Source organism: Chroicocephalus ridibundus, chromosome 8, assembly GCF_963924245.1.
Source record: "Chroicocephalus ridibundus chromosome 8, bChrRid1.1, whole genome shotgun sequence".
In the NCBI taxonomy this organism is placed as follows: Eukaryota; Metazoa; Chordata; class Aves; order Charadriiformes; family Laridae; genus Chroicocephalus; species Chroicocephalus ridibundus.
This window is the reverse complement of record NC_086291.1, coordinates 22,158,773-22,302,951: the sequence shown is the minus strand read 5'-3', so window position 1 is coordinate 22,302,951 and position 144,179 is coordinate 22,158,773. Positions and strand designations below refer to the sequence as shown.

At 37.6% G+C, this 144,179-nt stretch overlaps 1 protein-coding gene across 5 annotated transcripts; it reads left to right on the top strand.

Moving 5' to 3' along the window:
• The first annotated feature begins 33,388 nt into the window (after positions 1–33,388).
• Positions 33,389–96,770, top strand: OLFM3 (olfactomedin 3). Of its 5 annotated transcripts, none has more exons than XM_063344632.1 (6): positions 33,389–33,775; positions 80,932–81,078; positions 83,673–83,828; positions 87,475–87,697; positions 93,617–93,723; positions 95,418–96,770. In XM_063344632.1, the coding sequence occupies exons 1-6, from the start codon at positions 33,707–33,709 to the stop codon at positions 96,093–96,095; spliced, it is 1,380 nt and encodes a 459-aa protein (XP_063200702.1). In that variant the 5' UTR covers positions 33,389–33,706; the 3' UTR covers positions 96,096–96,770. The 5 variants fall into 5 exon arrangements, with proteins under 5 accessions (XP_063200702.1, XP_063200703.1, XP_063200700.1 ...); XM_063344630.1 differs by lacking the exon at positions 33,389–33,775 and adding an exon at positions 76,027–76,185; XM_063344631.1 differs by lacking the exon at positions 33,389–33,775 and adding an exon at positions 76,028–76,185 and having other exon boundaries at positions 87,478–87,697.
• The last annotated feature ends 47,409 nt before the right edge of the window (positions 96,771–144,179 follow it).

The window sequence follows — 144,179 nt, the reverse complement described above, 5'->3', positions numbered from 1 at the left end:
TCAGTAGTGTAAGGCACTAAGTAGTACAAGCCCATAGAAAGTAAAAATGAAACACTTTGTACTTCAATGAGACCATGAATGGTATGAAATATGCAGGAAGAGAAGAAAAAACAGCCATTCTCCTCTTGTGACCTAACGAACAGGAAGGTCCAGGATTCAAACTACAATGGGAAGTTAGCAGCACCCAGTGAGTCTCAAGGCCTGAGTTTTCTCTTTTGCCTTCTCCAGTCAGCTCACCTGAACAGCCTCTATTTAACAGGAGGTAGAAAGGAAGGAAAACGTTTTTTTTTTCCTTCAGGAGTGAAGCTCTTTCTGCTTGAACCCCGGGAATCAATGTACGCCTCCCATGAGATGTCCCCCTAACTATTACAGAGAATCCTTTGGCAATCTCTGCTCTTCCCAGACACTGACATGAACTGCATATGTGCCATTTTTTAATTTTTTTTTTAAGTTTTTCTATGTAAAAGAAATTTTATCTATAAACTTTTTCTATGTTTTAATTTTTATAATGTAAAATTTAGAAGTTCACATTAGAAAAGCTTAGATTGTGGGAAAATAAAAATTTTCTCATGGACTACATTTGCTACCTATGAAAATAAATGAAGAAAAAGACACTACAATGCTGTAGCAAGAGCAGAAGCCTGTTGCACCCATAAAGTACAAATATATTAAGCAAGATACAATTAATATTTGCTTTTCTTGAATTCAGGCACAGGTGTTCTAAATTAACATAAACATACACTGTCATCATGTATAAGAATTTTGTAACACAGCTAAGTGTAATACATAACAACAAAAGGGGCAAGGAATATAGAAACACTAACTGTGTGAAAGGAAAAATAGGGAAGAATGGCTTTACCCACATTGGTCCCATCTTGCCTCGGTGAAGAGCTCTATGGCCTGATCACCTCAACCTCAGTGTGCCAGACCAAGGACCATATCCGTCAGCACTAACTACACGGCTCTGTGTAACCATGTGGCTATTAATTATTATAAACTTTGTATAAATAATTCCATTAGACATAAACCATTGCCAAGTCTGAGACTGATTTGACCTAGCCACACCTAAGCTCCATCAGGAGCTTAGAAAGCAAAGAGGTCCACTCTGAACCTCATGACTGAATGGGAGGGTCTTCCTTACCCTTTTGCATCTCCAGTCTCTGTATGAATCAAACTCAATTCTAACTCAACTTTCCTTTGTATGTTTCTTCCATGCAGTAATTAACAAGGTGAACCTTGCCATCAAACTCATTGAACCTTGGTAAACCACTGTTAAACTTTTTCAAATTTCATATAATTTATTGAACTCTATCAAATTATATTTACCTCAATAAAACATATTGCTGCTTCTCTCTTTTGAGTGAGGTGCATTCCACTCTTTCGTGACAACATCCCACTAGGGTCTGTGCCCAGAAGGGCTTTGCTGGAAAGCACACCCCTTTCCCATCAAATATCCTTATCTCCTTCGTCAGGCATTTTTCTATCACACTCCAGGGCACCTCTATCTCCCTTCACACCTCCCCCCAAAACACAGAATCTAAAGCACTGGATTCACAATATCCAAGCATCTGTGCTGTTATTTCCCACAGGTATTGCCTTATGGCTTGGCATAAAGTGCAAATTTTACATAATAGTCCACCTTGTTTCGGGAAAGTATGAGTAACATTGTGGGAAGAGATTTTTTTTACCAGGCAGGTCCATGGAATTTAAAAAGAGGAAAAACATTATTACTAATGTAAGTGTGCTAATTTAATCTCTAAAGGTCAGATTCTATCTCTGCAGGATATAGAAGGATATCTGCTGTCCTGCATCAGCTTACTTTGCTGCTTAACTTCTAACAGAGCATTTACCATGAGGGAAAAGGAGAATGTATGTGCAACTCTGGCAACATAGAGGAGTTTCCTTGGAGAATTAAGTTAGGCCCCAGACTTGTTCTGTGCTACACCACCAGTACACACTTGCTGTAAAACTCTGGAAATAATTAGCAAGTATTGCCCCTTCCCACTGTGACCTTCATCTCTCCATTTCACCAGCATATTCATTCAACGTACAGCAGCCATAATCCTTTCTACTGCAATCACTAAATTTGCTACAGTGGTAACAAAAAAGAGAAAGGATAGCTGACTTACTACTCCTGTCCCTGTCTACGTGGTATGGCTGTTTGTGGCTCAGACATAGCGTTCTGACAAGCGTGGCCTCTGGATACCTGCAGTATAGTGAAGGAAAAACATACGAAGTAGTAAAGAGTTCAAGGACACACAGCTTTAAGAAGTTTGTACTATTGCTTATGCTATTTCCTGTGCAGCCTGTATTTGATCATGATACTGTTTACCCTTCTGTGCAAATGATATTTTAATGAGGATGTTATGAATAGTAAGAGTCATTAGAAGCAGAGAGAATAAATGAATAAAATAAATGAATGAAAAAGCAAAGGCAAGAGAGAATTCCAGTGGAGAAAAAGCAGAGCTTTGCATATGGATGCTTTTCTCCTCTAGATGCAGAGATGGCCCCCAAAACACTGAAGGAAAAAATGCAGAGAAGCTTTATACTGGAAGCGTTGTGGACCAGCTGAACAGATGATATGTATTTCTTGCACCTGCTCTTCTCTAAAATGTCTCTTGAATGCAATATACCCAATCAATGCTTTTTACAGAATGCCATTGTTTTATTTTTGATAAATCTGCAAAGAAATTCTGTTTAATCCTAATGCCGATATGGAGTTCAGCAGTTTCTGCATTTCATATTCCTTTAGAATTACATTTCCTGTGTGAAGCAGAGGAAAAAGCTATTAAAGGGAATGAATGCATGTTTCCTGCTTTTAGAGGTAGTTCTCCCCATGCAAGGCAGCAGCAATGAAACAACAAAATCCAAACTCAAACAGGCATAAGGAACTGCAGTTCCAATTACAATCATAACAGAGTGGCATTGAGACTCAGTGAGATAGCACTGAGAGCCCAAGGATATAGGAGGTCAGCTTATACATAATTAATTTGTTAATCTTCCATGGCATTTCATTGAAATGTGTTGTTTTCTCAAATACATCCAGAAGGATGACAAGTTGTCTTTTCAAGTGGTTTTATGTGCATGTGCTCTGCATTCCATATTTCAATAATAAATACAACAAGATGATGACGTTTTAACCACTTTTTAACATCTCTCCTAGCATTCTGGGATTTGCTTACTTTGCCACATGCTATTTAGTGGCACATTTATGATCAATCAGAATGTTCAATCACAAGAATCTAAAAATACCAAATGGCATTTTTTTTCTTCACAAATAAATCACAGGAAACTGACTCTTCAGAACTAATTCAGTGTGATCCTTTATGTTTGATGGTACAGATATTTTCAGTGTTTGAGGTTTAATTCAAAGTTCAGGGGTAAAAATGCAAGGCTTTCGATTCATTTACCAGATCTGCATTTTTTGTTTTACTAATTATAAACTAAAATCTGTTCAAGGTGTGCTTTACAATGTAGAATTTGACAATTCCTTAGTATAATGTAGTGTTAAAACTATTTTTTGTATTGAATACCATAAGGGAATCATCACTTACAGTGAGACAGATTTTATGACGAACACTTCAATAAATGCATGCACTCCTGGACTGCGGTGTTATATTTTGTGTGACACTTCACCTTCTATTTCCCAAACACTCTCTGAGAAAATAATAATTATAAAGATGCTTTTTAAAACAAAAATCTCTGAGGAGAAGCTATATTATAAAGTGGTTTTTTATTGAGGTTGCAAATGGAAAACACGTATTTAACTGAAATGATACTCCAGCTCAGAAGGTTCTTGGTCTGCATGTGGTATCAAAAGAAAAATCTCGCTACAAATACAAGGAGCCAAGCCAGTGCCTCACTGAATGCTGTGAACAATATTAATAGGAAGAACTTGATGCTGACCTTGAACATATAAAAATTTCCAGTGCTGTATGTCAGTGCTGACTAGTGAGATGATGTTGACCTACATTAACATTTGATTACCTTTTGGCACTGTTTTTAAGCTGAGCCAAGGTAACATTCAGTCACTACTGATTTTTTTACTGGGCCTGTTTAAAATAGAGCCATCCAGGTGAAAATCAGACAAAGGAAGAAGAAATTAAACAAACAGCAAAATATACTTAAATTTAGATTGAAGAGATATCTTTAAATATTCACCATGGAGCATTTATTTATGATAATAGCACATTTTTCTATTCTCAGATGCTGTGATCTTTTGTTATGCAAAATGTGAAGTTACTTAAGGTTTTTATTAAAATTCACACCAAGTAGCTATTTTCAATACTCCCTATAGCTAATACTAGAAGGCAGAGGTAATATAAATTATTTCAAATATATAGAGAGATCCACGTATATAGTTTCAGGATTGCTTAGCAAATTACCTCACAGAATCACAGAACGGTAGGGGTTGGAAGGGACCTCTGGAGATCATCTAGTCCAACCCCCTGCCAGAGCAGGGTCACCCAGAGCAGGTTGCACAGGAACGCGTCCAGACAGGTTTTGAATATCTCCAGAGACGGAGACTCCACCACCTCTCTGGGGAGCCTATTCCGGTGCTCTGCCACCCTCAAGGTAAAGAAGTTCCTCCTCATGTTGAGATGGAACTTCCTGTGTTCAAGTTTGTGCCTGTTACCTCTTGCCTCCTTCTAAGGCATAACGTTTTGGATTCTGAAGCATCTTTACCTGCTTTAGTGAATTACCAAATGACTTCATACTTAGCATGACAAGTGCATTACTGCCAAACTGTCAAGAAAGTGAAGGTCTTCAGGAAACCAGAAGCCAGTGTCCTCAGAAGAATACAGGCATTTAAGCCAAAGGGGGATTCTAGTGGGCATAATCTGGCCATTGTCATACTGTGAGTCTTATGGTTTCCTCTGCCTTCGCTCCTTCACTCCAAAGTCAACAGCAGAAAACTCTGGTGTGGAGATTTTTGTCCTTCATCACTAAGCTTGCCATCAAATACTCATATCGTTCTAGTCTCAGAAAACAAGAGAGGAGACTCAAGCAGCAAACTGAATAGTGACTGCAGAAAGTATACACATCAGACATAGAATCCTAACCTAAAATCACAAAATTCTCAACACTCGGCTTCAACAGTCAATTATCAACTCCCCTATTCTTTCAATATAGCTTTAGCCCCTTCAGTGTTGAAATCATTTTTGTCCACCTACGTTTAGGCCTGCTTATTTAGGAGATACATTAGTTCCAATGCAAGAGATTGAACTTCATCTAGAAATGATACTTTATAAGCTTTTTAAAGCCTGTGTACAGAAGAAAAAGAAACAAATGTTTACAGTGAGAAACTATGTTCTGCAAATGGAAGGGTCAGTTTGAAATTAACATTATTACATCCATAAATACACAAGGAATTTACAGTGCTAAAGCTTTATATAGCTTCTGTGATTGATGAAGAAAACCGCTACTACACTACTATGCGTAGGGAATTTGTCTCTTATTTCTTTTTTTATCTAAAATTAATTTCTTAAGCAAATGGAATATATTTAGAATGGAAATAGAGGAAATGTAAACCACCTTTGAGCACCAAAGATTTTCGGTCTTTGTTAATGAAAGAGGAAAGAAGTCAGGAGACAAGAAAAAGAGACGGGGAGAGAAGAAAAGAATGGTTTTATGTTATAAAAAATAAACTTTTAGAGCCAATAATTTAAGTTGATAGTTGTTGAAGTTAAATACAAGCAGACACATTGCTTGGAGCCCTGTGATCGGCTTCCAAATGATATGGCAGAACGCTAGGGTGAAATAGATACCAAAAACAATGCTCCAATAGAGAAAAATCAATTCCCTAAAAGGACAGACTTATTACTTAGAAAATTTTCTTTAAAAGCCCCAGAAAGAATAAAACAATAGTTCTTAAATGACTGGATAATAAAAATCAACATTTCAGAACACAGAATACAGCACTTTACAAAATGTAAATATCTCGAAGCTCAGTATTTGATTTAGTCTAGTCTTGAAATTTGTAACCAAGCCGTTCCTCTTCTCTTTTCATGGCTACAAAAATACTTAATTTGTGAACGATAGTTTATGTTATTGTAAGGGTGCTAAAAAGCTTTTTCAGTTGGCCTTTGCTACTGATGATATCACATGAAAAGTAAATTTCAACAGTCCCCTAATTAGACTTGAACTAGGTTGTGGAAGATTAAACTCTAATAAAGCAGTCGTACCTCTTATCAGACTGAAGACTCTTTCTTCCAAATAGATTATAGAGAAAATGACCTTGTCTTTGACAGGTATCCCCTTCTCTCAAATTTACCACAGCTGCTGTGCTTGTTCAGCAATGTCAGCAGAACTGAACCAGAGATAAAAATGGTAGGTAATGGAAAGGGAAGAAGATTGACTATGCTAGATAGCTCTCAACTGCTCACACAACTACAGGACATAAGTTGTAAGAGACTTTTCTATGAACAATGAGAAGTCTCTAACATAAATGAAACGTCTCTGATTCTTTTTGAGTATTCCAACTGATAACCATTCAAAGACTAGTAGTCTAGACTTCTAGAAATAATTTCTTTGGAACCATATGAGAAAGTAAGAGTGGCTAAATGTATCTATTTTAGCAAAACTTTAAATGCTGTACTATTCATCCCAAGTTCATTCAACTCCTTCATTCCTCAACAAAGTTAAAGGATAAGAGTGGAAGAAAGTATGTTTTTAAAATACCATGGTTTTCAAATACTGAGTGGTTAAAATTACATCCATATGACAAAGGCTAGGAAGCAGTAGCAATATAGAACTTCCAAATCTGGGCAAAAGCTGTCAGGAAACCACAGTCAGAGCTGTGAAAATGAAGGGATGTGCCAAGTATGTGCTTACCCTGGGTCTGAACTGGCATATTGTGCCTTATTTGGAGCAGTACACTTTAAGATATGTATCTTGGATCCAAAATAAAATGCAAAAATCATCACTGGGAAAGTTGGATAATGACACAATCATTAGGAAAACTGTAAATAGCAAAGACACAAGTTAATCAATATGAACTCATCTATATCACAAACAAAAGGTCCTACATCTAGAAATCACAGAATAAACGCCAGGTGATGAGAGGAACTACTTATTCTGGAAAGCAGTGATTTTGAAAAGAATTTGGGGTTCATAATGAATAATCAGCTCTATAAACCATCATGCCCTGTGCCAAATGGACTAACACAGTTCTAGTATCTGCAAAAAAGAGACTCTCATGTACACCTAGGCAAGTCTTATCCCTCTACTACAAGCAACAGGAGCACATATGTACATCAAGAGAAGTGCATGTGAGAGAAAAGAGGTGTGGAGACGAGAATTTATCGCACGGCTTCTGTCTCTAAAAAGGGCCAGTCCAAAAGTGCACTTTCCCATAATCTAATTTTCTTTTATTTTATAGATGGTAACAGCAGAGTATGTAAAAATATCTGTATTCAGAGTTGGTTCTCATCCAACAATATTAACAATAAATTGATATTGTAAAGCAAAGTATAGTCTCACTGTATGTAAAACCCTGTTGTATGTTCTTCAAAAAGGCACACAAGGGAAAGAATAAAATTGCTTCATCAAGCAGAAAGATTCAAAAGCTTAACAACTAGCTAATGGCAATCACTCCTGGATTTTCAAATACAAGGTCAAATCCAAATTTAGCCTTTCATCTTCTTCCCAAACTCTACTTTCTATGAATTCCAACCCTCCATTAGTAAAACACAAAACTTGAAAGCTCTGGATTAATGTCAGTACCACGACACTCCAATTTGCTAGAAAAGCAGAAATTTATAAATGGTAAGAAAGGTCCACAGAACATTGGCACTAGTTCTCTAGGGAGGTAAAACTAGTTCTTCTAGGGAGGCAAAACAGAGTGCCCTGTTCCTGCTTTCATTAAGATCCTTCAGGAGCCCCATTAACATGCTACTTGCCAACTTCAGAGTCAGAGTCATCTGGGTTTCCTCTCCACATCAGATTAGCAATTTTTCCTCATCATCCTACACACAGTGAAGCATGAGTACATCTAGCAGCTTTTTAATTAATTTACTGCATTTTGAGATACCCACAAGGCTTGTTTAGTATCCACATTCTCTTCCTGTAGCACACTACAGTTACAATCTTTGATCTTTATTACACTGTTGGAGTTGTTCCAGGGAGTTGGTTCAGAGCATGCAGTGTAAGTATCCTTCAAGTCTTTCTAAACTGGTCCTCAAACCGTGCCTATGTCTACAATTTTGAGCACTGGAATCAACGCTTCCTTTAAACGTGCTCACTTCTAGTCCTGTGTTCCTATCAAGTACAAAGAAATGACTGAATACAATAAAAATAGTGAAGTATGATTTTATCCCATCCATCTTCTGTTGTTTTATCCATGTTACATCTATGATTTTATTTCTTCCTTTCAAAGTTTGAAAGTTATTTTAATAAGTGTAAATTATGATGGGAGAAAAGTTGGAATGTGAAACAATTTGCACCCCAGAAAGTTTTCCCAGTTGAGATGAGGAGTAGTCAATATTTAAATTATAGAAGAGATGTATTGCATATTCAAACGGTCAACACAGAATTATGTTCACAATGAAATCACAGGAAACATAGAATTAGAAAATCAAAACAAGAGGAACATAACATTCTTAGTAGTTATCCAATGTTATCAAGCTCAGAGACGGCTGTTGTGCCATGTATATTGTGGTTCAGAAGTCTGGTATATCAGAGGCCAAGTGAGAAAGAAGACACTAAAGCATGGACATCACAGTCAGCTGCCATGACTGGAAACTGCCAGAGACAGAAACTTGGGAATACTTGGACAAAGCAGACGAGGCAGGGAGATAGAGAAGGGGCATGGACTGAGAAACGCAGGGATGACTGACAGATTTTACACACTACAGTACAGACAGGAATTGCCTAGGGTGACCTCAGGGATTCCTGAACCCCATAGCATTGTTCCTACAGGCAAATAAGCTGCACGGTGCTTTCATCTTGTGGAGGTCACTGTAAACCATATAGTGCCCCAGTCTTGCATAAACTGGGAATGGACCTTTTCCCTAACAATTGAGTCACTCGAGAGCTAGTACAGACAATGCTCCTCAAACAACCAGCCCTGAGCTCAGGCCTGGCTTTGTATCTATACAACCTGCCAGTGCAAATGACGCAAGAAGGATCCAGGGAGATGGTGGGATGGGAAACCAGAGCACATAGGGAACCTGGAGCTGAAGGAAAACTAGAATTCAGGCACTAGCAAGCAGAAGAAATGCGGTTAACCAAGACAACTGAGCCCAGGAATGGACACAACTTAGGCAGCACTCAAGGAAGGAGAATAAATCTAGGGGATGACTGTAATTCTGGAACAATGGATTACACCTGTGGATAGAGCTCATATGTGAGAATGTGCAAGTCACTTAAAACAGACTGTCACATGACTAATAATTGCATACTTTGTATATTCTGGGTGTCTAACTGCCCTGTCTTGAGATCTGCAGAAGTACCGAATTCCCATTGCTGCAACTGAAATTAATGGGAGTTAAGCTTTAAGCGTATTAAGCGATCATAGAATAAGTTGTCTGAAAAAAAATAACCGCTAGGCATTCCAATTAGGCACTTACAGTGAGCATAGCTTTTTTACTTTCAAATTTCTATATTCTCTCTTTGTATTTCTACAAAAATGAGGTTAACAGTGCTACCCCAACTCTACAAGCACATTGTGGAAATGTATGTCTTTTTTAAAGCACTCATATTTTAGTTATGAATATAATTTAGAATTTCATAAATAAATTACTAATAAAAAAATGCCATGTTTAAGTAGTGTGCATGTATGTGTTTGGGGAAAAATAGATGCCAGAAATATTAGAGAAAACTATTACATAGACGCTCAGTGAGTACTGTCCATCTTACGCCTTGAACAAGGAATGTGCTCTGCAGGTGGGTAAAGGATCATAATGGGCCAGTGTATCATACATTCATACAGTTCAGGTTATGCCACTTTGGCAAGGTTAAGTTGATCAGGTAGCGATACTGACCTTTTCCAAATTCTGAATACTAAATAATTGCAGTCTTAGTCTTCTTTTAATGTAGTTTCTGGGGTGTATCTGCACAAAACATTCATCTTACACAGTGCTTCTTCCTCATGATAAACACTACCAGTCACTCCAAGAAAAGATCTCTTCACATCTCTCTCTGATACACAGAGATATACCTCTCAAAAGCACTTCTAACCTCAATCACTTCCCATGATACATTACAATTTTAAAAAATAATGTATTCAAGGAGACACTGCCAACAGAAATGATGATTCAGAACACTGAATAACAAGAAACACAAAACTTTCCCGGAAGGGAAAATCGGGCACAGTACTATGCATGATGCCATACTTCTGGAGGGACCGCGAATCTTTTTTTAATCTATTAAACTGTAGGAATAAAAATCTAATGAATTATGCATTTCTGAATGGGTCATAACAGGCAATGAATCAAATGCCTTGTTGCTTTTTATGCTTTTAATTGTTACGAATTAGTGGCGTTAGATATCCAGTTAGAAAGACAGAACCTGTTTTGCATCAATGAACTATCTGCAGAGAAAAAAATATATGAAGGACTATGTATTTCATTTTACAAGCCACCCTAAACAAAACAAACTGAAAATACCAACCCACCACACATGTTTATCATATAAAGATATTAAGGCAATTTCCCAAAGGAGAAATCTTCCACCACCATCTACCCCTATGCACAACACTATGCAAACATCCCTTATGAAGAAAGCGGTATAAGTCTGCACAAAAGCAAAATCAAGAAGCAAAAAAATGCACAACAGACATATATATATATCAATATGGCATTGTTTTTTCCACATAAGACCGAATTAGCACATTTTAAAGCAGTCTTAAAGACTCTACCACACAGTGCATCAGAAATGCCAAAGAACACCGATGACAAAGAACACCGAAGTAAGCAGAAGCAGGGTAGTTTCTGTCAGCAGGCACAACTTTAGAAATGACTGCGTGATCAGTAGTCAGTATCAGGAGTAACAGTATATAGTAGTATTAGTCGCAGCACTAGTATCAGTAGCACAGTATTAGTACATAGTAGCAGACAATCTGTCAGATCACTAGTATTGTCATCATGGGTGGATTTCAATCTGAACTACCACATGGCAACCAAGCTAAAGAACTGTACTGCACTCAGAGTCTGCAACATAGTATTTGTGGATTAAATGGTTTTCAGCGCTTACTTACATTTACTTAAATCAATGTGCAGGCTGCTGTTTGCTTCTTGGCACCCTTCAGTTGACCTCTTAGGTATAATTGTGATCACTCTAATCAACAAACATAAAAAGCACTTTCAATACCTTAATATGCACTTGTGGACATTAGGCAGAGAGCTTAGCTAACAAGCACACAGTATGGTCCTTTCGGAACAAAGCCTTAATGTTGAAACACATAAATGATCAATCAGTTTTAAAGTTAAAAAATGAATACTAAATGATAAAATAACTACCAGAAATAACACAGCCGGCACAGACTGTTATTCCTTAGGCTGGTTTCCGCAAGTTTGCCTTTAATAGAGGCCCGCTTCTGATTACCCACTGTAGAGGCTCTGTATCATCCATGCAGATATCTGGATTCCCTAAAGTGATGTTACGCCATATTGTTCTCTAAAGTCCTGTGCAGGTTACTCTTTCCATCAGTAATCTTTCTTCTGATCTATCAGCTGCTGTATAGCTGGTCTCCTTGAAGTCTGACTAGAAACTGACATTGCCTTCACTGCCTTGAGCATGGTTCACGAACAAAAAGCAGAAAACAGTAGTATGAAGTCTACTATTTGAGCTACTGTTAGGTAGAAAATTAACAGAATTTATAATGACTGGCCATCAGGGGCACATATAGCTAAAAATCAACTATAGTGGTAGCTTGGGTATCTTTTATAGCTAGACTGTTTAATGTGCTGCAAGACACTGATGTCTAAGGGAACATGCTTTGAATATGTATGTCGGGTGATGGGAATACCTTTTTCTCACTCTTGGCAAAAAAAAGAACATTCTTATTGTGGGAGGATTCTTACAAAGGCTCATAAAATATAAAGTTTCCATTAGAGAGGGCTTTCAAAGATTTCTTCTCTGTGGTTTCCTTCTGTCTGTCATGAATGTCAAGCATTTCAGAGTCATTATAAGAACCAACAATATCCTGTAGAAAAGGCCGTTAGTGTTGTTAATCACACCACCTCCCTCACTCAGTGCCTCTTGATCCTTTCAGAGATACCATTCAATTACTTTTTTCTTCCTTTTTTTTTATTATTTTTCACGAGAGGCATTGTTGTGACTGTTGCTGGAATAATTAAGTGTTGACAGAAGAGCACCTGAACTCAAAAGCCATTCTTTCACTTGAAAAGGAGGCAGCCGGTACACGGTAACTAGGTAACTCAGTATGCATGAAGGTTAATTTCAATGATTCCATAATTTTGGGTAACATAAAACATACTGCTTTAAAGCAAACTGTCACTGTAATCTCTTCCTTATTTCAACCTAAAAATGTTACTACCTGAATCACTTCTGTTTAGTCATTATTTTTACATTCTCATTGTACGTGTGCTTATCATATGCTTCAGATACAACATTTCCTTGCAGACAAACAGAACAACTGTGTCATTTTTTTCATTAAAGTATAATGAAATCACTTTTAAGCTTCCCAAAAATCTATCTTAGAGCTGTCTTATATCTGGACCTATGATTAAAATTGGTCTTGTACTTTGAGGAATAATTTTAATGATGATAAGCTTCTTTAATTTTTCCAGTATGTTCCTTCTTTGCTTGGGAACTTTATTTTTTCTGCACAAGAAGAGAGATGGGGATGAAGGGACCAACATGATTATATTTAAATTATTTTTTGTATAAAATACCGTTAATGTTTATGGAAGTGTGACAAAGGGGATTTTCTGAATAATGAAGTTACTCAATTAAAAATAAGTCAATGTGCTGGATTAGCAGCGTGTTGGGAAAAGACTGAAACAGTTACCTGGCAATTGATCAAGGAGCCTTGTCTTATAGAACAATACTAGCATAAAAATAGCTCATAAATCTGAAAGGCTGATTACTAAAACTGTTGTGGGAGCTTTATTTTTTAGAATAATATTGAATTAATGAGAAACAATACAAAGGGGGAGTTTAATTATTATGAATAGAATAATTTTCTACCCTAGCCTCTCAGGATGGGTGTGATTGTGTAGGTCACATATCTCAAATGACTTTTATGCATATTTCATTAAAAGCCACATCTTTTCATGAAGGATAGTAAGCAATAAGCCCTCTTCAGATAGTACTCTCTCTATAGTGCCTTAAATGAAAGCTATTTCCTTTGTGGTTATGGAGCTGTTAAGATGAGCAGTCAATAAATACAAAACCAAGCGTATCTTATTTTTAGGTTATTGTTTTCACGTAATTATAAGGAAGTTGTTTTCTTTCTCACTCTCTCCGAACCCCCACCATCATTTTGAATGTATACCAACTAGACATTGGTCAGGATTCCTAGTCTGCTTGTGCTTCTGCAGGCTTACTATCAAACTGATGAGAATACTAGACAAGCATTTTCATGTTCATCCAAACAATGAGATTTTGATTCTGACTTGATTTGTAAGACTTTCAATGAAATTTTACAACTGTGAATGTCTTATTAAGGCTCCAGGTCCTTTCTGACCAAATTATGTCAGCCATCTGTTACCCGATGAACTGTGGCATTATGAACTATCTGCTCACCAGAAAACATAGTGCTTTGGTTGGTGTGAAGTTGACAACCTGTGCTAAACTAGACATGAGGGGAAAAGCTTCCCATTCCCCAGAGAGGCTAACACACTTGCAGCTGACAAAAAAAAAAACCAGACGCATACTAAATCAAAAGGAAGAAAGGTGGAAGCGTGGGAAAGATCTTAAGCTAGAGTGCATACAGGTTTTGTACACACCACGTCTTGTGTACAGAGACTTACAGCCTCTATCATCAATGTTATTCTGCTTCCCCACACTACCAAATCCTGCTAACTCACTGAAAAAAGACAGAGAAAATGTTCCTTAACTACCCCTTACATCAATGACCTTTATATTCTCTTTCCTACAGGTGCATGCTAAAACGTTCATATGTCTGAAAGCGTAAGAGCCCCTGGGACTGGTTCCCAAGCAGGAGGTGAAATCTTCCAAAGGACCCTGGCATCCTTGCACAAGAATACACAGGGCAAGAATAGGCAGGGTCTACAACTGGGTCTAATACAAACAAGTGACACTGGATTCACCACATGTCCTGACTCATTTTTTCCCATAGGAATTCATATTACCTAGCAGACCCCATACTAGCATAGCCCTTTAGTGATTCATATACAATACAGTTGGAACAGGTAAGAAATATGAACTGCTTCAGAGTTGCAAATGATTCATGAGCTAAAGCTTGGCTCCCCTAGGGCCATTAAACATTTACAAAGGAGTGAAAAATTCTATGGATTTTCACACATCTGCTAACACAGAGACCCTAATGCTATATGCTTGCGCTTATGGATACCTTTCGTGTTTAACTTTGCATTTTGCTTGTAATGCTTCTTTTTGCTTAGCTTTCATATGCTGTCTGTATTTAGGATATTTAATCTGGCACAGAAATTACTCCTAGTCTGCGCAAGACCATATGCCACACTTAGAGAGCAGAGCAAATACAAATAAGGAGCTTTCATTTAATCTCTTTTTTAATTTGCAATGATCTAGACCACTGTGATCTGAAGGAGTACCGTACCAACACCAACGTATAAAATCAGGAAAACAGTGCAGAGAGCACACCTGCTACATCAACTAGATTGTGCCTGACCTCACCCACATATAAACTGTGACTGGACACAATTAGGCAGCTTATCACAGGGCTCACAGGAAATTAACATTTTTCCAGCAATTACTCCTCTGAAATGAACAGAAGAAAAAAAAATGATACCCAGGATCTGTGCACCCCACTGTTTTTAACTGGCAACAACTATGCCCAAGTTCTTATTAAGTTAGACTCAGTCTCAATCTTCCCAAAATACTTGCTTGAGAGCTGTTAGTCTGAGCCTAGGAGAGAAGCCAGAAGACAAAACTGCACTAGCTCTTGAATACACAACTAAGAATAGAGAGGTAAAATCATCAGCTTGACACCACAGGTAAAAATTAAGAATTGAGTACATTGCCCAAGCAGACACGGGTAAATTCCAGTCAGTTATTCTTTGCTACACCTAACTGAGGTTCCATCCAGTTTAGCTCATACATATTTTCTGATGTTACTTTATGATAGCAATACAGCAAGTGTGCTTTCATGCAGAGCAACTGCTTCTTCCAGACATCTTCTCAAGCAGCATTTGTACTCTAAGAGATAGTCTTCATTCAATTCTGACTATGACTCAGATGCTGAGACACAACAGGGACAACAAAAACATCAACACTGGAATATTTTCCACTATAAGGGATCCTAAATCATCATCTGAGCAATTAAACTAAATTTTAAGATCACTGTAGATTATGCAAGGGAAAAAAAACAAAACCAAAACCACCTACTAAGGGGTTGTTTTCTTCTGCCTGAAAGTTAAGTGACATGAAACATTTCTAAGGCTCTGTGTTATTTACACAACAGATAGAGCTCCCTCAGCCATATATGCATGCTATATATGTACACAGAATGTAAGTGACTTAAATATCAGCAATAGGTGTACGCATACAAGCAAACCAAGATTCCTGGGAACGGCATACTACAAATTAACCACGGGTAACTATCAAAAGGTTCCTATATCTCAGGTCAGCTTGCCATCTGTAATTATTAAATGCCTTTTCTTGAAAAAAGAACTACGTCTATGCAACAAGGTTATACCATAATACAGCAAGTCTTTACTGATTAAGAGTTGATTAGAAATATTATAAATACAATGCTGTGGGAGTATTTTTGCATTTTCAGTTTTAGTTAGTTGAAACTCAAAATGTATAACATAATTCAAAATAACACAAATTTAGCCAAGCATGCGTTTTTAGGATGTGCTTAAGGCTGGGGCTTTTTAGCCTAAGCAGGTAATGAGAAGAAAAATTATTATGGATTTGTTTGTTTTGTCACTCAACATTTTTGGTTTAGTCACTTTCCCTCTTTTTATACCTCCATTCACAGTCCCTCCCCTTATCTTACCTCCATTCCCCTTCCACTGCTATGTGTAAAATTAATAAATGTCTGCAGTGTAAACACTTTCTAACTTCTACCCCTCCAAACTTTTAAAAAAAAATCCATAACTGCCCAGGTCAGAAAATATCAGGACCAATAGGAAAGATTTCCTTCTAAGTAATGTTCTCTTGATTACCAAACAAACACCATTTTTTCTCAAAGAGACTGAAAACTGTTTACCAAAACAATGAAAACTGTCACATTTAGTCTTCTCTGTGTGTACGTAAGTTCTATACATACAAAAATAAATTAATATAAACAGTTTCATATGCACCTTTTCAACCAACCTAACTGTGTATTATTCTGAAGAATACAGTTTGAAGCTCTGAAACACAAATAGCAAAATTTTACATAAGCACTCCTAATATCTTCCATTACTAGCCTGGATAGCTGTGCCATCTTTACAAATCTTTGTTGTCTTATGCAAAGCTTCTTGAGAAAGCACCTACTGCTTATATCTGTTTTTTGTCTTATACGAGTGCCTTTGATCCCGCTTTGATCTTCTTGTTTCAGTCAGTCTCGCAGAATGAGACTCAAGTCACATTAAAATCCTTACCATGTTTTTAAAAGCTATCATTTAATACTTTGGGAAAAGCGAGACTGTTAAAAAACTTTTAGCAAGATTTCTGTAGAGCTTTGATTGAAAGAGGTAGTTTTTAATTTTGAGAGTAATGTTTCAAAGAATTATTTCAAAGCATTATTTCAAATAATTAATTTTCTAAATCTATTTGGGCAAAACATTTTCTCAGTTTAGAAGGCTGAATAATAAAATCAAGAGCTTCTAGTACAGTGTTTTCAAATTAGCAAAATATGCAGAATGTCTATTAATTTCACTACAACAAGACAAGACAATTCATTGTGAATTTACATTTTGAACACAGCTAACTACATTCCTATAGAATCTAACAGACTAAGGGAACAATGCCCATATGCTAGCCCAGTCAAACTGCTGTTTCAAAGGTAGTGTTACTCTTCTACCTGAGACACAACTCAAAAGTGTTTGAACACAAATGATAGCTACAGGTCTATAAGGTAATACAATTTAGTACTATATTCTAAAATACTTTGTCTTAGACCTAGGTAGTATACATACAGGCATCTATCCATTTGAAAACTGATAAACTCCAGATACTCTTTTTCTATGCATTCATACATAGAAACTGTATTATTTAAGCAGCAACCACCAAACTGATGTCATCAACACCAGCCGAAAATTCTCCTATCTGGAGATTGCATAATAAAAGATTAAGAAACCTTCTCTTTCAAAGTATGCTCACCTTGTCCAAGGACTTCTCAGGTGTGTAAGACATTCCTTTGGCCCATGGCTGGTTCAGAAGCAAATATATGCTGATCACCTACCTAGCAAGTCCAACAGAACAGTAAAATATAAGACCTTTTCTCTGAGGGCACTGCTAATGTAAGTCTGTCCTCTGTACCACCAGTAATACTTTTTTCCCCAAAGCAAGTATGAAATTAATTTCTTTGACACCTCTATCCCTCTCAAATTTGGATTAAATTAGCCAACATCTAGTTTCAAAAAAATAATGGGAAGATAAGGAGGGAGCAAAGAAACAATGTGACTGGTCTTTTTCCCTTGTAGGAAACAGGATCAAAACAAACAAGCCAGTCAACCCAAAAACTTTTCAACATAGTTCATCTCTTGTCAGTCTGTTACTGTTGAAGCAGTTCTCCAAAAAGCATCACTTTTTCGTTTGTATTTCTGGACAATTATTTTCAAGTATTTAACATTTTGTTGAACTTAAGCCTCATACCTTTGCAACACAAGCCCTATACGTGTTCCTTGGCAGATGGAAACAGCATCTTCTCAACTAATGATTCAGGGTTTTATATTAACCCCTGGCAGAAGCTTGTTTGGAACCACTGTATGCCTTCTCTGTGATTTCTAGCATCCAGTTATTAAATTAAGCCAATAGATGCCCACAGCAAATATTTCATTAACACAGTAAGGACTTCAATAACTTTCCAAATAACTAATTCACATACAGAATTTGTAAGCCATTATAGATTTATAAGCTTCTATCATTCTCTTCCTGGTTAACCTCATAGTTCTGCACAATCCGAAGTTTTCCTTCTTTTTCATACTATGCCTAACTGCATTAAAGTATGAAATGTCTATGCAAAAAACCTGACTATAATAATTTGGACAGTTTTGACCATTTTTATAAGGTAAACAGAATTTTCACTGCAATGGATTTATATGCAAAATATTCAGTACTATGGCCCTAAAAAGTGCCATTAACTTATAATTTGATTGTAAGCATCTCAGCACAGCTGAGTGACAGTAATAATAGAATCAAATTTAAAGCTCACAGTGGTCCAAACTGTTGGTTTTCTTGTCTGAATGAACTGGACAAAACCAATGCTTAAAGTCTGCCTGTGAAAAGACTTTAAGACTTCCTAGTCTACAGGTAATTGTTTTTCTTTCTTCAAATTATTCTTCTGTTACATTAATATTCTAAGCTGTGGGTTTACATTGGCATTTATTTTGTAACAAACTCAAACACGAGAAAGCAAATGTTTGACTTTAAACACAAATGAAAGAAAAATAGAAGTTATTATGTGAATAAAGCTTTCCTTTCCCTCCAGTCTTCTTTAATCAGTTAAGAAACTAATACACTTGTAGAAAGCCAGGAACACTGATTTGTGCGTTGTATTACCTAAATCCTTGACTTTCACAGAAGATTCACCTGAACTCACACTCCATATTAATTGCAGAAATCAATTAGTTGGGAAAAGAAACCTTACATCCCATATTACAGGAGTTAAGTTCTCAAAGGACAGGTGTAGATGGGAAGCCTCCACAGTATGAAACACAGTGTGATTCCTTTATGACTGTGCTGGTTTTACTGGAGGATGTCAAGGGAGTAGAGGCCCTATTGTAAGAGTCTGGCAGTAACATCAGGCTCTCCTTGGATTCAGGCTGAAGACTTTAATTATAACTAGCACACCCAGCAAGATATTAAAAAAGAGGATGCCAGAAGCCTTGCCACTGAGCTTTTGAATGGGTCTATCACCTAGGCTTAAAAGGTGAATTGTAGAATGCTCCCAATTCTTGATGTGTGGTTCATCAAATGTGGGTTGGCTTGTTTCTTTTCTCCTCTTGGGACTAACAGATTTGAAATTCTGTATTTCTGTTTCCGTATCATTTAAGAAACAATTAGCAATGCCTCCTTAACAGTGTGGGGAATACGAAGTCATCAGAAATTACATTCTTGGGCTGCAAAACAAAGTAACACCAGAAGCAGAGTTAGACCTTGTAAAATTTTTGCACTAGCCTAAGCGTTCATTTATTACCCCATTCTATCTGACCTACTTAGCGGCTGTGACTTACAGTACTCTTTCTGCTGTGAGAAACGCTTTCCACTTCTACATGCACCTTCCTCGTCATTTGTCTGGAATGTTTCAAATATCCATTTAAGTCAGATCAAAGATCTGCTTCACAGATCAGCTACGAAGCTCTTATGAAGCTACCTTTATCAATCCTCCAGCTAGTTTCAGGATGGAGCTTAATTGTCTTGCAAAAAGGTCACATGTAATACTAGGGCCAGGATTCAATGACCTCTCCACTCCCACATTCCTCTTGTAAACAAGTATGTCACTGAAAATTTGTCATTATCTATGTCATTAATTATTGATCTTTAAATACTCACTTTGAAAATTTTTGATTAGACTCCAGCTGTTTAACATAACTTCAGGAACACCATACACTGTGTCTTGGGTGTCTTCTCCAGGAAATTAGAATATAAGTAATTTCCAACAGGTTTGGAGCTGAACAAAGGATCACACTAAAAGCACTAGCCAAAAGCAATATCTAATTCTAGGCTTAGCTCTAAATATCAACCAGTAAAAGGTAGTCTTTAATGCATGTATATTCAATGTGTGCACAGATTCCCAGTTCTTTACAACACCGTAAGAGCCTTAACTGTAATAAGATACACTCACAAGGAATGATTACTGATTTCAAAACCTCACTGAAGGTTATACACATCCCTTTGAGAAGGTCTGGCCTTTTCTCCAATACAAAAGCGTAAGGTGTAAAACAGTCCCATGTTATATTATACTGCCTTTATCAAACTGGAAAATATTTTAATAAGACAACAAAAAAGCTCCAGAATAAAAAATAATAATAACAAAACAAAACCTCACAACATTTATATTGGTTGATAGCAGTGTTCACAAAAATATGGCTGAAGAAATTCTGCAGTTTATTTAAATGGCCTGTACATCTGCTAGAGACAAGCTAAGCATTAGATTGTCTGCTAGAAAAGGAGAGGTGTGAATCAATGAGCAAATTACATGAGCCACTGCACCGCCAAATTGGAACTAAGAGTGACCAAGTGGGAAAGTACATTATAGTTGCAAATATCTTCTGCATCCATACTTAACATAAAGAATCTGCAAGATGCAGGTGACTGCCAATACAAAGACGCAGGCAGTTCATGATGAAAACGGTTGTCTGTCAAACAAAACAAAAAAAAACCCAAATCCTATTTCTTTTTTGTAATACTGAGAGGAAATTCCAAAAAAACCCAATATAGATCATGCCATGGTTCTAGGTAGCATAAGGTACTACAGTGTTTTCCCACTGAATTGGTGAACTCCAAACTCAGTGTGTTTATCTTTTAGAGTTGGTTGAAATATAGGGAAAAATCAAATGCATCTTAAAATGCATATTCAAATGAATTATTTATCTTTTTTCTTTTTCTTTTCCTTTTTTTTTTTACAGTAATAATTTCCATTTTATAATCACGGTTTACTCAGAGTTTGGAGGGTACTTTTTGATTTTGTTTTGTTAGGGTTAAAAACATCACTTAACAAAACTTTTAAATAAAATTTTTAAAATATGTTACAACTTGATTGAAATGAACAATCAAAATTATCAATACAAGAATCAAAATGTGGCACAATCTAGCAACCCAGATTAACAACATAAAAGTTTAAAAATATTCTGCTGACACACAAAGTAATTAATCCACTGAAAACTTGCATTAAAATCTTTTAAGATGGAAAATATTAATTCACTACTTTTTTAAAAATAATACTAACTGAAGAAAAGGAGTGATTTTGACAAATTTCAATCAATAGTAGTTGTTTGTCTCAAGTTTAACAAATATTTCTCAAAATGTTTATAAATAATTTTAAAATACAGTGTACATTGTTACTTGTACTCACACTATCAAATTAGCCTCAATTTTTTTTTAATATAATATTCCTTCAAAGGTCAGTATTTAAAAGCACAGCACGATATAATAGCTGCTTTTTAAATCACTACAGAGAAGAAACATTTCAGCTATTCGTCAATTCTTCACATCAAACTTTATCTGAGAAACATTATTAAAATGATAAACTTCACTGGAAAATTAAGGCATTAAAAGGATATCCTTAATAATACAAATTCCATGAAAGCTATGCATTAAGCACCTTCAAAAATTCTCAGAAATATCAATAATAGTATAAAATTGTACCCGTTTGCTGAAACATCGTTTTAAATTAAATGTTTGGGAAAATTTTGACCAATTCAGAATGAAACAAATGTCAAAAATATCAGTTCTCCATGAAACAGAAATTCCAAAAGTTTCCATTTGTTCTCACGTAAATGTCAATATCTATCACATAGTGATAGCAGCAATGCAGTAACACGCAGTAACACACATTTTCATAGTGCTCTCAACTGCCTTTTCTTCACTACGATGTCACTAGCAGATCAAAAATTCACAGATTACAAAATTGTCATTATGGCTCCCATTTTAGAGTTGCATTTTCAGTACCAGTTGCAAATGCTGAAGTAGGATACAGTGTGATTTACAGAAAGGATATTAAAGTTATACACACATACACAACCACAAACTTACAAAATCGGTTTATATCCTTTTTATCAGGACTTCACCATCATTGTCCACACACTTCTTCATGAATATTGCAAGAAGCAACCACGCCTCAAAACAAGAATAAGAGAGTCATTTTGGGGTCACATTTTCTCCTGCAACATCAATCTTCGATTTCCATACTACAGAAAAAAAGTTTAGAGATGAAGAGCAAGCGAACACCCAGTGGGAGTGAAATTCAAAATGTAAGTAAAATGAAGCTCTTCAGTAAATCATTCACCTGCCACCGTTTTTGTCTAACGTGTTAAATTGGATTTAAGGCTCATGTTACTCTTTACAGATACTTAAGTTTTGAATGGGGAGCTTATAGTCTATTATCTTACATGGTTCCTCCTACATTTTGAGAGACCCTTACAGTAGTAGGCTTGTATTTATCATCAAGCTCCGTAATCTTCTGGAGAAAGCCAGTTGTCAATATAAAGACAAAGCAAGCTAAACATAAGCAGGAACTTAGCATGAGCCAGGCATGACTTTATGGAAGTGTAGACGAGTCTAGGACTAGATGTAAACAAATACTTTTTTGTTCAGACCAGAAAATTATTGGGGGGTGGAGGGGGGGGAGACAATAATTGAAACTTGCTTTTATGTTTAAAGAAAAGATAGTATAGTGAAATTGAAGTTTATGTGGACTATTTTTGGTAAGGTTCCACAAGCAACATACAGCTAAGTGTGTCCAAGAGTTGGGAAAAAAAGAAAAAAAAAAAACAAAAAAAAAAACAAAAAAAAAAAAAAAAAAACCCCAAATTAAATGCAAATCCTATTTTTCCAAAGATCTACAAACACATTTCATTTGATACACAATAAATGCCACTACTTTGCACTGATGGAAATACAGACAGACAACAGTCCTACCAAATTAAATGGATTTTATCCATTGAATGTTTATAACTGCGCATATAAATCTCTCCAGGATCAGCAACTTAGGCTGCTCCAGAAAATGCTTAAATTGCAATGAAAAATTTTATCAGCAAATTACTAAGCAAAATTAGCATTTTCCTATATTGCCAATTATCTGTAACTAGATAGTAAGATCTACTCATTGGGAAATTATCATGCAGTTTTTTGAACATTTCTTGTGAGGTATGCAGTACTTCGTACTACTTAGTAATATACACTAATACATTAATAGTAGCCTGGGTGACTGGTTTTTTAGATCACATCATAATGATCTTTTCTTGGTAGATGATGCCATATTTCATTAATCTTTCCTAAATAAACGTAAGATAGTAAGATATCAATTTATCTTCATATTCACATGAATATCATCAATAGGCCTTATTCAGTTTCTACAAACTCACACAAATAGAAGAAATGCTGCTTGAATAGTTAGAAAGGTATAAAAAGAAACACAGATAAGATAAAATTGAACATAGAAAATAATGGCAAATTCCATTCTTACAATACGTTCAGCTCTAGATAAAGTGCAAATTTCCAATATTCAGCAACAATCAAAAGTCTATCACATTTTTCACCTGTGTTCACCTTAAGAGCCCTGGCATAGCTGAAAAATTCAGATAGCATTCTAGATTTTGTCTTCAGTACCCCATTATTCCTGCATCTGCAAGTCTGATAAGAACACTACGATGGAAAACACCATCCTTGCAATCTCCTGCGTAGATCGGAAAATCAAGGTTTTTTTCTACCTGACATGGCAATTTGTCTTACACAGTTATCATATGCCTTCATTGCTCATATTCAGGGGTTTGATAATATGGCATCCTACACCACACTTGACCTGATATTATACAAAAAACTGGCAGGATTCAAAGGACATGAGTATTGCTATTAAGAAGTCACACATAGACATTTGCTTGGTCATGGCACTTTGTTTTTACTTTTTTTTTTTTTTTTTTGCATGACCTAATCCCCAGACCCTGATCCTGGTACCACTCAGATATGCCTGTGTGGAAACGTTAAATCTGCACTTTAAAACACCAGGGTCCTTAACTGCACTCTGATGGTTTTATGTTTTTCTTCTTCCAACGCAGTTGTATTCTAGGAAGAAAGCAATTTAATTCCACAATTAATTCCTACCTGCTGTGACAGTGCCCCCTCAGGGTAAAGATGATTTTTTACATTAACACACTGAAAGCTTCCACTGTGATTGACCTTAAAGACACTGACAAATTAATTACTTTGTACTCAATATGGCATGGCAGCTCAAAGATTTGAGCAGATACCCAGCCAGTTAACATGCATGCTGCCATCTGCTGAATATGACAGCAAGGGATTTGTACTACTCTCTGAAAGAAAAGCTGCGTAGAGCCTTCCAAGAATATGTTACCAAACCCCTCATTCATAGCTTATTTCACAAGTCAAATAAGGACTGTTCAGGTTCTGTAAGAGAACTGGTAGTATCTTATGTTTCTCTGGCCCACAGGTTCAAAATGAAAAAGAAGAATATCTCAGAGAATTCATTAAAGCTTTGGTTTTGAGCCTGCTGCTTAACAGCTGGAGCTAGGGTATATTCAAAAAGATCATGAGATTTCTGTGAACACTCATGCAGTGCAGATGTGAGCAAGCGAGTTCATAGTTTATGTATCTCACTGTCAAGAGTCAGTGTTACCCTGATTTAAAGAGCTTTCCTCTGGCTTGAGATAAAAAAGTGGCAATAATATATATGCTGAAGTTCCTATAAAACAATGGTTGGGGGCCGGCACAGAGTACCGACCTTTTTTAAAAATTTAATTATGAGAAAGCTTGATACCATTCTTACAAAGACTACAGCTACCTTCTGGGGAAAGAAAAAAAAAAAGCAGAGGCATACCAAAACTCCATACATTTTTTTTTACTTTTGATTTTCAATAAAACCACATCAAATTAGAAAAATGAGTAATTTGTACACTACTGTTCCTGTAAATAAAAATATACATCAAAGTGGTCTAAAACTATATATAAATAAACCCATATGTGTTTATATAAACATAAGACTATATAATATATGTCATATTGGTCCAAAAACGTATACTGATGGGAAATACAGCGCCTATTTTTTCCCAGATAAGTTGAGGACTAAGCTAGGCGACTCCAAGTCCCGCACACAGCAGAAGAGACAAACCAATTGTGCAGATCACCACTGTTCACACTGATACAGAATCATAGGATAATCCAGTCCACGCTGCTGCTCAAAGCAGAGTCAGCTGTGAAGTCAGTGTTGGCTACTCAAGAGTTTTATTCAATCTGGTCTAGAAAACCTTCAAGGATACAGACTGTACTACCTTGCTGGGCAACCTGTTCCACTGCTTGACTGTCCTAATGGTGAAAAAGGGTTTCCTTATGTCTTGAAACATGTGGTATTAGTAGCTTTTATGCTTCCTGAATATCAGATATTGTAGGTATAATCCCCTTTTCAGATATGCTAGTAGGAAATAAGGGATAGCAGTCCAAAAGACCAACCAAATTACTGGAACGTTAACCACAGTATGAGGGAAAACAAGACCTTTTGCTTCAAATCATAGTTTTACTACAGTTATTTATTATGGATTATTTAATCCAGTTATTCCCTCTGGAGTTTACAAAAGGGCTGATATCCTACAGAAAATTGAAGAAAATCTTCATAAATTTTCTTCTCTAAAGAAGAGATACCGTGTTCCAAAGAGATACTTTGACCAAATATCATAGTCAAAGCTATGAATTAGAGGAATTGGAATGAATGGAATCATCTCATCTGTCCCTCTGTTGCCGCTATGCAACAGGATAGGAGTAAAATCAAAACAAAACTAGAGACAAGTCTCAAGCATTTGGGGTAACACCAGGCAAATGGAATGTGACAAAAAAGGGATAATGTCCCGCATGCAAGTTATAGTTTCCTAAATTCCATATTAGTATGAGAAAACAGCAAACAAATGACACTGTACATTGTGGAATGCAGAATTTGCTAAACTGTTAACCCAATGCAACTCTTAGTGAGCACACCTGTACTGCTTTGAGATGGAGCACCTATACTGTTTGGATGGAGCTAGTTTGGAGGTCTCTTCACTCATGACAATTAGCGTACAACCCAGATATTCTCCTCACAGATTAAGATGAGCAGATACCATGTGATAATTGCCAAGAGACACAGCAACTTACTTTTTAGAAAGACTGAACTTTAGAACCTAACAAATGTTGTATGAAGTAAACCAAAATACCTTTTTTTAAATATTTATCTTCCTAACATTTGTCTTTTAAAAAAGCTGTCTCACTACTTAAACTGATCTCAGAGAGAATACTGACACATACTGTTCACAGCCATGATCCTATATCAGTATTCAAAATCTAATCCTACAGAAGCATCACGGGAATGCCAGTAAGCATGAGCTTAGACAATTACTTTTTTCAGATTAGTTATATTCTAGCATCCAGCTGGAATTAAAATATCAAATATGTGTCAACTAACAAAAATTATCGTAACAGTGCCTGAGTTTACATCATCAGCTATAACAAGCATCCTTCTTGGCTATATGTGACAGAACCATGAATATTGCAAGAGTACCACAAATAGTACCATACTACAAGGTTCTTTTAAAAATTGAAACTGATTAAAAATCAAAGTAATGAACCACTGTATTACGAAAAACACCCACCTCTTTTTGTCTTTGTGGCAAATTCGTATGCAAACTTCTCTTTCTGCATTCAGCACTCATGCATTCTGCATTCAGGAGAAATTTCTGCACAGAAGACAGACGTGAGATCCTAGATACACTGATTCTCCATTTGGCAAAAAACATCAAATGTGAAGGTAACATTCACAACCTTAAAACAGAACAGAACATAAAATCCATCAGAATGTTTGCACCATAATTTATAATCATGACCTAATCGTTCTTCTAAGTACTTGTGCCCTTAAGTGATTATGACAAAGACTGGTACTGCAATTGAACTTTTAGTGGTGATTCCTTGTTAATTGTTTTTATTATTTTGAGAGCCAGACCTGTGGGTGCTGAGCCCCAGGAACTCCCCAATGATCAACAGTTGAGGATATTTGGGTCCTTTCAATTCCCCCAAACACCATGTTGTTACACAGGGATATTGCAATCGGCCTCTTTACTATGACACTCTGGTCAATAAATGTCCGTATATAAGCTATGAGACACAAACTAGTTTTGCTTGCATATAAACATTTAGAGCATTAAAATTACTACAAAATAAATTCATAAATGTGTCTCATACAGTATACTGCTCTGTCTGTTACTTTTGCAGGATGTATTTGCAAAGTAATTATGTTCTAAATTAGAAATAATATTTAATATTAAAACATTCTACAGATACAGATAACCAATTTTCAATTATGCCAACTGAATATTTTACTGTTTAAAAATTATATTATTCCTATTCATATTGAGTAATTGTACCTTCTTTATTTTCAAAATCTGTCAGCTAAACCAAATTTCTATTAAACTGACTAGATTTTACTATCTGCACTAGAATTCTGAAATAAAACATATTTTCAAACTTAGTTCTCCAAGTTTCACGTATTCAATGTGATTGTGCAATTTTAAGAACATCAGACAGTTCATCAAGAATACATTTACTGTCCTTATGATATTTTAAAAGAGAATCTTAATCCTTAAGTTTCATGATATTTAAAATTACAAAAGTCACACATAACCAATATTACGCTTAAAGGCCACCGATGGGATATGTTGTATTGTACTTGTCCGTCTTGGAAAGGGGAAAATATCAGAAAGCTTGTGAGCAGAGTTCCATAATCTTCTAGGAAAAGCATTTTTGGTAGATAAGCGTACTTCATATATGCTGTCACTTTCATGAAGAATGCCATTCCTACATTTCAAACTGATAAAATCTTTAATTACATGTTTTAATTTCTATTTATACAGTAATTTATATTTAAATATAACTGATTTGTAAATCTGAAAAGACTATAGACATATGGTGCTCTAAAGTAAAGATGATGTTAACTCCTAAAAGGCCAGAAAGAGCATTTATTTTACTGATTTGTTTTTGATGCATGAAGTCCTGAATAAAAATAAAAAGCATAAATTATATCTGAAAGAAAAACAAAGCAAACTGAATCACTTTATAGAAATATTTACAAATATTGATATTCATATTAGCTTTAAAACAACTTATATTTCCACAATAAGTCTTTGTTGTATTTCATATGAATTCTAAACACCTGGGGCAGTTCCTTCACCAATTAAAATTAAGGTTGAACTTAAACTTCGACAAAAGTAAATTCTACATACGGATAGTTTAAGAGAAAGAGATGAAGACCTGAAGGAGGTGCTTAACTCACTGGCTCTCTATTAAACCTGTCCACTTCACCCAGTACTTAAATATTTCTGTACATCAGTCATGTGCAACTTCATCGAAGCCGGTAACAATTATGCTGATTCTCAGCTACTTACATCTACAGTACACTTCAGACTGGCATTGACAGCAGCCTCACTGGGAAATAACATTAGTATCATCGGTTTTCAGAAACTTGAATTTTAACTATTTTCAGTGCACTGTTATAGAGATATTTACAAAGGAAGGTAATTTTCCTTTGTAAGTTCCTAAAAAGTTCCTAAAAAAACTCTGAGTAACAAAAATTCCTTTAAAAGATTCACTTTAAGAGAGCAGGGAGTAGGAAAAATATCAACTGCTAGATTTATTTTCAATAATTATTTATTCGCCTTCCTATTTTGATAATGTACACAAAAAAAAAAAACAAAATACATTTTTCAGGTATTAGTAGGATTTCAAAAAATACTCAGTGTTGACCTAATTACACAATTCTCTTCAGTAAAGTAATCATCACTAGGACAGTTACACTGATAAAACATGCTTCAAAAACCTCATTTCAGTATTGTAACTAACTAATGTAGCAATGCAGATTAGGAAGTGAGGTTGCAGTATTGACACATTCCAAAAAAGATGACTCTCCTTACGTGACTGATAACTATAATGTCTATTTCAATTGGATGGCAAAATCTATCCAAATAAAAGCAAATTTAATAATTTACAGCAGTCCTGAATTTTGTCCCATATCTGCAATATCTCTGTATTTTATTTAACATCTACACACTCTTCCCTAGCTAAATTAGACAAATTAATATTTTACTGATTTTTCTATTCACTTGATTTAACAACACTTCAAGCAATCTGTTCCTCTCACGTTCCTTACAAATGTAATCAAATACAAAATCTATCATAAAAGTTTAGCTTCTCTATCATTGATAGCTTAATTTTGTTTTTATCTTTTTCTCTCTTTAGTCTCATTGAAATATCAAAATCTCTTCTGCAATGAAAGACACATTTATGGTCTCCAAGGACATTTCAGGTCCATTAAAGTCAACAGGGGTCAGTATTCAACCCCTCTTCCCAATTCCGTAAACTTTTCATTCTTTTAATAAATATAGAGAATGCCTAAAATTCCAAATCTGGACTGCGTTACTAACTTGGTGGAAAATTCAAGACCCATGAAATATTCAGTCTAAAATTGATTTAATGAAAAGTCTTCTTGTCTAGAAAAAATATTTGATAGCACTGCAATTAAAAATACAGTTTTTAGATGTGACCTTCTATAGATAATTGAGTGTCTTTCTACAGATGCATACGTATGTTGTCTTTTATCAAAACTCCTGACAGTACTTTTGAGCTGTCAAACTCAGATTGCAGAACGTGGAACTTATTTATATATAATTCAGTACCTACATCAAATTTATCAACTTCAGTTTCCAGCGTACCCAAGTGAACAAGTATCTGTCTTATTCCAACTGCTAGCAATCCGTCTTGCAATACGGTGTGAAAAGGAAGTTGTTATAACTTTAGCCACACACTGAGAATATGCTTCACTACCTAGACAAGCTGTAGTCAGCGTGCCTCCATTTTGCTAATAATTGATGCCTACAGGAAAGCTTTTGATAGCCCTTTTCTAAAATACTCACAACTGAGTATTTTACCCTGACTGCTGCCGTCTCCACACAAAGAATTCAAGAAGAAATGTAATTCATGTAAAATTTCACAGGTTTTAGGGATGATTAAAAGCTTTGTTAGAGAGAGATCTTCAGAATCAGGTATTCCCCTGCCACTTTGGAACTTAACAGCAGAAGTAAAAACTTCTCATACAGACTTGAATTTTGTTTCATCTTTCAGATACGTTTTAACAAACCCAATTATTTCAGATACTAATTGTTAGTTATTGTCACCACTCTTCAGACAGTTTTTTTCTGACAAAAAAATGACTTGTCAGGTCGCTAGAGGTAGAGGAGTAAGTCTAGTACGTATTTTCTTTTTCTTCTTAATGGATTGTTGAAAACAAGTGGAATAGAACTGGGTCACTTTATACCATCCTTTTGAAATACGTTTTAGAATCTTGTCATCTATGAAACAAATTATTCGTTTGTAACACATAAAAGTATCTGAGGAATTCAGGCGATCTGAAGTCTCACTTTTTTCAGGTGCCTGGGGAGCCATTTGTTTTATTTTTATCTTGTCCTCTTCAATATTTACTGATTTCAGACAGATGTTCCAAGAAGCATCAGGAACAGGACAAACGCATCACATCACTGAAGCTCTTCATAAAGTTTGCATTCTATGATTAATTTAATGGTTCATACATTTTGCCAATTTTATCTATGATAGACTGAAAAAAAGGAAGGGGAGGAAAGTGTAGGAAAAATAAAGGTAGGTAAAAATAAGAGAATTAGTCACCAAGGTACTCTAGAAAAGATCTAACTCCCTTCGTACCTGCCTTTGTGACTTTAGAATCTACGTTCTTTCTTAATAATAAATTGTTTCTTTTGAAAACACCGTTCACTCTTTCCTTTGGAGAACCTCCGATTTTCAGTGATTTGGTACCATTACTTTACTTATTATTGAATCCATATTAATACACGCAGCTGCCCCTTTTTTGTATTTTTTTATCGCTATTTCATAGAAAATAGATGTTTTGCCTCTTTTCTACAGAAAAAAAAAATTAACTAAATTAGTCTCCTTTCTGTATCTTTTTATATTTTCTTTGTAGAAGGAAATTCAACAGAGTCTATACCAGAGAGGACGCTCTTTCCATTGCAGACCCTGGAATGTCAATGGAAACTCATTCATAAATTCTATAATTTTCTTTTCTTGTCATAGGGAACTACACTTTGTAGGTCTACCTTTCACAGAAATCAAAGACTGTATCTTTGTAAAAGATACTGCTGACTGAAAGGGGGCTTCTCTAAGTTATCTTACCACTTTGATTTACTCACAAAAGAAAATCTGGTTATTTTAACCCTAGAAGAAATTCAGAGAACTCAAAAATACAATAAATCACTGTAGGAAAAATTGGCATATTTGATCTGGGAACATTATACCAGGGATATGCAATCTTTTCAGCTAGAATGTGGGCAGAACAATTTCTGCTGCATTTGGCTTTCAGCAGCAGTCTCTGAAGACAAAAGGCACCAATCCTGTAGACTAGGAGAGAGTAAGTTAGAAAACCATGCCCTGTCCATACTCATCGTCGTGGTTCGGGCTGGGCTGGCCACTAAAATGAATGACAGATCCTCTCTTTTACTCCTCTTCCTTTCAGAGAAGGGAGAGCATTTCCCTTCAGGGACAGGATGAGAGAGACTTGTTAGTTTAAAACAAAACTACTTTAATGAAATATTAATAACAAAATGGAAAGATAATAATTTTTTTTTAAAAAAAATATATATAGTATATATAAAACCAGTATCAAGCTCCCAGGATGATGATCATGTCACTGGAAGGCACTGGGGAAGTCCCAGACCGGACTCGGTGATGGACAGGAGCTGAATTCAGGAATGCACAGATTGGGATCAAAGGCAGACGAACAGAGAGAGTCCTACTTGGATGCCAGCCATTAAAGAAAGAGCTTTTTCCTCAGCATGATGCAGATGGGATGGAATACCTGTTGGGTCAGTTTTGAGTCACCTGTTCTGTCCCCTCCTCCCTGCAGGTGCGACCCCTCTACGCTCTTCCACTTCCAACCCTCCAATGGAACAAATTAATGAAATCAGCTGACCTTGGTTGTCATAGCGATAAGTATAAGCAAGAGCATCTCTGCCTACCATTCCTTGGTATGAATTATAAACATCAGGTCTTATCAATCTGGAAGTGGACTACTACCTAAAAAAATACATCGTTATTTTCAGAGAGTTCAGTTGGTTAGAAGAGACTTAACTGAAAAGTAAAATTACTGAACAGAAAATTGGTTCTGTTTTACCTCAAACCAGGACACTCACCCTAATAGACACTCAACCAAAACACCCTCCCAAGCTTGGATTTGTGTGTGTGTGTGTTTTTTTTTTTTATACTGAAGTTTTGCTTCTGTCAGGATATTTTTGTCTATTTTTCTGTTTGTTGAGATTACATAGCACCTAAAAATCTGCAACGGTTTTGGCTTTTCTGTGCTAGCTACTGAAAAAGTACATGATGTAGACCCCAGAGAATCTAATCAAGACCAAAAAATTCCAACTGTAAAGCTAATACATTTTTACCATGTAAAGCTGAAAAAATCATTTATAATAATCTAAGTTATAATCTTATAACTAAGGTTATCCTGACCGTAGATCACGAGCTCGAGTCTTGCAAGGTAAAACAATCGAAACTTTAGCATCCTTTGCCCACACTAACAGGATGGGGCTGTTCTAAGTGTGATTTACATCTGGGCCACATTCAGCTGTGCTGAAGGTGCAACCCTGCAGCAGCCAAATCACACCCCGGCCTGCACGTCCACATCTGTAGGCATGCAAGAGTGACCATGAGCTGCTGCACAGGTAGACAGGAGCCCACCCAGAGCCCTGGCTGGCAACACAATGCTGCCTGACTGCAGATACGCTGGTTGAAATAAAGGGAACTCCTGGCTGCATGCTACGACGTGTCCTTGGGAGGGACCCCCAAAGGACTCCTGAACCAGAGACCTCCACCAACCTTCACATATACAGGCCTTCCTACCACAGCTCACTGGCTAAAGCAAGGAGACATGATAGTGTCTTGCTGGCCCATGGTCCAGCTGGAAAGCAGACCCGTAGCCTTCCCCTCTTCGGGGCCTAGACAAGCCCTGACTTATCCTTCCAGGTGAGGGAGTGAAAGGGTGGGATCCCCCAGACGAAACCCCTCTCCCCCTGCGGCTCTCCACAACAGCCTGCCCTCGCCCCCTTCCCAGGGCCAGGGTGCCCCTTTCGGGAGCGCCGCACCTACACGGAGAAAGGAGCCTCCGCCAGCCGCCGCCGGGCGCGAAGTTCGGGTGATGGGGACCAAGAGCCGCCCCGTGAGAGGGGACACCGCGCCCTCCGCCCGCCGGGTCGCGCCCCTCAGCTCATCCCGCCCGTCCTCCGCGAGCGGTGCGCGGCTCCCGCACAGCGGCGGTGATGTCACATCCGCCGCCCCGCTCCACACGCCCCTCCAGCCGCGCTCGCCGCCGTCTCCCAGCCCCAAACTTTTGGGGTGGGCCGGCCGGGGGCGGAGGGGAGGGGCGGGGGTGGGACGGGGCAGCCGAGCCGCTCCGGCAGCACGGGCAGCGCCGTCCTCGCCCGCCCGCCCTCCCCGCGCCGAGGCTGCCCGCGGAATGAGCGTCCCCCGGGCGGCTGCCGCTGCCGCCTCCACTCGGGCTCCGGCGGGCGGGCGGAAAGCGCGGCTGCTGCAGCGGGAGCGGAGTGAATGACCGAGGGGAGCGGCGCGGAGAGGCAGCCCCGGCGTCAGGATGCGGGCGCCCGCCAACATCCTCAACCTCCTGCTGCTGTCCTTGCTGGCCGGCCTCGACCCCTCCAAGGTAGGAGCCGGCCGGGCGAGCCCCGCCGACGGCAAGTTCGCCCCGGCGGCGGAGCAAGGCGAGGCGGTGCCGGCCCGCACGAGGCGGGCGATGCGGCGCTGCCGGGCGGCCGGATGGCTGCGGGGAGATGCGGGTGCGCGTCCTTGGCTGTCCGATAGGCCAGGCCGGGAGAGTTCGTGGCGGAAGCGGCTGTCCCCGCTCCCGGGGATTAGCGGCTTCGCGGTGCGAGGCGGGGGAGCGGGGAGGCAAGCGGTCGGGGCGGAGGGGGGGGCGGTTATGGGCGCGGGCAGGCTGCAGCGGGGCCACGGCACCGGCACCCAGAGCCCGCACATCTCCCGCAGTCTCCTCCCGGCACCACCCCAGCACAAGTTGTACCGGCGGCACAGGGAAGGGGCGGCCGCCGGGGCTCGTCCGCGGCTGCCGGCCGGTAGTCGTCCGGCTGGCCCAACGGCGATGGGTCCCATTCCGGGCAAAGAGGGATTCATAGCGCTCGGTGACTGCACCAGTGCCGGGGAAGCAGCTGGGCACGGCTGGGAGCAGGCACCGACCGACAGCCTGCCGCTGGAAATACACTTGTTTGGAGCGGAACCGGAGGCTCTGTCACGTGAAGACACTGATTTTAGGACTAACAGCCACGCGCTGGGCTGCGGCGGAGTTCCCATATTTTCAAACGTGTGCGGGTTGCCAAAAGATCGCATCTGATATTGAAGTAATGATAAAAGTAAACAACATGTTTTAGCCATGCAGCCATGCCTGTGAAGGTGATTTTAGATTAAATCATCAAAAAAATCAGAATTGCACTGTACCACTTAAGAGCAATAATGACTGACCCCCTCCCAGGCCTGCAGATGTCTGTAGTGCTGCATCTTACAGATGTAGAACTTGTCCCATTTGTCTTTTTGTGACATGCAATCTTGTAACTGTGAGCATCATAGAAAAGTAACAGGAGAGAAAGCATTCTTAGAGCATTGCAGTCCATTACCAGCAGTAGTCTGTACCGTCTTGCCACAATTTACATTGTATGGTGGTGAATGTCATTTTAACGATACCGTTTACGTACCAGACAGCCGTATGAGGCAATGTTCAGCTCTTCTGGCAGGTTTTCTTTTTCCTTTAAAAAAAGGCATTAATCACATAACTTAATCATACGCAAATATGTACTGAATTTCTAACAATATGGAAGCTATTTTCCTCTTTAAAAATATGAAGGTAGAACTTAAAAAGCAATTCATTGGAAATGTGATTTACAGCTGCAGTATTCTGACTGCTTTTTAATCAGTAAGATACAGTGACAACGTAAAAAAGCAGGAGGTGATATAGGATTAATAACATTAGCTAAATAATTAATTATATCAGGATTATTAAATAGGAGCTATTTGAAAGTATCAGGTATTGCTATGTCTGTAAAGAGACTCATCAGGCAATGCACGGAAGTTCCACATCTGTGTGAATAGCAGCACATGGTCACGTTATAATTATAATCCCACACACTCATTTTTCTTTATTTTTCTATCTTCTGTTACACTTACTGAGATCTATTAAAGTTGAGAGACTTAAAGAACCTGCATGAAAGCAGGAAAAGCAAAATTCATATCACTGTCTATCCACAGAAGAGTAAAACCACTAACGAAGCAAATGAGCTTCAGCTGGCAGAATTATTCTTTTAGTTCAGGTGTTGGAGATATGCCCCAAAATAACAGTGGGAAGAAAAGCTCCATCTCATGTGTCTATCACCATCCAGCACGAAAAAGCAGGATGAGCCACTGGAATGAAATGGCATAAATTAACTTTTGAAACTTTGCTTCTAGCCCTTTTTACTGTGGCATACTGTGCAGAGGGCATAAAAATGGCCTTTTATTCATCACTCTCTGTGACATTTTCAGGGATATTAAAACGTTCATTGCAGGCTCTTTTAACTTTGTGAAGGGGTCATGAGCCAGAACGCTCAAAAGTCCTTAAGATTATGTAAAAATAAGAGCCCTTAATCAAAGTCTGGTACTTATCAGAGCTAAATTGGGTTTTCAGAAATAAAAACATGAAATCAAATGGTTACTCAGATCCTTGGTTAAGATGCTACACCACATTAAGCTTAAAAAAGATGCCACACAGCAGATAATCATTTAGTTTTGTTGACTATGAACAACAGTTTTCATATTTCTGTGAAAAATGATACATGTAAAAATGCTTACAGTGTTTTTTTTAGCAAATAAGTACAAGTTGTGACTGAAATCTCACTTTAGAAGTGGAAGTAGTGCTCAGCTATTTATCTTGCTTTATGCTAAATTGAAATGGAATAGTAATTTTCTGCCCTGCAGGTTGGGAAGCAAATATATGAAATTACTTGTAGGAAACAAGGGGGTGATAGATTCTTTCTTTTACAAAAAAAATTGTGCAACATTATCATGACTAGTAAGACAACTTTTTACATGCCCTTGACACTCACAAACTGTTCAGTTTATGAAAATAAATCACATCAGATATGTCAAAGTATACACAATTCGTTCCTATTCATGTCCTACATAATTAATATTCAAGTAATAACTTATTTTACTGATAAACGACTTTAAAATAATGCCTGAGAAAAAAAAGCTTTGATTTAGTACCAGGCCATCAATGACTCAAGACTGCTGTCCACAGGCACTCTTATTATGACAGGGCTTTTATGCTAAACTTACTAGGTTATTTACTGATTGTAAAGTGTTTAAGTATCGCCCTCTTATGGTAAAATATGTAACAAAATAGATATATAGTTTATTTCTAAATCTCTGGTACATTAAGATTTTATTTCAACCATAGTAATTTACTGCCCATCCTTTTTTATTTCATTTTTTTATGCTAAACACAATATAGAATATTGACCAGCTCTAGAAATTCTTCTTTAACAAATGGAAGACAGCTCACTATTGATTAATTTTAAACGCTCTCACTGCTAATTACAGAATAACAATTTTGTTACTTAAATGTTATATCTGTTAATTTGATTCTAATTTTTCCTCTGTATTTATATAGAAAATACAAGAAATGATAATATATTTCAGTAAAGCCTTATTTCCAGCAGGGTGGGTAGATATTCAGCAGGAAGCCAGCCATAGGGAAAGGGCTTGGAATATCAAATCTTTCCTTTCTCCTACGCTTAAGTTCAGTATCTTGAAAGAAGGAACTATTAAATATTAGGAAATTTCTAAGAGTTACTGCTAGGTGGCATCTCTGTGCTGTTTTCCTGTAAGCCTGGAGATTTCTGTAATGACCTTCATAGTATGTAAAGTAGATTTATTTTATAAGAGTTGCTTTTGCTGGACATCATTTGATAATCACACTAGTATAATGAAGTAAGCATTTTATAGTGATGTAATGCTGCGCCACATAGAAATCAAGTTCATCAGGTTTCAAAGTCTAGATGGCATTTTTAAAGTTTAATTTTGAAAATTTAAATAAACCTGGAAAATATGTTCATTTTTCAATGCAGTTAATGAACTTTATGCCTTTAAAGTTTTATAATGGCTGTATATCCTACATCTGTTGGGCTTCAGTTATTTGAATTTCACAAAAAAATGTTTCAGAAGAAGACTGCCAAGTACAATCCCAAACAGAAGCTAAGTAAGGGCAGTTACAGAAAGCAACTGCTATCTGTATTCATTGCTTAGAATGATAGGATGTTTGGGAATAATAACATTAAAAAATAAAAGCAAATTTAAAACCAGTCATCTATTTTTGAATGCTTAATTACACTTTGCATTTTGGTCTTTGGAATGGTTGTTTTTCTAGATATTAAAAATGTGCAATTTTCACACATAATCAGACTACAAAACTAGCCACTAAAATCTTTCTTTTCCCCAGATTTCAAGAACTTGTCAGTAGGAAGAGTGCACTGCTTTCATGCTGCTTTGCAATATAAATTAATTCATCCTATTATGAGATTTTATAACAAGAATACTATGGACAAACAAGGATTACCATAATACACTATTTTTGTTGGAATTATGACTCATAGTACTACAATGCACTGCAAAATTAAATGGAAAACTCATTAGCTACTTGGAAATTAATTTACCCTGTTTCCTAAAGTATCAGTAGTTAGTCAATACGAAAATCATATATGGTTATTTAGCCTGCATGATTTAAGAATGCTCTAAATCATTAACTGCTGCACATGGTCAACTCTCGCTTGGTGTCTGCTCTCCCATTTCTGAGCACCATGATTCAATAGCCATTGAAGAACATCCTATTGCTATCCATATATCCTGGGTCTTCTCCCAGGTGTCACTCCAGTTATGTTACTCTCACGCTAATAATTCAGTCAATGGGTAAAGACCAAAGATTGTTGTTAACACTACTGTTTTTTTCCTGTAATGGTCAATACAATGCCTTCTCACCTTTCAGTCCTGGAAAAAAAGATACTTCATATATTTCCTATTCATCCACGCTCAAAGATACACATCTGCCATATGGCATATAAAATCACAGAAAGATATTCACTACATCATTTTTAGCAACATATATGAAGATATTAGAAGAGACTATGCAAAAAGCATGCATGTGAGTGAGATCTGCGTGACTGCTAACTCTTCTGGTGCTATCAGACATCACATGGTCTTTAAGAGCTTTTTAAAACTGTTGATGCTATGTGAAGACAACTTTTTTTCCTGTAGCTAAAAACAAATTCCCCTGTTGTTCACTACTATTATCACTGCTACTTCTTTGAATGTGCTCATACACTGATTGTATACATTATATAGAATCTCAAAAATAATTATTTCTGTATATATAAACACAAACGTGTATACATATACTAAGTAATTGTTTTCTCATAGGAAACAATTATTTTCCCATTAGATGCGTATTGCCTTCAGGTAACTGGGCTTCCACCTTTCTTCTATATTTGGTCAAGTCATAAGCCAATAAAGGAGGAACAATTCACAAAATAGGCAAAGAAGAAAAAGCTGAAGCAGAGAAGGTGACTGTCAGGAACAGGAAATGCAGTGTAACAGCTGTTAAAACAACATCCAGCTATAGCTCTAAAAATTGTGTTTCTAGTTGGCTACAGATTTAAGACAGAAATTTCAAGTTCAAATCCATGAAGTTCAAAAGGGGCCTATTAAGAAATGAACAGGGAGTCCTCAGAGAAGGTCCAGTCTATCTGGGGCACTGAAATCCCCTTTTTCAATCCCGTAGTATGACAACAGGCATTCTTACTGGATCTTCACTGATAGCCGGGTAAGATTCAAAAGCCTTGTGTAAATCTTTGCAGCAGTAGTCTGGGAGGAGTCCTCTCAGAGACCATCTTCCACAAGAACTGCAATTTATCCTACTGCTTCGCTCCACAAGGCAGTGGATTTCTTGTCTAAGATGAAACCTAGAGAAAGTGAGGACTTCCTGTGCCTGGGTTTGAATACAGAATTCTTGTCATGAGGGAGCATTCAGGAACAAGTGGAAAACTGCTCTTATTTATAGAAACGAACTGAAAATTTCAGCAATTCTTTCATTTAAGCCTAAGTATGATAAAAAGAGAAAGAAATAACATACCTCAGAATTCCAGACCAGATCTGTTATTCACATATTTTTAAACCTAGTTGTGTGGCACAAGAACCGTGTTTCTATACATGTTAATCATTCTACCTAAGAAACTAGCCATCAGAAATCTCAGTCCTCCAAGCCAGTAAAACACAGACATACGTTAACAGTACATGTTACTCTTAGAAATACTTTGAATGGTCTCCAGAAAAACATTCAGGAGTTAAACACTCATGTATTTCAAGAATTCTGAAAGAAGATCAAAGAGCTTAAATCGTACTCATTTAATAGAAAGATACAGTGTGCACTGCTTCCCACATGGTCAGCTAATAAGCATGCACTTGGTGCACCTGCAGAACAAAACAATTTACTGTTCACCTGATCTGACCTCATTTTTCAAAAAGGAGTTCTTTCACAAAAAAAAAGAAAGAAAGAAAAAACAGCTCCACAGGTGTCCCCCTTCAGTACTTTTACTCACTTTTTTTTTCCTAAAACAAAATGATCTTAATGCATTCACAGGGAGATCTCTTAAGAACTCTCAAAGTACACAGCATCAATCTTCATGTACGTCGTACTGGCATTAATGATGTTTTTGTTGAGCTTGCTAAAAAGAAAAAACAGCTGATAAATATCTTAACGATGCCTTTATTCAGTCAGCTGGGACATTTTTCTAACACTAGAAAGAAATTCATTTTCTAGAGGACGCAGTTCCTCTTACTTCAGTACTAAGTTATCTTTACCACCAATTCAAAAACTTTATTCTTTTGATTGTTATATTTTTACTGGAACACATTGAATATTAACCAGAAAAGACAGTGCATGTCATCCAAGAAGTAAGAATATAAGTTAAACGGAAGTGCAAAGGTGACTGTTTTGTAGTGAAAGCTGCATGGAACTCTAATTTCAAAATGGACAAAAAGTTGGAACTTTAACAATTCTGATTATGACACATTATTATCTCGCTATCTGAAGGACACCCATCCACCACTGATGGACACTTGATACCTTTCACTGTCTGCCCCCTGTATGGATTTTCTCATCCCCATTTGTAAGACCATCTCATTGGGAATAGTACTAAAAGATTTTGTAATAAATAGGGAAATAACCTATGTATCAGACAAAGAAAAATTAGTAACATTTGTCTAGATAGCTCTGTGTTGACTAAAACTAAATGATCTCTAGTCTTCATCTTTACTGGCCAGCTTCTAGAAATAGTTTCCTAATAACTACCTTTTCTGTCAATATGACTGGTCCATATTAATGAACTAAATACACCACAAAACGTGCATGCTTAGGGAAGGAAACAGCACAAAAAGGTGACACAGGCAGTTAACACTGAGGAGGTAACTGTATTAACGGATACAGGAGTATACACAATAATTTCTTATTTAAAGTTTCATGGTGGTATCACACATAGCGTATACTTTTTTTCATACTGTCCTATTGCCCTCTTCAACTTCATGACTGAGGTTTACTTATCAGAAAATCAAAAGAAACAACTAGGCATATTTTTCATAAGTCAGTAAATAATCATAAATCGGAACGTGAGTTAGAGCCAAAAGTAGCTTGGCCTATGGGTATGGAATTTTATAAACTCTTACCCAGCTGCTTCTGTATTTATGTCTTTTCACAAGAAAGTAAGTCATATTATGTAATTATTCACAAAATACGCACTCTTATTTACTTAAAACTTTTTTCCTCAGGAGAAATTAAAGTAGTTTTAATATTCTGGCCCCTTCTGAGCCTTTCTCAAGCTTTTAAATCACTTAAATAACTAACCTAAAGCAGCCCAAATTAACACGAATGTAATTTTTTCATCCTGCATTCCCCTGAAAAACAGTCATCTGTCTGCTGTGCTGCCTTCTAACCAAACAAATCCTTGTAACTGTGAATGCAGATTGAATATTTCTATTTACTTTCTTCACTGAAACGCAGGTATCAATCAGCATAACAGCAGTTTAAGCAAATTCTGAAAGCAAGTACCCCTTTTCACTCCTATGTTTTTAGGAAACAGTGTTTACATCCTCCTGAAGCTGTAAAGTAACCCATAAGGGGGGAGCCAGAACAACTGGAAAAGACTCACTCAGTTCAGAGGACTGCAGCTTCATGAACTCTCTTATTAAGTGCCAATCACAGCACCGTGAATAATATTATTCTTAAATTATTGGTGCATGTTATTAAAAAACACAGTTTTATATTTTCATGGACCTCCTTTTTTAGAACCACTCCTTTCAGAAAACACTTTGTGTTTCAGTGTATCCCTTTCAGCAAGATAACTAAGCACTTAAATAGTTTTCCAGATATGAAATTGCAGGTCTTACTTGAGTTTGGACTTCAGTTTTAAAATTGGATTTACAGAAATAGGAACTTCAGTACATTTAGAATACATTAACACCTGTGGTGACAGCAAATATTATTGATCTGAGATTATAAACACAAACCTGTCACACACTTGCTTAGTCATATTAAATGGGGTTGTTCGGTCTCAGCCTTCCTACTGCAATTATTTTTTTCATTTTGTAAAACCTCTTACATATTATTCTAAGAAACCTACCTTCTTATAATAAGATTCTGTGCATTTTTAATATGAGGTATTGAGACCTTTCCAAGAAAATACATAGAAAACAGTGTAGTTGTAACACTGAGCTACTATACCAAGTAATAAACAGGACATAGAATAGATGACGGTAAGACAAATTTAGATACAGCTGTAGACATATGCACTCTCAGTTCTCAAAGCAAGTGTGTGACAGGTTTGAATTTACAATGAGATCTCAGATCAATATTATTTGCTGTCATCACAGGTGTTTCTGGGCACTTGCATAAAGAATAGAGAGGTGCATGTCAGGCAGAGTAGCAAACGAGAATGTACAACAAATAACGCTTTTTCTGAAGCATAAAGTAGGGAACTTTGAATATTTAGTAACTAAACCGTATTTGCAGAAATCAACTACTAAGTATGTCCAGTGTTTTGTTACAAAAAAAGCCAGATAAGCTCAGACATCACAAAAGTTCACAACTGTATTAAATAAGAAAAACATAGATATTAAGTAATATTCAAATTATTCCATCAAAATAAACTCATTGTAGAAATGAACAATAAAATACTGGTTAACAAAATCAGAATTGCTAAGTTCTTAAGTTTTCTTGGAGAACTGTGACCTCCTAAATTATTTATAATATGCCCTGCCCATGACAATGAATTGAAAGCTTTTTGGGAATACCTTATTCAGAGAAAAGGTTTCTGAAAAGCAAATTTAAGCTTGACAGTTACTTCTGTCACCTCAACTTAGCCACAGAATTATTTTAAAATATATGCTTCAAAGAATGTTCAAAATTGTGGTTGTTTGCTTCAAGGTAAAATTCCATTTCCTATGGGATCAGCATCATTCAACAGATCATTTTCTTTTGAATTAGCCTTTCTAATACACTCAGTGATTTACTTTTCAAATCAGAGGCTATTTCTCAGATACACAAAAAGCCTTGTTCAAGGTGTCAGTTACAACTTTATATTCACTTTATTCAGCATGGACGTAATTTCTATTCTGATAACTGATTTATCTTGAACAGGAGTTACTGAACATACTTTCAGGAATGAATCTGCTAAGAGGAGTAAAGGGCTGGGCAGACTTTCCCCGCTATCAGTCTCAGTGCATTCCCAGGATCTGTTCTATGGCCCTGGCTCCCCAGTCAGGATGTCGTCATGACAACAGTACAGTAAAATCTGCCAAAATCGCAACCTTGGATTACTCTTTTGGAGTTTACCCCTCCTGGTAATTATTTCAAGACATGCACATATAGAAATTAAATGAAAAAAAAATTAAGTGCATCTCAAAAAAAAAAAAAATCGTAATGAAATGTAGTGTAATAAAACTTGTTTTCCTGAGGACAAACACAGGGCATGATATTAACCTTTCAGTTAATCAATACCAAATTAAAATAATACTTGGTTATTCGTGGCAAATGCATCCTTAAATACATGCCAAAAACGTTTTCATGAGCTCCTTAATAGTCTGAAGCTGTTTTATACAAAATAGGTGATGAAACTTTCTCATCAGTGCAAGCAGAGACCTTTGGAGGTCTTCCAGCCCATACCTCCAGCATTTCAGAGCCCCTCTGAACAGCAGCTCTGACCTTCCACTATTTCCACTAATTTGGGGTCATTCTGCTTCATCATCCTGAAGATGTTAAACAGTATCAACCCCTCAGCAGTGCCTCTCACTACCAGCTGCAAGCTAGACTTCAAACCACTACCTCCTTACTAGTCCAATCATTTTTCTACCTGCTGTGTAATCCACCCATCCAACTCATAACTTCCCAGTTTGACTACAAGAATGCTGTAGGATACCATGTCAAAAGGCTCAGTATGTGACATCCTCTGCTTATGTCTCGGGTAATCTGAGATATCTAGTGGTTTCTTTGTTTCTGATCCTGTTTTTCAGTCAGGCTCTGTTGGGTATGGTATTTTTCCTGGAGGAAAAATAGCTTTATCCAATGTACACAAACAGTAATTGTGAGCTCGTACAATTTTGTTTTGGCATTTGCTTTCATCAGGTCCTAAAAAAATTTCAGTAAATACTGAACTTTATAAAACTCTATGGCAAAAAGAAACACTGGTATTTTTACAAAATGATGATTTATGTCTAAGGCATTTTCTATATATCTTCCCGGTGCAGTGTTATCATAAATAATAGCCAGTAAGACTGAATTTATATTTCTCAAATTCTTCAGCAGCAAACTACAGGCCACAAGGATAGACCTTGGTGAAGTTCTTTGATTGATCAATTCAGAATGATTGGAAAATTTAATTATTTTGTTAGTGAGATACTGAGGTATTTCCTGGGCATTATTTTTGTCCTATAGGAGATGTAGAAAAGTTGTACAATATACTGTGATCCACCTTCTTTACCACTTTGTCCACAACAACTCTTAGGTAACTGACAGCCATGACTCTTAGTTAAACTGACTTCTACTTAATGACACTGGGTTTGTATTATTTTTTATATTTGAGAAATAATTATCTATTGGTATAAATCTCTCCTTTTTTAGACAAAGGATATAATATCCTTGCCCACTTGCACTGAAGTAAATTCAGTAGAATAAACAAATTTAGTTTCTGTAAATAGTTTATTATTCTTACACTTCTTAGTCTGTCCCCTTTCTAAATAAATTTATTCTAGTACTACTACTCTCCCAATGATTTAATATGTTTTTCAGCAACTCTTTAGTCCCCACTGCTTATACTCCTTTTGAGGTATTCTGAAAGATTTTTTGAGATACACGTTGCATCACATATGCAGAATGAGTCATATCTTTGTCCTATGTGTATTCCTGGTCCACATGGAGGACATCCGCTTCATGGATAGGCTTGTTCTCGGACTTGCAACAATAGCCAGTCCTGTTTGAATGTATCCTAAAAACAGCTCAAGACACAAAGACTGCCACTGACCTGTTTTCCATCCTGTCTCTGAATACACACACAACTATCAGAACATAAAAAACAATGTGTTAACCATCTCCCATGAAGATCAGCTTTAGCCACAAGCAAAGACTACGGTATCCTGCATTTTTGTTTTTTCAAAGCCTCAAGTTCCCCTCTGACTCTTTAACCTAAAGGCTAATCCTACTTCCCCCTCTGCCTGCCACCTAACAGGCAGGAATTTACTGACTCCCAGACACCTCCTTGATCCCCAACACGAATTTTGCAAGTGCTCTTGCTTTTATTTCTCTTTATGATTAATATGTGAAAATGATACAGACATTATTGTTTAACCAGCTCAAGATAACGTGTGTTAGTAACACGTGCAATGAAACTAGATATGCAAAAATGCAGCTGAAAGGTACATGAGTAAACTGCAAGCTATATTCCATGCTTGTCACACAAAATTTACAGTTTCCAGACCTACAGAAGTCCCTCCTGGCCCAGAAAAATATACTGAAACCAGAAGCAAATGATAAGAGATGTTCCTCTAAGGTAGGAAAGTGTATAAATAGTGAGATTGGCTGTATCTTTACTTCTCTACTGAATTTGCACATAAAAATTCTGGAGTTACATATGCATCATATTTCTACATTCTGTGATATTACAGGTTAACTTATGACATCAAAAAATCTGTCAGTTGTGGCCATCACAAGGTGAGATAGCTGATTTGCATTCTAATCCTTTCTAATAAGTTTAGAAAAATAATTTTTAATTACCTTCTGCTACACTAGTCCTGCGGAGACTGCTAAAACAAATACTTCCATATTAGCAGACGGTATAGAAATACAAGTCTACCTTCTTTCCCTTACATACTTCTTGCTGTGATCAGCAATCTATGCAGCACAATTCAAGGAGTTCAAATTTCTGTGCTGTAGTCGTAGTCTTTTGCTGATCTTTCTTTGCCCTCTGGACTTGCTTTCTCATAACCATATACGTATTATGTTAAAGTTCAAGTCAGCAAATGTAAGTATCTTCACTGCAGTGACAGAGTAAAATTAGTGTATCCAAAGTTCCAATTACTGGCCTTACATTTACATATGGTACCCTAGTGGCTTTAAATAATTGCTCTTGTCCTTATCTAGAGTGAATGTTGCTATTGCAATTTTCTGAGATCTTTAGAGTTTCTTTCAATTTAAACAGCTTTTAAATTTCTCAGCACCACATCTGGAACACTCATTCAAGTCTCTCTTACAAAATAATATTGTATGTAAGTTAGTGCTTGTCCAATGCATTTGAATCAGGAGAAGTACTAGAAATTACAAAATACTAAGACCCCTACTACATCATTCTCATCATAAGCTCTTCAAAGTTTCAGGAAATTACAGTTCTAAACACTTACTGTCTCATGTCATCGTTAGTTTCCCAAATATTTGCAATTTTTAAGAAAGCAAACTAGTAAATGTACTTTCTTCTCTAATATTTTTGCTTCCTCTGCAGAAAATATGCTATGATTAGCTAATTTCATACCAAAGTCCTTAGCTTCTCCTTTCTTCTCCCTCCAAAATGCTAATTGTTATTCTGTACCCTCACACTCCTTGTTTGCAATCTTGGAATCTTTACAATCTTTCTGACCAGCCATGTTCCTTATAGATCCCCTTAACTGCTAGACAATTGCTTTTGCCGTATTCAGTTGTCTTTAGAGGATGGCTTCTTTTTCCAGGAATTGTTTTGATATTTTTCAGTTTTGAGAGATTCTCAAGAGTTTTGCTAAGTTTTGACAGATTCCTCCAGTCCCCTCCATATCACTTCATATGCTGATTTTTATTATTTCTATTATTATTTTTAATAATAATTGAAACCAAATCCTCTGAGCTACAAATAAATGCATTTCAAGCCAAATGCACTGTTAACCTAAGGAAAACATCCCGAGATGACAAGAATTCGCATGATTATGGTTCACGCACCATATATGTTTACTTAAAAGTTCACAGCAGACAGCTCTAGTAAGTTCATTGGACTGGAAAGACTTCCAGCTATCCTTCCAAGGGCATATATCCCAATTCTGGAACAGTTACTCCAATTAGGATCAGTTTAACTAAAATGCTTCATGACAGGCATTGGGGGAGGGGGAGGGGGGGAAACCACAAAAAAACCCACAGCCTAAAGGTACCCTTTTTTTAGATATTAGTTGTTTTGGGGAGGCCATTTTTTAACACGAGTCTGCTCAAACAAAGCATTGACTGTAGCAGGAGGAACTAATGATCAGCATACCTATCACCATTTAAACACAAGCTTAAGAAATAGCTTAAATAATCTACTTGGTAATTTAAAATTTAAAAAAAAAAAGATATCCAGTCAGATAATTCACATTCGGATATCAGGCCTATTACTTCAGAGTTTCTGCTTTTTCTGCGGAACTCTGAATTCAGAGCATTTTAAAATCGGCAACATCCTATTAGAGATATCTTTACGCTAAACAGGGCACATCCTCCCCATTTCCAGTCAATAAGGCTTTGCACTTCTGTTTTCATTAGGACCAGTGTGCTCAGACCTACACTCATTGATGCTGGGGGAATTCTTGCCTGACAAAATGACAAGGCTGATTCCACAGTATAAGTGAGTGCCATGCTGTCTATTCATTACAAGACTCTACTTGAAGATTAACTTCCTTGAAGAGTAACTGGCTGAAAGAACAAAGATAACACTGGAAGTAATGGGAACTTCGGAATAAACCCTTAAATGCCTAACTGTGGATACAGGCTATGCCACTGCTGACTTTTAAAACTGACATCTAAATCCAATTCAGAGCTACATTCTAGACGCCCTGCACTGTTTGCCATGAGGCATGCCAGAGGAAAACCTTTCCAGCAAACCACTGTACAGTCATGTACCCAGTTGCAGTATGGACATTGCCATAGCCAGGCAGCTTAGGTGTAGCACAGAGGGATCCATACAAGCTTAAGAACAACTGCATATATACACGTATTGCTGACTTGTACTCTTGTTTTGTTGAGGGGCAAGAACATCATCATTTTCACTGGGCCTTTCTTCTCAATTTTTTGCACCACTGATTCTGAAGCAAGAACCAGCATGATAGGTATAGTTTCTGGTACATTCCTTTACAAAATCTGTTTTCTACAAGTGAACGTCTCTTGGGGATGAAGACTGACTCCAGACCGAGCAGTAGATACATGCTAGGGTACATCTGGAGGCTTGACTTGTTCAGTGTCCAGTCAAGGTCAGTGGGCACTGGAACTTCTTTGCAGCTTTTCTTCTTGGGTTTGTGTCCCACCAAAGCCAAGGGGAACCCGGTTAGATGCCTTTAACTAGCCTTACATGGGCTTATAGCCAAAGCCTGTACACAGAACTAATGGCTCAAGAGCCCAGACTTAGAAAATGAGAACTGAGCAGATAAGTGCATCCAGATACTTCTTTTGCAACTTCAGTTGTCACATGGCACAAAAAATTGTTTCTTCTGAATTGTGTTGTTTGGAACAATGCCTATATTATAAACACTGAATGCATGAGAGAGCATCCTTATAGGATAAAATACAAAATCAATCTGAAATGAGCCAACTTGATACTCTGGTAGCTTGCGATGGGAAGAAGGATGGCAGTAATAAGGACTTAGCAGACTGTGCTAAATAGTGGGCACATTGTGAAAAATCTACAAGGTACTCTGAAAAGTGGAAGGAATAGGCTTAGGAAGGGAAGGTAACAGGAAACCCAAATGATATGATGTGAGATTAAAATAAATAATTCTACTGGGAACACTCTGGAAACACTGAAAAATGAAATATCTGAAAAAACATGACAATATCTTGAGGACTGTTTTGTCTTTCATAAAGGTACTGACCTATTAATAAAAGAGCATATTAAAAGTAAGACTAACAGTACCAAAGCAGATTGTGACCGGGATATATGTCATTAAAAAATACACTGCTGTTTGCCTAAAGAAAGCCCTACGGCTATACCTCCCGCTGCCTCCCACCAAGGACAAAACTAAGAGATCTCCAAAGAAAGTGATGGCCACAGCAGGAAAGCAAGGTTCATTTCTCACTTGCAACATCAATCAGTTGTGAGTTAGAATGTTACCGCACCTGTGACCAGGTCAGTAGGCCTATGCCCACCAAAGATTATCTCCTTGATGGACAAGCACAGCAGTGCAAGATGCTCCTCTCCCAAGGATGAAAAAGATTAAATGAGTCAGTATTTTTCTTTCCTAATGCACTGTCCTCGGTAGATAGGAAGGAAAACAGAAAGAAAACCTTTCACAAATAGTCATTCGAATTTTTAAACAAATGTAGGTTAAAAATTATTTGTACTCCTTTTCTAGCAGCAAAGTAGGGGACAGAGGAGAATGTTGCGTGACTATTGTAATATATTTTTGAACATGAGTTTATAATTTGTACTTGCATTTGTACAGGATAACAAATTTCATCTACTCATTTAAGAAATACCAATATATTTTGTGGCTTATCAATCCAAAGTAGCTCAAATTTCAGCATTCAGTTTTGTGAATTATTCATAAAATAGCTACACACCAGAAAATATTTATAGAAATGTTGCTGAAAATAGTACTCTGTCTGTAGACTGATTCTAGTAAAGAGGAAGCTAATTTTGTTAAATTGTTTAGATCAAATTATCTGCTTAGCTTTAGTATTAAGTATACAGCGCAGTCTATTTTTAACTATGCGATGGGGCGCTCAGCACTTCCCAGAAGAGTATGACAGCCTAGCACACTCCACTGCTGCCATTTTTTTTCCCCAGTTCTTCATACTCAGACTCAGTCCCTACTGTTGTTCAAGACAAAACCAAACAGAGTTAAGTAATGCTTACAAAGCAGTATCTGTTTCCCTGATTAGTAGGGAGGAGAAATATATGCTCCTGTTGTACTTTTTAGAAAGTAATGCCAAAAAAATATGAAAAATTAGAGAAAATAGGCAAGGGATCTCTGACTCATTGTATACACTCAAGGATAAAAAGAGAAAGAAAGGGATCAGTCACTGAAGCCTTACAGAAGAATATTAAGTACTATTCAATGGCAGGGAAGAGTAAAAGACTAAGAGAAGATTGATTTTCCTTCAACATATGTCTGAGCAATGTGTCAGAAAGCAAACAAAGCAAGGAATAAGCTAGTATATATTTGAAACAGACTCCTACACGATGTGATTTACAGCTGTTCCGAGGTTTTAACACTCTTTAGCTAGCCATTAGTCTCAAGTAGCTTGCAACAAAGAAAAAAGCTCTTTCCTACTAGTTTTATAGTTTCTTGCAACATCATTTGCTAGATTTTGAAGTCATTTATTCATATCTTTAAATAATGAGCACAATGACATAAATGCATTTTAAAGGATAAGGGGGAAAATGACATGCTTGGATTTTAAAATAATTTTTCAGTTTTATTTGCTTATTTTTCCTACTATAACATATAGATCTTTGCAAGATGGGTCCAGATAGATAGACAGACGCATGTGTATGAATAGAAGCCGTTGTATTAGTTGTCATCATAAATGAAAATATCAATACTATTCTAAGGTGAGATTGCATTTCCTATGTTGCTACCAAAACAGGAAATAGCATTTCTAACTCTTAGTATTCTCTCACATTGTATGAAGACTTAAGCAAATACTATCAGGATATTTCACTAAGATTTAAAAAAAAAACAAAAACCAAACCAAAAAAGCTAGTATCATCCATACTTATACTTTCACTTTGTTCATTTTCAAGACCATTTTTGGTATTAGATTTTCAACAGCATAGATATACCTACAATTCTAAAGTTGCAAACTTAATTATTTGCAGAAATTCATGTTCTTAAATTAGACAAGTATTTACACTAGAAATACTTATCCTGTCAGGATTCAAAAAACAAGCACATATGACTAATCTGACCAGTCAAAATTAACCATATAAACTGGAATGTTGGATGCTTTCAGAGACAGATTTGTAACAAATCTTCAAGGAAAGGTTTCAGGTGGGTCAATACTTCAGCTTTTGCCAAAGACACTTGAGGACACCAGTTTGATATCAGTTACTTTGTGGTTAGAACAAGACCACATGATATTTTCTGCAGACAGTCTGCCCAGCTCCAACAGTTGTCTTTCTGACAGGTAACAGATGGAGTATACAATGAGTCCAGAAGGTGCTTTCCAGAACTTCACGAGACCTAATAGCCTTTCAGTAATATAAAAAATGTTACTAAAACTTCTCAAGGTAATGCCCACGTTTTCTTGTCTAACTGGGAAACAAATATTGTGCTGTAGGCCTACTATGAATATATAATTATGAATGGATCCAGAGTATGGATTTGCTTTGAACTCTGCTATTGAGGAGTAACTCTTTCATTGTGTACCTGGGAACTGCTAAGCCATCCTCTTCTGGTTCTGTTTAGATTTTTTCTTTTGAGGAAATCATACAGTAGCCAGAAGAAACAACAGATAACTTCCAGATGAGAAAGATTAAACAGGGTAAACAAGATGACTGTTATCATGGGGTTCACAAGGGATTTGTGTATCACAATCTCAAGGCAATAAATTTCCTTATTCTCTAACTAGAAAAGGAACATGTTGGAGTTAAGTTAGTCTGAGGTACAATTAAAAAGCTTTAGGACACCTCGGCCAATGTTTCTGTTCAAGGATCAATGTAGTTGCAAACAATACCTGCACTGCAGCAGGTAAAGAGAGGCAAGGACTAAGGATTGACTTATGACCAAAGAACATCAGAGAGGTATCTGATCCTAAAAGTTCTGTCTTACAGAACTGGTTTACAGGGGTTTTTTTTATTCATGCTGCAGAGTTATAAAATCCATTTTATCAGAAAAATACAATCACACTGCACTCCAAGTCCTTGGGGAAAGAATGATTTTATTTTCCTATTTCAGTACTCTCTTTCTTTTACTGCCTGAAAAAACTAAAACCCCTTTTGAAAGTTTTCCCAAGTTTGGATTTCTTAGATATTTTTGCTCTGCTGTTTCCAAAGATTCATGAAAGGGAAAAAGAAACTTCTGAAGCTGAGAACTGTAAAAGCCAATATATGAGCTGCAGGAAAGCGAGAATGGGAATTAATTTCTTCATTAATACCAGACAAAGTGATTGTACTTTAAGGGAAGGAGCCATCCACAGCAGATCAATGCAGGCAGCATATTGCTTGAATGATTCTGTGGACTGCAGATATTTTGAAAGAACAAAACAGAATTATATTGAGGATGCTTGTAACCCTTCTGATAAGCTGTTTTGCTTTGGCCGTTCAGGTTGTATATCGTGCACGAGGATAGCATAAAATTACCTTAACTCAGGTCTCTACTTCTAACTGAGAGATGCTGCAGCCCCTGAGCACCATCAGACATGCAGAATTATACCAGTTGACGATCTGACTCTAACTAAATTCTTTGTCATAATTTTGTGGTGTTACTGAGTCCTAGAGTGATCCTGCTGTCCCCAAGCCAGTACTTCCTGGCTATGCCTGGGCCTGACACCCACACAGCACTAAAAAGCTAGGGAGATGAGACAGGATCTGGCCACCATTATCTAACATCCTTGCCCCCATTTTCTCCTTCCCTCCTCCTCACTAAAGGAATCCTAAGCTGAAATAACATGACATTTTTTTAGGGTCATTTCTGTCACCACAGGTTCTCAGAGAAGTCAAGCTGGGTCAGGAGCTGGACCCGTTCTAGTCCTAGTGCAGTGGAATCCTCAATTGCCTTTTCTCCTCTCCTTGAAAGATTTTTAACAAAGAAAGTCATGCTGCTATTTACTCCCTGTTCATCGTTAGCTATCTAAAACTGTTGCATAAATATTTTATTCTGATAAGACCTTACCAGTCAAATAAATCAGCATACTCCAACAAACACCTCCATTATTACAAGTTCCTCTGAGTTCATCAGGCAGCTATTAAGATTTTTCCCCCCAGACAATAAACAGAATTATTATGCTTTGGAAAGGATAGATCACCCTGAGTGTTTTCATTCTATTTATCTGGTGAACCAATGAGCAAAAGCAATGCCCAGAGAACAAACTTCTGACATCCCTTAAACTGGTGTAAACAAGGTGCTATTTTGAAGATGGTCACTCCAGGTTTACTCCTAGATATCAAAAGACACAATGGGGCTCAATACTTTTTGAGAAGACAGCTAAATTTGCATAATACACTGACATTTAGTAGTCAGCATCACCATTAACAACCACCTTAAGATAAGCTCAGAGTTGTGTTTCATACACAGAAAGGCCTATGGAGCTAAGCATCATTTATACTTGCTAAGGATTTTGCTAATCATTTTTCTATTAGTTATCGTGCAGACACTGTTTCATTATTTGCTAACACCACGACTGGAAATCTACAAAACACAGATATAGCAGTTTTGAATTCATGTCTTTTTTTTTCAGCTCAATTTGCAGAGACTATTTTGAGAACAGTGCAATAGCAGAGTGTGAAAAAGAGAATGATACCTTTTGTTTCTGTACACAGTGACAGACAACACAATTTCTTTTACCATGCACACTTGCAACCAAGTAATTATGTTTGGTGAACAGACAATATGGAGCAAAATCCTTAATCCTTAGCCTGTCTAACTGAATAAGAATTTAGGGATTTAAGCTCTACATAACAACTGCTTCACAATAACATACGATTTACCACGTTTAATGGTGAGATAATATGTTGTCACCTAGTGTTAAGCATTTATTGTACATAATCTAGAAACAAAGTGCATTTATGTGATGTTGTCTCATACATGCACACATATTCTCCATACATTGTGACGTAGCATATAGACATGCTACTGAGAGTTATACAAAAGATATATTTATATCATATATAGGATATCCTTTTTATACCAGACCTACAGCTTAGGGGCTTAGGTTTCATCACAAGAGTATTCAACTACAATCAACAGATGTTACATTCAGTTCTATCTGTATTGCAGTCACTCCAGGGTTTTAGGAATTTAACTGTAGTTTCATATCCATGACAAGAACACAGAATGTTCATACCATATGGGAGGTAACAGGATTTTCGAGCTCCTCCTTTTTGCTGGGCTGGACTGACCATGTTAAAATACTGTGACACCCTTAGATTAAAGTCTCTGTCTAAATTAAAATCATTATTATCACCGAAGAGAAATTAAGGAGCAATTTGAAAGACAGTGAAATGGAAAAGAGTTCACTCGGACTTGTTCTGGTCTTAAATACTTAATATCTTTTGGTGAATTAAAATTTGGTTGAATAAAGAACTTGAGGTTGGATAACCTACAATTAACCCACATTAAGTAGTTTTGTGGAGTCCTGAGGAGCTCCTATGGCACTTGGGAGTTGGCTGATTAACTATGCTGCTGGGAGAGCTTCCATCTCCATGGAGTTTCCACAGCATGCCTGTCAGGAAACCCTCACTGTAAAATTAATTTACTCTTTACTGACTGAACCTTAAAAGATGAAAGTGCAGTAGAATTATTTGCCAAGTGACACAAATTGATCCCTTGTCCTTAATGAAAACTGTGTTCCAAACCCTTCAAGCCTTTCTAGTGTGTAAAGTACAACTCACTTCCAGATGATCTAAGACCACTTCCTCTCTTTATAAGATTAAGACTTTGGAAACTATATAGGTCGTCTACCTCCAGATTATGCCCTGGGGATACAATTCTTAATGAGTATTAGATTGTTTTACTATTACATGAACAGCACAAAGAATTGTTTCCCCCTTTCCTCCTGAAGATGTTAATTATTGCTATTAATATAATAAAGTATTTACTGTTCTTGTCACACTGGTTCATTTGCAGTGGCAGATATCTTGGGAAGAGGCGAGGCGAGCCTGTATCCATTTTTGTATTCCTCCCTGCCTTGAAATGCTGCATAGCTCTCTGTGGGAAGAACAAAAGCACAGGACTCATTCTTCCTTAGTTTCCTCAGCAGTCACACAGCTATTTCACAATATAATGCCGAGTTCATGGACTGACCATGTTCCAGTGTTTACCAAAATAAGGGAGAGAATGCTGTTTGTGTGTTTGATTTCAAATTATGAAACATTTCCGAAATGTATACTCCTGTATCAACTGGAGGAAGGTGTGGTCCAGACCTGTTTGGTTTTTAATGTTTCTGGCTCTTCCCATTCTTATTCCATCCCTGTTTACTAAAGGAATAACGTTGAAAAAATATTTGTAAAGTGACACAGGAGGGGCCCTTCCTTTGTTCACTCTGACACTTTCTTGGCATTTATTTTATTTCAGCTTGGCAAAATTATATTGCAGCTGTCTGGAAGCGTCATTTAGTCTGTTATGAACTCTGCAGGAAGTATTTTTAGATTTGATTTGGTTGAGCCTCCTCTGTTTTAGTAAGTTATTTCTAATTCATGAGAGTCACATGAACCTGAGAGCACGATTAACCTTCATTATGCCATCTCTGCAGTTCGTAGTCTGAGCTCACATACAAACACAAAGAAAAGATATACATGAACCAGTTTCTTAAAAAAGATTAAAAATATATCAAATGAACTACTGATTTAAGGAGAAGTTAAAAGGCAGAGCGAGCTTATTTATACTAAGATAGCAGTTGTTCTGACTGTTTTTAGTAGACCAGAGCCTAGTCTATAGTTTCTGACTTCTGTGATTTGGTTTCTTGTCAGCTGTATCAGAAGGGCTTGCTTTCTGTCACTCTGCTGCCCTCTAAGAACATAGCTCATTTTAATGGTATTTGGGGGGCTTTTTCCTCCCTTTAATCTCACATGAAGAGAGGAGAAGTCTTTTTGGTACTTTAGAAACTCCTCTCCTTCCCAGTTCACTCCCTCCTCCCAGAAACAAATCTTGTGCTCCCTACTTTCATCAGAACTATCACAGAAAATAAACTATAGACAGAAGCTCAAAAAGACAGTTAATCTATTCCTCCAAAACTGAACAATTTAACATACCTGCATCATAAACTCTCAGCCCTGCATCATCCTAGAAATACAGTTGAAATTCATTACCTTTGAGTGCTTTATTCTGACAGAGGATGTCATAAGGGCATTTTCTTACATGGGAAATAAACAAATTTGTCTCAAACTAATAAGTCTTCGGGCCATGCAGCTCTTCCCTTTTGCTCTAAAGTCTTCAAAATCACTTACTGAATTTATCATCTAAACATTACAGAGTTCTCACTCATAACTTGTAACTACACATTGGGCGATCTGATGGAATGTGCAGTTGGGATTGAGCAGATCTAAAATACTGTGCTATGGAAAAGAAAGGAAAAAAGTGATCAAGTCAGTGCTATGAAAAGTATCACAAATTATGTGTGGCCTCAAGTTCAAGAATGTTATTCTGAACATAATTGTCATGCCTTACATTCCCTCTAGGCTTTAAGTCACTTGCAATTCATTAATTTCTTTGTTAGTATTGCCTCAATTACAAAAGAAGATAGCTTATACAGTATTTTTTAAAAAACACCGTACAAAGCGGTGACTTTCCCTCTGTTTCCCAGAAAAGTTTCTTAGAGTACTTACATTTCAACTGATAGGATGTTACTTGTATTAAGACAACCTCAGCCATTCTCACTGATTCATCCTCCCTCCTACAGCACTGTGCGAGCTCTTGGTCAGAAAGCGCGTGTGTTGCTGCCCTCTGGGAGTGCTCTTCTCTTTTGCGCAGGACAGGACACATTTGCCTGGAAAGGTTTACCTCAGTGCTCCTATTTCAGAAAACCACCAAAACACAATTAAATATCTTTAAAGTCAATGGTATTTGACCATGTAACGTTGCAAGTACCAACATACTAATTGATGGAAATGATTCCACATTTTCAGAAATTCTTATTAAATTTTACAAAACTCATTAAAAAGTTGCAGTACAGTTTCCTCAATTCTAAGTGTTCTTTTCAATTCCTGTGAGTAGCTAATAATTTATATATTACTTCAAGAGCAGAGACTGAACCTATATTTGCATTCTTGTGCATATTCCTTTAATTACAGGATACACATCAATCTGTATCACGAGCAGGAAAAAAAGAAGTGCTGAAATAACAATCAGTGGTTCCATAAGGTGAAATAAGAGATTTTCTTTCATAATTTCATGGACTAAATAGTCAGTTTGTAGCAGGAAATTCTCTACAGTTGTTGATTGAAAAGACATTTCACAGGGTAGTAGTAATAGGAATTTTTATTCGTAAGTACATTCCCTTGTGTTTCAGTAAAACTAAATCAGACTCGGTATGTGTGATTAATTCATGCATGGAATAAAAACCACCAAAAAGCATCACTGTATACAAAATTTTTAGTGATATGTGCACACTCCTTTACTATTGATAAGGAACTCAGAAGAAATCAGTGCTAGAGCCTGGCATTTCTGCTGCAATTTCCTAAAGATTACAGGTTCGCTTTTCAAGAACTGCTGATGTGTATTCAATAAAAGACAAGAGGAGAAGGGCTAACACGGTCATAAATCACTTGCAGTACTGCAGTCTTGGTGTTGCCAGGAGAACCTGCTTATCATAATGTAAATCAGAGCTGACTGAAGCCTATGATACCAACAAGTGTCTCAGAGGTCCAGGAAGACAGCGAGCAAGAGAGTCATGTAACCCAGAGATCTCTTCATGCTGAGACATCCTTTCTCAGCCAGCGCAGGACAGCTAGGGAGTCCCAAAGCATCCTAACAGAAATGAGAAAGCATCTGTTTCTGGAATTATGTCAGCTTTAGTTCTTACTCTCTCGTTTCATTCTCCCTGTGAAAGAGCTCAATTTTCGGCTACAGTAGTTTTCTTCCAGTAGATTGTCAGCATATTACCTAGTAGGAACACCATACTAGACTGAGGAAAAATCTTATTAAAAAGGGTCACTATAGAATAAGGAATAAAGAACATTACCTCATTCAGACTGACTGTTGTAAACCCAAATACCCACTGCCTCTCTTGTTTCTTTACTTTGACTGTCCCTAAGCTGAGAGAGACAGAATTATCCTTTAAATTTCAGGTTTTTCTGTTACTGCATACATTTTCTTCTGCTTTAATCTGTTATTTTTATTTGTATAATTCTACTTGCGTTCTTCTTCCCTACTTTCTTATTTAATCTGCTAAGTATTAGCCTATGTAGTATTTTTGCTTTTTTCCTCTTTTACAATAGATGGCAGACAACTGTTTCCCAACCCAGAAGGCTTAAATTACAGTATGAATATAGACTGTGAATTGCCTCAGATTCTTCATAATTACTAAAGACTGACTTTGTGTAGGAACATAGCTGTCTGTATAGAATGCTGGAAGGCTTTTATCCTAATGGTTGCATTCATAATGCATAAAACAGTATACTATGTTATAGCTACATTGCAGTTCATGTGCCTTTGGCGTAAGTAACAGCTTTAAGTAATATGAAATTTATCATCTGTCCTTCAACATCTGATAAACCACATTCTCCTTCAGGGGTGCTTTTCCTTTCCAAGATACTGGTATTCCCAACTGTCAGCCCTTTCAGTTTCTATTTCATTTTTAAAGGGTCTGTATGGTCATCTCAGCCACACTATTTTCTCCAGACTGTCTCACTGACAAGTATCTAATATTTAAATTTTTTTTTTTTTTCACATATAGGCTGTAGGTTTCTCTCTTCTTCTATTTGGTAAGCTCCTGGAGAATTGTTTTATCTAATGGAGCAGTACTTGCATTTTGTGCTCTGAAACAATGTTCTTTCCAACTCATTACGTAAGGAGAAATGAGGCATCTTGTGAACTAAGTATTAGAATGTGAAGTCAGAAAGTCTGCATTGCTAAGCCAGATTGGTCTTTGGGGAAATTGGATATTTCCACCCCACTAAAAAGCTGTTATAACCACATTTGTTTGACTGCCAAGAAAGCTGCACAAGAGACTCCATTTGCTCCCTCCTTAATGCATCTGACTTCTAATACCTCACTTTTCAGTCAAAGCAAGAGATTTTACCATTCTTGCCATGAATCTCTTGCACTTCCTGATTCCCAGCCTTCATTCCCATTCTGGTTTCACTAGATTCTAGCACCCTTGCCAAGTCCAGGATAATGCAAACTTGCAGCAACACAGGAACAAGATCGTCTGAATTAAAACATTAATTCTTCCAAAGCCCAAAGTGCAAAGAGGAAGAGTAAAAAAATTAAATGTTTATATCTAGATAGCATTTGTAACCTTTATACACTCAACCTTAGCTTTCCAGCTGTATCTCTAGAGCACGATGCAACTGAGGTAAAAGCTGAAGTTTCTCATCGTCTCCGTAAACCAGTCTTTTCCTGTCTCCTTCCCTCTGCCTCCTTGCTCTGAGGTATTTGGGATAGAACTGTCTACAATCCCACATTTCAGGCTTGAGAGAAGTACTCCATCAAGGCTGCAGGAGTCAGACATACTTTCTTCTGTACTCATGATCAAGACATTGTTATCTTAAACCCCTCGAAGCAGTTTGCCTGGGCTTTACCTTTACCTCCATTTAATTTCCTGTATGTCTCAAGTTAACAATATGCACCCAGAATGAATAGCATCACACAAATGATCTAATTTATATATATGGTATATTGTTATATTTTGAAAGAAATATTTACAAGACCAATATATTCTGTTTTTCTCTGGCTCTGCTGATCAGCTCAAGGAATTTATAGCTATGACATTTCCCATACATCTGGGAATTCATAGCAGGAATGAAAGCCATAAGGAACACTGCTTAGGATACTGCTTTGTGGTTTGCTATCTGTTCTAAAAATACTGCACAGTCCAAAATTTATTTATAGGCAATTAATCATACTCTCAAGGAACTACTAGAAAAGCCCATGCTAGGAAGGCTGGGACTGTAGCAAATCTAAGTTTAGAGTTTGATACCTCAATTTCTTAATACAGGTATGCTCAGGCTACAACTCCTAGGAAAGTATTTGATCACACAAGGAAAGATGGAAAATCTGGAGCCAGATTAGAGAGTTCTGAAAACAGATCCAGATCTGGGATCTCACTCTGAAATCAATTGTTCTAAACCCAGAAAGCAAAATGTAGCACAGAAAACTAATATGTATTAAGAATAATGTTCTACATTCATATATGTACATAAGCCACGTAAAATTTTTAGGAAGAGGTCATATTATTTATTAAACCAATGGATAGAGTTAAAGAAAACGGTTTTCTAAGGGAAAAATTTGGCAACATATCACACTTAAAAAAAGCATAACCATGAGTTCTGAAGATTCAAAAACACACAAGAACCACAAACAGCTTCTTCTGTACTGCTCAGACATGTATCTTACCAATAAATAAACAAGAAAGACTGTCAGCAGCAAAACATTCAGTTAGATTTCAGGATAAAACAAGATTGCTTGAATGTCCCCACTTAAGTGTTTTTGTAGTCTGCCTTCCCAGGCTCTAGATCATTCCCACGGGCTGTTTTGCTTTTAGAGTACGACTATATCTAGTACCCTGTTAAACAACAAAGTAAGTATTTTTCAAGTCCCTATCAATTTTTCAAAAGAATTGAAGTGTCTAAGCTAGTACTTATTCTAAACCCTTTGAAATGAGAATTTGGTGTTCAGCCCAAAATATCCATACATGTTACTAATAAACCATTTAATTTATGTAAAGTGACTTGATTGACAAGCTTTCTGTGGATCAAAAAGTCATTTGCAACGTAGGGACTTGTCTCTAACATATTAACAACTAATTAAAAGGAAGCATTCCAAAATGTTTCTTTTTGTATCAAAGTCATTTAACAAAATCTCCAGTGATAAGTTTAATATTTTAAATTCATCAAAATATTTTTAATTCTTCATACTACAGATGAAAAAAATGTGCGTGTCTCTATCTCCAGAGTTTCCTTTTAATTCATGAAATAACTCATCCGCATCCTCAGTCCACTGAACAGTGAATAAAAATCTCACAGTCCAGAGCAGAGCTTAACATGAGCAAAAGTAATCTATCCAACCAAAAGAATTGTGATGTATCTCTTGTGCAAGTCATGCAAGTCACGCTTTGCTTTTAAACCGATTTTGATTATTTGACTATAATGAGCAAAAACCATTTGCAAAGTGAGTGTCATTTAATTAAGTTACTCCAGAGCTAAAGTTTAGCACTTCATTTTAAAACTTCACTTAAATTCTTCTAAGAAAATGTGGTATAAATTCAAGCTGGGTTTTGTTGAAGTGAGTTGTATTATCTGTAAAATGTGTATGTCGTAGTGAAAGAAAAAGAACTCCCAATGGAGATAATTTAGAAAAGTATTATTAACAGTCTTCAGCCTCAAGTGGTCATCCCTTGCATCCCATTTAAAATCTGCACAAGTCTGTTTTCTAAACAGTCTAAAATAGGGGAGAAGCTGCAACAAGCTAATTATTGGTTTATTTGGTTTTGTTTCTATTGACAAAGCCAACGTCTTTAAAATTATGTGTCACTGTCTATCCATTAGGCAAGTTTTCTTGTTATTATTGACCGTGCGCTGCTCAAGTCATGCATTCGTATTTCTGCTTTCCTTGCTCCTTTGACCCTTTCCTTCCCCTTTGACTGCAAGAAGGCTTATGAGAAATAAGAACACAGGCAGCAGGCGTTTCCCTACAGCAGCCATATTTGCAAACTAGAGAATGTATTTTCACCCTTTTTTTTCCACATTATATTTTACATTAAAGAAAAACACTACCTAATTCTTGCAAATAGCCCTGTGGCATCCCATCTGGCCCAAAAAAAGACAAATATTTTCCCTAACCACTGATTGAGGTGGGTTTCATCTGGAATCACTTTTCTCCTTATTTGTGACAGATTGACTGTGTGTTATATTCATAAGAAAACAAATAAACAATAATTTGCTAGTCCATCAAAAGCAAAAAGTCAATAAAAATGTAGTGTATGTGAAATGCAGTTTCTTCAGCTTCTCACTTTTGAGCTCTGTGATACTCTCTTTGGCATCTTCCTATTTCTGCAAAACCATCTCATTTTATATAGATTTTAAATCATTTTATTCTAGTTATAAATTTAAAACTGATTTCCAAAGCTAACAATTATGGTCTTCAGTGCTTTCTTATTGCTACTTAATTGCCTTAACACCACCAGCACTTTGACAAATTGACTAAGACGTATCCATTTTTGTCCAGTTTCATGTTAATAGTTTTTACTTTTATGGTTTAACCTCTTGGTGCTTATAAAAAGTCAATGTGTAGTTGGTAATATGTTCAACACCAGGAGATCTGAACCTTGGCTAGGAACACACTGATGCCAGACAAAAACTCAGAGCAGAATTTTTGCTTGGTTGGGACAAACAGCTGCAAAATATGGTAAAGAATTGCATAGTCGTAATTATTTCTGCATTACACTGCTTAAGCAGCAGAATGGCAAGTTATACCCCTTAACAGGAAGAGCACCTTGCCTGCAACTTGCGGGTAATTTTTATTAAGCTTCAAATAATCAAAGGAAAGCTATGATAATTTTATCACATTTGGAGTTCCCTCAGCCACTCCTCATAAGACTTCTCTAGACCCCTCAACCAGCTTTGTTGCCCTTCTCTGGACACGCTCCAGCACCTCAATGTCCTTCTTGTAGCAAGGGGCACAAAACCGAACGCAGTATTTGAGGTGCGGCCTCACCATTGCTGAGTACAGCGGGACATTCACTTCCCTAGTCCTGTTAGCCACACTATTCCTGGTACAAGCCAGAATGCTGTTGGCCTTCTTGGCCACCTGGGCACACTGCTGGCTCATATTCAGCCAGCTGTCTACCAATACCCTCATGTCCTTTTCTGCCGGGCAGCTCCCCAGCCACTCTTCCCCAGGCCTGTAGCGCTGCATGGGGTTGTTGTGACCCAAGTGCAGGACCCGGCACTTGGCCTTGTTGAATCTCATACCATTGGCCCATCAATCCAGCCTGCCCAAATCCCTCTGTAGAGCCTTCCTACCCTCAAGCAGATCAATACTCCCGCCCAGCTTGGTGTCATCTGCAAACTTACAGAGGATGCACACAATCCCCTCATCCAGATCATTGATAAAGATACTAAAGAGAACTGTCCCCAGTACTCAGCCCTTGGGAACACCACTTGTGATCGGCCACCAACTGGATTTAACTCCATTCACCACTGGCCATCTAGCCAGTTTTTAACCCAGGGAAGCATACGCCCACCCAAGCCATGAGCTTGGATGCTGTGGGAGAGGAGAATGCTGTGGGAAATGGTGTCAAAAGCTTTACTACAGTCTAGGTAGACAACACCCACAGCCTCTCCTCATCCACTAAGTGGGTCACCTTGTCATACAAGGAGATCAGGCCAGTCAAGCAGGGCCTGCCTTTCATAAACCCGTGCTGGCTGGGTCTGATCACCTGGTTGTCCTGTATGCGCTGCATGATGGCACTCAAGATGATCTGCTCCATAACCTTCTCTGGCGTCGAGGTCAGACTGACAGGCCTGTAATTTCCTGGATCCTCCTTGCAGCCCTTATTGTAGGTGGGCATCACATTTGCTAGCATCCTGTCAACTGGGACCTCCCTGGTTAGCCAGGAGTGCTGATAAATGATCGATATGTATTTCATTGTGTGCTTTAATCATTTTTCTATGGGACATTTTAGAAGTACTGAGTGATTCGAATACAATTCAAAAAATATAACCCTAACATGCTTTACTCAGCTCAGGATAAAAGGTAGGATATAAAATTCCAGATACGATATAGGTCAGATTTTAGAAAAAGATAGTTCACTTCTGAGGCACCATCTCCAATGTTCTCAAGCAGGATTAAAATTTTGAGAGGAGAGAAAAGCAGACAGATTTTTTTCACATGGATTTTGTTGGAAATACTAAATACTTCATAATTTTCTCCTCCCAAGCTACATTTGAAAATGTGAGCTCTATTTATTTAAAGCTTTTCCTACCTCTCTCTCGCTATCGACATGCTGAAAAAGACAGTTTCATCCCTTTAAGCAATATGTCACATAGAGCACGCATTGCGTCTCTGATGTTTTTATTAACAACGGCATACTGGGTTTCCAGGTGAAAATTAAAGTGTTTCTGCTCACTATGAAGACCAAAATTATGATGCTTTGTTTGTTTATGAAAGACATTATTATGACTCATGATACTAAATGATGGTTCACAGAAATCATACAGCAAAATACTTTCCCATGATTAAAGAAGTTCACCTTTAGCTCCAGCAATAATGACAACACAATTTCAACAGTTTTTCTCTGTTGACAACCAAAGTATCAATATTCTCAGTTACTTGCAGTCTATGAAGGATTGATATATTAATGGTTTGGTTGCAAGAGGACTATATTTACATACCTGGATCTTGAATACTAGATTCTATACTATGTTATATGACGGATTTTTTTATTATTATTATTTTTCCTTTTAAATTACAGAAAAGGGCTAACCAGATAATCCAGAACTTAAGCTATCATGAAATCCAACTAAGTATGCGGTGAACTGTGTAACTGGCTGTAATTTAGTCATCTCCATTTTAAGATCATAAGATCATAGAATCATAGAATATCTCAGGTTGGAAGGTACCCATAAGAATCAGCTAGTCCAACTCCCTACTCCTCTCAGGACTTCCTAAAACTAAACCATATGACAAGAGCGTCATATCCAGACACTCCTTGAATTCTGACAGGCTTGGTGCCATGACGACTTCCCTGGGCAGCCTGTTCCACTGACCGACTGTCTTCAGTGAAGAACCTTTTCCTAATATCCAATCTGAACTTCCCCTGCCACAGCTTCATTCCATTTCCTTGTGTCCTATCGCTGGTCACCAGAGAGAGGAGATCAGCATCTCCCCCTCCGCTGCCCGCCTTGAGAAAGTTGTAGTCTGCGATGAGGGCACCCCTCAAACTTCTGTTCTCCAAGCTGAACAAAGCAAGTGAGCTCAGCCGCTCCTCATAAGTCTTACCCTCAAGGCCTTTCACCATCTTGGTCACCCTCCTCTGGACACACTCTAATATTTTGATGTCCTTCTTATATTGAGGCGCCCAAAACCGCAGACAGTGCTCTAGGTGGGGCTGCATCAGTGCAGTGTAGAGTGGGACAATCGCCTCCCTCGACCTTGGCTAGCTGTGCTGTGCTTGATGCACCCCAGGACACCATTGGCCCTTTTGGCTGCCAGCTACGGTATATCACAGAAATGAATTAAAATATTTCCTCTGCAAATGTTCAGGTTTCGACAGACCTGAAGAATATAGTGATTTTGCCTTCAAAATGCTGTGTATCGTTTGATATTAGGGGGTCTTACCCTCATGATCTTTACAGTAGTTTGGATTGAAATTTCCGTTTCTTGTTTTGTGATCCTTGAGATGAGCTTGTGCATGTTTTTTAAATGATCTTTTGGGATTTAAAACACCTTTCAGGAGCTCCAGCACAAGTAGTGTGTCCAAAGCAATTTTTTGCCCTTGTGCAAATAGTTCCTTCACTTTCTGCATCGCTGTTAACTAAGCTGCAGAAAGGAATTACGAGATTCAGTAGAAATCTTTTATTAAATTTTGCTGTCGTTTGCTAATGAGTTAGTTAAATCTCCCTGTAAAATTAATACCAAATCTCGAATGTTATGTAAATGCCTTCATTAACCAAAATCTTGGCCCTTTTTTACTAATTAGGTCTAAAAGCTTATGTGAAACTTTACCAGCTTTGCCTGTGAATTCTGTTCTTCACAATCACATTGCTAAGCAGTCCTTTAAAGACTCACTGACTTTGTGATTCTTAATTGGTGAATTCCCCCAGATTCAAGCTAGAAAGAAAAATAGCTGCATTGAACTTCTTGTGGAGAGAAATCTTTTTCTCTGGAAATGAAATCTTTGCTTCTAAGCTATTCATCGATGCCCACTCCTCACACATTTCATATTTTTCCCCAGCGAGATAATAGCCCTCTCTACAGTTTTTAATTTTGATATTGTAAACAGAGGATTATGATGCACATAAGGATTAAGTGCTGGAGATGATAAAAAATAGCCTTAAACTGCTGAAAAAAACATTTTAAAAGTATAGGTTACAGGCCATACAGAGTGTGTCAGTAAACAGCAGGCTTCAGATGTGGCATCACCTGAGTCTTTATCATTTATAGTCCTCAGTTGTCAGCTCACTGAACCGTGCAAAACTGCAAAATTCCAGTCATCTAAGTCAGGAAGGACCTTGTTTCCTGTGGTCATAAAACGTGACTATGAAAGAATGAGCATAATGTATCGTGATGTGTACCCAGTGGTTTGGTGGTTTGGGTTTTTTTTTAATACTTTGCATTTGGAAGCTCAAATATGAGCCTGTTGTGTGGGATAAGTCATTGATCAGTTCGATGTCAGAACTGCTTACTGTGCTCTAAAAGCTTTGCTCTCTCTCACTGCCATGGCCTGGCGTATCAGACATTCCACTGCAGGACTGCAGAGCAACACAAAGCCCAGCCATCTTCCACCGTCTCCTCAACTGCTGCAATCATTTTCTGTAGTAACTGAAAAATCACTCATTATAAGTCCAAGACCACAGCTTTCTAACTCAGAGAATAAGGTTTAATGCGTGTTTTAGAGACACATGAAAAGGGGGAAGGAGGGGCGGGGGAAGGAAGAATAACACATTACAGGGTGAAAAATCACAAGCATTGAAATTATTAACCTGTAAGTACCACCATACAAGCCACAGTTATGTGATGAACACAGTTATTTGAACTATCCAGTTTTCATTTTCCACAAGTTTGAAGAAATATCCTACATTTATCTCAGCGTTTACATTGGCTCACGATTTTCTATGCCTAATTTTACGAGAACTTCCAATGTATATCACTCTCTTCTAATCAAAAGACCATGGCCTCTCCTGAGTTGCTAACTCTTGCCTACATGGATTTTTGTGAGCATTACGGTAATGTTGAGAATACTGACAGTCTGGGAAGTGGTACGTCAATCACACCTAAAGCAAATTGCTGGTAGAAATGGAGGAAGGAAAGCCGGAATAAAAATTACTTCTTTCAAAACAATGTGGATTATCTGTGGTCGTCCAACACTCGTGCTGAGTCTGGGATCCTGGAAAATCATAAGGTGTACGAACTACAGTAGCCTTTTTGTCCCAAAAAAAGAGGCAACCTCCAATACTAAGAAAATTAAGCAGCTCAGGATTTTGTTAATTCTCAAGGAAGGATATCAGCCCTCCCACAGCAAGAAGGTGACAGAACGACCATGCTGAGGATGGGCACAGTCGCATGACTGCCACTGTCCCATGCGTAAACGCTAGATTTAAAGAAAGGTGTTTTGGCTTGTCTGTCCTCTAGGTGTCTGTCTTTTGTTCTATTCCAGTGACAATTTAGGACCAAAGAGACAGCAATCCCTAATACCTCACGACTAAGTATGTCACTCTCATTAGAGCTCCATTTTCCTCCCTCTGTCTTCTTCCCTGAAGTTTTCTTTTCCCTTCTCCTATTACTTTTACAAAGTTTCTTCAAACTCATCATGTTCAAACTAGCTTTTACAATCTTGCTTCTCACCGTATGCAGAAATCTCAATCATCCATATCAAAACCTACAAAATTCACACTTTGTCATTTCAGGAAAATGGTAGCCAAGACTAAACCACGTTTAATTAGTGGTTTATTTATTTGTACAAGCCAATGTTACCACACAAAAGGTAAGAGCACTGATCTTCACAACATCTGGGACACATCTGTGTTTTTTTCATGTATACATTTGGTTTTGTTTGCTGCTGTGCATTACACAAGTGCATTTCTCACAGGCACATCTTCAGACAGCGCCAATTTAATAAATTTCTCTTTTCACTCACTAGAGGCCAGGAACAGAACCTTGGACCTTCAAATGTGGCAGACAAATTCCCTATCCATAAAAAGCTTCGTCTCCTATTAGCATGCCAGCCCTTAGCACCCTGCAGAGGGCAGCACCCATCCCTCATGAGGATGGACCTAACCACCCTGTTTTGATAATCTCGGCAAGAAAGAAAAAACAACAAAAAAACCAAACCCCGAACAACAGAGTAAAGGGCAAACTTCGTAAAAATGAGCAACTGAATCCTTTAAAGTGAAATATGTTTTAAAACTTTCATTTCTGTCCTGTAATATATAAATAGAAAATAAAAAAGGCAGCTAGAAAAATAATATGTCATAATTTCAGAGCTCTATGAGATACCCAGTATTATTTTACTTCAAGTAATAAAATTTTGATACATTTCCAAATAAATACCTTTAGTTCTTCTCAGCATTATTCAAATCAGAAACTTTTAGGATTGTTACAGCCTTACAAAATAACACGTGTTTGCTTTCTATAACCTTATTTAAACATAAAATTATGTTACAGCACCTTTGATCTCAGATCATGCTTTGTGGCATATACATGGACTATTTTACCCACTACTGAAATGCAGCCATCTCTGAAGTGAAAGACAGCACCTGTTTAGTTGTATTCAAAGCACTGTACAGCATTTAGAACAGATTACAGTATCCAACTGAAACTGCAGGAAGCATTTTGCTAGAGAGAACTCTACTGGCATTCTGTCTTGCAGGAAAGATCACCTGTGGAATTTTCTCAATATTCACTCACACTCCTTGTACGCTTTCATTCCTGTTTAAAAGTAAACTAGTCCTTCCAGAATGGCACTGAGAAACGGTATACATTAAAAATGGATTCACTTGCAATGAGACACGTTCACAAAATCTTCTTTTTTTGAGGATTTTGCAGGAAACGCATGTAGTGCTTTCTGAACAGCCACATAATTTTCTTTCTCGGGCTTTCTGCCTAATGAAGGAGAGCTTGATATCTCAGAAGGGAAACGTTAACGCCACTGTGCTTAGAAAATCCTAATGGGAAGATGCTACAGCCTTCAAATGCCGTTATCAGTGCCATACTGGTTAAACCTACAATTTTTTTGGCTAGTATCTAAATTTTCTGCAGCCTTCGGGGTGTCAGACTACTGGAAGTAAGCAGTAGTTTAGACTTCTGAGGAATTTTCCCTATTTCATCCTTATAGGTGATATGACAGGTATATGTTAGGAGAGGGAATCACTATGACATGACAGTTGAAGAGACTTGCCAAAAGAATGTATGACACTTGGTGGAATGAAGGGCAAGTCAACAGGATAACCCTCCCCATTTCAATTTTTCATTAGTCAGTTTATAGTCTTGACAACTGTCTGCATGAGGACATAAAAAGGAGGATAAAGCCAAGTGTTTCTGTAATGCAAAGCTGTTCATTTACGAAGAACATACAAAGACCTGTTTGTCAGAATACAGCAGGGATCAAACAACAGTAGATGGTTCCAAAGACAGCACTTAGCCAAATGTGAATACAACCATGCTACCAAATAAAAATGAGATGAGCCGTTCTCTGGACCCTGAGGCACAGCACCTTTCCACACACCAAAACTACTCTCTTTCCCTCCTGAAATGCTGCATCCATGTCCAAGCCACCTAACTCTGAATCATGCCCAGGCATAAAAGGAAAAGGTAATCAGGGAGTGTGTTAATAACAAGGAGCATTGTTTGCTATGGGCCAGTGTCCAACCCCATGCCCCAGCCCTGTTGTATTTATAAGTACAGACATAGCCTATTAGTCTCTTCCCAAAGCCAAAATTCCCCTTTTACAGGGAATTTTATTTTAAAAACCTTTTCTACTATCTTCATTTCTGTCTTTTTCTCACTCACAGAGATTCAAGGAGATTTTAAAAAGAGCCTGAAAAAATTTACCTGTGGTTATTAAACGTGACAGACCCCCGACAATCTCCAGTTTAGGAGTCTGAAACCACTGACTGCCAAAAGCTGTAAGCATACTTTAACCATAAAGAGGAAGGTTTAATTATACTGGCCATTTTCACAGAGTCTAAATGGACTTCTGTTCTAAGATTCTTATGTCTCTGTTTTCTGACATTTAGTTGCAGTCAGAGCCAGCTGAAACCACTTCTTTTATTAAATTACAACAGAATTCACTGATTTTCATGGCTCAAGCTCTACTCCAGTACTATGTATAATCTAAATTCATGGGAAATTTCAGCTTCTAGACATCTTTGAAGAACCAAGTTTCTTTTTAAATTTATCCTCAATGAAAGCCAACTCACCTGCCTCACCCACCCGCAACAGAATAATAGGTATTCTGAGGATGGAAAAAAGACAAAATTACACATGGTTCAAAACCTTAAGCATGAGGATTACTCCAGGAGGAATTATGCATAAATCCTTATATCCAATCCCTACGGTTTTCAAAAGAACGTGGAAACTGCAGTACTCTGTGATGCCCAAGCAATCCCAGACCCAGGACGATCCAACATTGCACCCTGCCATTCTGGGGATGTTCATAAGCGACAGGAAAGATCCCAGGATCATCCAAAAGCATGCAGATTCCCAGCCTCTGCTGAACCAAAAAAGTGTCTCTGCACAATCTTTAGTCATTCTCTACTAAATAGATATCTCTTTATATTTCAGAAAAGAAGCTTTTTGAGTAACCATGAATAACCTTGATCACCCAGGACAGAACAGAAAAGGGTGATTTTCATAAAGGCTTTTTCTTTCATTAGATCCATCATCATAACACACATTTAAGGGAAAAGCTTATGAGGTTTTACTGAGTATCCAATATAAATGTTACTGAAAATTCAAATGGGAGGAAATCAACTGCAGGAGTTTTTGTTTTCATTTCAGTTAGTCCTTCCTTGCCCATTTTCTTTTTGCCCAGCTATTTCAATTAACTGCAAACTTTCCTAAAGCACACCACCCAGCCTGCTTCTGGTTTCAGGCAATACTCATCTTGAAATATGCCCACTGTAGACACACTGTTTTGTTACTCTGTGCACTTTACACCTGGGAACTGCTAACAGCAGAACACAAGAGAATAGGTGGGAAAAAAACATGAAAATGTTCTCGAAGAGCAATGTTTTCCCTCATTCAAAGGAAGCTCCCTAAAGCCTGAAAAATCAACAAGCAGATAGCTAAAACCACTTCAGAAAGAATGTCACCTCAACAGCATTGGTATAGAAGCATGTAATGGACAACAGACTTTAAAAAATCCCCTTGCTCAATCCTTTTACTATCAGTGGAGATGCCTGACTGAAGAATGTCCCTGTGTGTGCCCAGATGAGCTGGGGACAGGATATTCTCTAAAAAGGGTACATACCTCAGTCTGCTCTGACAAAGAACCTGGATATTACTACTCACAAGTAACACTGCAAAGCCGGAGGGATTTGCTGAACAAAAACATAGAGGTAGATGGAAAAACTAATGTTTTCTCAGTGCTTCTAAATTCAGAGAATTGGAATTGAACTGAAAGGGCAAAGTTGTACTTGCTCAGTCCACCTGAGCTCTATGAATTCTAATTGCTATTCAAATTCTGAGAACTTTGCTTTATACATGCATTAACCTTATGTGAATAAATAATAATGCTCAGGAACATGACTAATGTAACGACATGCATTTTTTTAAAATCAATGTACTACTGAGTCACGACTAGAATACATCACATGGAGGAAAAGAACTCCATAGAAGAACAACACTATAACAAGGGAAGCTTTGACTTTTATGCACGAGCTCACTTTCTAAACCTGCCCTGTCAAAGCACAAACAGTGAGATTTAAGATTCCTGACTTTGCTCTGCTTCCAAGGAAGCTATTTCAGACATCTGAACCATGACTATGCAATTACTTTGATCTCTATCTGCATAAAATGCAAGGTTTTAGGCAAAGCCTTTACAGCATTTATCCATGAACACGATTTTGAATTTTAAGAAATATTTGTGAATGAGGTAACATAACTTTTTTTACATAAATTAAATAAGCTGGCATCGGGGTTAAGTGACTGCTGCTGAACTTCACCATTTCCTCTTTCTTATAAACACTATTTCTTTTCTTCCAGACAGGAGGTAATTAGACATTTTTCATGCATTTTTGTGTGTGTGTGTGTTCACGTATTGCTGACTCTCAGGACATTTATTTTGTCGATATTCTAATACTGACATTAATTACTTTTTATAGTACAAAGATTATCATACCTTTGTTGTGATAACGTAACTTTGGGCTGTATTCTCATTTACATTAGACTTTATTTAACCCAAATCAAAATGTAACAGGATCTCAAAGTGAAAGCAAATATCAGAGACTAGAAGAGCCTCCAACTTCTTATGTAATAACAATAAATTAGGGCACCCATACGATGCTTTAATAATACCTCTAATACCCCTAGTAATTTATAATAATTGAATATTACAGAACTGGTATACAGTAACTCTGCTAACAACACCGAAATTGCTTGAGATTCACATACTTACATGTAAGATCAAAATATGGCATCTGTAGTCATTCTGTATCAATATTTTAGCTTTTACTGACTTTAGATGTAGTTAGCCATGAAAAGAGGAAGTTATCATACCAGTAGAAATTTCAGGGTAGTAAAGAATAACGTTCAGATTTTAGAACTGCTGTTGCTTTCTAACTCTTATTTGGAACTCTTTCATGGCAGTTTACCATAGACTAGAAATACGAAATTGCACTTTTTTTTTTTTAATTAAAAAAAAGCAAAACACAGAGCTGAAATGAAACACAGATCGTAAGATTTTGTTTCTCGTTCCTAATGAGAAGAGAATAACTCTTCAGTTATTCTGTGGCTTCTGGTAAGATCTTTGTATATGTGATTTCAGATGTGTTTCTCACTAAATATTTTCTGTTTGCTTGCCATTTTTTAATTTACCCCAAAATTTATGGCAAAATACAGCTAAAATTTTAGTTCCTTGACAGAAAGGCTTTTTGGACATTTCTACAGTTCCAATAAGAACATAAATAAAATATAGTTCCAGTGCGTATTTCCACTGTTCAGCAAAGAAACATTTTCGGAGAAAAATCGTTCCCACGGATGTCTTCTCTCACAATGCTAGTCTCTAGAAATTATTTGACAAATGGGTGCATGAAACGAGGAATATTAGATGCACAGAATATTGACTATTACACTGAACAATAATGTTCCTGTCTAGGGGGAAGGTGTAGCCTGTGTAAACAAACCCAAGTTTAGCATTAAATCTGCAGTGGCATAGGACACAGATGCCACATACTCACTCACAGTCCTAGAGGAATGGGTTTGCAGCTTTCCAGTGTAAGCCACACTACTGCCAGTCCCTGGGCTAGGGCTGCATTAGCAGACACATATACCTCTAGAACCTGCCAGCATCCCTGCACCACAGTGCAAATGTACTTTAAAATCCTTGTGCAGTGATAGGGGATCTAATTTCAGCGCTATGGGGAATCCAGATACCAAATATATGGTAATTTTAAATTATATAACCAGCCAGGAGTACTAGAGGATTATCTCCTGCTACGCTCTTTAAAGATGTACCTAGCAGCAGTACCATGAATCACACATCAGCAGGTTTTCTCTTTAGCAGGTAAATTATTTGGAAGAAAATAAAGTTCTAAACAACATTAATGAATCCTCTGTCACAAAAACCAAGCAGCATGTCATCTGTTAGGAATAATCATAACAACCAAATAAACAGCGTTCTTTGCAGGAGTTGACAATACACTGGATTGAGGATAATAAGCAGTAATTATTCATCTGAACTTTAGAAAAGCCTTTTATTGTCTTTTGAATGTACTTCGTCCAAGGTTAAAAAAGTCAGGAGAGACAGATTATGTTCTTTCGTGAAATAGAAAATGTTTAAAAGAAGAAAAATAAAAATATTAACAGCTGCAGCTCAATGTGGTAAAAAAAAAAATCTGTCATGACTTTAAGGAAACGTGTTGGAACTGGGGGAATTAAAGCACTTATTAAACTTCTGAAAGAAGACATGAACAAAAAAGGTGATAAAACCGGTGAATGACAATCTTCTTTGTGTTAAGTCTAAAGAGGATGCTGAGGTACTTCAGAAGAACCCAATAAAACTAGAAAAATATGCAACATTGCCAAATGTTACCTAATCTGTATTGGAAGTAATCAGTGGAGTTACTCAGGAAATTGATAAATTGCCAATCAAGTGTAACAGTTCAGCAAAAAGCCTGACTCTCAATGTCATTCTGGATGGTTCAATATGCACATGTGTTCAGTGGGCAACTTTGAGCCTATTTCCACAGAAACATGAACTCTCTTTCAAAGACTCAAATGCCTCTGCTCGCTGTGCCCTTCATCATGCTGGACCAGGTAATGTCTGACTGACCTCTCAGACTTAAGACACCATATCAAGGGTGTCTTGCCACAGGTCTCTGTCTTCAGAGAAATACATATAATGGCAACCACCACACAATCCAAGCTATTATGAAATTCATCTTCAAAAATACAGAAAATATGCTAAGTAAAACAACTGCCATGACAGAACTATGGAACGCAGGAGTGCTTATGAATCTCTGGATCCAGCAGCATATCCCTGCACCACCACAAGCCCATACGGGCCTGAAATGTGGCACATACCAGCCATCTTTGTACTCTGGTTTTCACAGTAAGGAAACCCCGATGCCTGGCTGGAGCCAGTGTTTTGCAGCACTTGCTTGCTCCAGACAAGCAGGAGGCCAAGGCCCTACAACACACCCCAGAGGGTAAGCGCCGACACCATGACAAAAGCTGATTTATGAAACCTACTGCTGCTGTTGACTCCTTCGGAGTCAAGAGAACAACAGAAAGTAGCGTCACCACTGGCTCTCAAAAAGTATCGACAGTGTTATGAGATTTAACAACAATTACTTGCTTCATGGGCTTGATTACCATATTTACAGTATCCAAATGCATTGATGAAGGGTTTTTTCTATTAAGTAGCTGAAAGCAATTCTGGTCGTTGGAAGCAGATGAAGGTTATCATTTTCCAAAAAAAGGGTTTTCAGTGGAAAATTGCAGATTTGGACTGAACACCAGCCTTTCTCAAATTCACAATCTAATCATGACTTCTAGTAAGTATGTTTTTCACACAAGGCATAATTAAGCTGTGGAACTCTATGCCAGTGGATGTTGTGCCTCCTAAAAGTACAGATAAGTTAAAAAGTTACTTGAGAAATTAATGAAAGAAAGCATCACGAAAGACTATCGAATACACAGTAGTCACAACCTCTGGCCCAGTAAGTACCACAGTCTGCTGGAAAGTTACACCAAGAAAAATATTACTGTATGTTTGTTCTCTTCTTACACTCCTCTTTTAAGCATCCACTGCTAGCCATTACTAGAGAAAGGAGCTAAATGGATCAAGGAGACTGATCCATTGCAACATTTTTTTACTGGGATACTTTTTTTTGGAACTGAGCAAAAAGATCATGTTTTCTTATTCAGACATCAGCGTCATCAATTATCAGTTCATATTTTGAAAGCAACACGAGTTCTCTGGAGAAAACAGCCCTTGTGTGTTATTTTGTCCCAGGAGTTTTGGTATCAATTAGACAAAGTATGTGAAATAAGTCAATTTCAGAAACAAAGTCCATAACTGCCTCTGGGAAAAATACAGTAGTGTATCTCTCTGTAAACTTCTAAGCAAGCTTTTTCTAAAATAATTGCTGTTAGAAATCCTTGCTCAGCATTTCTTCTTTTTAAAAAATTTCTAAAAAAGTAAAACTACCCCAACGGCACAATGATTTCTACACTCTTTTTTTCTGGTGGGTTGGGGTTTTCTTCCCCACACTTGCTTAATGTATGAAAAAGATAAATTGCTCCTGAACCTGGAGATCATTCTACAGCACTAGAGAACAGTATATTTAACAGCAGATTAGAGCCAAAAGAAGTCTCAAAATCCTACATGAGCAACTCACAACTTGTCTTCTGTTCCCATCCAAACGGCAACTAAAATATACTGAATCTGCCAGCCCTGGATGTAACGCAGTAACTCTCCGTATAAAAGCTTGTAAACGAACAAGAACACCGAGAAATGTGAATCTTTACTGCTTCAATGTTCCTTTATGAACAACAAATATCTTAATAACAAGCTGTGCAAATTATAAAGCCACTGATGTTTGTAATTTATGTGAGATCAACAAATCAAGGAAGGTTCAGAAAGGTTTCGGGTGTTTTCATGGGCAGGCTGCCATTTCTTCCCCATCCCCTTGGACAAGTAGGGTATCATATTCAGAAACAGACCTGAGCATACTTCTGCCAAAGCAGTGATGGGGAGTAGGGGGTTTATTTGTGTTTGGGTTTGTGATTGGGCTTTTGCATTTCAGACAGGAACACATACCACTCTGCAAGGACTGAACTAATTAAGTGCTAATTGACTCTCTAGCACCCATAAAGAGGTTAATTCACCCGTGCCATCTCCCACTGGAAACTGCTATGATTATTAGCATAGAAAAGACTGCTTATTTAGTGGTCAGCATAAGATAGTCTTAAGTATTTGTTAGTAAAGAGCAGAAAGACAGAGGGCAAATAAGGATAGGAGTGTTTTAAATGGATGATTAAATCTGGGTAGCTTGATCTCCTTTCATGCTGTGGATGTTGTGTGCTGCAGTCACGCCTCTCACTGCCAGCCTGCACTGGGATGATAATCACTCACTATGAAAACTCATTAGCTCCACGGCAATGAGTCCTCCACTGCTGAAGCTTGGTGCTGTTCTTAGTACCATGGCAATGATCTCTAACTGGATGTCCCAAACTCTCCCATCTCTGGTAGGACTAAATACCACCAGAATAACCACTTCAGATACTCTAGTAAGTAGCTCTGATGTGTTGCAAGCCATCTTAATGCTGAAGTAGTGTCAGCAAAAGCTTTAGTTTGTTGCCTCTTTGTAAATCTCTTTTTAAGCTACTAATCTTCCTATCATCACTTAATGCATGCTTCTCTTTGGGCATCATAAAACTGCACATTAGTGAGCATGTTGTGGGCTTACTATGACAGGAAAAATTTTAAAATAGCATCCTTAAATATTTAAGAACAAATGCCTTCATCTCGAGCATGAAATGCTAAAAATAGTAGAGCAATGTAATTTCATTTGTCTAGACTTTTTTTCTTATGTTTACTGCTCCAGAAAAATGTATTGCGTTATAAAGAAAAAAAAATATCTAGCAGTAGGTTTCTTTTTGTCTGAATAATAATATATATTAGCTATTCACTACAATATGCAAGGAGTCTGATTCTTTCCTATTTTTCATTATTGGAGTACAGTTAAGCAAATAAATACCTGTTAGAAATAAAATAAAATTGGTACTAGGAGGTTGGGTACCAGGATTTTAGAAAGGCTGATACGGGAATAATACAAACGACACAAATACCACTTTGTATGGTTGATGCTTGTATACAGCAGCTTCCCTTAATGAAGACCTACAGAAAAGCTGTGATTAACTACTCATGAGAAGCCTAAATATTAAAGTAATACTTTAATTGGACAAGAGGGAACAGTATACTGGTATTCATAAACTGAACGAGTGTTTTACAAAATGTTTAGTAAAACACTCTCTGTATCTTTTTGTGTAACTGCAATCAGATGTTTACATAATAGTATGTTATGTAAAATGTAAATTTAACTATTTGTACAGTAGTTCACTATGCTCAGAACTTAGTAACTAAAACATGCATTTACTAATCAACATTTAATTAACTGAACATACGCATGCAGGAAAAACATTACTGCAGAAACATCACTGCACTTAGATTTTAAATATTACTACTTTAAAATTAATTAAATGACATAAGAAAGAATTCTGTTGTGTTTTAGAGCAGCAAGAAGGTGAGAAGACAAGGGAAAGCTCTCTTTTGTTTTCCTTAGATGTAAATTGTGCTCACTGAACTATAATATATAATGCTAGTTCTTGTGGCAATATGATATTATAAGTAATAAAGTTCTCTGTAAGATTTAAATCCAAGTTTAAAGTTACAACTGAGTAACTCAGAGATGCACACTAGTTATTATAACACACACATATATATATCTATTTATACACACATACATATGTATGTGTTTATATATATTAACATGTTCAGATTACAAGTAGTGTAAACTGTCGTGCTTTCTTTGGCTACGGCAGAGCACTGCCGATGTAAATGCCTCCTAAGTATTATTTCAATGATGCTCTTTGCACGACTGAGTTGGAGTGATATGCACATCTTGTGTTTGAAGAGGGGTAGCAGGAGTACCTGTAGAGCTGGGGAAACAATCATAAAAACCCAATTATCTGAGCCTGGAAACACCTTCCAAGTTAAGGGGGGGGGAAAAAAAAAAAAAAAAAAAAAAAAAAAAAAAACAAAAAAAAACTTCAATCACATGGGGTTCTTTTTGCATAAAACCAAGCACCCCAAATCTGCTACCTTTTTCTAAACTTTAGACGTGGGCTGAGAGACTTTATGCCGCAGGTGGTCAGTAATACTGAGGTCATCACTGACTGGTTTTTAGCTGCCATCAAGAGTTATCCACTGGCAGCTTGTCCAGTGAAGAGCGCAGCACATGCATTTCTTCAGAAATTCTCTCCTAGTGTATACACAGCTCATAAATTGTGTATACAGTACCAGGAAAAAAGAAGAAAACTCACAATTTCCTCCCTTCAGCTGGAAGAATTGTACAAGGAGGTGGGGTTGGGGAAATGGCCTCCTCTTTTCAGCTCTCTTACAGAACCATGATTGAATTTGCAACACAAATTGAAAAATACTGTTTATATTTAAGCAACCATATTAAATATATGTACTGCCATTTGGCTTGTCACTAGTAACAATGGAGGTAACTATGACAATTTTATCAGAATATACAAAAAATAAATATTTTTTTTTGTGAAATTGTGAAAGTGAAAAAATAAATCTTTTGTTGGTAAGTGAAATGAGTCTTTAGCACAGCCCCCTGCCAAGGCAATGATTAATATTGGTCTTTGTAGGGACTCCTCTGTTCTCTCCAGATTTTCAAGAACTAGCCTTATTTATTATTGTTGCTGTTCTCCAGTTGTTATGGTTTTCTCTTGTTTGTTTACTAAGGCCTGTCAGCAGTAAGCCTGCATTTGAAGACTACATTCAGTAGCTTCTTTCAGGTTTTGATGCCTTCTAGCTCCTTCCCTGCACAGCACAGCAGTTTCTGCTTGAGGTAGGGATTAAATGTCAAACTGAAAAAATAACAGAGGGGAGGGGGGCGGAAAAGCAAAGTGCACCTACACACACGTGCTTGTTTGTCTCTGTGATCACTCATATTACCCATCCTAACTAATGAAGGAACCCTAGTGGCCCAAATACAGGGAACCACAGAATACCACAAAGAAGTGTAGTCTAATTTGTAGGAGTACGATGAGAGTGCTTATTTATGCACAGGCAGCCAACAGCCATGCACTTGTATTGGGCCTGACTGACAGTCTCTCACTGTGAGAAATATTTTCCCAAATAGCCGTTACTTTTTAAAATCAAGCTGTATGTTAGACACCATAAGAAAATATCTGCCGAGTAAATCAATAGAGCTTTTTTTCTTTCTTAGATAGAGACGAGAGACACTCATGACATCATTAGAATATAGAAGTACATTTTGATAACACAGCCTGGATTATAATGGCTTTACTATAAACTGTGCATGATCCCAGTATCTCATCCCTTCTCCACTGTAGAAAACTTTCTTGAATGCAGTAAAACCAGTTGCCACCAATCTAAATGTAGCAGGTATAAGGCTCAAATATCACAATTTTTCATAAATTCATATTCAGTATTTCTGTCCTAAAGGAATTATAATCACAAGCTCTAGGTTCCTGAACATGTTCCTGAACTTCAACAAAAATTTGGTTTCCTTGCTCTTGCATGACAACACCACCTGGGCGTAAGTTCTAAGAGAATCATGGAAACCCCTGGAGTGAATAGAGCTTACACTTCACAAGGGTTACCAGCCTTCATAGGCTTCAGTTGTTCAAGCTTGCAATTTTAGTAGCTGCTCAAAACCAATTTAAATTGTCTCTGCAGAGGTAATTTTCTTTAGTTTTTATTGTTCTCCATGTCTTTAACTAGGTTCCCTTCGCCCTAAAAATTAAGGCGAAGAGAACACCATAGAGACAGAATAATTTAGCACTGAACTCTGGGTATACCTTTCTAGCAAATCCTAAGGCAAATTCAGCTGTCCTCTTTTTACAGTCATCTACATGATAAGACTTTGTTTTTCCTTGCAAAACAAGGGAACAATACAATTTCGATTTTTCAATTAGCTCTGCAGCAGAAGAGGTCACTGCTATTGTCAATGACTTCAGAAGAGTCATTGTCGTGAAAAGTCTGTGCTCTTTTCTAACCTCAGTTTACAGAGATATTGCACCTCTTCTGAGGTGAGGAACTCTGCAACTTATTCTGCACTAAGCCCCACCAGTAAAGCATCAATATCAAAGCTGGCCAGTTTAAATAATCACTCTCCGTGCTGACACTGAGTACAATTTTATATTATAACTAGTAATTGATTCCAACTGTGTCCAGACCACAATTACTTCAATGGCATCTATTACCATCTGTACTATGAAATTCAGTAGTCAATACTATATTACTAGAAAAGAATAATGCAAAATATTAACTTTAAATTGCAGATTGAAAAGAATTCTTGCGTCCATTAGTCTTAATTCCATCACCTGAATCTTTTCAATCATCTAATTATATTGCTTTCTCCTATTCTTACGCTGTGTATTTCTATACATCCCATTAAATACACAGATACTGGGTCACAGAAGATATCACACAAATTCTAAATGTAGTGTCAGCCTGCTCTGCAAGCAAATGTGGTTTTTTGCTTTTCTCTCTCGGTGGTGGTTGCTGTAAAAACAAAGAACAGGTTAGGAATTTCCAGAATTCTTCGGTCCCAGTGAAGGGCATGCAATATCTTAACTGCACTGTGCCATGCTTGCCATGACCCCCATACACCTAAACTAACCAGGCACTTTCCAGCACTACCCTGCAGCGAGTCTCTCTTCCCTTTGGCATACGTGCAGCAGAAGTCAAGAGGGAACAGTTTTGTCTGCTGCATCTTTAAGAGAAAACCTGCTTAACCCACATCCCCAACCCCTTCTGAGCCAATTCCCAATGCGTGAGTCACATACACTGTGCGCTCTCTTTGGGGTTTTATATTTGTTCTCTTCTGTCTTTGTTGTTTCCATTAGTCTAAAGTAAAAGTCATTCAGGCTGAAAGGATGTGTTTGTTCTCTGCTGATGAAAAACCGTAACATCCCTTTGCAAAGAATTAAATCAACTAGTTTATGCTGAATCACAAGCAGAAAACTGTTCTCATCCACCCTGGAAACAATGTGTGCTGGACACTTCTACAGAATTAGTATAAAGGTGTGAGATATGACAAACTGTGTGAAACCACAATCTAATTAGTTAAGACAGTAATAACTATTGACTAGGAGGAACCTCATTGTAAACATATACTGCAAAAATAAACAAGAGTGTTCAGAGGCAGTGGTTTTTCAAAAAACAAAAAGATCCATTCAGTTCTCTTTATTTTTATTATTTTGTTGTTACAGACTCAGATTAGCCCCAAGGAAGGGTGGCAAGTTTATAGTTCAGCCCAGGATCCTGATGGCCGTTGCATTTGCACCGTTGTTGCGCCGGAACAAAACCTGTGTTCAAGAGATGCCAAAAGCCGGCAACTCAGACAACTGCTGGAGAAGGTAAGTCTTCCCAACAAATTGCTCCTTTTGATCACCAAAATTCCCACAGAAATCCACTCCTTTCCCTCTAAGTTTAATACATAATGGAGTACTGAAGAGATATCTAATAAAAATATTTCTTCAGGGTAAATCCCCTACCTGTCTTCTCACCAAAAATCATTATTTGTCTATTTTCCTTATATCACACCTTTCCCAGCTCAAGCCACTTATCTAGAAAACTGAAATTGCATCTTCTCTCTTGTTTACTCCTCCCAAAATTCCTCCTCACACACTGAGAGGACTGATTTTTCTGTGTAAAAACAGTTAGAAATCCCACCTCAAACTAGCTAGTTGCTGTGGGATTTATACTACAGCTTCTGCTTCAATCATATGAGACTCTTGAAGGTCATTCCTTGGCTCTTATCAACAAATAATGAGCTACAGACATGACAGCATCTGCAAAGCGGACTGTACGGAAGAGAAACAGTTCTAATTTTCTTTTGTTAGTTCTTTCCTCAAATAATGCTATTTATTCATTCTCTGGTGGTGCAAATTTTCCTCAACCAACCCAATTCTTATTTACAGTATTATCCACTACTGCGTATATAGTAAATGCAGTGAAATGTTATTTTGCGTCAACAACGGAAAAAATGCTGCAACCATGAGAACACAAACTATCGCTGTGCATTCCCTGTAACCAAGTAACCAAGGGTATAGTTACTGTATTGCAGCCAGTGGCACAGAACCTGAGGACTGAGGAGGTGTTCAAACAGCAGCAGAAAGGAACATAAAATGTAGACTTAAAAATACACTTTTTTAGCTTACGGTTTTCAGTATTTTCTAGCTATGACTCCAGTGCTAATATAGTGCTGGATCCCCACAGATTTTCCCTCCCTAAACCTCCATGAACTTCATCAGGGACTTCGTTTCAGGTTGTGACAGGGCCCATAGCATGAGATGCAGGGAGAAGACACTGATGAACCAGCACAGGGAAGAGGAGCTACCTCCCCTCATGCTCTCTGTTAAGTAAACAGAGGAAAGCTTCAGTCCCCAGAGTCTTTGCCCTAGCACGTTTCTCAAACACTAAAATATTAATGTAAAAAAAAAAAAAAATAAAAATCCTACTTTCTTTTGTGGTAAGGGCTGGAGGGGCGTTAAGATGTCAACATAGTTTTTGAGCTGCCGCAGAAAAGAACCTAAATCATCAGTCCCTAAAAGCTATTTTCTTATGAATAGAACTGTGGTAATTATGGGTATGTAATGTCATATTATGACTTCACTAAGTCCATGCACAGTCATTTAATTAGACCCTCTATGTGAGTGCATGTTCTGCCAATTGAACCACTCAAAGTTCTTCCAAGACCTGAAGGACTTTATTTGCCTGCTTTCAACAATTAGAAACCAAAGAAAAGAGAAACACTACTTTTTTTCATTAAAAATACTTTCTAAAAACTGCTAATGGCAACCGTGCAACAATGTTGCAGTAATTAGTGCAACTAATGTATACTATTTTTAAGTATTTTAAGAGTATTTTAAAATACTTAAGAGTATTTTAAGAGTATTTCCTGAATCCATACATTCTGTAGGTTGCAATATATTAGTTTCAAACATGAATCTCAGTTCAAACATTGCATATTCTTGCAAACAACAAACAACAGGAACGCTGCCGGGTTTGTCTTTTATAAAGGTAGAATTATTTCTTTTTTTTTTTTTTTTTTTTTTGCTTGAGCCAAAACTTCAATGCGGTGCCTAATACATCATTTACAGCAGTCTACCTTTTTCAGGTTTTGGGAAAACAAAACACTTATTGAAACAGAATTGCTGCACTTGTAAAATGTGTCATTGATATGACTGGCAAAATATTGCTTTTATAAGAGATACTTTTAAAAATATATGTACTTTACTCTAGATTACAGTTATTCTTCCTCATTGTGGTAAAAATGCTCGCTAGAACTACAAAGTTACTTTGCAAAAGTTACCTGAACGTTCACTACTTCTCATCTGTAAAGAAATTTGGTTTTCTACCAATGAGGCAATTGGATAAAATTTCTAATTTTATATCTACTTACAAAATCATGAGCAAACACCTATTTGACAATAGGCACACCCCAGCTTATCTCGGATATTCTCATTAATTCCTTATACTGAATTATATAAGTGCCTACAAACAATAAAAAACCATGCTCTTCATATGAACCAAAACCTCTAAATCTAAGTCATGTCCCTCCCCAAGTGCTTGGGAGGAAGCGCGTGCTATATAGCACCTCCTGAAGAACAGTCAGCATCTACTACAGGCATCAAAGTAGGCTCCACTGCCCAAGAGGCTTCTTTGAGCCCACTGATAACGGTGCTGAAAGGATCAGTCTTTACCTCAAGGAAGCTAGTCCAAATCATGCGTGGCTTCAAAGTCTTGCTCCTGATAGTCCTCTGTGAGCTCTGTTCCCCAATTTTCGTACTGTCATGCAGTTATGGAATTTAAAACTATACTGTGGTATAAATGAGTTGCAACTGAAGCATTGACATAAGCACATTTTATTGCCTGACATTTAACTACCTAACCAGGAAAAAAAATAAAGCAACAAAAAGTGCATTTAGAGAGTGTTCTTCTTTAACAGGTTCAGAATATGTCCCAATCTATTGAAGTTTTAAATCTGCGGACTCAGAGGGATTTCCAGTATGTTTTAAAAATGGAAACACAAATGAAAGGGCTGAAGGCCAAGTTTCGGCAAATTGAAGATGATCGGAAGACATTAATGACAAAGCATTTTCAAGTAGGTTTTATTTTAACAATAACTTTGAAAGCCTGCTGGAAGCAACGTACTAAGCAGCAATGCATGGACTGCTAAGATCTCAGCTTGAAATGCTCATACTAGAGCAACATTAAAGAGAAAAGCATAATAAATCTTCCTTTATGGTGATAATCTTTTGCTCTGTTCAATTTAACTGTAATAGGGAGTAACTATTAATTATTAAGTCATTAGAGAAATGTCACTATAAACAGATTCCTGTTTTTTTCTGTATCAATGTGCATGTCATATTGAGAAATTTATATTCATTCAAGCTCCAGTGATAAATGGGTAGATCCAATGGTATTAATAGCAAACAACTAGAGAGTTCTGCACTTTTACTGTTCCCTGACATTTACTGCAGTTGAAGGGAAGAAAGCCTATAATAGATCAGATTATTGTAATTTTTATCAAGTACAATTAAGATCTAATTTCATGTCTGAAGGTTTGCTGTTTTGAATTTGGGATGGGGAGGAGGGCAATCATTCCCAGTCACATTTGTGTGATTAAAAAAAGACTTCCAAGGAATTTTAATGCCAACAAAAACTACAAGGCAATCTTTTTGTGAGGAAGGACAGTTGCAGAGATTACAAAATAGCATTGTGTATTCTGAAAAAGCTATCTGAACTACTCTTAAGGAAAAAAAGATTACAAGAGCATATTTAAGTTCTTTAAATATCAAGTCTGATAAATTCATATTTCAAGACAGCAATATAAGATCTAGCAAATACCTTCTGAGGATTACATTATGTTAACCAAATATATATTTTTAAAGTGTTTAGGAAAATTCACATAAAATGCACTTAATCTTCTAATTGGTGCGAAGTTAGACACCTAAACAATTACATAGCTAAGGGGTCTAATGTATTTTTCAGACAGTGAATATCCAGTGGGTCTTAATATCAGGAATTATCACTACTGATCTGACTACCAAACTTTATGTCACCATTCCTAGTTTAGATTAGAGTTTGAGAACATACTTCCAGTTATTTTCAGGTAGTAAGAAATGTCTCCACCTTTTTTTCCCTTAATCACTCATTGCTACAATAACAACACATTTGTATTATGCCATTACATATTCTGTATTCTCATTATGGTTTTCCTTGGGAACAAAATATCAAAATTTGAATGTCTGATACACAATGTCAAAGGTAGCAGATTTCTGCAGTACTCTAACCTTTTAAATATTCAATATTTGTATTGGCCAGTCATTTAACTTCAGTTTGACAGTTTGCCAGGAGTATAAAACAGATTTCCAGCCAATCAAGTTATAGAATAATTTAAAAGGTCAACATAATACAAAATGCTGCTGGCTTTCTGAAATTTGATCTACTGAAATTCCAGTGCTTTATCTTTACTGAGACAAAGAAACTCATTCTGAATATAGCATAACCCCTCGTATCAGCAGGCACAAAGTGCCAGAATATGTCTATCACCTATCCGTGTTGCAATACAAATTACATCTTGTACCACTCATCGTAGCAACAAGCTAGCAGTGTCAGCAGAAACCAATGAAATTATTTCCTTTATCATGAAAATACCAAAACCATCTTTATATCATTTACTGAAGTGAGATATTCTAACGCTGTGGTTCCCTGTTGAGAGAACCAAAGAGTGCAAATGTTTTTACAAGTTTTGCATTTTTTTCCATCATGTTTTACCCATGATTTTTAGAAGTTCACTGCCCCACAGAACCAAACCTAAATTCATAATTTCAAAATGAAGTAACAAAAACTTTGGCTTCTGGAGCTCCACTTTCAATGTCACAAAGCCTACTCTCCTTCTCATCAAGGAAAAAGTAACTTCATTTTAACTGGCATAAAGTAGGCTCAAGTTAAGTTTTTAATAAAAACAGTCAAATAAAAGTTTTTACTGTAGACAAAAAGACTCTCCACTTCTTTCCATCCATTTCAGTAATTCTGCTACTATAATATAATTGGAAGACCCCTCGAGAATAGAACCAATAGAAATCCTAATACTCTCAAATCCATTTCTAATGGCACTTCTAGCTACTTACAATTTAAAATGCAATTTTCTAGCTATTAAGATAACCTGTGTGCAAAATATACTTCCTAGCAACATATATAAGTCTTTATTTTGAGTAAATAATAATTCCAATATGAAAGCAATTTTTAAAACAATATGGATATATTAGCTAGGTGATGGAGAGAGACTGCAGAACTCGCAAGCTGGCTTAGAAAATACTTGAGAGGCAAAAATTCAGAGGTAGATTTTCAAGCAGCTCACATACTGGTCCTGCCTATCAGCTTCTTTCACATCTCATTATCAAAAATGCATTTGGCATCATCATGGTTTTTATTTTGGAAATGTCCTACCGTGTTTATTGCATCCTTGAATACAAGGGATGTAACAAACTATACATTCGTGTCTTCTCATGCGTCAGTGACTAAGCTAACCTCTAACTACATTTGCTTCCACACCTCTTTCTTGTGCTTGCCCTTCCCTTTAGTTCTCTTCTGCTTCCCCTTTTAACCTGCTGACTACTCCAGATATTCCTCAGGACTTGAGTTTTTAACCCCTTCAATAGCGTCTCCCTGTGTGTCCTCATCTGTTCCCAATCTCTATTACCACCTAATGCTAGTACCTAACAAGTCTTTATTTCCATCCATTGCCTTGTTTTGTCCAGGCTTGCATCTCCTCATGTCTCTCTGGCATTTGCTCATGGTAGTCCTGCTGTTTCTTCAAATTATAAAAAGATACGCAAATCTCTATATACAGATGATATATAAGGGACAAACCTGTTTGCTTTTCAATAAAGCAAAACCTTTTGACTGTAAGGATTCTTTGAGGTTTTCTACAGAATAACAACCAAATCAAAAATAACCTCAAAAAAGCAGTTTATATGTGCATTTAAAAGAATAATTAAGAAATGAAAGATGAGCAGCCGATATCAGTTACAAACTGGGACAAATTCTCAAAGTATGAGACTCAGCAAAAGTCTGAGAAAGGGGCAATCCAAGATTCCAAAGTGCGGCCCTATTTTATTTAATCAATATTTAAGAATAGGAATGCCAACACAACAACAACTGCACCATGGCAAAAAACCAATTCATGATAGTCCAGAAGAGAGATCAGCTGTGGAAGACCAAAGGCACCTAGTGATGTAGCAGGACAACAAACAGAAAACACAGTTAAGAACCATGGATTTTTTTACTTCAGAAGAAAGAGGTATATATCACTCTGGCCAGAACAGAGCAAAACAGTCTGCAACAGAGGAAAAAAATGAATTCAGTATTTCTAAGGAGTGACATAGAAATTAACAGCTCACCAACTATGACAGCAGTGTCAAACAGGTATGACCTCCTTGAACATCACTGTATGTTCAGGCCTAATCACCTTCTCTGAAGAAAGACACACTTAGTGGGGGTTTGCATCCTCAGGTTTGGTTCAGATCACTTGAAGGTAATTGTGTACTTTCAGTAGAAAACTACTCTCTTATGCATTTTATCTACTGCTTACTACCATTAAGTCTGAGGTTTCTAAGACTTTCACAATACACTAATAATAGATCTGTAACTGAGATCAATAATCAGGCATAAATATTACATTAAAGGGAATTAGGGGATTGAACGCCTTTAAACTGCTCTAATGCACATTTGATTGCCTTTAGCAGGAATTGAAAGAAAAGATGGATGAGCTCCTGCCACTGATCCCAGTTCTGGAACAATACAAAACTGATGCCAAATTAATCACCCAGTTCAAGGAGGAAATTAGGAATCTGTCTACTGTCCTCACTGGGATTCAGGAAGAAATTGGTGCTTATGACTATGAGGAGCTACACCAGCGCGTACTCAGTTTAGAAACCAGGCTTCGAGACTGCATGAAAAAGCTCAGTAAGTTAACAATTTCATGGCAAATTTGGTCCCTCAGATGTATATTTTTAGTTGCCTCAGTATAGAAAGATGAAGTTATCTTTTTTCTTGTTTAATGAAAAATTATATTCTTACCTGTGCTACCCTAATAAAAGTCAAGAGTAACTCAGCCGAAGGTCAGTCATATCATTCTAAGTTTGCACCGCTGTATACAGAAGGAATTAAGATGGAAAATTACAATAGACAACAACTTTAAAATCTGAGATTTACAACTGGTTGAAGAGCTACAAATATTATTTCAAAAAAGGTCAGACAGGCATTGCTACTTGGGTCATCTTTGGGATGTCAGTGTGAAAAAAGATGTAGTGGGATGTAGACTGGAACCAGTTTTGAGATGTCCATAGAATAACGCTCTGCTATGACACCTGAGAGGCCACTCTGACTGTACTGTCATTAGACCTGTAATATCAGCATTAAAGGAGATGTACCATTCTCCAATTTGCAATACAACATAATTAAGCCTTACACCTAATTTTAGGGAAGAAAGCATCATTTTTTTGCAGGAAGCACAGCAACAATCCATTGTGAGCACTGCACTAGATTTACATCAGGCAGCCTCCATCTTGGTTGCCCAAATGTCGAGCACCTCTGAAAATCAGTGTTAGCTCAGTATCAGCTACAAGAACTAACAGCCTGAAGCATCATTATGAAATGTTAGCCTTAACTTCCATTACCCAAAGGGTGATAATTAGTACCTACCTGCTTTACAATCACAATGGAGTCTCCCCCCTCCCCAGCCTATCCATGCGTTCTGAGACTCCTGAACGGGACCACTATTGCAATCTGGATTGCTACAGCCAGAAATCCAGACCCTACTTGAGAAATAAACGCTTTGTATGTTAACACTGAACATGAATAAACTAGAAATTCCAAAGTTCAGTCCTGTGATGGGTATCTTGGTTATCAACTGTGGGGTGTTTACTTTTAAATGGTACACACAACACAAAATATGTTACTAACTTCATAAGCAGTGCATCTTTATTTTTGTGAGGCAATGGAATAAGAAAAATCTAGGTTAGGTTAGCCTCTTAAATTATTTATTTTCAATCTCTTTATTTTACACTAGAAATAACACAGTGATGATGGGCTAAAATACATGAAAGACTTCTTCAAACAGAAATTTCTTATGATCCTATTTTCCCCTCAGTACACACACATAATAGCACATTACTGCATTGACAGGAGGTAGTCAGGAGAAAATGGCTGCACTGCAATACTGCAGCAAGCAAGAAAATTCACATAAATAGACAGTATTTTCTGATAGTGAGTGATCCAGTAAGTTTATTAGACACCAAAAGACCATCAGCTTTATCTTTAATGAGTAACTTGGGGTTTTTTTGCTTTTACAGCGTGTTCTTTTAACATTGATTAGTGAAGTGACCACAGTATAAGGTACATTTTATGCATCAGTATGACTAAGTGTATTCACAGGGGTAACTTCCCTGTTTTTCATCCACATTTCCCCTTCTATCTATCCTGAACCTACCCTATTAAAATTATGTATATGAACAATAGACAGAAAATTTTTGTATGAAATAGATTATTCAGCACATCCATTATTAAAGGAGTTTGGCCTTCTCAAGCTCTAGTACAGATTTATTCATCTTTATCGGCATTATTCCCTGGTCTTAGATGTTTAAATGACTTTCATACTCACCTACTAAGAGACTGGGTGTATTTGTGGCCTACCCCTCTGTGCCTTTTAAAGTAAAAGCAGCTTCAGTTAGGCTTATTGTGAGTAACTCCCGAAAGCTGGTACTGTGTGATCAGAGCAGTAAGCATAAAGGAAAACCAGCTCTCCTGCCTACACCTTCTCCCTAGCCACATTCACCACGCTGGAGATGATCCAGCTGTGCCTGTCTATGCCAATCTGATAGCCATAAGTCTACAGCAGCAGAAGGCAGACTGGCCCCAATGTGCCACAGGATCTGGCTTAAATCTTCACAGATTTTGCTGCATTTCACAATATAATTATCTAACCAGCATGTGTAATAGCTGTTTTCCATTCTTCTCCCTAGCAGGTGTTTTTCAGCAATATAATGCATTATTTATATTGTCCTGGCCACTTAAAAGGGATCTTCCATCTGCACTGGCAACACTTTCAACACTCATTAACATACAGTAAGCAGTTGTCTTACTTTCACTGAGGTTTAATGATTACCCCAGCAGTTGTGATGGCTGAAACTTGCTCCTTGTCTTTGGAATAAGAGAAAATTCAGGCCGAAGCTGCTGAGAAATTTGTCCGTGAAACTTTAAAATGCTGCATGCAATTAAACACATAGGAATAGAACACATATGATTGCACACACCACAAATTCAGATACACTTAGGCATGTATGAGTCCTTTTCTGGCAGTCATGTAAGGCATGTGTATTTATAAGAGAATGCAGGTTGCACACTATGTTTGGGACCCTCCTATTCTTGTCACGATGCGTATATGAAATTGGAAAAAAATTATATGGGTAACATTTATACTCTACCAAATGCTGCTTATGAAATATGAAGAAATAGAGTAGATACACATTGGATTCATTTGTAGCTATTATCTGATTATAATGTAGAACCTAAACAATATTTTACAGTAACATTTTTGGTTAGAAATTCAAAAGTAGAACATTCTATGTATCCAAAGAAATGCTGTTACATCAGTGGCAGAAGAGGTATCAGTGCAGGCATGAGATTACTTTATTGATTGCAGTGGTACTTGTACTTCCAAAGCATCATTCCCTTTGGGATTTGAAGAACTTTACAAATATCATTTAGTACAAAACTGCAATAGAGATATATATTATCATCCCCATTTTGTAGATGAAGGAACAAGCATCCCAGGAGTATAAATGACTTTCCCAAAGATTACATGCCAATTCATAGCACACATGCAGAAGAATCCAGAAGCTTCCCCTCAACAAGCTCTAATAACTAGACTATAGTGCTTCCTGGATTTGTATTATGCAGGACAACAGACATACACCTATTAAGTAAGAATTAATTCTTCATTCCCTCACATTACAATGTTATGACAAATTTGACCATAAGCAGAAAAGTGCAAGTAGTAAAACACTTGGAAGTAATTTGTGCAACCACTGAAAAAAATACTCACTTCATTTTCCCCTATTTATTACCTACAATACACAACACATAATGATGTTTATGAACACTTCAAGAGAATGTTCTGATTTTATTTCCCTTGCAAACCCTTCCATAAATCATCCACTCACTTGATATATATAGCAGCTACCAATATTCATTTGCGTCACAGAGACTGGGACTATCAACTACCTATTCCTAGCTATCTTCAAAGCAGCTCCTGTCCAATTGATCTATCAAAACCTTCTCCTGCTTTTTGCTCACTCTGGGGCATCTTTTCAGATGCATTCTGCCCCACAGACTTTCCCAGCCTACACTGGTAGTACATCTGCTTTCTTTTTTAATGGTCACTTCATACTCAACTTCTTCCTTAATATAAATAAATACAGGAAATCACAAACAGACTTACTGGAGCCCACAGTAGAAAACCATAACAAAGAGATGAATCAAGCCACAAACACCCAGATTGTGCACGATATAATGTTCCTTGTACAGTTCAAATTAGGATGAACATGATTAGTCACACACGGCACACCATGCACACAAACACCCAATGGAGTTATGTGCGTGCACCCCAACACACAACAGCCACCATAGCCTACAAGCACACCCCCTACTTTTACACCGCTCCTGCTGGAGATGTGGGGCCTCAAGCTTGACGTGTGCCCGTGCTGCTCCCCACAACCTGCTAACACACACGCTGCTGAGAAAGCTGGCAAGTTCACACGCTCCTGCCCTGGCTGCGGGACCCAGCTCGCTGCCCCCGTGCTTTGACTCCCCTCGCTGAGCGCTGGCTGCTCCCAGTGCCCGGCAGGGTGTCTGCCCTGCCTGACCTCGGCAAAAGGCATCATGCCAGCAGACAGCTTGGCAAATTCAGCTCACACCGTGCACGCTCCCGTACCCAGCCCAACGCACAGTGGTACCCAGGCTGCGCACCAAAGATGGGCTCTGTGACTACCCCCACATCTCTGCCATGGGCTTTTCTTTAAGTTTTGCCCGTTATGAACCAAAATTTCACAGGTCATTTTTTGATTCCACATTTAGCTTCCTGGGTATTTTTTTTAATAGAAGAAACTGTTTCAGAATTCCAAATTCTTTGCTTATGTTTTCCTACTAATTTAAATTCTGTGTTTTAAAAGCACCAATTAGTACACCCTTTAACTCATACATTGATTGTATTTTAATTATCTTAAAAACTACAAATTCAGGAGTAATTAATTTTTTCCTGATTTCTTTCTACTCATTATTTTTCTGATTTTATTCCAAATTAAATATTCCAAACTCCAAATTAAACCCCTCCGAAGGTTTGTGTTTACCTGATGCCCATTTCTGAGACTATTTACTGACATACCACCAAAAAATAACAGCCTTCACCTAGATAGGATATAGTCTCTCTACTTTCCAAGCTAATAGCAGTTCATTGCTGTGGAAAGACAGCACAAAATACTAGCAGCCTATCTACAAAAAATCCAGACTAAAGAATTATGTACTGTGATAACCAACTGCAGCAAACCCATAAGATTCTTTAAATTGGGAAATTCCAAAATATCTTCAAAAGATTGTAAGAGACATAGATTGAGATATGTATATAATAATGCCTTTGAATTGACCCAGAAAATACACACAGCCTACCCTGCGCATTGAGGTCTCAGCACATACTCAGTTATCTTCATTTCCATTATACCCCACTTCCCTGGCAGTGAACGAAATCCCCGCGAGCAGCCCCTGAGTTGTCACCACAGCACTAACCCCCTTCTAATTGCCTGAAACAGGCTTGCACAATACATTCCTTGCCAGCTGCATAAAGTAGAAAATGCAGGCTTGATGTGACCTTCTCTTTTGAACTGAATAAATTCACTCTCAACACCAGACACAGTTTGTTTTCCACATTTCCTAGATAGATAGGGTTATACAACCTAGCACAACCATGTATCACTGAGAAGCCCTTACTTTTAAATTAAAAAAATAAATGAAATGTGTCACTTCTTTTTACATTCTTATGGAACATCTTTTCTTCAAAGACATGCTATTTCACCTAATCACCTACACATCACTGTGTGATATTAAGCCTCTTGGTAAACACATGAATTCCACCAGGGGCTTGTTACTAATAGGGATGTTATTAAAGTCGCCTAAAATATAGATTTTTGGGTTGTTAGGAAGGTCAGCATCCAAGATCATATCGACTCTCATTATTTCCTCCTAGACAGTCTAATATGAGCCTAATGGATTAGAAGCCAACTGATACAGCCAAGGTTGCTGAATAATTCCCATATTCACTTTCTTAACTTCAGACAGTACTGGAACAGTAACCACAGTGCAGTCAGACACAAGCATTTGTGTACAGCTATACATTTTGTGTACCAGCTCATTTTTTCCTGTCTGCCCTTAACCTCCTTGTTACCCTGGTCAATGGAAAACTGAAACATCCATCAATCCTAGCCTTGCACTGAACTTTCTGGAAGCAAAAGGCAGGGGTTGGGGGGGTGGGGGCATTCATTTCAGCTCAGAACATTATTTTACTAGGTAGTATTTTTCTTTATGCCCGCAAGATGTAACTATGCTTTAAAATATATTAAAAAAATATACACAAATACATTTTTATTTGTATATCTTTATATATTTGTAGTACTGCTTGATATGTAAAAGTTCACACAGTGAAGATGACAATCCATAAGCCTGAAACCCCTGGAGCCAACTATTTAGTTTAGAGCAATTGGTCTTGTGCTCTGACTGATGTCAAGGAGAGTTGTGTAATTATTTGCATTAATGCATTTGTTTTTCTAATTTCAGCATGTGGCAAATTGATGAAAATTACAGGCCCCATTACAGTCAAGATATCCGGAACCCGATTTGGAGCCTGGATGACAGATCCATTAGCATCTGAGAAAAATAACCGAGTATGTTAAGGCACTGAATATCTTTGTGTCCTTCTGGAGTTTTACTTGCTTTATTTTAATCTTTTAAAAGGTATTTCCCCCCTACTTACACTCACCAGCACGTTTCTTCTTCTTCCGTCATTTTCACTGTTAAACATCAGAGAAAAAGCAACAGTGTTTGTGCAAAACTCTCCAATGGCAACAGTTAGCTAAGAACCTTTCTGCCATTTCCTTCAACTGTTTCAGGGATGACATACACCTATCTGAATCGACTACACAATTTTTTTCTTCCTACCACACTTAATTGAGATTGGGTCTTTAAGAACCCAAGTACTATAATACAAACATCACCACTTTTACCCAAGAGCATAACCCATAATGCAGCACAGTCAAAATTTGCAGGATTAGGTCCCATATAAACTGTATTCAGATCATTTGCCATCTCAGATCTGAGTTCTGTTATTATTTGGATCTGTAATAGGATCTCTAATCGGCCACAGCTTTGAGGAGGTGTTCTCTCCATCAAAGGGCTTTTGAAGTCAAAACACTAGGTTTTATTTGTATGACACCCACAAGGTTCATTTTTTGAATGCAGAAAAAACCCAAAAGCAACAGAAAAAGCAACATACAAATGGCAATTAGTAACTAAAGATTTGCGTGCAGCTCTCCCCTGCCTGCCACATCTGTGTGGGTTTACCCCAGGAATCCCAATTACCTTTAGGAGAGCAGAAAACTCTGCTCAGCCCCATCTTGTTCTGAGGAAGCTTCTCCTGCCACCCCAGAGCACCAGTGCCTCCTTCCAGACGCATCTTCATGGGCCATTGCTTGCACCAGCAGATCCCTGCTGTAGCCCCCTCCTGCAGTCCCCTCCACAGTTTCCCCCACCGCCACTCTCTTAAAGCAACACAAAGCCTACCCATGTACATGCAAATTAGGACAAACCACATCCCTCATAGCATCTCAACTACTATGAAGATGGGGAGCTGAACTGGCGTTTATACAAATATTTTGTTAATGCCCCCAAAGTCGGGACAAAAAATATCTCCAGAAATTATTTTGTTCTTTTGTTAGTCATAATTTGGTGTGTCCTCTGACAAACTAAAAGGAGAAAAGGCAAAATGCACAAATGGAAAACTGGGGGAATGGAAGTTGGCACGCAGACCATTAAAAAGAAGTATTGATTATTTTTTTTCTTTTATTTTAAGGGGAAAAAGTGGTTCCTAAACTTTACTGGTTTCATTGCTACTGTATTGGTTTCTTTACTAAGAATACACTATTTTTCGCGAATCAGAGGTTCAGCTGAGGAAGATTCAACCAAATTTATTCCTAAGCATAAATCCAAGTTTAGCTCCCATGCCATTTCCCATCTCTCTCTTTGAATATTGGTCTCTGGGAACATCTTTAAGCAAGCCCCATATAGCAGAGACCCAAACACTGAATAACCCAAAATTAAATTTCTCTGAAAATGCAGACACTGTAGTTAGTAACAGTCATCTTGAAAGTTCACCTGTATAGGTAAGTTTTGATTCAGAAATTCAAGAGTTCCTCATGCTTTTGTAATAGGAATGTGGACAATATTGTACTTTGATAGCCTGCTGCACACCTAAAACCTATTTTTCCTTCTTTTTCTGCAATGTATCCATCATGCCATATCATGATCACGTACCACGGATTGTGTTCCAGATGTTTACTCCCAATCTTTATTTTCTTTCCAGGTCTGGTACATGGATAGTTACACTAACAATAAAATTGTCCGTGAATATAAATCAATCGCAGACTTTGTCAGTGGGGCTGAATCAAGGACATACAACCTTCCATTCAAATGGGCAGGAACCAACCATGTTGTCTACAATGGCTCCCTCTATTTCAACAAGTATCAGAGCAACATCATCATCAAATACAGCTTTGACACTGGGCGGGTGCTTGCACAGCGTAGCCTTGAGTACGCTGGCTTTCACAATGTCTACCCTTACACCTGGGGTGGCTTTTCTGATATTGACCTGATGGCAGATGAAATTGGGCTATGGGCTGTGTACGCCACCAACCAGAATGCAGGCAATATTGTCATCAGCCAGCTAAACCAGGATACCCTGGAGGTGCTGAAGAGCTGGAGCACAGGCTACCCAAAGAGAAGTGCTGGAGAATCCTTCATGATCTGTGGCACCTTGTATGTTACTAACTCTCACTTAACAGGAGCCAAGGTCTACTATTCTTATTCCACAAAAACCTCCACTTATGAGTATACAGACATTCCTTTCCATAATCAGTATTTTCATATATCCATGCTTGACTACAATGCAAGAGATAGAGCTCTCTATGCCTGGAATAACGGACATCAAGTCCTGTTTAATGTCACCCTTTTCCACGTCATTAAAACTGAAGATGACACATAATTTTCTTTCCCTTCCCATTCCCTCACCTCCCTCCCTCAAAGCAGTGTCATTTGTGATAAATTCTAAAAGCATCCATCTCTCTCAGTTCCTTTTAATTTATATTTCTTTTCTCATTAAGGAAAAGCAACATTTTCAACCATATAATGCATTTCAAACACGGCTGAGCCTGTCAAAAATGACCCGTTGGAAATAAAGCATCTTAACTCATGATTCTCCAAGGTCTGTCAAGACCTTGTCTTGAAAAGCACTAAAGAGGATTTAAGTGGCTAAAGACAGTTTTAAAAAGATTATGATCTGCCTTATTTTAGAGTCAGAGACTAATGGTGGCTTAAATGCATGAATGTCTTTTTTTACCTCATTTTTGTTTTTAATCTATTGCTCAACTTCAGGATATATTTTGGTAGCGTCAGACACGTATTGCACATTGTATTTTTTTATTTATTCCAAAAGAAAGATTTAGAAATTTAATTTACTTGGACATGGAGTAATGCTCATTTTGCCATCACCCAATTTCAGATGTGGTGCTGTACAGTATGTTTTTAAATCTCTTGCAAACATTTTATCGACAGTATGTATTTCTACCATTGTAACCACCATTGTGCAATTGTATCTCTTCACTTATGTGAAAGTAAACTAAGTACTATTTTTTATAAAATATATTGAAGCTTAATTGCAGTTCTGGCTATGAGTCAATTTAAGGTGGTAAAAATCTGAGAAAAACTTGTTATTTCTGAGAAAGACCAACAGCTTCTCAGGTACATGATCCCTATTCTCAGCTTTGCTATTAACTGTTGGTGCTTACTGGCAAATTTGCAACTCTGAAGCCTCATACCCAACCCAGCTTTACAACTGTTTTCCCTACCCAGTTTTTATCTTATGCTACTGGCTTCTCTCTCTCTCAGTCTCTTTTTCTCCTACTCTTTTTCCTTCTGCCATTTTATTTCCCTTGTTTATGCTCACTCCCTGATCTGGGCTTTACAAGAGAGAGCCTGAGAGTGGGCTGCTGCCCATGCCTCCATCCCAGGTGTGTGAGCGCATCCTGTATTCACGCTGTTCTGGGGTGGTGAGGAGTAATATTAAAAGGCAAGTTGCTTTCCTTAATCTGCCTGTCTTCTTACTCATAATAGAAGAACATTTAGCTGTTGATAAACCTCTGCTCTGGGATGACAGTTGTATTTTCAGGGAGAAAATACAAAGGAAAAGGGTCAAAGCCTAAATGATCAATGTGGTACCTGGTAGCCATTATATTTCTCACCCTTGCTAGAAAACAGCCACAACGCTGAGGCTCTTGCAAAGACGTTTGGGTTTTGCTAACAGTAGTATTGTTATTATGGTCAAAACTGATGCCTTTAAGAAACAAGTATTTCTGAAAGCTATGTGGCTTGCTATTAGAAATTGGCGGGAAGGGCATATTTTATTGAGAAAAAGGAATGAGGTGCTATTTATCTATTTTGGCATAAATGGAAAGAAACTAACATTAAGAACTAGCACAAGACTTTTTATTAAGCTCGGCTATCACATAATGCAAAAAGACAGGTATCTGAAAAATTGTGTGAAAGCTGCATTCCTCACAAAATCTGAGATTCTCCTCTTTATACCCTTTGAAATTGAGCTCATAGAAAAGCAAGAACATTTACGAAAATGTTCCTATGTAAGAACAAGAAATGTAATAAAATGCACTGACATTTTGCCAGATCTATTTTGAAGACATTTGCTTTGCTAATTCTTCCAACATACTAGCTGAGACCACCTTAAGTCTCATGAATGTTTTCATTATTAAAAATATATATGGCTACATACATTTACAAGGCTGCTTTACAATACAAGCCCACGTGAAGCTGAACAACAAATTGCCTCATTTTTCATATTGGTTGAAAAACAGAAAACTACTAATTAGGTTTCAAGAACTGATAAAAGGGGAAACAAACAACAAATGACGTTACAACATGACCAGGGAGAAGTTACTCTCCTGCCTCCATTTCCCTGCTCCTGCCTAGCTGAAACGATAGCTGTTATCCCTTACAATGTTACGCAGGATTTGGAGACACCAAGTTCAGCTAAACAGACGAATTAAACCACCTCACTCCTGTAACTAGCTTTCCTGTATTGACAATGAAACCTCCTCTGTGACACATGAAAGAGCATACAACTACTCATTAATAAGGTATTTTATCTCATATAGGAATGTTTTATGAAAATGACATATGTTCAGATTTTTGTCAAAAGCCCTAAAACAAACCTTAACCTTTCCCTCACAGAGTAGCTTCAACAAAATAGATTTTTTTCACAAATACAGCATTCTTAAAACTGTTAGTCATTAGATTGAGAAATTAAACTTCTTTCTACTGTATCGTCATAAACTAGACTAATAGTCATGACATGAGGATGACTTCATCTGAAAAAATGGTTACTACCGTATTTCTTTGTCCAAATTTCATACTGTGTAATTAGCATGCATACATTAGTACAAGTTGATAACAGTAAGATTAATCTCACCTGATTTCAATGCCATTTAGTTAGCCATCTAAAGGATAACACACTCCTATTAATCAAAGGAAAAAATGAAAGAGACACTACTACAGGGTGTGAGAGATGGGTGATAAGAGGGGTAGGAAAGGCACCTTTGAAGGGTGATTTATCTTACTGATGAAGCTACTGCGCTAAAGCATAGAAATCATACCTAGATAACTCCTGCCCTTCTGAATTAGTAACAATAGGTTGGATTCCAATACCTTTAAACATGAAATAACAGCTTGCACAGCATCAATATAACAAAACCTGGTGAGACATTATCAGGTAAAGTAGCACTGCTTCATGCTAATGAGCATTCATTTTTCTGTGAATCAGTGTTGATCACCTGTCTTTTCCAAATTGCAAATTCCAAAGTCATATTCCCAAAAGGCTGAAAACACCATGCCTCAATATAAGTAAATTTGTTTTACAAGCTTTGCCTTCATAATTGAGCAGCACAAACAGAAAATCTTCATAATATAGCAGCAACCTACATATCAGCAAGTAAAGTCTTACTCTTATAGTTGAAGCATAGGATGTTTGTTACGAGGAGGTACTGATACTATAGGGGGGAAAAAAACATCTCTCCTTAAACATGAGAAAATTAATCGTAGAGACTATTTTAATATCTTAGTGACCTCCTGCTTCAAGAGATAAACATGTGAAAGGTCTGCACCAAAAAGGGAATTCTTAAATTTCACAACACTGTGCTGCCGGTAAAGAGGGATGTGCACGACCACAAATCCATCACATGAACACAGGTCTGCCAATCCACCAGGCATGCCTCTCCTCAGGGAGCCTAAGGAACATGAATGATGTTCACCGGAAAGCCCACAGCTTTCTTCCTGGAGTGGGCTAACCATTCCCCATGACAAAACAGGTGGAACAAACCTCCCCAGAGAAAGCTTCCTGAACAGTAATCATCTTTTACAGTCCCTTCTGGGAATTTTTTCCAGTGAGTAACTACCAAATCTATTGTTATGCACATAGGCTGCTCAACCTGCCCTATCTGTCACCATGTGCTAAGCAGACCACTGGCAGAGTGACTCTGTGGAGACCACTCGGCACTGTAGTCATGGATAGCGAAAGATGCTATTCAGTTTGAAAAAAATAAAAGAAAATAGTTGAATGAGATGGAGTGATATAATGTTTTAATCACAGATTGCTTATGTCTAAGAATATTCATTTCCAGACAAGCTCAGGGGCACTAGCTGGCACTCAGCTCAGCAGGCTGCATCCACAGCAAAGGAAGACGGGATCTTTGTTTCAAACCACAGCCTGAATAAATCTGTTACCTGGTAGTTTGTCATAATAAACAATTGCTTAGAAAACACTAGAGTAGAGACAAACAAACCATTCACAGCAGATTATTCATCCAGTAAATTTTACCCTTTTCAAGTTCAAGAATTGCCAGGGAACAGTCTTGATTCGTCCTGATTTTATGCTACTCAAAATGTTTTTGGAAATCATTTGGATGGACAGGTATCTTCCTATAAATCATCCATGCATTCCTTGCTGTGAATCTTACTCTACATCCCTGGCATTCGGGAAAAATGCTGAGCATCTGGGCACCTTTTTCACAAGAGGCCGACAAGGGTTGCAGCTTCAGAGCTTTGGGTCAGAGCTGTGTCTCAGCCCATTGTGCTGACAAGGTCCCCACTCCACTGATTCTGAGGAGACCAACTCCTGCTCCACAACATCCTGTAACAACTGCATCCCACCGGAAGCTCACACTCAGAAGGAATCAAGCATGCAAAGACTTACTCACAGATCATAGAGCCAAGTCCTGAAACTCACTTCCCCACCAAGAATGGAGAGCATCTTATTGCCAAATCAAAAAGCAAAGCCCATTTTCAAAGCTGAGTTTTCCTCAGTAATTCTCCCACACATAGCCATATACATGCACATCAATATACAAGCAAATAAATTAACTATAAACTAATCCTAGAATTATAGAACAATAAGGTTATTTCTCACACAGAAAACATATCATTTAGGTTATGCAAAGATCATTATTACTGGGGCTTCTACATTCAGTTACTGGGAAACCAAGGAGACACAGAGTTACCCAGCACCAAGCTGTGGAGACTACACAAAAATGAATATTTTGTGCAGTATGGCTTTTGCTGGGCTCTAGAAAACAGACATATTACATTGATGCGATAGCTATGATCACAGATTCACAAAACTGAGATCTGCAGGGGTTTTCTCCAAACAGTTCATCCATTTGATTATTCTGGTATTATGATTAATTACCGCTCTTATAATCCATGAACTCCCGTAGACTTTCAGTTGCTGTCTGGCAGTGCATTTAGTAAGCATTTCAAGACAACTTCTAGCCTTCCATCTCTCTCTCTTTCCTCAGAGGCCTCTCACATAACCAGCACACACTGTGTCAGACAAGCTGCAAGGGTGATGAGCACAAGGGACACATCCTTTCTGCAGCTCTCATTCAAGTCAGCAGGGATTATTCATAAATGTAGAGATTGGCCCCAGATATCAAAACTCTGTATTTCCTCTGAAACTGCCACATGGAGGAAATCCTCACTCTTAAAAATAAAAATCACATTTATTGATTTTATATCAACAGGAGTTGCACAAGCTTCTCATAAAAGTCCCCAGCTTCTTAAAGACTTCGGATACTTGTCTCTATCTCTGACATTGAGGGAGGAAAGAAAACCCACGTTTTCTTTAGAATCAGAAATTTCTGCTAGACTCACACACAGCTTGCCAGCTGAGCATCAGCAGCAGAACCTGTGGAGTCTGCCGGTATCTACTGCTTCAGAACACTCAATTAAAATAATTACATCGCAGAAACATTTCAGCAGTCCAAGTGAAACAAAGCTCCTTCAGGATTTTCTTTCAAAAATGTCAGTGTTTTAAACACAGCCCACTATAAATGCAGATAATATTTAGATCAGCTGCATTCTGCCCCCACCTTTGAGTCCGCTGTACAGAAGTCCTATTTCCCCTGAAGACTGTGCAACTGATACACCACAGCAGCACAGAAAAGTATACGAAGAGACATGAAAATGACAGCTAACAGGTCAGGTTTGGCATGTCAGAACAAATCCATTTTACTGTCCTTTTTATACAGAGGCTTGAATTCACATTTACACAGTTCTTATGGTGAACCTGAACAGCAAGAATCTACAGGGTCACAAATACTCACATTTCATTACTTCAGCCTGCAGTGACAATAGTGCTGTGCTCATATTGCTTCATGCTGTGGGCTACGCACCCTAAGCAGATATTCCCAACATTTGCTCCTGGCAGAAACCTCCATCAAAGCCAGCAGCCACTCTCCACAGCCAGCTGCATCTTTCTGAAGCTAATGAAATCTTTTTCACCAACAGTTTTTCTGAGCTTTACACCAGCTTGGTATTTTAAGCCCTATCCATCTCACAGCAGAAATTACATTCCTAACAAGGTGTCCCTAAAGGTGAGCCAAAGACTCTTCTGGCTCTGGTAATTAGAACACGCTGGGGGTATACCCACTTACAGCTCTCCATGAAAGAGTCCAAATGAGCTCATGAGAGTCTCCACATTGCTGCAATTGCTCATTTATAGACAGGTCAAGCATCTTCAAGTATTATTACGCTCAAAGGTCCTACTGACAGGTATAGTTATTTGTAAGCTTTATATGTCTTGTATCATTTAAGATTATTATTGTTCTTCATTCAAAAGAACTCACAATACTAAAACTGTGCTTACAGTGGCATTTATAAATTGATTAAAGTGATTGCTGTATATTTTACTCTATACTAGGTTTGATTCCATATCTTCTTTTTTTTTTTTAACATAAATGGTTTGCAGCCCTTTAAGATGAAAACATTTACTGTTAATATGAGACACTGAAACATCACAGAAGCCACTGATTTCAGACTTCTGTAAAGAGTCCTTGCCCAGATTTCTCTACTCCTGCCTGGTCGCTGTGGAGAGAATAGCTTATTTTAGGTTTCTAGTGAGTGATACTATGCCAGCCAGTGCATCAGAAGGTGGAGAAGAGATATGGATCCAGAACATGGTACTGGACAACTATCTGCAGCCAGAAGGAATGGAGTGCTTGCATGTTGGTAACCAATGGATGCTGCTCCCTTCTGCAGATGCGTAGGCCTGAGTCCAAACTGGGCTGCTTAAATAATTTAAATAATAAATTAAATCTGCAGCCATTCATTCCCAGTCTAACGCAATGTGATCTGGTGTACATACACAAGAACTCTTCTAACCCAAAGACCTGTTCACTTTGAGTCTCACTGCTTTGAGTTTCTGAGAGAACAAGGAAAATGGATTTTTACGCAAATAGGTGTCAACTGCTATACATGCTTTATGTAAAATTATACATTAAGTTAGTTTGAAAGATGTCTGCATGAAAAACATTTGGAGAGGAAAACACCTATGTGGCAAAGTTGTTGTTTTAAAGTAATTTGAAAGAGATGTACCATATTGTATTACTGAATTGTGTTACTCCTTCGATTTTCTAAAGCTTCCTGAAGTCATTCCATTAGTTTCCCTCACATAGTATCAGCCATGTACAAACCACTCCAGACTGTTTTTCTCTGCATTTTCTCTTCTTTTCTTTGTTCTACTCTTCTTGATCTTCACCTAAACCTGCCCCAACCCCTCTCCATCTTGCAGTGTGAATTTTAATGAAGGGCTGTTCAGACAGAACTCAAACTGCATGGAAGATTTATAGCACAGCAAGCTTCATCTGGAGAAGGCCTAGATTTATTTTCCCAGTTATGTAAAATTTAGCTCTAGTGTGCCCATAAAACTGCCTACAAGCCGTACTGATTGTATATCATGGGTTGCTCTACAGAAATAATTTAAAACAGATTCAAGATAACTTTATTCCCTTTTATCTATTTATTTTTAAGGAAATGTTTTGTTTCATATCTGCAATGGTGAGAAATTAAATTAGAATCATCTGTCTCCAGAGCAGATTTAGACATCCATTTCTCCCTTCTGGAACACAGTCTCAAGCTGGTCAGCAACACTTCCATCTCCAGGAAATCAGGCATCACAGTAACTGAGCATGCATCCTGCCAAAGGTGCTTATGCCTGTTGAGTTAAGCTCCAAGTCTGTGTCACATCATGCAGACAGGCCGTTTATTTAGGTTTCCCTCATCTGGGTAAACTGAGCTTACTGTCACCTTGAAGGACATTACAGATTAATGGTTACTCAGGACCATCACTGTCAGTGTAGTACTTCGAGAGACAAGTGCCTTTTGGAGTAAAGTGCCCAGGAGAACTGCTCTAACTCATTACTATGGCTCAAGGAGTAGCCCATTCCTGGAGAAAGAGCACACACCACCTGACACTTGGATAGCAGCTACCTCCTCAGGACTGCAAGGCAATTTGCAGACACTAATTAAGAGTTTCCCACTCCATCAGGAAAGAAAGGAAATTTTTAGAAATCCCATTCTTCAGGCTGAGCGATTTGGACAGAGAACAGCTCAGCTTAAGCCTAACAGGGTTTCTTTGGCTCACCAGGAGTTTATGTTAGGTTTTCAATACCTCGAGTCAGCGTATCATTCATTAGCTCTCCTGCAGAAGCAAGTATCTGTGCCCAAAGTTCAGTTCCCACACCCTTACACTGGTTTTTTTTTTTAATGGCTTTTCCTACTTTGTTTTCAACAAACTAATGAGGCCTTGTTCATTGGCAAGGTGTTATTTTTAACTCAAGAGGTTTAGCCTCAGTGGCATATATTTCAGAGGTGGCTGGTTAATTCATAATCGTGGCATGTCTGTCATGGATAACCTCCAATGATTTCTGAGGAAAAAAAAAAATGTCATTTCTATGAAGAGTTACTTTGTTTCCCTCCATTGAGAAGGAATCCAAGGGGTGGCATATGGGACTACTTTTATGCTGCCCATATTTGGCATACCTGCAAAGGTCTATCTTCCCTACAGACTGACTTAGGGTAACTTCAATACTCCCAGACTTTCCTAACTTCCCTTCGTCAGAAAGAGGATTAGCCCCACTGCAGAGCCTTTTATCCAGCCCCAGTTGCTCCCACGGCAGGGCAGAGTAAGGGAGCACAGACCCCCAGCGCTGCACGTGCGCGTTCAGGAAGAACGGTGGGTACCTACCTAAACGTATTTTACGCTCTTCCACCTCTGGACTAGTTCACTTCAGAGCACAAACCTCATCAAAGTATATACCAAAGCAGTTCTGTTTGCCGGGCTAAATGAGGGAGGAAAACATGATGATTTTTATATGCTCTTACACCAATTTGAGAGCTGGAGTAGGACTTGGGAGATTCTCAGCTCTCATCCTGGCCCCATGCCCAGGAATGAATTTCACTCTGAAAGACTAAACTGCACTCTTATGGCAAATGTTAATGTGCTGTTATTCTAATAGTATGGCAGTATCATGATACAGAACAGAAGAACGACACCATATACAGCACGGCCCCTAACCTGAAAGACAATAAACACTGTAAAATATAACATATTAAAATAAATGAAATCATCCCGATGGACTGTTTCACAATACATCCACTAGCTTAGTAGCACTCAGTTATAGTTATTCAATAGAATATTCTAAATAAATACCAATTCAGTTGATTTTATTAGTATTTACTGAATGTCAATATGCATGACATGCCTAGACAATTAGAGAATTGGATATTTATGTACCATATGAAAATGCATAATTATGTCATTAGACTGGCTCACAAAAAATCCAGAAAACCCTATAATTATGAGCATGTAACACTGCTTATTTGCCATACTAAAACACGGTAAGAAAACATATGGAAATAGAAATATTTTACATCATGGTGTAAGATGATAGCTATATTAAAAATATAAATTAGAAATCAATATATACAGTGCATCAAATACAGCTGGATGAAAGAGCCATATAAAATTTAATGTTTTCCTTTCCAAGACGCGCTTAGAAAAAGCACATCCTTGATTTTATAGATAATATAGACACAGATGTAAATATAGATACATGACTGTACCTGAATCCTACATGGTATTTATGACCATGCCTGGAGAGAATATAGCATCTCTGGGCAATGGCTTACACACTGACTGAAGCAATAACATCCCGAAAAAAATTCAACACACAACATAGGAAAACTACCACCCTGTTAGTCAGGCTCCCTGAAATTGAGATATTTCTTCTACCTGAAAGAAACAAAGAAAAGTTTGTCATGCCATGCAGGGGCTGAGGCTGCCAGAGAGAGCGGGAGAGCTCAGTGCCCCGGCAGCTACCACTGTGCAGTGCTAACAGCAATACATTCATCCTATGGAAACTGTAAAGCCCTCAGCAGGCATTCCTGAGAAATCACAATGCTCCTCCTTTGCTCACCTGAATAATCAAAGGAACCTTTTTAATAAAGTCAAGCAACTGTACAGTGTAACAAGCTTTGTAAGAAAACAATCTTAGTACAAACAGCTTCTGTCCGTCAGAATAAGCCCAGTTTGGCAAAGTTTCATGCCACTGCCCAGCTAGTCCACTTGGTGGCACAGACTCGCAAACAGGGCATTTTTTTCCACGTTTGCCACCTGGCCTCCCAGGAATTAGGTGAGGGAGATGGGAGAGATTTATTACATAAATTTTGATAAATGAGCAGACAGCTACAGCAGGCCTAGAAAAGCTAATCAGGCTTTTTTACAACTTCTTTCTAATTTTTATTCTTTTGGGATACCTTACTCATCTGCTACTAAATAGAGATTCCTCTGGTCTGACAAATAACCCATTTAAATTAGCATACATTTACATACATTGACATCCAAATTGGCCCCACTGTCAGGTTTGGATACGGTCTTATCTGAATCCACCTATCACTATTATCAGCTGAATTACTGTTCGCTGACATTACTGGGCCCACTCCTGTAGAGTTTCTGAGTCCTTTTACAAGGGTTTTCCCTAAGTTACAGACAAGGGGCTTTAGCATTTCACGTAATTAGGTATCAGTTTAGTAAATGCTCTGTTTTACATTTACATTCTTACATAAGCAATACTGTTCATTAATTTTAAAAGAGGCATTAAGGAACATCTTCCAAAGAGAAAATGTTTTAAAATCAGTAACAGTTGTAACAGGACCAACTGAGGAGATTTCCATACCCAGCGATATTGGCTATATGTGAACTGCCCTAAGTTACGCCTCAGTTTTGCTTCAGTCAGTCCCAAGTTATCAGACTCAACAAGAAGCCCATCCTGGAGTCAATTTTGGAGAAGTGTGATGGTCTGTGAAATAGGAAAGGTCAGCTTAGGTGATGCATTATTCATTATAGCCTTAAACTCTGACTGCATGAATCTCTGACATATTTAGATCTAAAGCATTTATCAGCACTTTGGGGTGCATTCTTCCGTTCAGGTTTATAAAGACTGAATAAACACATAGCAATGCTTCAAGAAACATAAAAAGGTCAACATTATACCATCATCCCATTGATTCGCACTTTCCTGCGCTTACTGAATTACTGATCTAGAAAGTCTCGTGTATTTATGAAAGTCGTTATGAACAACCCTCCGTGACTTTGTGCTTTTCAAAAGCAGGTACTATTAAACACTAGTTACTTTAGGCAGCTTTTTGTTAATACATATAAGAAACCAACATTTAATCCAGTTTTAACAATGTGTGTCCTTAATACAAAAATCATTAACTTTGGGGATTTATTGGATAAGTAATTTACTTGGAAAAATTGTAGTGATTCCTATTTTGTCAATGACTGTTACAGACTCGGCATGAATCAAGACTGCAATCACAAGTTTCTACAAAAAGTACAGTTTTACATTTCATTTTCCATAGTAGTAAATCCAGTTAAAGAGCTTCCCATGTTTCTCTCCTTGCCTCTGTTTCCTCTCTGCCGCAACTCACAGACTGTTTGAGCTCAACATTTATGGTATAAAATTGATAAATTGAATAATCTATTGTTAAGAAGTAAAATAAAAAAAAATAGATAGGCAACTAGATAGACTACTTGCCACATAGACTGGGAAAAATAACCAAAAGTGTCTCATGAGGTAGAAAAATGCAGTACTCATTGATTTGAATTAGAAAGCAAGTTAAGCAGAGAAGAAAGATTTAGTATCCACTATCATTTTGGAATATGATTTCAAAGTTGGATATTGAATTGTAACAAAATACAGACCCTTACAGACCCTGTCTTGACTACAGTAAAGTTAACATTGCACATGGAATATCGATGTTAAAGCAAGAAATACAAAAGCACCAACTACAAACAGCAGGATGCAGCAAACTGGCTTTCCTATTTTTGGAGAAAATTAAGATGAAGTTTAAAAATTGCCTTGGTTAAAACAAAAGCATGTTACAATAGCTACATGGAAGATCATGGTGAGCTACTGATGGATTTGGCTGAGTAAACCTCTTTGGGTAAGGAGAAAAGTGTCAGAGGGATTGTCTGACTTCCACCAGTCCCCTACTCTGGTGATTCTCCTGTTTCTGCCCTGCTGAGACACCTCCCCAACAGGAAAAACAAACCTCAGGCACACCAAGGGAATTCAGCCTGTCTCAGTATGGCTTTAAGAAACCCAAACAGTTTGGAAAAATACAAGCCAGATAATCTTCACAGATGTTAGCCACCAGATAACCTGACCTTTACTTCTACATATTTATGAGTCAAGAACGGGCTGTTTATTCACTTCTGTGAATACTGTGGTGTACGTACAGATGATGCTTGTAAATAACAGGCAGCTTTCCTAACTGCCACCTTTTATTTTTCAAGTATACAAGAGTGAGTTAGAGGCCTCCATATTTCCATTTAATTTTATTATCAGAGAGAAGTCCAATGATTGTCACTGTACTTTTCTGCTTTCATCCTTGAAGATGCAATAGCAGTTCTATGAGTATATTTTCTTTGTCTACTCAGCTTCCAAGTCTGTATATTAAAATGCCACAGAGAGAAATATTTCTAAGAGAATATACAAAGACACCAGCCTCACCTATCTGAGTATTTCTGAGGTATCTGAGTTACCTTCTTTCTAAAGTAGCTATCATTCCTTCGGGAAGTATTTTCTTGATTAATTGATCCAAGCCCGTCCATCTAACTTCAGCAGAAAAGGCTGAAATAAATATCTTTCAAACTCTTTTACAAAATTACATGGAATGTAATTTGGCAGATAACCACGAATTTACAAAAAACGTCTACACAAAACGTCACTTTATTAGACGATTTTCTGGCTCAGTACACCTTCATCAAGAATCTCCAAAAACTGTACTAAGTAACCTATTGTTGTTGTTTCACTGACTCAGCTGACAGATACAGCTTTTCCTGCATTAATATTCTAAAAATTCTTCCATTCTTTCAATTTTACAGAACCCATCCATCAGTATCACTTACAACAATACTGTCTGAGATGCTATCCTGGCATTCAGCTATAACTTCCAGAGGTACTAAATAGGTTTGCTCAGGCTAATAATTCATTACAGAAGCTGAAGTTGCTAGACCATATCAGTTGTGTTGAGGCTTTCCTGGGGGAAAAGATGGTACATCAACTTCACAGCTACCATGCAGTAGTACAAAACTATATAACTAGTCACTTTTACAGCTAAGTTGTCACACCAGGGTGCAGCAGCTATATCAAATCTATCATTCATGGAAAGTGGAAGACATTCTCAGCTTCACTGTTGATAACAAACACACATCGTATGGAGGAGGCTCAGAATGTATGAGGACGAGTGCCCAGTAGTTGACAGTTACTTCATCGTTATTTATCATTGACCAGTTGTGGATAATTTCATTCTACTTTACTGGGGCTATATCAAGCATAAATTCAAAGACTGAATCACTCGCAGTCAATAACAAGAGAGAGGACAGATACTTCAAAGCCTTAAAAGAAATAAGCCCACATTTTATCTTCATGAGTTTAATATGCAGCTTCTATGAAGGCTCTATGTTTAAATACAATAATACTTTGATGGGACTGGCTTTGTCTCCTTGAGAGCTGGATCTCTATTTTGTACACTTTAAAGTATCTAAATGCTAATAAAAATATCTTTGGGAAAGAAAATTCCCACTAGAACTTGCATATTAAGTTAAGCCTTTCTACCGAGAATATTATTAAATCCCACTAAATCCTATTTCCATTCAGTCACCAGCAGCTCTGTGCACAAATAGATAGAAAGAATGCTATAAGGGATTATGTTTGTGAAAGAACTATCAGCCATCATTCTTGGCTCATTCTTTAGCAACAAAATAATGATGATTCTTAAAAATTAGTTTTAATCTCCCTAAATCAAGAGGATATTGACAATACTATTTTAAATCACATAAGTACCTTTAAGAACTTTAGCAAGACCAAAACATGAGAAAAACTCCTGGAGATGAGCACTTTTCTTACTGTAACTTGCTGCGTTAGTAGCATAATGGTAAGGAATACAAAATGCGGGATTGTGTCAGATTTGCCCCAAAATACTCTGAACATTGGTGGAAAATGAAAGATGTCAGTAAACATACATAAAGATGTATGTGACGAACTCGTAAATTTTTTTGTTAGATTGTATGAATTTATCCAACAGGGAGAGATTTCTTCTGAAACATTTTTTTTGAAAGAAGAAAAAAGCAGATGTAAGATGTAAAATCTATTAATAGCTTTAAATAAATCCAGGTCAAACATGAAATGACACTTTCACCCCAAACATTCTTGCACACAGAGATTTGATTTGTATAATAATATGATACTTATTCAAAACTGAACTACTAGTGCAAAGCTAACATATTTCACTTCATGTAAGTAAGGGAGGGAGATTTGTTTTGCCATTATGCATGAAAGGGAGTTCTTAACCTTATGAAGAATATCATTCATCCAGCAATTGCATTGGTTGGCAGAAATTAGATGCAACACAAACAACGTATTGGGAATTGCATAGGAACAGGTAGACACACATCGATAAGCGTCAGGGAGCTATCTTTCCAACTGCAAAAGTCACTGGCATAAGTCTCCATAGGGATTCTTCCATCAAGGTAAGTGGCAGAGTCCATTTCTGGACTACCAGCATCAAAACTGCTGTCATCCATTCCTACAACCCATTTGTCAGCACTTTCTTCCAGGAGGTCTTAGCCCATTCATGTCACTCACATGCCACTTCAGAGACCAGACATGGATTAACTCAGCACCCTCTGTCCCTGCTCCTCAACAACTGAATTTGGTGATAGCTCACACTAAGAGAAAGTTAAGTCCTTGAGAGTGCCTTTAAGGCACATGGATGCCTTAAAATGATCGTCCCACAGGTTCTGCCTCCGAGACTACACATCCTACTTTAATACTTCAACCTTAACTACTATTTCCACAGCTTCGCTCAAAGGTTGAAGGGAAGACTATGCCTAATCCTGGCATATTTCTCTGTCCTTAGACAGCCAAACCTGTACTCACTCAGGACAGATCCTGAACCAGGAAAATATTCTCTGTTGGCTGCAGAAGAAAGAGAACAGATCGAGCTTTACTCAGCATCTCTCAGAATCAGAGGGGGCAGACTCAGGATTCAGGTGTCATTAAATTTATATGTATTTTGAAATATTCCATTTGTTTCACTAAGATCTGAGATCTTTAATATACTTTCATGGAAATTGCCCATTAAAATGCCAGAGAATTCTCAGAAAAAGTTAATTTACCTGACCTAGAGCAATTTTTTTCTGATTTAGGCATTTTCCATTCTGAGATGGGCTTCAGAGCTTGTGCTGCTAACTGCATGCTACACACACTGATGACTTTGGGGGTTCTGGAAGGAAAATATTGTTTGGTGCTATTCTTTCTTCCCTCTAAGGATATGTGCTCACCTCAGCGGCCTTAGAATATTCAATTCAGTACCAATACTGAAAGAGCAATTTGCATCCAAAAATGCAGTGACGGTGGCTGCACAAGCAGTCTACCTTTGCTGCATGAATGAAGACAAACATTTGGAGCTAAACATATTTCTTGTTCACAGAGACAGCAGGTTAAAAAAATCTCTGTGGATGTATGTACAACTCTATTGTAAGTTTTCAGCCGTCTAAGGTATTTCCTTATGGCATTTTCTATGTTGACTTTACCACAGTTAAAAGTTTCATATTTTATATTTTTTAACGTACCTTTGCAGTTTTGTTTTGATAGCTGATTTTAACAGCCTTTTCCTACATACTATCGCAATTTCAAATGCTCTGTCTTTATATATGGCTATATCAAGGTTCAGATAAATGTTCCCAGTTTCGTCACATTTGCTGGCAACAAGTATTTTCAATTAATGTTTGGGGGATTTTTAGTTTGTTTTTAAGATCGCATTGATAAGACAGAAATGGTGGATTTTTGTGCTTTTATAGAATTCAGATTACACGCGACTGAAAATTACAATGAAAGAGAGCACATCATACCACACAGGAACGCCACGTAGAGTAATAAATCAGATTATTCAAGCAGCATAAAAGCATCAGACCTGAATTTAAACCTACATTATTTGTTCAGCCTAGAAAACATAATTCAGTAATATGTGCTGTTGGAGCTAAAATCCTGAAGGAAATGGAGCTTTAGTCTCTAAAATACTAAATGAGAAATGAAAAAAAGATGTGTCACAGTGTGTGTGATTTCAAGGGCAGCCTTCTCCTTCCTGAGTTTGCCTTACACTGTTCTAGATGGACCTAAGAGACCATTCCCTTCAACAGTTTCCAAATTCACAAGACTACTAAAAAACAAAAGTGCAGCAGCTGGTAAGATGATTAGGTGATACAATACAGCAAACTCTATATTTTACAGGCTCTTTCAAAGTAAATCAGTGAAGACTAGGACGCATCACAGAACAGAATTTGCTTTTGCCAAGTCCAGTGTAAACTGCCCTTTCTTGCCCCACACCCACGCTTAATTCATAATGAAACAAAAAGTTACTTTGCCCTCAACAGGAAAACTGCAGGGAATTAATACCTTCTGATTACTGTGCGCCATACATGCTGCAAAATAGCACCATAAACACCTTTGATTTAGCCTGAAGGGACCCCATGTTGGTTCTGGCTAAGTTACTTTCTTGACATACCCAACAGCCAGAAGTAACACACCATGGGATTCAGTGATGTGGGGAATCACTACCTGAACAGACCATGCACGAAGATGTATTACAGTTAAAAACAACTACTAACACCTAATGCCCACCATCTTTTCTGAATTAAAGCAGTTGTCTCCATCCTTCTACCTATTCTAGTTTCTGCCAGGAAGTAACACAGAATCTTACAACTATCAGATAAATCTTGGATATATAGGATAAATATGTCTTAGCACTTATTCAAGCCTTTTTCCAGTATTGGAGAAGCAAAGAAATATGTCTGATAGCTACTGGAGGCATCATAGCATAGATAGAAACACGAGAACCTGAAGTCCCGTACCTTGAACAGCATTGATCATGGGGATAAATAAGACAAATAGATTAAATGTGCACTATAATATCAATTATATTCATAAAATGAGAAGTCCAGTGAAGGTTAACTAATACTGAAGTCCATTCATTCACTTCAGTGCACTGTAAAATCATCAGCTGTGATTACTTTATGCATTCCATTAAATAGCTAATTCACTCTACAAGGTATCTGGTTAAATGAAATTACTTTATCAAAACATATAGTTAAACAGTAATTGACAGTATTTTTTGACTGTGACTGCAGCAAATCCAGATTTTTTCACCAGTACTTAGGCTCAGATAAATGTTTATAATCCTAAATCTAAAGCTGTGTCATTTTGCTGTTCTGACCTTTATACAGCATTTACGATGAATAGAAATTACATTAACAGCACGGCCATACATAAATTTAAACTGTGACGGCATGAAGAAAAAATAATGTATTAAGAGTTGTCAGAAAAGACTGCTACCTACTCTATCTATTCTTTTCCCTTCTTGTTTTCTTTTTTCCATCTTTGAACCAGAAGAGCCAGTAGCTGTATGCACTTAAAATACCTGGCTTTCTTTAGAAGATTACATGTAAATTATTTTGAATAGTCAATGTGTCACAATCATTTTTCATCTATGGAAATTTACAATATCTACATGAGCAGACAGAGACACAAGCTGTATTCTTTACTTTTCTCTGCATGAAATACTAAATATAATTGAAAAATAAGTTATTTAGCTACGTAATATCTGGTGATAGACAATAAAATTATTGTATTGATCAAATTGCAAGGAGGAATATTAAGGAGTGTTTACTTTGATTCATTTTAATCTAGTTAGTATTTACAGTGTTGCGTGTCAAACAAAAAGAACTAATAAATCCAGACTCAATCAATGTTTTCTCTAACAAAATCTATTTCTAATTAACCAGACTTCTTGCCCTCTAGACTGCCAGCACTAATTTGTTTTTTTGCAACTGCATAGTGTCTTTCCTGCATTTCTGTGCTTTGATAAAAAGTGCACAACAGAGACTTAGGCAGTTGAAAATTCACTTCTGCAAAATAACAAACAGGACGATGAGAATCTGCCTTAGCTATGGAACAAGGAGTGCCTTGCGATCTTCAGCAAACTGAAGACACCAAGCAGGTTACCCTCTGTTCTCTCTTCCTTCCTGACGTCCAGTCTACTCTCAATCCTGCTGTTTCCCTAACCCATGGTTAGCTCCTCCAGGACAGGTTTCGTTACATGTAGTGAGAAGTAGTGGAATTCCCATGTCCTTGCAGAGAAGAAGGAATAAGATGAAAAGATGAAAGAGGAGAAAATAAATGCTGCCTTCACTTCACTTTAATTCCTGTTTATACATAGAATCTGAGGGCTACAAAAGGCAAAACAGACCAGATAAATTAATGAAGAATAGCCATCCACATATATGCACCATGCCATACCTCCCAGAGACACTGCCTCTTGCTCTTCCTGTCCCATGAAGACAGTGGATGATACAGAGCTTTGTATTATTATCTCTTCACTCATATTTCAGTAGATCATTAAAGACTCTAAAAGACTCTTTGTTCCCTACTTGCCTACAGCTAAACATTGATTTACAGTCCCTAGGGTAGGTCTGTCAGTCTCTGTGCACATCTCCGGTTCTACATGATAAAGGCAGTTTTTGTAGATGGTGAAAGATTTTGTTACGCCTCATCAAAGATGTTGGAAGTCTCTGTGAAACCCAGCATGTTGTTAAGCACGGATTAAAAATAAATATGTGGCAAACTTCAAAAATGCCTACTTGTTTTCTGGGAATTGAAATTATATTTACATTTCATAGCTGTGTCCATACAGCATGTGTACGCTTACTAACTTAGGATATACTAGACAGATCAACTTTCAGCTACAGAAACAGACCTGTGGAAATAGATACTGTTTACTGTAATTATTTATCTCTTAAAGAAGTTTTCTTGCAGCAGATGAGAATTATTAAAATTATATCCCATAATAAGTGGGATAATAATTATATCCGGTAAGTGTTTTGAAAATTCACAGAATAGTAGGGGTTGGAGGGCACCTTTGGAGATCATCTAGTCCAACCCCCCTGCCAGAGCAGGGTCACCTAGAGCAGGTTGCACAGGAACGCGTCCAGGCGGGTTTTGAATGTCTCCAGAGACGGAGATTCCACAACCTCTCTGGGCAGCCTGTGCCAGTGCTCTGGCATGCTCAAAGTAAAGAAGTTTTTCCTCATGTTCCTGTGTTCCAGTTTGTGCCTGTTGCTCCTTGTTCTGTCACTGGGCACCACTAAAAAGAGTCTGGCCCCATCCTCTTGACACCTGCCCTTCAGATATTGGTAAGCATTGATGAGGTCCCCTCTCAGTCTTCTCTTCTCCAGGCTAAACAGACCCAGGCCTCTCAGCCTTTCCTCAGAAGAGAGATGCTCCAGTCCCCTGGTCATCTTCATAGCCCTCCGCTGGACTCTCTCCCGTAGTTCCTTTTCTTTCTTGAACTGGGGTGCCCAGAACTGGACACAGTACTCCAGATGGTGGTCTCACCAGGGCAGAGAAGAGGGGGAGGATGACCTCCCTCGACCTGCTGGCCAAATTCTTTTTAATGCACCCCAGGATGCCATTGGCCTTCTTGGCCACAAGGGCACATTGCTGGCTCATGGCCAACTTCTTGTCCACTGGGACTCCCAGGTCCCTCTATGCAGGGCTGCTTCCCAGCAGGTCAACGCCTAACCTGTACTGGTGCATGGGGTTATTCCTCCCTAGGTGCAGGACCCTACACTTGCCCTTATGAAACTTCATTAGGTTACTCTCTGTCCAGCTCTGCAGCCTGTCCAGGTCTTGCTGAATGGCTGCACAGCCTCCTGGTGTGTCAGCCACTGCCTCCCGGTTTTGTGTCACCAGCAAACTTGCTGAGGGTACACTCTGTCCCCTCATCCAGGTCAGTGATGGATACAGACCAGACTCAAGACCAGACCAGATACAAGACCAGACTCAGCACTGACCCCTGGGAAACACCACTAGCTACAGGCCTCCAACTAGACTCTGCGTCGCTGATCACAACCCTCTGAGCTCTGCTGTTCAGCCCGTTCTCAATCCACCTCACTGGCCACTCATCTAACCCACGCTTCCTAAGCTTACTTGTGAGGATGTTATGGGAGACAGGGTCAAAAGCCTTGCTAAAGTTGAGGTAGACAACATCCACTGCTTTCCCCTTGTCTACCCAGCTAGTCATGCCATCATAGGCGGCTATCAGATTGGACAAACATGATTTCCCCTTGGTGAATAATCCATGTTGCCCACTCCCGATAACCTTCTTTTCCTCCAGATGCTTAGAGATGACAACCAGAATGAGCTGTTCCATCCCCTTTCCAAGGATGGAGGTGAGGCTGACTGGCCTGTAGTCTCCTGAGTCCTCCTTCTTCCCCTTTCAAAGAGTGGTGTGACATTGGCTTTCCTCCAGTCCTCAGGAACCTCTCCTATTCTCCATTACCTTTCAAAGATGATGGAGAGTGACTTAGCAATAACATCTGCCAGCTCCCTCAGCACTCACAGGTACATCCCGTCAGGGCCCATGAATTTGTGGGTGTTGAGTTTGCCTAAATGATCTCTAACCCAATTGTCCTCAACCAAGGGAAAGTCTTCCTTTCTACAGACTTTTTCTCTTACCTCCAGAGTGCAGGACTCTTGGGGACCGGCCTTAGCAGTAAAGACTGAAGCAAACAAGGCATTCAGTAACTCCACCTTCTCTGCATCCTCCATCACCAAGGCACTCACCTTACTCAGCAGCGGGCCCACATTTTCCTTAGTCTTCCCTTTGCTACTGATGTACTTGAAGAAGCCCTTCTTACGGTCCTTGACATCCCTTGCCAGATTTAATTCCAAGCTGGCCTTAGCCTTCCTCATTGCACCCCTGCATACTCTCACAACATTCCTATATTCCTCCCAAGTGGCCAGTCCCTTTTTCCACATTGTGTAAAGTTCCTTCTTCCATTTGAAGCTCATTGCTTATCCATGCAGGTCCCCTGCCTCCTTTGCTTGATTTCTTATGCATAGGGATGCACCGATCTTGAGCTTGGAGGAAGTGGTGCTTGAATATTAACCAGCTGTCTCTACATTCTAACATCTGCATATCAGATAAAGCATAGCTTCAAGAGAAGCATCTCTTTTGTTACGCAACCACAGTAGGCCATGGGCTTTTCCTATTATACCATAAGCTTCATGTTCATATATATGTTCAAGCTACAGCACTATGAGAGTGGCTAACATACACACTGGCCAAAAGCTACAGTGCACAGAAGAGCTGAGATGCCTGAAGAGCATCTTAAATCCCTCACTCTGACTACATAGGAATCAGTTGGCAAACCTTACTTCTGGAACTCAAATACTGTATATTGGAAATTTTTTCACATGAAGAAAAAAAAAAAAAAACTCGCAGTTCCACATGACTTCATAAAATAATTGTCAGATATGTACAGAAACAACACAAAACTGACTCAAGCTGGCATGGTTACTCTGCAAAGGAATCAGATCCATAATAAACAGCTGTATAAAAAGCACTGCTTTGGTACCTCTAGAAAAACACTTCTGTTGCTGCCCATATCTGCACATACTCATGCTATTTTTCTAATTGTTCAAATCTAAGAGCCTGAAAAGCAATATCATTAATATTCTTACAATAATTGTAATAGTTTTTGTAGAGGAAAAGTAACATATGCAAATGCTCACTTTTGAATGACACTGAGAAGCAACTTTTTAACTATTTTGGAACTAGTTCCAATGTTCTCTGGCTATCCTCCCATGGCTGAACACAAGAGTGGGAGCAGAGATGCGATAAAGTTTGGCTTTTATTTATTGAATCTAGCTATTATCCGAGTGCCTATCTAGGAAGTATTGACTTCCTTACTTGTGAAAGAATAAATTGTACTTCATCAGAAGCTAAACCTCAAATAGCACATCAAACAAGGCTTTCAGTTGAAATTTTCAGATCTGACTTCTGGAAACTGTATCCAGTGTTACATCTAATTTTTGGTGATAGGGGCTGAACTCCATGGATCACATTACATCAATTGCTTAATTGGTGGGAATTAGCACAAGTCTATAGATGTCAAAGGAGTAGTAACATGATAATGTCACTTTACCTCCCCCTTTGATTCACAGTATGTAATCAAATGCACAAAACAAACAAACAAACAAAAAAGAAGTTGCTAAATATCTCCTTCCAAAAGGCAAATTCTAACAACAAATACTACCCAGTGAATGCACTATGACTTTCTAAAATTTATGCGAGTGCAAAAATTGGCCTACTAATCATTTTTCATTAGAATACGTTCAACTTAAGACAGAAACATTCACATTTCTACAGTAATCCCTTCAACTTCATCCCTCAGTAGATGAAAAGAATACCTGCAAGCATTCAGCTGGTTCACCAACTATACAACAGCTCAGACTGTACAAAATAACTATTAAGGATTCCGGTTCTCTTAGTTTAACCATGCCAAAGTAGCTTATAAGCCTTCAAGAATATCTAACAAATAATAATTCTACAGTATGAATACAAGGGTCCAAGGAAAGTGCTACGGTATTTTATAAGAATAACACAGGTATTTAAGAAACAGCCTGATAGCTTCATTAATTTAAACAGTTCACTAGCGTTTCCATAAGAAAAAAATCCATTAGCATTAAGAATGTAAAGAATATTTTTAAAGGGTGAGAGACATCTGCAGCCACACTGTTAGCAAGCAGCAGAAACCTCTAGTTAGGGCTTTCTCAGTTTTTCCCATTTGTGCCTCAAATATGCATATATGCCAACAGTAATTATTTTAGCAACATACTGTGTCTCCTGTGTGCCTGATACAACACAAAATACCCATCTCATTCTCAGACAATGTTTATTCATTCCCCCTCAGTTTGCATAGCTGAATGAAATGTTAGTTCCAAGAATAATGAGAATTGTTCCAAACCTCCAGACAAATATGTCGCCTTAAGTACAAAGTGAAGGAGAATCTATAACAAGGTATTTCAGAGACACTTCATCTCCAGTGTGTTGCCCATGCTTCTTAAATCTGCTCATTTACCATGTACACAGGCATCATATATTTCATTGTTCATGTTTGTTCATCACATAGGTATTGTGCTTTAAGAGGCCAAACAGATTCTGAGCTTGTAAGGGCAATCCCACTGATTAGACCAGAAGCTCCCTCAGGACGCAGGAGTGTAGACAGGCTCAGTTGTGTTTCTCTACAACTCCCTTCAGTTTTCCAAGTCTGGAAAATCATAGGCTGACAAATAGTTAGAAAAGAATTAGAACAGTAAATCCAAGGTCCAAATCAAAGACAGGGATATAATCAACGTTGCAGTATATATTGTTTCTTGGGTTAGCAACATACATAAAAAAATGTGCTTAGAGCAAATAAAAACTCTAAAATTTGATATGTTCATACACAGAATATTAACAATCACATGTGACGTTCCACAAAAAACTAGTAATCGCTGCAAGCTGTACTACCAAGACATATTAGTAACGTCCGAAGTGAAATGGACATGTACTTCCCATTCTTGTTAATACTAGCAAATCACGCATTGTGCTGAAAACAACTTTCATACAGCACTTTTTATTTGTATCAAACTTTATTGCTGAAAAATCTTCCTACATACACAAGGCACCTATATCTGACTTCCTACCTTTAGGTAAATCATAATGGGTGGTGTAAAAATATTCCTGACCCCTAGACTCCATGCATACCAATTAATTCAAAGAGGTAAAACCACTAAACACCGTCAAATCCAAACGCAGCCTGATAGCACCTCATTAAAGTGAAACGATTTTAGACAGTTCTGACTAGATCCATTCCACCTCTTTAAGCACTGAACAAAAATGATTAACCTAAAAATATGGTGATTCTAAACCGTGTGTGTGTATATATATATATGTATATATGTGTGTATACATATATATACATATACATACACACACGTATATACATATATATATACTCATCATGAGTATATATATATTTATACTCATCTAATCCCTCAGGATAACAACTTCAGGAAGCTCTAATCCCAATTTTAGTGCTGCAGTTACCTGCCTAGGGATAGGTGGGCTTAACTGACCTCCCTCTGCACCAGTACGAGATTCAGGGCACACATATATTTAGTCTGCTGGTGTCCATGTTTTGTCGCTAGCCCCCTCGAAAGGAACTGTGGAATTATTTAAAGCACCAAGAAACTGTGATGGTGAGAACTGTTTGCTTTCAACTCGTGACACTTTATATTTTGCTACTCATCAAAACAATACAATTATCAAAGAATAAAGGGAGAAGTTATAGCCATAACTCCTTAGCCATAACATTTGGGCTAAGGAGACGATATAGGTGTATAATCATAATATAATTTGTATTATTCCTATGAAATAATGTATATACAGGAACTATTCAACAGTTGCCTGACATTATGTGTCAATTGCTAAGACTCACCCAACTTTCCTCCATCGCTTTCCATTCACCTGGTCCCAGCACCAGTTTGGGCATGCAGCACCCACACCTATCGTGCCAGAGGAACAAAACATTTCTAATGAAGAGATGGCCATTTAGATGCCTCAGTTCTAGCCCCTATCTTCATCATGAAATGCTTCTATTCTGCTTTCATTTCTGTTTTGTTACGCAGCAGGCATTTATACTGCATCTCTAGAAGGAACCATCAAGTTACTTCATTCCCTATTTACAGATCCTTTAGGTGCCAAAAGTAATGGTCCCTGAAGGTGCAAACACAGCTGTGTACCTGTGGTACTTGCATGGCTGTACTATTTCTTCCTCTAGCAGCTCAGGTACTGAATGTGCAGTGTCATTGGGAATCAGTAGCTTTTCTGGATAACCTAACGTAAACATCAGCTAATTTAACAGTTCCTTGACAGCCTCCTAGCAAGCGCTGGATGACTTCCTGCCACTGGCCTTACTATTTAGCCAGCATGGATTTGGAAATTAAATTAAGTTTTCTTCCATGCTCCATTTTGACAGTTTCCATTTGTTTGGCAGATTTTCTGTGCAGTTAAAAAGAAAAATTCAGCTGGAATCAATGTTATCTTCTCAATGCCAAGTCAATCCTTATTTTGCCTAGAGCCACAAACTAAAGATTTGCTAATTTTTTTACTATTGTTGATAGCACTGCAGCTCCAACAAAAGGTTGGCATACTGTTGGGAAGTATAAGGGTCTCTTCCAATACAACCATTTCTCATGAAACTGTATGAAAAGCCTTGGAAAAAAACAAAGAAATTGTCTGAAATATATGCAATGTAGTGCAGTAAGTATGAGTACAAAGTACTATTTTCAGCCTACTATGAAAATAGAGAATAGCGATGACAGTTGTTCTAAAAAAAAAAAAAAAATATATAGGGTTATTCTTGACCTCCAGCTAAAAGCAAAATTAAAACTCTCTTGCTGTGGAAAAAAAAATCAACTATACTAATACCCATGTTGGTACATGTCACATACAAGTAGATGTGTTGGACATAAATACATGAACTAAATCTTAACACGCTCTGAAAATTCATCACATAGGCTATAATGCTGTAGCTAATTTACAGCATCCCATTCCAGAAAGATGAGGAACAACTGGACAAAGCCCAGAAAAGATCATCAGGTCATCTGACACCTAGGAAATCCGACCTCTGCTTGAAAGAGTTTGCTTTCTTCACCGTATTGGAGAAAAGACTGCCGTGAGAAGAAAACAGAAGTAAATGTACTCCATGTTCATTGTAGGCAGGACAAGTAAAAAAATTAAATTGCAGAAGGGGATTTAAATTAGATGTTACATAAAATATTCTCACTAAATGGATAAGCCAGTCAAACTACTGTCTCAACCCTAATCTACTTTTCTGATAGTTGAATATATTTAATATGTGGTCAATCCTCATCTACTGCAAAGTGTATGAATTAATAAAAAAAAAAGAAAAAATACCAGGCATGAAAAAGGTGTCTAGTTCACTAAAGATGGCAGCAAAAAATCCCATCAATTTTTGCAGGCTCAGGATTTTGTCCCATAAGAAGATGCAATACTGATATGGCTTTATTTGCATTTTCTTTCCTAGTTGTGTATGTGTAAAAAGAGAGAGAGTAAGAAATATTTTACTGAGTGTGTAATCTTCACAGCAGAAATTAATGTCACTAGCAGTAGCTGCAGAATTTATTTATTTTTTTTTAGCCAGTGGTACACCAAAAGGGATTCTCTAGTGCTTGGAACAAATGGGACTAATTTTTTCCTAAAATTAGAACCACAGCTGTATTTTGAAACACGTAAAAGGCAATTACTATACTGTTTATTAGATTTCATGTTGATTGTGCTACCATTTTCAGACACCTTTGTTTCCTGATATTTAGAAAAAAAAATTATCAGATCATTAAAAAACATCAAGTGTTAAATTGACAATTTATGGTTTTTAAGGCCAATAACCATGTGCTAGTGGTGTTTTGGTTTTTTTTCCTTTATGGTTCATCTTGCATAAAATCCAATCTTATTCAGTTTTCTTAAGTGCCCAAAAAGCAATATCCTAGTAAGAACATTGTTGAAAACAGTAATTGAGTGAATCAGCTATGAATCCTAGCCCTGTACTCATCTAGCAAATACATGGCATTACAGAATAATTGTCTTCACTTTGCAGCTACACCAGGAGCAATATTTTACAGATAAAGGCAAAAATACAGGGTGAAAAAACACCTTTATTTTTCAGCATTACTTGGACAAGAGCTCAAACCATGCTCTGCTAGCTTTTAACAATTTTGCCCCCAATTTTGTACATTTACTATCAGGCAATTTCAAATCAAATCAGGCTGAAAGTTTGTACCTGAGCTATCAGTTCAAAACTGATGGGATTTTTGTTACAAAAGGTTTTCAATTACTTGTCTTTCTGAATTTACAAGGAGAAAAAAATTCTCCACTTTGGAAACAGATTTAGATGCACATTGCCAACTATAGTACTATAGTTGAATTATATTTTTATATATATATATTTTATTTTGAAATTAAAAAGAATTTTTAGATAACAAATCAACTAACCTCAGGGTGGAAGGCTTTCAAAGGATATTTAAATATGAATATAAGCAATTTAGTATAGAACATTTCGCAGCTAAATACTTGATCAAGCACTCAAATTAGCAACATGCTGAAAACCTTGTGACCGCATAGTGAACCTTGATGAGTGAAGCAATGGTTCCCATTTATACTTATTTTATTATACTGAATTTAAATAGGTTGAACAGGTTATATTTCTGAATTTAATCTGATGTAGCTATTGAAAAAACAGACATCCCAGTAAACCCAAGATAAAACTGGATTCTGACTCATCCATCCCTCCTTAAAGCTCATAAGGTAAAGGTGTTGCGATGTCTGCTGAGACGGCAACTGTTCTGAAGGGTGGGCTGCACGGAGACGATATCCCAGAGTGCCTGCAGCTCTACTGCCCTGCGGCCCCTGGCAACAGGTAATTGTTTCCATTACGTTTTCTAAATGATCAGGTTATCTGGCTCTTCTCACTCTTTCTGACAATATGTGCTCATCTGTATCACTTGCTGTGAAAAGCGATATTGTGTTGTGGATTGGCACCGTACTGAGGCTACCGAGCCATAACTCTACACAAACTTCACACGCACTGAACTTATTCTGAAAGTATAACATTCAGAGCAATTAGCAGATTCTAGAGTTCTAACAAATACACGTACAAGCCTCTGCAACATTGAGGCCACAGGTTTAAGCTTGCCTCTCCACCCCAATTATCGTGTTCTTAAACCACCTTTATGTCATGCTGCTCTATACTGATATTTTACTGATGGATAAGTGATGATTCTATATTATGAATGAGGATTACAAAGAGCGCTTCTGAGTGCTAAAACAGCACAAGAGAATGATGCTTGCAGATGTTATGTAAGCACAACAAACATCTCTCAGGTTTTTATTTAGATCTTCTGGATATTTTGTTAATTACTGCTGAGAACTAGCCCTTATCAAATTTCAGATTAACATATGCTTCTGTCTGCTTATACGTAACAAAGTCTGTATAAGTGCATTTTCATATTCACCTCCCATTGCTTGCAATTGAAGGTTAGATTTTAAAATTCTCTTGGGGATTTTGTTCCCTCTGACACCACTCTTCACCTGTAAAATGGGAGCAGAATAATTTCCATTTCCACCCTTCTGTAAAACTTAAACTCTCTCTGGCTGTAAAATTTAAACTCTTTCTGCCTATGATGTCACTGTAGAGCTTTACTGGAGAGGCCTCTTCATTTTGAGAATATAAACACTGCATCTTCGACATTTCTCCAGGAAGCATCACCTCTGTCATTGATTTCAGCATGCTGACTATCAACGATATGCTGATTACACTCATCACAATATGGTGGCAAGGACAGTAACAAAGTTTATCATTTAGAGGTGATGCCCCTCTGAAAAAGGATTTTAGTGAATATTGCTAAAAAGCTAAACTATTCTCTTGAATTCAGGCAATAAAGAAAGAAATTGTATACAACACTAAGAATTTCATTAAGTCTTCAATATATTTTGCCTGCTTCTTTAACGAATAAATTCTAAAGACATGGGGCCAATCTATTCAATTTATTTAAACTTCAGATTCTTTTGTTTCAAAGAGATTTGATTTTCTACAGTTACATAGCATTCATCCAGTTTACATGTACTCTATATTCTTACTGAAGTGCCACTTTGTTACAGTGTGTTAGAAATAATTAATGCTGCAATAATATTATGGCAACACACATACTTGACACTAATGGATTTGTTTTCATTGCTTTTGGGTATCTCTCTGCATGATCTGACAGCTTTAGTCTGAATTCAGCCAAAGAGTAAGAGTCAGTTCTACTACCAAGAACACAATTCATTTATTTCTAATGAGGTGTCTAATCAAAATATAGTTGATGTGATAGCTGACGAAAGTAATACTGAATATAATGCAAGCACAGGGTCAATCAATGGGCCAGAAAATATCCTGATTTTTTTCATCCTGAAATGTTTATGAAGCAATTATTTCAGACCATGAAAAGACATCCCTAACTCATAATCCTGACCACAGGACTTCAAAGTAGCATTTAGATAAACCATAAATCAAACGATACCCCAAATAAACTGAGGTACCTGCCAGGATGTATTGCACACCCAAACAATTTTGAACCTTAAGATTAAAAGTTGCCGTAAGAACTTCAGAACTGCAGAAGCAACATGGATAAATTCCAAGATGTTAGAGTTGTGTTTGTTCTCTTAGGAAAATATTTTGTGAGTTAGTATTATACTGGCACTATGTTCTGCTTATTTATCTCCAAGGTCCAAGAGTTCTCCATAACATAGAAAGGTTGTCTATTTATAAGCTAAAAACGCTTTCCCTTTGCTGTGAAGTCACCTTACAGCAGAGCAAAAGGCCTGTACCAGAGCTGTGCGCAGAGCAGCTGGCAGAAGGCAGCTGGCAGAAGCTGGATCCAGGACGAGATGCCTTGGAGTTGTCAGCTGGGCTGTGACTACTCACATATTCCCTCCCAGGCAGGATAAGAAGCGGCAGATCACTAGTAAGGGGGCATGATGCTATAGCCCACCTCCTCTCTATTTTAATACTGTTCAAGCTGAAAGGAGGAAAGTACGAAGGAAACATAAAACTTCCATTGCAGTTTACAGAGTATATTAAAGTTCACCCTTATTGCACAAACAGTGAAAGTAAAGGAGGAGGTTGCTATATGATTTTGACAAAGGCAGATCTCAGCCAAGAAACTGAGAATAAGGAAGAGGATGAGAAACTCCTAATTCTGCACTGTTAAATAGACAACACCATATCTATACACACGCAAGAGTGAGAAAAGAGACCACATTCTGGCCCTCAGTACTTAAAAGATAAGTCTGAAATATTGGCTTCATTAGATTCAATGGCCCAATTTTTAGTGGAAATGCAGAATACACCTGAGACTGTAATTGCTTGCTGGATAGTTAATTGTCCATGAATATTGCAGGCGTGGAAATGGATGGAAAGACAGGTGCAACTTGACATGAATAACAGCACTCTAATATTGATAAAAATACTTGTTTACAAGCAAATTAAAGTTGATGAAACACTTTCACACAACGTCAGCAGAAACATGTAAATAACTGGTTTCTAATGTGACATTCAGCACCCTTCAGAATGATAATAGAGATTAGAAAATTTTAAAATGTGTTAAAAGAAGTGGCAAAAACAGAAACCACTTGGTATGAAAATTCTGCAAGATGTTTTTAAGCTACAATATTTTTAAAACAGATAAAAATAGGGTTTGCAGATATTATCAGATATCCTGTCTGTTGGCTTTTTCTCCTTTCACCCCTTGTCTTGGTGGAAGAGAGAATCACCCAGCAATCTGTGTGTTATATGCTATAGCCCATCCAAAATTAATAGGACTATAATCATGACTCAGCCAGCTCTCCTCTGTTACTAAAACTTGTCTTTCTTGAGTGTATTTGGAAATCTCATCTGCTGATGTCATAGGCACAGCTAAAGCCATACTTTACCACAATTAAAATATATCTAAGGGATAAGACATGTCAGTCCACAATTAGGTTAGAAAGTGATTAGTGACTTCATCCACCTCCACTTGTAGATTCCCAAAGTGGGAGAACTTAAAAGAAATATTGATAGGCAGACTTCATTCAAAGACCTTTCCAAAACCCACAGTGTATTGAAAATCAATGAAGTCTTGGCTTCTGGATATAGACAAAACCAGAAAATAGAAATGAGCCATCATTTGCATAGCAAAGGAACATAATTCAGGGGACAGTTTCATCCCCTCTCTGATGCTTGTAAGCGCACACACAATCAGGCCAGAGTTTCATTCCCTATCCGATGCTTCTAAAGACACATGCACAGAATCTGAACTGTAAAACCAAAAACTGGCTTACTCCCAGACGCATCTTACAGTACGGATGACAACGGTAATACATCCATTTTCCAATTCTTCTACATATGCCATTCATGCAGACACCTTGCAGTATTTTGCTTTGAAAAACGGAAGTGAAAGAATAATGTTTGAGGGTAATTTTATATTTTATTTTTATAAGGAATTTCACCATTTCTGAGACAGATTCATTACAATCAAGCCCAAAGGATTCAAATTATCATATTTTTAAAAAGGTTTTGCCCAGAGGTCAGAAAAAGTGGATTATTTTGACCCACTAACAAAAAGCCTTTCAGGGACACACTGAACATACTTATTCTCTGATGTAAATTAGAGCAGCTTCAAAGCTACTCTAAATTCCACTTTGTCTGCAAAAGCCAGGGAAATTATGCCTGCCAGAGGCTGCTGCAATACAGTATATACTCTGAGGATGGAGACTAAAGCAGACAACTAACCTGCTGCCTTTTTTCTGCATAGGGATTTATCTTACCAGTAGGCAACCTTAGCTGCCCAATCAGAACAATTTCTAGACTCTTGTTTTTAATACATTGAATATATGTAATTTAGTAGTCTTGTGCATACAAACTTGTTTTAGAACAACAGCATAATAAAAGGCTATATGGTGAGTGTTTTCTTACACTGATCTGTAGAACACAAGTTGTTTAAAAGATGCAAGATCACTGTGAAAATGAATCACTTCACCCCAGTCTCAACTGCACTGACTTTATGAAAACCCCGGCTAGTGTTTGTGGCTTTCTGCAATGGTCCAGAGTTCATTTCAGACTGCTGAAGAGACTCTGTAAGAAGCCAGAAGAACGTTTCAAAAACATTCCTGGGTGGAAAAGCACCCGTACAGAGATTGCCACAAACATTTGGTTACACAGGTTTGGACCACCTATGCAGTGTTTCATAGCAACACCAGAAAGTAAGATTTACCTTCATAATCCTTCGTAGAGAATTAGATAACCCTCTGTAGAGGCTGCAGTCTATGCTTGCAGGTTATCCCAGCTCCACAAATACAAAAGCAGGGACTGAGCAATGAACAGAATACAGTTTTCTAGGGATTCTGCCTGGCTGAATTCCCACGGCAGGGATTAGCTATCAAAGTTATGAAGGACGTAGGACTTTCATCTTTCTCAGCCCCAAGGAAGCTGGCAGGGGTAAGCCTCCAAAAGGGATGAACTGTGAGCAGTATCAGACCTATCACTCAGGACTGTTCTTTATTCATTCACATGGGAAACATCCTTTTTCACAAACAGGCCACTTCACCACATCTACTGGAGAAGTCAACATCGCAGCATTTTTAATCACGCTCTATAGAGAAAAAGTTTGAGTTCATAAAACTGTGCCAAGCTTGACTATTTCTACAGAAGAACGTCGAGCTTTTCAAAATGCGGTCTTGAAGTGTCCAGACAGTACTTGCTGTAAAATATGCACAGCTGCTTCTTGCCACGTCTCAGATGCATAATCCTAAATGAAAACACACAATTCCAACCACAAAGTGGCAGGCTGAATCCTGAGACTAGTCTACCCCAGCAATCAGAAAACTCAAGCTACAGGCTTGTGAACATTCACTTTGGATCAGATTCTGATTAATTTACTCAAGTTGAGCAGTATCTTATTCCTCAAATGACTGTGTTGAAAATTAAGTATTTATACAGTTCAACCCAAGTCTGTTGTATTTTAACACATAGTATATAATGCCATGTACTTGTTACTGTGCTATATGTTGCTGCTGGGAACAGATGAAAAATATTTTTGGCCAGGCTTTTTTTTCCATTAAAATAAATACAATTTATGATATCATTAGGTTTTGATGCCATATCTTGACAAGAAGCCTAACTGTTGAGGAAAGGTTACGTTGCAGCTGCTACTGCCAGATATGACTGTCCACAGCTATTTCCTGCTGGCAAATTAAGTCCTTCAAAGTTGGCAAAGGACAAAAGTTATTGCCATTGTTTTGACAGTTTGCTGAATTTATAAGCACTAGATGTCGCAAAACCCTTGCTGCTTATTTTCAAACTACACTTGGACAGTAGTCTGTGTTTTCCACCATCTCTACCACAGATTTTTCACTAAGAAAGAAGAGAGCAAGTTTAGTAGTTGTCTTTGCCTTCAGAATAGTGGCACAAGCTAAACTCAGTGGAGCACTGGTACACGGCCTGAAATATCACATGTTGTGCTAGTTCAGAAAAATAGAGTTGCCATCACACTCTCCCTTCCCCCCGCTCTCCAGGAGCACATTTTCTCCTACATGCTGTTTGACTTTTATTTCTCCATTTTTTTCTCCTGGTGATCGTCTCCTGATATTTTTAACTTCCTTTTGCAATGACAATGAAGAAATAATGTAGTAGCCTTGGGGAAGACAACGCAGAGTGGTAATCAGAGAAAGCAAGATGCTTAACCACTACATAACTTATTCATTTTTATCTACATTGTTCTATTTCTTTGTGTTATGTATAGCTTCCCATGATGCAAAGTAAAGGAGAAAGCATGCACATAATTACTTTTAATGGATTATATTTACATGACTTCTCTCTAAAATAATAAATTAGGAATGCTTTTGTGAAGGTCACCTTGTTAATGCAGTAACACAGAATATGACAGGACCAGCTGCCACCCCTTATTAATACAGAGTGGAACCACAGCTAATGAAATTCACAATTTTTGGATGGAGGTCTTACCCAGCGAACAGTCATATCTTTATTCACAGCACGTTTCTGCCAATAGCAGACTCGCACCTCACCACATATCAACACACGCCTCTAAGGACTAGATTTGGGGAAAAGAACAGAAATCACAAGTGAATCTTCAACAGGGCTTGTTTTAAAAAACTGTAAGAATTGTGATGGGAATTACTGTGTGCTGGCATTTTATTTTTCATATAACCATTAAGCATCCATGATAACACAGATTTAGTTTTGAAAATTTGACCCAAGCTGTGGTTAAGCAAAGCCTAAATATGGGAGCTGCTTCAGGAATCTGAACTTCAAATGATAATGAAAATTTCAGAAACCAAAAGCTTTCAAAAATATAACATTGCTTTCAGGAACCAGCACTTGGAAAAATTTCCTCTGAATTGTTTTTAAAACATCTTTCTTAGTTGATTTGATTTATTTGGGGAAAATAGTTCTTTTTGGCTGAAGTCTTCAAAAATAACAACAGCTTAAGCTGCTCTGCAAAAAGCATTGAGTCAGGAAGCTAACTTGCATCCTGGACTTTCTTAGAATTTAGCACTCAAAAAATAAATTTATAAAAAATAAAACAAAAAAACTCACGTAAAAGACTCAGTGGGATTTTTGGTTTTAGGTAGATCAACTGACAATGCATACAACTGTATGCTAATAAGAATTATATTAAAGGAGATTATTTTATGTTAAATACTGTCTATGGCAGTCTTAACATCTTCAGGGAGATAATTTAAAGAGATGTTATTCAAAATATTATTTTGATGCACTGCTGAGATAGAAATTTTAATCCACACAACTCGGGGAACTTCCAAACCCAAGGCAGGTTCCCATAGCAACTGCAATTATGCTACCTTCACGTATGCATTACTGCCTTTTCTTACAAGATAACAGAACATACAGCTTAGCAGTCTAAAACTCTACTGGTACATTGCTTTTACTACAGTTGTAACTCTGATCTGTAGTGTGCTACTACACTCTGATCTTCTAAAGTTATTTTTGTACTCTACAATGAGTTACGTTTTACCTTGGAAGTCAGTAAGCCTGACTCTGACCTCACTAATAACCAGTGTAAATCAAGGTTGAAACAGTAAAACCACGGCAGTTCAAATCTCACTGAAACACATACCACACAGTAACACATAAAGCCCGTTACATACACTTTTTTGAGAATAAGTTGTTGCTACCTGGTGATGGACAAAACTTTTTTTACTTTTTTTAAATACCTATTATTTTAAGAGTTGCTATTCTGTAAATGTTAAATTCCTCGAAATCAAACAAGACAAGGAAAAAAGTCTATTTCTGTTTCTAGATGTCAGTTGGTAAAGGAACTTCTTAATAACTCAGTGAGCCAAACACTAGAGGAAAGAAAATATTTGGCTTTAAGCTCTCCAAAAAACTGCACTCTGCATGTTCTGGATCACCATAGAAACCTCAACTAAATAAACTGTGATTGCTTTTTTTTTTTTAATTTATTCTGAAATAATACACTTTGCTCTGAATTTAAGAATGAGTAGAATAAATCCTCACATGATTCCACCATATCTCCTTTAGATTTGGTTAGTCAATGTAACCCTGAGTTAACAGTTTGGATCAGGACAATGAGCAGCTGCAACTGCTGAAATTGGTTTGGTTTTCATTTTTTCAACAAAAACCAACACAGTGATGAAGAAAAGATATTACAATACACCTAACACCCCGACAAATAGTATCTTATCAATTTAAGCATAGCTATTATGCTAGAGTTTATGTTCTGCCTTACTGAGTTAAAATACTATTTTAGCACACTGAAATATACAGAGGGTCAGAGCTTTAAAGGTACGTAAAGGTATCAGCTCCCACTGAAACAAGGACACAGCAGAAATCTGAACGTCTTTGATCAACTGGGTTTACGGACGGGCTGTGAGCACAGTCAGTGAGGCCCATGCACCATCAAGAGACTCTATCAGAAGGATGCTTGGTACAACAAAACTGACTTTTTTTTATTATTATTGAGATACTTATGTGGAAAAAGATCAAGTATTTTGAACAACAGCAAGCTACTAGAACTTTGAGCATTATTTCTAAAACATTGAAAATTTTGGCTAAGAGGAATTGAAGGGTCAGCCGTTCCTAGAGTATGTGGAACAAATAATCTCCACTTTCTTGTCAGAGAGGCAAAGCCTATCCGTCTCCAAATCCACAGAAGATATTTACAGCGCAAAGCTACGCTAGGAACCACGTCTTCAATGACCCACCTTAAAATAAAACAAACACTAAACACAGCACGATGATGACTATGGTATAAAGAGCAGATTACTGGATAACCATTGTTCTTTACCCAAAAGCTAAAAACCAGAATTAAATTTGAGCTGACTATATACTTCAGATCCTGTATCTGTAAACGAAAAAATTATACCGAATTATCTTCCTATACTGTGTACGTGAGCTTACCAGTGTTTACAGCTTTCAGGGAGGGAAGCTCAGAGTGCTGAGCACTTCCCATTCTGCAGACTGCTCTGTGGGCCCGCACTACTCTCACGTGTATTGTGCTCTTCAGACAACCCTGCCTTTCTGTATTAGGCACTTGGATAACATCCTCAAGGGTATCAGTCTTTACTCCACAGACGTCTTTTTCCAAACTTCAGCTAACCTCCATCATGATAAAACAATCCCAAAACAGAGCATGTAGCACACAGTTTCAGCTGGTTTTTGTGGGTTGTTTTTTTAAAAATATAGCGAAAAATGTATTTGAGGTCTAATCAGTTCTCTATCTTTTCAAGGAAAAGAGTGAAAAAATATCAGGCTATCGCTAAGCCATATGAAATAGTCTGCCGTCTTGTATTTTCCCAGATATTTGCTGAACACAGAAATATCTACTCTCCCTTTCTCAGTTCCTCCCTTTGTGCATATGCCGAATGCTAGCACGCAGGCTGCCCAAAGGGAATAGTATATCATCTCTGGAAAGTTGTTAACATAAGGCTGAGCATGTACCATGCCATTATTATGACAGCTTGCTCTAAAACAGAAGGGACAAGCAGAAGGGGGGAAAAGTGCACAGCTCTTGTTTCTACCACATATGTCTACTGTTCACTCCTAAATATTAAGCTTACTGGGATCTAGAATGCAGACAGTTGACAAAGCAGAGAGCACTTCAGCAATTTCGTTTGCTGTAGCTGGTTTTGCCCATTTTTATCACTGATGATTAGCACGATCTTCTGCACTGGGTCCTTAATGATTAACTTCAGTCAAAATACATGTCACAAGAATCTCTCAGCTCTTCCACTCCTCTGACCTGTGGGATCATTTGGATACGACTTGCAGAGATTTCCTGCATTGCAAGAAACAGTAAGCTACAGCAAGAATCTACTCACTTTATATTGCCTGAAGTGGCCAATCTGGATGAAACACAATTAGCAAACTTTGCCATGTCATTTAGTTATGTTATTTCTCCTTAACTCTTCTGCTTCATTATATTCCCCACCTCACAGAATTAGCCTACAAATATCTGAAAACACATTACTTCCATAAATACTTGAAATAAAATATTAATGCATTATTGTTTCCATTGGCTTCTTGAGTGCCCACTGCAGCCTTGAAATACCCAAGAATTCTTTCTGCTCTCATGTTGCCAGTTCCCATCACAGCTATTACCTGCTCCTTTCTCAACACTACAGCAATCTCATTAATTTCTGGTGTTCCCCACCCTCTTTCTTTAATAGGCCCCAAAGAGATATTCATTTTTAATTTCCCTTCTACCGCTTGTATAATTAAAATGTAATTCAATGAAGCCAAGAATGGTAAAAGACTAGTGCGTGTCTCCTATCAAAACTCACATTTATCTTCCACCTTTTAGTACTGATAGTGGTTTTAAAACTGTTGATACATACATTTGGCCTAGTTGGGTCAATCTGCCATTTCTCTACCATTTGCCAAAAAACAACATTTGTTTATACCTTTCACAAATAACTTCAATGCAAAGATTACCCTGGTTTGGGACAGAATGTCTAGTCAGAAGAGCAGAGCTAGTTTTAAAGACAGGGCAGCCAGACAGCCCCTTGCGCTCTCAATTAAGGCACATAGCTTACATGTGAGAGAAGGCCAGGTCTTTTCCCCACGGGAATCCAGGCAGGTGGTGGAAATGGCTGTCCCTTTGCAGGTCCCTACCCCTCATGCTAGCATTTATTTTGTGACCACTATATTTCTCTCTTTTGTGTCCTTGGCACAAATGTTTGTTTTGTTCAGAAAGATAATAGGACAATAGTTACACCTGAATATATTTTACTTAATGAGAGTCTTCTGGTTAGCTCACACATAACCAAACCGGTTCCAAAAAAGATGTGTCAGACATTGCAAAAAGGTTGAGTTTAAAACATTACACTACATCATTGGCTTTTTGTGTGTGTTTATTAATTTAGAAGTAATATAGTGATCAAGCAGCAGAAAAAGAGTACACCCAGATGCCAAAAGGGATCTCTGCAAAAAGAATACATCAGAGTGGTAATATTACGTGCTTTCTTCTTTCCCCCCCCCCTTTTTTTTTTTTATCTTATAGATTGCCAGATTGTAATATTCATAAGTTCTACAGAAAAAAAAAAAAAGAAAAGAAAAAACACACAAGAACCTGGGAAGAGGGCTTGGTGTGATCAAGGAAGCAAGAGAACGGACTGAGCCAAATATCTACAGATGTTCACATACTTCAAGCAATTTGGCTCCTCAATAAAGGATAGCTTTTTCTTCTTGAATGACATGGGTTATACTTGTAGCAGCATGTAACCAACTTTCTCAGGTTTTTTTTTTTGGTTTTGATTTTGAATGATCTTCCACTTTGCAGACACTTTCCTACTCCCTCCTTCCATATTACTCCAGTATTGAAAATGCTGAAGGACGTGTTATGGTTTTATGGCATTAATCAATTCTTATTAATAGAGCTTTTTTAATATATGCTTGCACATCTTCATGAAACACTAACTTCTTTCCTCCCAAAAAAGTGATATGATTGTATAGAAAACCCAGATGAAGCAATTAAATGATTCATCCAGAGCCACTTTTGTGTCGTCCTTGTCATAAACCAGATGCTAACACCTACTACCAGAAATTAAATTCACCAGCATATATCTTTTAATATATGCATATGAACTTGTGTGCATATAAATATACACTAGTCAATAAGGGGAAAGTCTTGGCTTATGATCAGAAGGCGGGTTGAGAGACCAAGCATGAAGGCGCTATACAGAGAGGGAATAAAGAGAATGCATATATGAATTTCTAACAAGTGCTAGTATGACTGAACATTATATTATGCTTCTGGAAATTGCCATTTACTTTGTCATTAGCTCTGAGTGTACTAATTTTAGCGTTATTATTATATGCGAGTAAGATCTTATATACTTTCAATCATAACTTCCAATTATTAATCGGCAAGACAGCTTTTGCAAAAGAATTTTCTTTAATTCATGGTTTTTTAATAATACAGATAAATATACTTCTCTGGAGTTTCTGATTTTTTCATTAAGATGCGAAAATTCACTAAAAAAGATGATTATTTCTAAGGTATTCTTACAACTGTAAATATTTTATTGAAACAAGAACATTTTCTATTTCATCAAAATGTTTGTGCTGCAGAACACAGCAGAATATAATAACCAGAACATCTTCACAACCCTGATCTTCCTGCAGGATAGAGTTAGTATGTCCAATCTGGAGGATGACCTGTTGCCAACCTCCTCTCAATCCTACAGGCACTATGTGGTCATAAGTTTCATGTGGAGACCCTTTTTACTCCAGTAGGTTTCACAAGGTACAAAGTATTACGTGCCCTGGCTATTAATTGCTTCTCTTACTGCCATTCATTTTCATGCTGCCTGCACATACAGAAAACGTGGAATTCCAGCATCACAGCTTTCTTCAGTTACTTCTTGCTACTTTTCAAAATCTTTCATATGAAAAGTGACAAGAAAGGGAAATGGAGCACAGAGCAAAATAATATGTAATAATTCAACAGTTAAGCTTATTCAGGCTTGTTTGTTTGTTTTGCCTTTTTTTAAGGAAGCTTTAAAATTTTTGTTTGGCAGGTAAAATAACTGCTCTGACAAACTATTAGGCTGTAGCCATTTCTTGCCTGAGATCTTGGAACACTCTTAGAGAATGTGACTCCTTGACACCCATTACTTAGTAATTATCTAGCCCTGACCTGACACGTAAAGAAAACAAGCTGAAAAGCTTGGAACAGATTAGTATTTTGTAGCAGAAGTGTGCCTGAAAACGCCCACAACATAAATGCCTATAGGAAGGGTATCGGTACAGATGTGCTGATGGATTTGTGCCCCCCTAATATGAAGGGAAGGAAATCAAATACTTAATTAGTACGTGTTTCAGCAGAGTTTGTTCACCGTTTCACTTGGTTTGAGCCACTTCTATATGAAATACTGCATGCAAGTAAACCACGTACCTCTTGCCCTTGTTTTGAACTTTTAATTACCTTGCACTTCTCAGGAGACCATTTTCACTGTAACAGAAACTGATTTGAAACACTGAGGAAGGATTCTTTCTGCCTTCCTGACTACGAAAAGGGTAATATCGTAACCTTGATATTAGCTTATTGAAAAAACAGTTTTGCACTCAAAACTAAGTGCTATGTTTTGTGGAAACCAATATTAAAAAATTAGAGAAATTATGCATACGTTTGTTTCTTCTTCCCTTGGAGATTATGAACACCCTGAGGCAGCTCATTTTTACAGAGTGTTTGCTGTCAAGAAGCAATGAAGTGCAAATGGAAGCCAATTGAACTTAGCAATTTGTTTACCCAGGAAGACAACAGCTGGAGAAAAATGGACTATTTTAATAATTAGCCAGTCGCATTAGATAAGGGACAAACTGGTATATGATCTAGCATTGTAATAAGGAGACTTCCTTCGGGGGATTATAGAGAATTAGTAATTATCTCCCTCGAGGATCATGAAATTTACTTCACCTTATCTGAGGACACTGAAAACTACGAACAGTGCAAAAGAGCGCTCCCTGTCTGGTTTTTTCCAAACCCTCAGGCAGTACAGACTTTACAGTTTTTCGCTTCAGTGTTTGCCACATTCTGGTATATCCACTGGTATATCCTTTCTCCAAAAGCAAAGCGTTATAAACCAGAAATTGTTTAATGATTAGATATTATGTATCTGGAGAAATTAAAATTTGTGTTATCATGCATGCATTGCTTTGATACCTTCTCTCGAATTATCTCTTGGGAATTCTTAAGTTTGAATAAAACTTTACTAATGCATAACAAGTAATTTACCCAAACAGAAATAGTGATGAATTCTAATATGTTGCGCAGCACAATTTTCCACTACCCACTGGAACATACAAGGGACAGGAAAAAAAATTAATATATTTCTTCATTAAAATGTCTGTATACCAAACGTTTAATCCAAAACTTGCTGCAGCAAACAGGAAGCTTCCTGATGCCATCACTGGCTTCCAGATCAGCCTCTATCTTGCAGAACAACTTGAGCCCCTCTCACGGACAGTTCCACAGGTATTTAATGTTTAGTGGGTTCAACTGAAAGTGGTTCTACAAGACATTATTTTAGACCTTTGGCTAAAGTGACAAATCTTCTTGATACGCAATTAGAAAAAAATCAGAACTAGAGGCACAAAGACCTGAAAAGCATACAGAAGAAGCTGTAGAAATTCCTATAGGACAAACATTCTGAAGAAAATAATTGTTTCTTACCCCTATTGACAATATCCTTTGTATTGATTTATCTGAGTAACAGTGACTCACCATTACTGGACAAATTAGAGAATGAGAACCAGCTCCAGTCTATCATTTAGTCCTCAAATTTCAGGCCACTCAATTTCTGTTCAGTTTCATATTTTTGCATGGTTATACAAGAGAAATAGACCTAAAAATATACTGCAATGCATTAGGTCAATGTTACTGCTATGAAAATTTAGATAGTCCTTACAACAGTGTTTCCTCATCTGCTCCATCTCCCCATCAGCCCAAGTGTTCTCCTGTTCCAAAAATGCCACAAAATTCAGCTGAAAATCACAGAGGAGGAAGAGTAGCAAAAAATGCTACTTCAAAGCCTGGAAAAGCTCCCAGAAAGCAAGTCTCACATCTTTGTTGAACTAAAAATGTTAGTCCATTCTGCCTTCTTCTCACATATAATTACAGTATTCCTTGTTACTATATTGTTGTTGCATCTTCAGAACTGATGCCCCTACCATGTGAAGACACAGCCCTATGTGTATGACAAACACTACAGAAACATAAGGTATCTCTGAGCAGCACTCCTGTTTTGCCAACACTGCAGTTGTCAGTTTGGAGGGAAAAACGTAAGTAATTTTGTGTTTATAGAAAAGAAGCCAAAGAAATAATATTATTCTGCCAGTTTTGGGAAGCAGTTGCATACTTCATACTAATTAAAATCTGGCATTACACAGAAGAAGCTGTATTTAATAGTTAGTTGCTAAACTACTATCTCTACAATTTTATTTGTACAGTGTGTCATACAGCACATAGACAACAAGACTTTATGACATTTACAGTTAAACTAATTACAGAAGAAAAAAAATCTAAAAGCTGCCTCTGGCTTATATGTTTCATGATACAATAATCTCATTCTCTCTGTTTTTTCTTTACCAATCTTGTTAAGTATGTCTTACAGAAAGAAGTTCAACCTTTTTCTGATGATAAAGCAGTGTCATACTTAAAACAAACTCCTATCTTTCTATCTAAGGTAGTCAAAGGCCAACAGCCTAACCTAAAGTTTACACTGAACAATTTTCCATGCAGCCTGGAATTCTCACCAGCTACATCCATATTCTTTCTGTAATCGTCTTCTGTGAGTAAATTGGAAAAGGGGCAGGAGCAACATTGACAATGAATTATAAATAAACTAACGCAACATATTTTTGAAAGTTATTTTTGAATGTGCCATGCAATAATTTGTACCCAAATCCTGCTTTTAGGAAGCAAATTCCCATTCCAGAAATGCTAATGGTATCAAGTATATTACTAGGAAGTCTGAGAACAGGGAAGCCCCATTTCTCTGCAGATCAACAGATATTTTGAGGATAATTAAAAATACAAATAAACTAACCTGTTCATGGGTAAACTGTAAGCGGAGAAGAGGACAAATACACAAAGTACATTGTGTTCACCATAAAACACCAGTGTCTCTAGTTGTTATCACATAATTCATGACCACCAAGAAAAAAGGACGCAAGTTTAACATCTACTCAAGAGTAACCTCGTAACTACCTGTTCCAGCAAAATAACTGAGACAAAGTGTTTCTATTCAACAAAACAGAAAATATCAAAACACACCAAACTAAGTTTTACAAGACACCCAAGTTCCAGAATTTCTAGAATTTACTATTTCACATACTCAGAGATTAATTCTGCAGGCGTGTAAATACCACTTTTCACCTCATTAGGACAAATTAAACCATGTTTTCGTACTTATGAAAACACAGAACAAACTTCAAAGAAAAACAGCAGCTGTGTAAAGGAACTTTTTCTTTTAAGTTTGTGTAATTGATACGTCCTCAGATTTCTAGAAAACTAATTAAAAGAGATTAACTCTTGGTAAATAAATGATAAGACGTGAAATTTGTGAAATATGAAGCAAATGAATTTTCAAATGTTAGTTCTGCTCCAACTGAATTATTCATTGTGAATCATATTCTTGTGAATTTAGTCCTCTCTCTCATCACAAATTCTCCAGGAATTGACCATAATTTTATTCAAACATTCATTACCTGCAAGTATTTGCTGAATATTTTATGTCAACAAATTTCAGTCCTTGGGATGCTTGCAAAAGTTTCACCTCAGTACTACACTACTTTGGTATTTCTGGAATGTTCCGCCAACTTAATTATATAACAATGTTTCTAGTGCTCTGACTGGATGACTAAAATGGTTTAAACAAGAGAATAACAAACGATGAACACTGAATAGCAAACAGTGAAGCACCAGAGCAGATTATATTTTTTTTTTGGACAAAAAAAAAATCAAGCAAATATTTAAGTCATAAGTATAAGAGTGGAACACTGATATGTTTATATTTAATCACTGCCTGACTTGGGAGACATTTGGTATTTCTACACCTGTCCACTTCTACACCTCTGACTTATTAATGGTGTTGAAGCTGTATTTTCAAAGGTGCTTAAATATCTAAAGATGAAAACAAGGCCAAGAAAGTATTTGCACATGCATATAAATCCCTTGATTTAAAGATGTTTTTGAAAAGCCTACTTTGATGCTTTTTAAACCCCACTGGGCATCTAAACAAGCTTAAAAGATCTGATCTTTTTGTGTCCTACACCTCATTGCCTTAATTCTTCACATTTTATGATTAATAACAGCTCTATTGACCTTATTTGGAGCATTTAGTTAGCTTATACCTAGACAGAATAAGCACTGGGTCTCAATCCACTATAGACTGACACAGCGATGAAAAAGGAGAATGAAATTCTACCCAAACTATGGGCAGAATACAGCAACTCAGTTCATTGTCTTCAGTCGAACCAGGATTTGACTGGGAGTCAAAGAGAGATGGCACATTTCTCCTGCTATTTTAAAACCAAATGCTAAAAATAAGTTGAAAGGATGAACTGGAAGAATCTCACTACACAAGACTTCTTTTTGAATATGCAGTAAACTATGCCTGTGATGGCAAAAATCAATATTTATCTGCTTGATAAAAATAAACTTAACTAAACTGCACTAGGCACCAGCTGAAGAGATGATGCTCTTTGTTTCCCCCACGCAATTCTTAAGTGTAAGACTAATTCTACGTGGAAATAGCATTTCTGGTGACTGTTTCTCCAGTTACATGACAGCTGGACTAAAAGGCAGTCTTCACCAAATGAGGCATATATGCAAAATTGCAGTAAAATCCAACACAGACATTTAAAGTTTGCCCAAGACTTTGCGGCAACACATTGTTACATTTCTCAGAAGGTCTAAGCAGCAGCAATTGCCTATGAAAATAGCAAGAAAAGGGGATGCATTCAACATTTTGTTTTATGTCTTTAAATACAGGTCACCTTTCTAATATTATATAGCCCCGTTCGAAAACCTCAGCCACAAGTTCCCTAAAACCAGGCACAATGTCAAACTAGCAGAATAAACAAGTCAGTCAGGAACACAGTCCTGGCCTTATACTGTAGCATTCAATAATAAAGCTCATAAGTAGACATTTACATTTTTTAGAAAATATTGACATGCTTTAATTTCATTTTGCGTTTTAAAACTCATGTTTTAATATAAATTAGTTTTACTTAATGCTGGGGTATTACATCCTCAATAACACTGAAAAACTACTGAACTTCATATATAGGCTATACCTGTGATATAGGACATGTACAAGTTGAAACCAGTAGTATATTAATAACAAATACTATAGACTAAAAACCTAAGCCAAAGGGCTCCAGATGGAAAAAAAATATTTAAATATTTGAACTATATCAAAATGAAACAAATTTACAGCATCTATTTTGACTTTTTATGCAGTCCTGTGAACAGTTTCAGTGTAATAAAACTACATTTTCTGAAGATTCTGCTGAAGCTGAGCCAGCACAGACAGCAAACTTTAGAATTAAAGTCCTCTGAAAACCATCTGCTACCTTCTGTCAGATACTATGTCTAAGAAAGTACAGCCTCAATATCCGTGCTGTGGCCACAGGGGCAGCTGGAGAACATCAGTGTTTCATAAGAAGGACGGAAAAGGAACATCTGGAACTGAATTCCAGGAATACCTGCAATCCAAATCCATTTTTGCATTCAAACAGTATATTGATGAGGCACTCCACAAATAGTTCAGAGAAGCAGGACATGAGAGAGGTACTCAAAGTCAGAGGTGATTAGAGCGTTACTTGAAAGTAACCAGTAGTACTGGTTTAACAGAGCTTCTATTGACACTGACTTTCCAAACAAAACTGGTGTCCTACATTAAATTACCATTCAGAGAATCCAAATAATTTTGAATGAATGAATATTTATTGGAAAGCAGTAAGACATCGACACAGGGGCATTTGTGATCATTAAAAGAGTTGCCGTGTAACAGAACCAAAAAAAAAGTGATCTGTTAGGGCAACATGAAACAGCCACAATGCTGTGAAAGATATTCAGTGGGATTTAAGAGCAAGAAAGAAGAAAATCCTACTTTTTCTTTCAAAGCTGAGGTAAGATATTTGCCTAACTGAAAAAAAAAAATCTGTCTAGATGTGAGTCAAAGAATTTCAATTAAATAACTGCCACACAAAAGAGTGAAATGAAGAACATGAGGAAGGTAGGAAGGATGCAGAAGAAAATAAATGTGAGCATTGTAGACAGATGCAGAGAATGACAAAACCCCAAAACAGCTGCTGGTAAGAAAACAGAAAGGTCTTCAGTGTGACAAAGACGAAATTTTACACCAGAAAAAAAAAAAGAAAAATCCCACACCACATACTGAGAGCACTAACTGGAGTAACCACTGTAGATCCAAATAGGTGTGCAAGAAATTACAATGAATCGGACATTCCTTCTGTTTCCATTTCATTGCTGTTGAATGCTGTTATCCTTACATACAAAAGGGACTGGTTTTCCTTCTGTTTATAATCAACTAACACTGCAGTTCCCAGGGTTAGACAAAACACATAACGAGTACGAATGACAGACGGATGGATATGGATTGATATAAACTGACAGCATGACTCACATTCTGCATCCATAATGTTGCATTGTTTCCCTGAACAGATTAATCGCAGGATCTTTTAAATATGGAGAAAAATAAATTCTAAAGAAAAAACCATTGTGTAGTTTTTAATAATGTCCTTATATATTTCCTCACTGCCATTTATCACAGGACCCTGTAAATATAAAGATAAAGGAAGTAAAAAAAAAAAACATAAAAAAATGTTGAAGAAATAAGGACACGAGTAAATTCAACACAATGGATTTTCCTTACTATTCTTTCTTTCTTCATGTTTATACGGTCCTGTAATAAAAGGCAGTAAAGAAAGAAGGGCCTTTAAATACGCACAGATAGAAGCAGCATTGGAAGGTTAGCTAAGCTTGCCGTATGAGCTTAAACATTAACCACTGTAGTTTCCCATTTAGTGTAACAGTCACCGTCAACCACTTCATCCTGAGTGTGACCGTACGTAATCATTATGTTTTCAAAGTTGTGTGACATCATCTTCATCTAACAATTATTCCTTACAGGCTACTAGACAGATTGCATTGCCAATGCTCAAGGCATTCATAGTCAATTGACTTAATTTGCCAGAAAAAGTGAATCATCCGTTCCTACTTCTGCTTTGCAACAGCGCCGGGCTTAACGTAGCACACATCTCAAATTACTGGTCTTACTGTAATCTACCATGTATATACATAAGTGTTTATTCCTAACACTTGCATAAGATTATCACATTTTTTTTCCTTTCAGGATAATTTACTGTGCTCATCACACAAATCCATACGATCTCTGGACAGTACCAGGACAAACACCATCTTTACTGCTCATTTTATTACTCTCGGACATTTCAATTATGTTTGTCTAGACTGATTATAAAATAATGGAAATATTTATTTGTAAAGAAATTAATGGATTTACAAAGAAAAGAACTGCAATAAATAGTGTTTGTAAAATACTATCCCCCAATCTACAGTACTAATTGGCTACAAACATCAGCTCTGCTCTAAATAGTCTTGCAGATCTTTGTAACATCATGATTGGATTGACTACAAATAAATTCTTCATACCTACAAATTAGGATTGCAGCCCAACAGAAGAGCATCAAGACTTCTGCAAGGGAATTTTCTTGGAGTGAAGAGAAGGGAATTAGCCTTGACCCATTCAGGGTGTCTGCCTTCTTTATGGCGTCAGAAGAAAGGTCCAGATGAATACCCTTGATTAGATGCCTAATTTTACATGGTTTAAGTGGGATAAACCCATTCTAAAACCTGCACGTCTAAGCAGTAACTTCCATTTGTGGCCACCAAAATAATTGCTTTGTTTCAACATGTTATTACAGTTTCTTATTAAATTGCCTAAAATAATTATTTTTTCAGGGATTGTTTTGTCCCAAGTGACCCTCATTAAATTCAGTAACAGATTTACTATTGCCTCAAATGGGAGCAGAGTTAGACCTATACAGCACAGATATTGTTTTCTTTGTCTAATACTTCTTTATAAAATACACCAGAGAAAAAAAAATGGAGCCTTCTTTTTAGACAATGAAAATACATGGGTTTAATTCCTGTTTAAAGTATATCCAGTACTATCCCCACAAAATTCAGTAAATTCCAGCAATCTATGCAAGGATTCCTGGACCTCACCACAAATTATTAAATGCTAGCTCCATGTTATGCTCGCATACCAGAAGCTGAACTTACTCTTGGTTTCTTGCGCTTCTATCTGATCTAATCACAAACACATCATCCTTATGAAAATCTACTTCTTCTTGAGCCTCCTCTTTATCATATGACTTAGATATGTGCCACAAAGTACTTCCACCAGGTTTCAGACTGATGCATTTAAATTTCATTTAGCATCCCTTTTCTCTTGTATTTTATGAATTGGGATAATTAGGAATACTCAGATGACTTTTCAGCCCCAGAGAAAAATTGCTGTCATCTTAGTTTACACTGAACTTGCTGTAAACCTAAACCTTCACAGA

Bases quoted from the DNA above. Each gene is read 5' to 3' on its own strand.
- OLFM3 (XM_063344630.1), top strand. From the start codon at position 76,057: ATGAGTCCTCCACTGCTGAAGCTTGGTGCTGTTCTTAGTACCATGGCA. The intron at 76,186-80,931 runs GTAAGTAGCTCT...TTGTTGTTACAG, and splicing joins TAACCACTTCAGATACTCTA to ACTCAGATTAGCCCCAAGGA. The intron at 93,724-95,417 runs GTATGTTAAGGC...TTTTCTTTCCAG, and splicing joins CATCTGAGAAAAATAACCGA to GTCTGGTACATGGATAGTTA.